The sequence below is a fragment of the Motacilla alba genome, chromosome 3, assembly GCF_015832195.1.
Source record: "Motacilla alba alba isolate MOTALB_02 chromosome 3, Motacilla_alba_V1.0_pri, whole genome shotgun sequence".
Classification (NCBI taxonomy): domain Eukaryota; kingdom Metazoa; phylum Chordata; class Aves; order Passeriformes; family Motacillidae; genus Motacilla; species Motacilla alba.
Window position 1 is genome coordinate 86,792,420 of NC_052018.1, and position 121,896 is coordinate 86,914,315.

The window sequence follows — 121,896 nt, forward strand, 5'->3', positions numbered from 1 at the left end:
ATACCTGTCATGGGAGAAGCCACACTGCTCCTTTTCACTAAAGTGAGTAGGGTTGGTCCCACGCTTCAAGAAATGAGCTTTTCTGAAGTGTAGTTAGAATTTTAATGAGTACAGAGTAAAGTGTGAAATTAAGGAAGCTCAAAAATATAGGTGTAATGAAACATTTCTGTGATTCCATAAACAACTGATATAAGAACTTACTTGGAGTTGGGTATGTCGTTACTTTTTTGGGCAAAAGATCACCACTTTCTCTATAGTGCCTCAGAATTTTTGTGAAATATTCTAGGTGAAATTCTTGGATGATGAAAAACAGCAGAATATCATGGAAGAAAATGAGGTTTGCTAAACTAGTCTAGATAATAATCTGATCCCTGGAGGGTTTTAATATCTTCACAAATTACTAAAACACCAAAATCATCCAGCCAAACCATCACTCAGAAAATTAATGTGCCCTAATGGGTCATGGGGACTATATGTATTTCCTGTTCTGTCCTTCATGACAAACAAACTACTTAAAATAGTACACATGTAAGTAGGTTTCTGTGTGGTAATCAGATTTTAAAGGTAAATAGTTTTTCACTATTTGTACAAAATTGAAGAGCTCTTTTCTTGGTGCACAAAGAAAAGAAACTGTAAAAAATCAGCTCATGAAAGTGAAGTATCCCTGTGCTGGCAAAGGAACAGATCCTGTTCCTTTATTTGTTAATCAGATAATCTGTAGGAAAAACAAAAGAATATGTTTCATGGTAAAATGAGATGACTTTCTCTCAGTACACTTTTAGTATTGTCTTTGTTATCTAGTATGTGCAGACAGGGTGTATATACATACATTTGTGCTTATCTTCTGGAAATTAAAGTGTATATTCTGAGTGGTCATCAAAATTCACTGTAAGGAGCAGTGAAGCTCAGTTGGCTAGAATAATTTTTAAAAGTTCATGGGAATTGATCAAAAACTAAATAGAGGAGGCACCTTAGCCATTGTCTGCTTTTAAAAGCAATGCGCATATGAGAATTTTGATACGTGTTTCCTTTCTAAGAGGAATTTTATTTTATTTACTGCTGCAGTTGGAAGGAGAAAATATGAGTAAAGAAGGATGGTTGCACATGCAGGGTGTAAGATTAAAGATTAGGCTTGGATATGTCATTTGTTTTAGCCAGTGGCTCAATTCCCCATATGTAAAGAGGAGATAACTCCTCTTACCATACCATTAATAATGTTATTGATTAATTTTTTAACCACAAATTAACCCAATGGCAAAACAATCTATAGCAATAGTGTATGTCCTGCAGAGCAGCTAATGTTTTATTTCCTAAGAGGTGTCTAAGGAAGACAACCTGGCTACTTTAACAGCCTAAAAGCTGCAGTGTAAGGAAATATTTTGCCAGCCCTATCCCATTTTTTCCAAATAGCAGCGCTTTGATCCAGTGTATTGGAAGGTTGTCTAACTTGAGCAGTCTGAAACAGCTGGTGTCTACATACCACACCATTTACTGATTTGCACCTTCTGTAATTCCTTTGGTATTCTTTGCACCTACTCACAATCCCTTATTACTGACATCCTACTCTAAATTTGGCCTTCAGCATAGATGCTCATATGAGATGCATCTGGCTTTACAGAGAAATTATCTTCAGATACTGAAATACATAGTGAAAAGACAATTGCTACTCAGGCATGAACATCTCTAACTCTCTGAATATATGCAGTTGCCCCAGCTGTTATTTACCCCACTGTGCCCTTGCAACTATGCAAAATTTATATAAAAAAGGAAATGAAAGTAAAAATTGGCAATAACTGCAGCACAAGTGATGGCAACAATTTACTGTCCCGCTATGTGTTAGCTTCAGCTCTGCTGGCAAAGAGACATCAAGTTTAGAGAGAGAAAAGGAAAGCAAAACAGAGCAAAAGAGACCATAATTTGTAAGTGGACATAGCAGCCTCCTCTTTGGGTGAAAGAAGAAATTTTATTCGCTTCTTCTCTGGTTTGAATATGAAGACATATTTTAAAACAGTAAATCGGGGACAAGAGCATGTTTAAAATTGAAAGGTCTTGGGTATGTGGAGAATGAGTGATATTGTAAGTACCTATTTACTGTAGGAGGTTTACTGTAATGTCTGCCAAACAGTATCCTATGCCTCCCATTTGCCAATTAAGTCATTCAGCAAAACCAAATTGATTTCCTGACTGCACTGCAAGGCTTGATCCCTGGACAGAGATGAAAATCCTTTTTGCAGTTCTTGAAGATTTATGAGGAAAGAAATTCATGAGGATGTCTTGAGACTTGCTGAACAAATACATAATTAGAAAGCATTTAAGGCATTATGATATCTGCATTCTCCATAAGGAATTCAGGGAAGCTAACTAATTAAAGCAAAGAGACTACCATAGCTTCATTTCAGCATCTTTTTAGAAAATACACATATGGAAAGCATAAGGTAAATATGCAAATGCACATGTACCCTCTATCCCCTCTTGCTCTTTTACTGATTTTTCAGTAACTATAATAATAGTTTAACTAGGTAATTGGATCATTGGCGCCAAAAGCAATTAAAAACTAATATGTTCAGCTAGAACTAATGATGGGATTCAAGAGAACTGTGTATCATTCTGTCTTCAGCGTGCTTTGGGATTTGAAAAATCTGTAAACTGACAGAACACTTGATAAATGATTCAACAGGAAGTGGTCTCAGTAACTCCATTAGTCTTTCTTATCTTCACTGTATCTGTCATCCAGCTCTCCACACATCACCTACCGAGCAAATATACTCACTTTGCACTAGTGTAGATGATAGATGGAACAGGGCAAAAAGCAACTGAGGTGCTGTGTTTATTTATATGTTATAAGCTGTAATTGATAGATCCTTTTCTGAAAGGTTATATGGACTAATAACAGTAGAAGAACTTTGTCTCCCTATGCCTGAATAACAAAGAAGAAAGTCTTTTGGAAGATTGTTAAAGGCCTCACGTTACCTTACTACAGACATCTTTTGCTATATCACAAAGTCACTGTGAACTTGTGACCAGTTCCTGCAAGGAATTCCAGCTTACACCTGGGAAATGGAAATGCTGGCGTATCTACAGTAGGGAATAGAGAACAGTGCAGAGATTCCTGGGCTAATTATATCTATGGGATTCAGTGCAACACCTTGACAAGAAACTATTCAGGAACACTGAAATGGGATAGCCATTTTCATGTTGCTTTTTCCAATCCAATAAACCTGCCTCTCAGAAAAAAAAAAGCTCATTTGCTTGTGCATAAGGACAATCTGGGAGCACACAAATTCTAGCAGAAAGCTTCACTGCAACATATAGATATATTTATAAGGGAGAAAACAGTGCCTGAGTAGGATGTCTGTGATGGAGCAGGTAAGCTCTGTCCCCTCAAGGAGCCTGGATACTGCCCCAGCAGTCAAAACAGAAATGTGACAGAACGTGACCTTGCCAATAAGCATCAGTTTGTGGGGGCAACACACCAGTCATGAAGTCAGCCAAGGGCAGAATCTCTGTGGTGGCTGTGTCCTGGTCTTTGAACTGGGACAGCTGGTTTCACATTTTCTGTATGGAAAACCTGGGAAGAAGAGTCTATTGCCTGCTTGGACATTAGTTAGCCACCATAATGACTGGCTTTATTTTCTTGCTCTTCTGCTCCTCTTCCTCAAACTCAATAATGAACAATTTGATTGACTTATTATAAACCCAAATATTTTCTAAGATATGAAATCTGTGTCTTATACCCATTTCTATAAATTGAAGCAAGTGCTATAAACCTGGAAACAAGAGGTTTGACTTTCAGTTCACATGCTGAAACATCAGCCTGGGTCTAGTCAGTTAAAAGGATGGAACTGGCTTCTAGCTAATGACTAGACAGTACCCTAAAATTTGTGTTCTGACTGTACTGGAGGCAGTAAGAACCCCCCCCCCCCCCCCCCTTCTCTAAGGTAGATTTCCATGAAAAATTTCCTTGTCTGGGCTACAAAAGGACACTGGTTATGTTACATTTTAAAGAAATGTGATACACTGTTCTTACTTCCTGGTGGCCCCTAGCCAGCTCCACAGGGAGTACTGTACAAGGGATTGCTGACAAATTCTCTCTTCAAAAGCCTACAGGTGAGACTTTTAGAAGATTTACCTACAGGCCCATATTCAGTATCCATTTTTAAATTCATATCTAGGCAAGGAACATGATAACCATAAATGGGATTTAAGCTCCTAGCCACTTTCCTATAGGCTCCAGTATGCCAAGTCTGTGCCTACATTATTTTCAGTCACTCCTTTCCTTAACCTACATCTTTGTCAGCACATAGCCCATTCTCTTCCAGAACATCCTTGAAGATGCTTTAGCATTATAACAAAAATAAGAAAAAAAGGTTCTTTAAAAATGCAGCTTATTATACTCTTTGCCCTTATTTTTCTGCTTTTTAATGATTTTTTTCCTCACTTCACCAATCATACCTAGAGGATTTCAGCTGTTATACACACAGTAGCTCAGTTACAGAAAATGAACTGATTTCCTCAAGAAAACTGTGACTGAGTGACATCATATCACCAACATGTTTGGCATCATGCAAGGGCATTCATCTATCCAAGTAAAGTCATGCCCAGTAAGAAATAATTTTGGAATGTGTTCTATTTTATCTCCTTAGATTAACACAGTGACTTGGGCTCACCTTTTAAAAAAATTATCACTGAGAGATTTCAGAGCTGAGTTTATTAGCCTGAAAGGAGGTGCTGAGGAGAATTTAATTTTCTGCTGTGTGTTCACTCCCTTGCTGGGCAGGCACCTTGCATTGCTTGGGGGCTGTCTGTGCCCCTAGGGCAGAAGCATTGTCCTCTGTGCTGTGTCACCCTCTGCGTTACAGGCAGCGTCTGTCAATAGACCAGCAAGTACTGGGGACTGCGTACCTTCTTTGTAGCTGAAGTATTGTGACTTCTGAAGTTTCCATACTGATAAAGAAAGATATCAAATACAGCCCAAATAAAAGGTATTGTGTCTAGTAAGAACATGACTGGACCCTTTCCATACAACTTCAGTCATTCAGTAGAGGATATTTCCAGCTGAGAAAAGGTAAAGAGTCATCTGCCATATGGTATGTCAGGTTAAAGTAAGTACAGTCTTATCAACCTTTCAGGGTTGTTAGGATCAGAGCATAATTCATCCATGTATCCTCATGTACATCCCTTACTGTTTTTTATTTAAATAAGCATTGTCTCAGGCTGCATTTTCTTTGCATTGTGTTTTAAACAGGAAAATCACTTTAAGCCCCCTCATTGCTTTAATATTTCTGTGGGAGGCAGTGATTTGACTTTATTTTTTAAAATTACTCAAGAGTAAGACCTGTAAATAAGTTGATTTCAGATCTGTACTCTTCTCTCACTGAAATTATAAGAATGTCACCCAGACAACTGGGTGGCAAAGCTGGTCTTGTTTTCTGTTGAATCTGACATTTCCTGTACATAACCTGTATAGAAATATGATTTATAATACCATGAGCAACTTTGAATACTTATTTTCATTGCTGGTAACTCCTGGGTTTTCAGCAGCAGCATAGATGATATCTATTTGTATCTAATATTAATTCAAATTCACAGTCATGGATGTAAGACCACTGAAAATTTGAGAATAGAGAGTTTGCACAAAAGCTTGATTTTAACACTCATTCAATGCTAACTTTTGGGGAGGGGAAGAACGAATCTCTTGCATTTTAGTTACTGCACACAGGAGGTAATACTAAATAGACTTAAATGTATCTGCAAATAATAAAATCAAGGAGCAAAATAGGTTAGCCTCTCCCTGATAGGTTCTTTCTGAGACATTGTGGGTACCCATGCTATACTTCCAAAGTTATTCCCATAATGATGAAAGTGAATGTCTTTTTTTTTTAAGGGGCAATTTCTGTGTAGCTGCCTAGCTCCTGGGACCTGCAGCTCAAAAAACTGTTGAAAATAACTGTTGATAAAGTCACGAGAAGTAGCAATATAGCAAAGAACAGAAAAATCCAAGATCATCCCTCACTGCTTCGGACCTTTCTGAGCTGTGATCAGTTCTTGCCCTTCTCTGGGCTGACAAATGCCCCTTTTGAGTTGTCTGGCCATGCCCTGTGCCCTTATTTTACAACAGTAGGCACACTCATAACCAAGTGTATGGTTTCATGTGAAACCACAGGAAATGGTGGTTTCAGCTATTTTAAGCCTGAAAGTGGGCAGTATTTTACAGCTGGCTTGATTTCAAGAGACCATAGCAGGTAAAAAAAGCTTTTTAACTTTCAGGGCTGTACCTTAAGCTAAAATATCGTAAGCCACATCAAGAGCCCCAGATTCATGATTGACAATAATAATAATTCCCACATTTTTGGCAGCTAATCTGTGATTTATTAATACCCAAGTTGGGAATTACTGACCTTGGCAAAACAAAAAGTTTGTTAATTCAGTCAAGGCTACTTTTCACATATTTTATTTGGCATTCTCCCATAGACTGCAGCAAATCAAAGGGCAAATCTGGAAGCAAAAGGAAGGCACTGGCTCACTAGTTAACTGAAACTTTTTTCCAATTTAGCAACTTCGTTCTGGGGCCCCCTAGCCAGAAATTTCTCTAAACTCAAGGCTGGAGGGGGCTTTTGGAGGCTGTAGGGCTTGTTGCCAAAAGTTGGCACAGACGACTCTTAGTGAATTGGTGACAGCAGAGCTCGGATAGACGTTCAGCGCAAGGTGAGATCCTACCTATACACAGGCTTAACAAACCTGATCAAAACCTTCCTGCTTTGTTTTTTCTTTTTTTAAATCCTGCAGTAGAACGCTAAGGAAAGGGAACGGCGACAAGGGCAGTGCAGCAGAAGGGAAGATGGTTGCAGGAGATGGCCCGCGGTGTCCAGTCCCAGCGCGGCAGCGCTCGGCCGGCCGGGGCAGCAGCCGCAGCTTTGGCTCCCGCCGTGCCCGCAAAGCGCGACCACAGGCAGCCCGCGCCTGCTGGAGCTCCTGGAAGGCGGGACAGCACACGGACCCCGCCGAGCCGGCAGCTCCCGAGCTTTGCCAGCGAGCCCCGGCAGTGGCCCGGGACGGGCGCGGCGGCAGCCCCGCCCCGGCAGAGCGGGCTGTACCTCCCGGGGGCGGGCTGAGACATCGCGAGTGACCCTCGGGGGGAAAGCGTCGGCTGGCCCTGGGAGCGAGGCACAAAGAAACTTTGGAGACCTTCAGTGCCGTGCGAGGGTGAGTGATTGCAACTCTTCTGTAACAGGAAGGGGGATGCTGTGGATGCGTTTTCATGTTCTGAAGAGTGTGATGCTAATTTTGCTTATTTTCACCAATGCAATCCCAGGAGTGTTGCTCAGATAGAAAACCTGTGCTAATTTGCTAAGAATGATTTTCAGTTTGCCTTTATGAGGGGTGAGGTGAGAAAGGAAGAGAAGAAATTGTTTCTGCGGAGCTGCAGCAGTGTCCCAGGTGCTCAGCAGGGCCTGGGTGCTCAGGTGTGCTCCTTGTCACCCTGAGCATGGTAGGAACAGGTGAAGAAGGAGGGTGTCAGTAAAGACAGCTGGTAGGACTCCTGCCCTACTGGTTTTAGGGATCAGTTTGTCTGTGGCAGAGTTTGGTGCGCTTCTGCTAATTGAATATAGAGCTCCTGTTGGTCTCAGTGGGATGCTTTTGCTCCAAGGCCATTTGGGGACTGGCTTAAAGGTCAGTACATCACTTGTTAGCAGTCAGGAGTAGCCAGCTTTTCTGTGTAATGGATGTACTCTGCATTTGGGGGGAGTGGGGAGAAGAGCCTTTTAGGTCCTCTGAGACCACTCTTTAGATTAACATAAGCTGCTGCTGGAAAAAAATATTTTGGATCCTGCCTGCTGCCTTTAGCTTTATAAACTTTGTAGGTCTTTCAGAATGAGATAGGTTCCATTTGCATTGCAGTTCTGAGGATGACTCTCCAAAACACAATACCAAGGGGTAAAAAGTGTGGGTTTGTGTATGCAAGTTGCTTCTTCTCAGTGGTGGGAACTGAGGCCTGGCTGGTCTTTGAACCTGGGATGCCACTGATCGTAGCCAGGTCTGGACTCAGGCTCCTCCAAATAGCCTCACACCTTAAATCCTAGTGCTCTCTGTCATCTTCCATGTTCTTTCCCAAGATCCATTTAACCTAAATTGTAGTAAGGTTTTTGAATTATCCTTTTGTCTGTGCTTGGTTGTATAACCATGGGCTTTGAAATGTGTTGCGTGTTCAAAAGCAAGATACTGCCTTTCTGCAAAAATGCACCTGTCTGCATAAACACCTGTGTTCCTGGATTTTCTCTTAAAAAGAAGGTGTCTGTAGTGCTGTGCTTAGGGTGATTACTACACTTCTGGGATTCCCTGCTTGTTTGAAGCTTGGGAACTCAAATTGCTTGGCTCTTCCTGGACTCAAATCCTTTCAATTGACTTGAAAAACCAAACTTTGGATGTGTAATTTTCAAATGGGAATTTGGCTTCTTAAAAGCCGTGATATCCTGAGATATGTTGTTACTTTGTTACTGCACAGAGAATTTTAAAATCCTCCCTTGGTGCTTTTGTCCAAGGACCTTACCGTGTAGCACCGAGGCTAACTTTCTCTGAAACCAGTGAAAATCATTGTGTTAACCTCAGTGGTAGCCGGCTCAGCTCTTCTGGCTTGTAAAAGCACTCAAGAGGATTATAACTGTAGAGACCAATGGCATATTGTAGCTGTGAAAGTCTCATTTCAGACACAAAACCTTTTGGGTCTGCACACTGGGCACCACCTAAGATAAAAGTTGTTTGGGGTTTCCTGTGGTGGTATTCTCCTGCAGCAAAGGTGGAGTTTGTTGAGTTTGTTGCAGCAAAGGAGTATTTGTTTGTTTGGAGGATTTTCACCTCTTCAGTAAGGGAAGCAAGAAAATAGGCCCTTGTGTGTTTTCTTATGCAGCCTTGAAATCACATTAAAGAAGTTCAATTTTCATTAAGATAATCTCCCCCCACTTTTTTTTTTTTTTTTTTTTTTTTTTTTTTTTTTTTTTGCATTCTGGCCCTGAAAGTTTCACTGCTGTCTGAAACTCCTGATATCCACATGGGTCAACCCCACTGGAGAAAAAACACGGGTGTGTGACTTTTTTGACTTTTTTCACCATCTTAGTGAAATTAATGAAATTGAACTTCACTGAAATTGGTCACTAATGTGAACAAAGATGTGAATGCTTTAGGGAGAGAGGTATAGGAAAAGTATGGGGTGCATCTCTGAGACGATGAGGATGATTCTGGTTGAAGGAACAAAGTTCACTGGACTCCAGTTTCTCTGACTGGTGAACCTGTCTGTGGGTTTTGCCACTTGCAGGGCAGGAGCAGATGAATCTCTCAGGTGTTGTGTGATGGTGTGCAGGCAGATTAAGGGGTGTTCATGGACATGAATCAGGGTCTTGTTACTTAAATAATTTGAAGTAGTGCCATGCTCACCTCTGTTCCTCCATCCCTATTTTGGCGAGCACTTCTGCAGTGCTCCTGAGGGATAGCCTGTGTCTGTCCCCAGTGCACTGCTGCTCTGCATGGCTCCAACACAAGCACCACTACCTCTGGTGCCCAGAGCTCTGGGTGCTGCTACCTGCGTGCCAGCAGCTGGCTCTGCCTTCAATGCTGCTGTAAGTAGAGGTAAATGGCTTATACAACTTGGGTAATTTCCAGCTAGGAAATAATATTTTTTGTCTTCTGAGTCTAATCACCCAACATGTGGTGTCTCCCCAGGGCCTGGAGAGCACCATCAGTCAGTTGGTGCTTCGGCTGAAGTATCAGTATTAAAAGGATGGGAGTAAAGCTTTGGAGGTGTGTGAAGTGGTGGGAATTAGTGGAAAAGTTTGCATCTTTCTAGAAGCCAGTCTGTTCACTGGCAGGAAACAAGATACTGGACTGTATTTGGGGGCTGACACCATGGCTTTGATAAAAAGTAGAAAAGGCTCTGGTCTGGTGTAGTTTTCTCTCTCCAGTTGTTTAGGTAGCCAAGCCTCTGCTCAGAAGGACAAATGGACAGTAGGGCTGGCATAGCCTAGCTAGCTCCTAGTGACTTAAAAGCAACCAAACAAAAAAGTCTCAGACAACCTTTGTCTTTGAGGAGATATGTTACATAAATTGCAAATTTTAAAATATTCATTTTTGCTGTGCTGGTATTTGATATTGCAGGATCTGTGTGATTGTATCTCACTATGACCTTGCTGGTGGTGAACTTGGAAGCAAAGTGAGATGGCTTCTATAAAATTGATGGTGTGTTTAAAGCTGAGCAGTATTTATGAGTCATATTTGTTGGACTAAATCCATGGGTGAAGCACTATTCCGTATGTTACAGCATCTGTAAAATGGAAATATTTTTCTTCATTCGAAACTTGCAGCAGGCCAGCTTGTAAGTAGCAAGACTTTTACCCAAGATTTTTTGATGGATGGTGGTATTTCAACATCAAACTTCTTAGATATGTACAGTGAAATGCGGCAAAAAACAGGTGTAACTGTAATGCTTCCTGTGAATCATCCCTAGTCTGAGACTGCCCTCTCTTGGAGGCCATCAGTTGCTTTTTTTTTTTTTTTTTTTTCCCCTTCTTTCCTTCCCCGGAGTGGGAGCTTGGTTTTTCTTCTGGAGAAATCACTAGAAAGTTTCAAAATAATTCAAGATACTTGCTGCTCTATTCACCCCAGGGCAGAAAACTGTCTTCTAGGTGTTGGGATTTTTTCTTTAATTTTTACTTTTCCTTTAGAAACAAGGGAAACTGATGGAAGATTAGAAATAAATCAACCTTTCAAAGCATTTCTTTTGCATCTAGCAAGGGTAGAGTTCCAACAAGCCAAAGGGATGTAGAAGACCAAACCTTGCTGAACTTTGGGAGGGATTTCAATGTCATAGAATCTCAATGCCATAGGAAATCTTGCTCTGTGGTAGTGTGCAGTGCCCTAAATCTTCTAGCTGATCATATATGATGATTTGAATTGCCTTCTGCTTAAATGCTCCAAGTAACATCTTTTTAGTAATATGACCAGGGCAACAAGAAGGTATAAGGACTAAAAGTTTTCTTCAGCTAAAATAATGCTGAAATATGTGTTTAAATTTAGCTAGGTTGACAAATTAGTCCAGACCTGTTTATCCAGCCCCCTTCTGGTGTCTAAACAAAAAAAAAACCCAAAAAACAAAAACAAACAAAAATATTTTATTCATCTATCAAGGTTTTAAAAAAAAAAAATTCCCATGTGCTTTAGCATGACACAAACTTGGTGTGTAAATACTCTGCTATCCTGCTGTTAAAAGCCTGACTTGACAAATTTTTGTGAGTAGTTATTATTTGGTTTAGAGAGAAGAAAAATTGGAATGTTTCTGCTGGCCTAGGAGCTAATTGATTTTACTTGACTGTAATACTCCCCTGAAGCCTGATTTTTACCTAATTTCATGGGGTATCCTGAGATCAGGGGAGAGATTTGTGATGTTCTGATCCATGTTCGTGACCAAACCAACATGTCCCTGACATTGAGAGTAAACCAACAGGCAGAAGATAGTCAGACTTGTAGCAGAGAAGCAATCCAGACAGGGCTGAAGGCATCTCAAGGAGGCCACAACAGCTCCAATTGTTTTTACTTCACTTGTTTGCAGGGGCCTCTTCTCAGAGTGAGCCTACTTGCTTTCAGGTTGAAGACTTCAAGGGGCCAAATTAGTTTATTGGTTTGTCTGTGGTCACATTATTGGGCACTTCATAATAAAATACTGGAAACTTGGGACTACCCCAGATTTTGAGTCTTTGCTGTACAAAGGTCACTCAAGCCTTTAGCTGTCACATATTCCCAACAGTGTTCTTCAGCTCACTGGATTGGTGTGTGTTGTTGGTTTTGCTACAGCAATTCCAATGTAGAAAATGCTTTATCTTTTCCCAGGAGAAAAAGGAAATTAATTGATTAATACTTGTTGACTCACCAAGATCACAGCAGCCTTCAAAGCTGTCCAGTTTTAAAAAGAGTATTCTGAATGTCTGTCTCTGTGAAGACTAACTTTTCAAGGGTGAAATAAATTATCTTCTCTCTTCTTCCTGTGCAATTAATAATTGATTTGTCTATTAAGACAAGAAAATGCCCGATTTTTTTTTTTTTGTTTTACCCCCACAAGTGGAAGGAGCATTCTCCCATGGTGGTGGGAGCATGTTCCTTCCAGAGCCTGTAGGGGGTGGAAGATTATTTCGGCCTCAAACCTTAATTCAGAGGTGCTGAATAAGTAGCCACTCTAATAGCAGGAGTTTTAAGAACGTACTTCCCTAAGATGCTTTAAACTTTCAGCTATAGTGGAACAAATCCTTTAAGTTCAGTTGTTCTCCTGAACCCTGGCTAACACCAAAATTGGAACAAGTGCTGCTCTGAATGGATACAATCTAGAATAGCTGCTGGAAAAATTGGCTTGGGCTTTGAATTTTTGTGGGCTTCAGTTGCTTGTAGCCACCATGGTATTTCAGCACAGAAAATGGAAATAAGTAGCCAGTTTTTGGTAGCATTTGACACATCTCACTGTATTCTGAAGACTAGGACAACTTGTAATGGTTTATATAGAGATATCTTGTGCTCTTCTGATGTTTCCAGATCTGGGACTTGTGGCTTCTAACCAGTGAGTTCTCAGCATGTTTCATGTGAGAAAAGTATTTAAACTTTCTCTAGTCTCTCCTTTCTTGCTGGAAAGGAAAATCATCAATGCAGGAAGACGAGGGTGTCTTTTAGCTCCCACTCCACTGATGTGCTGGGGCTGGTACAGTTGCATCAAAGTTCTTTTTCCTCCTATGCCCTCTTCAGCTTGGGGACAAGGAGCAGGATGGAGAGGACAGGAAGGTAGCAGCCTAGTAGGGACAGCAGCTGGGAAAGGTTGCTCTGGGAGGTACAGCAGATGAAGGCACAGTATTGTGCCTTATTCCCTTTGGTAGTACAAGGACAGCACACAGGTGCTTTTGACCTTTGAAAGGCAATGCTCTTTAATTCTCCTGAGTGGAGAATGGTGATAGAAGACAGGGTTTTACAGGGTTGGAAGGTAGTTTAGTTGGAGGGCAGACTCCTGTGAAATGTACTCCTTGGCATCACTGCCCCCAGGGGCTGTACAGAAGATTTCTGCTGTGATTTGAGACTGCAGGGTTCCCTGTTCAAGAGAGCAAGTGAGGGAGAGGCAGTGTCAGTGCAAAGACTGTTTTTTTATAAAACCAGAAAATGGCAGGTCAGGAGAGAGATTTGAGTGGGGCACAGCTACAGATTGTGCTGTGAGACAAAATGAGACACATAGTTTCCTGCACAGCCCCTGGTATCTAATGGTCTGGCTTAGCTCTGGCTGCAGTCTGTCCCTCTATGAGATATTCAGGCTCTTTCCTTTTCCTGCATATTGTCAGGACTCTTACAAGAGCCTAATATCCCTGAGGTCTCTGTCAAATTGGGACTGAAACTCAGCAGATATTTATTTTAAAAGGGAAAATTAAACCCAAAGCCTCTCTGTTAAGTGAGGCAAGAAGGGCAGCATAAATTACTGAATAATTTGCTTCTATTTCAATGATGTAGTAAGATTATTTTTCTTAGAAACGGCTTTTTAAAATTTTTTTTTAAACCCAGTGACCTTTTTTTTAATATCAGACTGCAGATAAAACATATCTGAAAGTCCTAAGGCAGTGTCTTTAACAATGATGTTTCACACATGCTCCAAAACCACCCATAAAAACACATGTGAAGAGTGGAAAGTGTTTAGTTTTCTCCCTGTGGGCTCTGTCCCTGTGCATGAGCAAGTCAAACACCAAAAGAGTAGCAGTCAATGACGTTTAAATCCAATTGATCTGTGATCTAATTTGCTTCTTGCTTACCTACTGTTATGACCCCAGTGTTTGTGTGTCTGGGGTCAGCACTGGGGTAAAAGAGTATTTGCAGTGGCTATTGGAGAGCCACATCCAGGCTGACTGGCTGCTTCCAGCCAAAGAAGAGTCCTAGCTAAGTTCCTCCTTTGCTCTCCCCAAATGAAGCATGAATCTGAATGTACCTCATTTTCTCAATGGCTAATTCTCAGGAAGCGAGTTGGGATTTTGGGATCTGAGGTATTTCCCCTTCTGTGGAGTTTGATTGAGCTCTGCTAGCTCAAATGATATCATTAGTAATTTTGAGATTTGAAAATACTAGGAGCAGAGATGAACAGACTGAACAAGATATACCATGCTTTATTAGAAACAAAGGAAAAAACTAGCAGAGCTCAGACATCCTCTTGTAAAAGCTTTTTTTTTTAGTTTTACCGGAAGTTGAGAAATTAAAGACATTTGACTCTGGCATACATGCAAATGCAGAACCAAGCTTGGAAATTTATGGGAAAGGTGAAGCATTCTCTTTGCTCGGCCTCTGAGGCTGTTCCCCAAAAGGTGGCAGTCTCTGCTAGCAGGAATGTGTCTCTAGCTGGCAAATGGATGCTTTTCCTTAAGGTTCATTCAGTTCAGTGTTCTGCATCGGTTGGGTTTTTTCCCTTCCCCTCCTCCCTCCATAACCTTTATCTTTCAAACGAGACCAGCAGCCTGTATATTTGACAAATATTTGTCTAGCACTGTAAATGCACACAGACTTAAAAATGACCTTTGAGTTAAACCAGAGCAGATTCCCACACGAAAAGGAATTAGTTATAGTTAGGGGTTTTTTCCCTAAGCTGTGTAAACAAAAATTATTAGAATGCATGCTATGAATGCTTCATCTCTGCATCTGTGACTGGGCTTCCACAGCTTTTTAAAATGTCATCACAGCTACAACCATTCCCTAAAAACATGCCAAAGGCCTGGACCTGTGCTCTTCAGTTATAAGGAAAGCTTCCTGGTTTATGCAGTGCTCGCTTAGCTTGGGTTGACACCTGGAGGACTTGAAGCTGTCCCTGTGTTGTAATTCAGACCCTGTGGAGCTGGAACTCTGCTTACTGATGTTCTTCTAGTGGAGCTGTATTTACTTGCCAGCCTGGACTCTACTTCTCCACAAGCACAGTTGTTCCTGAGCTGCTGCTGGGTCTGACAGCAGCAACAAGCCTGTGGATCTTCCTGCAAGATCCAGCCAGTGGTCATTATGGGGACAAAGGGGGATGCATTTCATACCCTGATGTTTCCACTTACACACGAGTGAAGAGCTTAGTGAACTTGGGGAATGGAATGGAAAATGTCTGCAGAAGCAGATAATTCTGTCCTTCCATTTAGGGACAGAAACCCAAGTTTACCTCTTGGGACACTCAAAGGCATGTGCTGGTTATTCCTTAAAAACATATAGAAAAACAGACTTTCCAGAATGGATCTTTTGCACTTAGAGGCCTGACATTATATTTTAGGCCCTTTGTTATGTAGGGTTAAACTAACAAGTGTATTCTAGAGACAGTTTCACTGGGACTGAGCTTTCTGCTGTGCAAGCACTCTAAAGTAGTTTTGTCTTTACAGCATGACAATTTCTATGCCTCTTTGCTTGGACTGAAAGGAGCTTCATAATAATAGTAGTAATAATAATAATTCAAACTAGCATGGTACCATTAGAAATTGGATTAAACGAATCTCTTTTTCATTGGGCCTGCTCTTGGATTGTCTTCTCTTCTTTAAAAATGAAATTGCTTCGTTAAAAAAATCCGACTCAGCCTCACTAAAAAATTATATGACTTGGAAGAAAAACCTGGAATTCCTAGAATTTTTTTGGTGCAGAGAGAATTTGAGAGTATGGTACTAGTTTGTTTTTTAAGAATGCATTTAGTTGTTTGCCAGATCCTGTGAAAGTGATGAGTGTAAAACCCAGCTTGCCTCACCACTGATCTTTTGGGAGAGCATTTGGTTTCACTGTTACCTGCATTAAGGCTACACAAAATGAGATAAATAGTCAAAAGCCATCAGCACAGAAAATGTCTAAGGGCATCTGATCCACATCAGGGAAGGTAGATCAGAGCTAGAGAAGATTCAGATCACAGAAACAGTAATTGTCAAAGGCACCCAACATCCTCTGTACAGCAAATAGGCTTGGGACTTCCTTTCTTGGGAAAGAAGCTACTGAGAAAGTATGGACAACAGTTTTTTGATGCCACAAGGAAGGAGAAGATGAAAAGAGATTTTCTTGCTGCTGCTTATAATCATAGATCCAGGGAATGTGAAAAATTTTAGCGGGTTTGGGATTTAAAGCAAGGGGATGTGGTTTGTAATGTCATCTAAGCAGTTGTGCAGAGGCTAGAGGTACAAAAACTTCGCATGGGTTCAGGAGTGTGGGATTAAAGAATCTCACAGGAGACATGGGAATCGTGCTGATCCTGGCAGAGTGAGGTGTCACCACATGCTTGCACTAGTTTTGCTTTTTCCCCCCCCATTATCTGGTATTTGCCAGTGTCAGAAACAGATTAACCTAGGCTGCAGAGAGTGATGTGGCCAAAAGATGGGCCCATCTACTGTGTGGGTCAGTGGTTTTTAAATGCTTCAATAACTAAATTTCATGTGGATAAGAATCCACAGTTTGGAAGTCAAATCGTTAAAGATTCTCTTTGTATTTAGGCAATCATGACTTCTAAGTAACTTTTCTCCTTTCAAAGAAATATTTCACAGATGTAGAAAGAAATTGGATGACCTGGATTATTTCACAATTGATGTAGAATTTCCTTCCATATTTTTTACCCTTTCCCCTCTTGGCTTGGCACACTGCAATTTCTCACTAGGGGCCAGATTGTGAGAGATGAATATTCTAACTTCCACAGAAAGTTTCCTGGAGGCATTTGGCAGAGGCAAAAACCTCAGGTTTTTTTTTTCTATCAGAGGTGGTTTTGGGGTTTTTAATCTTTTTTTGGTAGTTTTCCATTTGTTTGTTTTTTGATTTTTTTTTTGCCTTTTTTTGGTGGTTTGTTTTTGTTGGGGTTTTTTGTTGTTTGTTTGGATTTTTTGGTTTTTGGAGGGGAGGCTGTTGTGAGGTTTTTTTCCCTCACTGTCACTCTCTCTTTTTTTTTTTTTTTTTTTTAACTGATCACATTCTGGAGCATTTGCTTTGTTCATATCTGGATTACACCAAAAACAAGGAAAAAAAGAAACCTACAGAGAAAACCTCCAAACCAGTTACTTGTTCCTCCTCTGTGGACAGAAGTAACATGACCGCATTGGCCCTGCACATGTTGCGTAGATGCTTAAATGCAGATGAGCTGCCACTGTAATTAAAATAATTCATAAAAGTGTTTCAATTAAATTTTTTTCAAAACTCTCACTGTTCTTCTTTCCTCAGTTAAATTTCTGGGGGTTTCTGTCAGCTGCCATTGGGAAGACCCATTGAAACACTGGAAACCTACTTGGTTAGATGCTATCTAAAACTTGCTGGGGCGGTGGAATAGTCAATAATCTTTACTCTGAAGATTTTTTGTGTAAGTTGGATGAAAGTGACCCTTCTTAAAACAATAAATAATCCAACAGCAAACTAGCCCAGGCATAAGACATTATAAGACATTAATAAACTTACATAAGTATAACCTTTTGTTGTTGTTATATTTTTATAATCTACTAGGGAATAAATTTCCTAATCAGATAAGGAAAGGAATGAATGTTAAATGCACATTGCTTTAAAATAGACCTGGAGTCTTAGTTTCTTTGGATCTCTGTTGCAAAGACGCTTGGATCAAAGCTTCTTTCTTTAATGACAAATAAATTGCATTAAACACAATTATATGCCTTTCATGAAGATTCAAAGACAGAACTTGTCAGCCATGCAAATATTTTGGCATATGCATTACAGCTTTCTTCTGGGCTGGGCAACCTCTAATTTAATTTAAGAAATGAGTGGGGAAGAATCATATTTATAATAATAAAATCACTGTTTCAGAAGAAAAGGATAGGAGCCTGCTTTCTGCCTTCAGTGGGCTTTAGATCAGAAGCAAAATTATCACAGTTATCTCTAATGCCCTTAAAATTATTGTCATAAACTTCCTTTTCTTCTCTTCGGTATCCACGTGGAAGATCTTGTAATCTCTGCTAATTTTGAGGCAACAGTTTCCCTGACTTTATTAGAGGCTTTCCAGAGCTGTGTTAATGAAACAATGATACATGACAGGTTGGGTGTTATGGTCTAATAATGATCTGCCTCAGAGGTTAATGGCATTTGGCTCGCAGCCTCCGAGTAATAGGCCGCGTGTGCACTCAGTGCCCAGGTGTAGCATTATTAATTCACTTTGGTTTACTCCAGGCCCTACGTGCATCATCAAAACATTTGGCCCTTCCTTCTTCAGCCCCAGAGGAGCCTGGTGTTCGAGGAGAATAGCAAGATTTTGCCAAATGAGAGTAAGGTATCTCAAAACAGAAATGGGATGAGAGGAGCTTTTCCCCTGCTCCTCCCCTGCCCGGCATGCCTGGTGCCCTTCTTCCTTTCTCCCTTGCCTGGTGCCCTTCTCCCTTGCCCAGTGCAAGGCTGGAGCTGGGCACAGAGCTGTGCTTTGCTGTCCTCTCCCCCTGCCCCACTCTCCTGGGGAGGTGGTAACCTAGGCTGTGCCACTTCTGCCATACGCCTAGGAGAGCTCAGCTTTGACAATTAAACCTCGAGGACAAAGGAGCTGAAAGGCCATGGGAAGCAGGTGACAGCAGCCTGCTTCCAGGGCTGGGAGGCTTTACGAGACAATTAGCTTCAGCCATAGGGTGGGAATGCACAGAGTGGAAGCAGAATAGCACGAGATGGCATGAGGCAGGACATGTTCCCAGTAACACTGGTGTGGTTGTGGTGGTGCATGGCTGCATGCACTGAGGCAGGGTGCGTTCACAGATGTTACATTTTTTGGTTCTTATATGACTGTTGTTACTGCAAAGAGAGGTAGCAGCCTGTGAATACTGAATAATATGGATGTGTAATTAGCTCAAACATGGAAGAGAGGGAGGAGACATTTTGTTTAGCTGAGGTATGCTCCCTCTGGAAGAGAAAGAGGCCCAGAGGCTCAATAACAAATTTTATATACAATTTCCCTAGGTTAAAATTCAAACCCTCCCCCAAATCCTGCTATAGTAGAAACAAGGAAACTGAAACACCTACTTATTGCATTAACACAGCCAGACAGTCCCGGGGGTATGAAATAGAGCAACGGGTGCATACGCTGCTGGGTGGGAGTGATGCAGATGCTGCTCCTGAATGAGGCATTGCTGCCTGCACTCTTGATTTCCTGAGCTGCTTAAGGAACCCACTGCCCTGCATATGGTAGTAAAGGACCAAGAGGAGCGAATACACATCTCATTTTCACCTGATTAATTTTGCTTGTGGGTAAACAGGCCTGGGACCCCAAGCATTCGTTTCAGACAATGCAGTTGTTATCACATGGAATATGAGGAGAATGAGTATTTCTGTACTTCAGTCGCTTAACTAAGAATGACTTCCAGGGTGACACGTCTCCACTGTTGCAGGGAAGGGCAAACAATAATGCTGTGTATTGCGTTTGGTACTTGTCTAGCAGAGTGGTGATTTTTTTCTTGTGCTGTGATTTTTGGTTTTTTAAGGCTTAAAATGGGAGCTTTTTTTTAGCAGACATATAACTAGACTTTGTGGTGATGTTGTCCAGTGATTAAAAATAGCCTCGCACGTGGGAGGAGAAACTGTGAGTTTACAGTGAAGAACAAATCCTTTAAATGCTATCCAGGAAAGGACAGACGACCGATTTGGATTGAAGAATATTAAAATATCATCACTGTTGTGTAATATGCCCTGTCCCAATACTTTCTCCTATAACTTCAGTTCCTGAAAAGAGTAAAGATGCCGCTCCTGTGAGGCTGCTGCTGCTCTGTTCTCCAGATGCACTGATGTCTGAAAGGGAGTCTCCAGCCGAGACTGATGTCCGCAGGCTAACTGCGTGGGAGACCAGGTGTGCCGTGGGATGGAGGGGCTCAGGAAGCCAGAATGCTATTTCTGGCTCCCTCAAGGTTCTGGTGCATGACCTGGGGAAAGGCACTCTGCCTCTCCCTGCCTGTGTTTCCTTTCCTGTTTATATAGCCTGCACACCCTTCAGGCAGAATCTTCTCCAACTGCCTTCAGTATTGAAAGTCTACTTTTCCTCATCTCTGAAGGAGGGCTATGGCTATGTCTATTTAGGGCTATGGCCCTTAATATGTGATAATGGATAAATTAAGAGATATGGAGGTCCTTCATGATCCTAGTCAGGGATTTGCCTGTGAAAAACAAACACATTTACTCTTTCCTGTGAATAATAGATGGTTCACTCTCTCATGACTCTTCTTTTCCCCAGTTGAATTGCCTCAATCTAAGTTCCAGATTATTAATTAATATAGTAGCCATTGCATATTTTTTTAAGAAGTCAGAGTAAACTTGAGAAGGCAAGATGCTGGAACAATCATTTGTTGCATATAGGTACCTCTTGATTATTAGAATACTTTATGAAATATACCTGTGGTATAGAGTAGTGACAACAATTTATGTGCAAGTCATAATAATCCAGAAGACAGTATTGTGTTAGGGGAAGATACATCACCAGCAGCCCAGGATAGGTGAGGCAGCTGTATTTCCAGGCTCAACCTGCAGCAAGGCTAACAATGTATTCCCAGGCATTAGTGAAGGCTGCACACTGCTCCTGCAAACTGGTTACATGTGACCAATCTTTTATATTCCTTTGTCTCTCTATTTTCCCCACATCTGTTCATCCCAAATCACCTAAATCCATTCCTTTCTCCACCTCTGATTCCTTCCCTAACATCCTGTAGAAAATTGTCTGCAAACCCAAATTGCTCTGCCCCCATGTTTCACAATGTGCCCCATACCCCTGGGCAGCAATTCTCCTCCATCCAAAAGGCATTCCAGTGTTGATCCAGCTTGATGGGTTTCATGCCTGGACACTGGACCTGAAGCCCTGCTGGGACAGTCCCAGGAGGAGTCTAGGTAGAGTCTCTTCTTCTTAATTTGGGTTCCTGCCCTAGTGCCTCCGTATTCCTCTAGGATTGTGAAGATCAGGCTATGGTGAGCTCATGGCTCCTGACTAGCCGGGGCTGGGTGTTATTTGGGCTCCCCTCCTGCCGCCATCTCTCTATGCTCATTTGGGTGTGTGCAAAGGATTTTTTATCACATAATCTAACACTCTTGAGGTTTTCTTTTTGACTTCTTAAACAACTACAGGAAAAAAAATGTGAGTAAGTAAGAAAACCCCAAATCTGTAGCTGTTTAATTCATGGCTACCCAATGTGTCTAGTGCCTGAGAAACACATGTATCACCCTTGTCTAAACTGTGTAGTGAAACCCATGGCAAACCAGCATAACTACTTTTCTGTATTAGCAATTCTGCTCTTGCTCGCTATTTTTTTAAACATTATTCTTCAAACCATAAGTACAAAACCATAATTAGTACTCAAAGCAGATACAGCAACTTCAAAAACAGAAATAAAGTGATAAACCCTGGGGGAACAAACCACATCTTGGTTGTCACTAGCATGCTAGAGAGTCAGTAATGATATACGGAAGTGTATGGCTTCATGTGGAGATGAGATAGGAGGCATTTATAAAGGTTAACACAATTTCTGCACAAAAATTGAAGGGCTTTATCTGATGATGATGGCAAACTCCCAGGTTTGTCCTTGTGGTGAGTTAGGTTGCATATCCTGCTAGTTATTTGTCAGGCTGTTTTCTGTAACAGGGTGAAAGCTGTAGATTCTCTCTTTCACTTCTGTATCATCTAGTTACCAAATTCTTCTACAAGCTACCAACCTCCTTGTTGGCCTGGGCAAAAGTCAGACCTGATAACAAGTTTGCTTTTTCACCCTCAGTTTTTGCAGAGATGGCTTCTTTTTCAAATAAAAAACTGAGCTGGAGGAAAGACTCACAATTTGTTTCTTTCTCTTCCATGTGATGTTGGGCAGTCGTTGCGTGTTTAGTACAGAGCAGCCTTTTATGAAGACATGCTTGCCTGAATTTGGGCAGCCTGAGCTGAGAGCTGTGCCCAGTCAGAGCTCGTGCAAAAGCTCGGTGTGGACATACAAAAGGATCAGTTGACTGCAAGCCAGAATCTAATAATGACAGTCGGTATCTTGGGTCTTGTCCATGCCAAAAAAAAAAAAGGAAAAAAAAATACACAGCCTTAGCTGTTCCAAAGGATTGTATTTTACACAACCCACAAACACAGTTGAACTGGTAGTGCCAGTGTCATGGTATTTGGCATTAGGGTATCTTTCCCATTCATTCCTGTATATGAAACCATGGACGACTACTAGTGGAAGACACATAGATGGAGCTTGGTACGTGTCCTTGTTGCAATGGTCTCAAACAAATGCAGTCACGCAGTCACAGTGACTGCCTGGTAACCACCCTGTGTGGTGACACTGTGATCAAGGTACCTACAAAGCCTTTGAGTGAAGCCCCCCCCAGACACAGTCATTCCCCTACCCCTTTGGTGGGAAAGGAGCTGGGTGTGCTGCTTGGGCCGGGGGTGGAAATCCAGCTCTGCCCCATCCAGGAGGTCTGAGGAAGGAATGAATGGAGATGAGGATGAGATCAAAATGTGTTACTTGGGGAGTAACATTAACTGCGATCACAAAATTTGATTCTGAAGCATGACTGGAAGATAAAAACTATTTTAATAACAATGCTTTGAGGCACAAGGGAAAGGAGGAATAGAGTAAATTACTCCGTTTCATAAAAAACCCAACAAACCAAAAACTCCCAGCTTGTATTTTTTGGGTGGTATTATTTTCCAAGTGCAAACATGAAAGACAGTTGTTAAAGCAGCTCGGAGAGGTGCCCTGTGCCAGAAACCTTCTGTTCTCTTCCTGAACGGGAATTAGTTATATTGTTCTGAGTGTTTTTAGAAGAATACTACAATGTTTGCCCTTAGAGAACTTGTTATCTATGATAATCAGGGTAAAGCAACAGCACTTCAAAGTGAAGATAAAGATACAGATATTTGTCCACCTGTGACCCTATTGTCCCACTCTATATTTCTTATTCTGTATTTTGACCAGGTTGCTTCTAATTGCTTTTCCATTCTTCTGATAAAATAATTGGTGGGTTTAGTTGAGGTTTTCTGAGCTGAAAACTGGTGTCTAGCACTTTTTATCTTTTCTTTTTTTTCCCACGAGAATGTCTTGCTTTGTGGTTGCTTGAGGAAGTTGACTTAAGCAATTTAAAATGTAGTTGTGGCTTATTTAGAAAGAGACACTGGCTGTTAACTCAAGAATATATGCCTAAAGATGCCAACAGGTGCAAAAGCTGCAAATCACATGATGGCTACAGGAAACCTATTAACCATAGTGTTTGGGTTAAAGACGGGTCATGCTGATAATTAAATACAGGAGGTAATTTTTTTTGCCATATTTTTTCTTCCTCCCCCCTCTGTTCTATGTTTCTATGTTCTAGAGCTAATATGAAAGGTTATGACACTGATTAAAATCAGAGACAGTCATAGCTGTAGCAGGAACAGAAATAGAGGTGTGAGGTTAAGTAGATGTCAGCGTCACAGTGAACTTCTGTGCTCTTTCAGGTCACAGCTTTTCAAGTACTTTCTATGTATTGCAAAAATAAAGCTCTTGAAAATATATTGTGAAAAAGATGAAGCTAGAGGTCTTATGTAAGGCACCATTTGGGTTTGGTTTCTAGGGCTAGGACTTTTCTTTCTCATTGTAAGGAGAGAGCATGCACACAAAACATCTTTGGGGCAGATTCCAGTATTAATACGAAGAGGCCCTCTTCTGTACAACCCGGTCTATCAGGTCTGCAGTCTGGACATGTAAGTATATGTACAGCCCATGTCAAAGCTCTGTATCAACTGAGTAAAATTTGTTAGCTTTCTGCATCACAGATTTCTGTAGGCAGAGGAAACCTGGAGATTCGTCCTCAGCTGTGTTCCAAAGCATCTCACACGTTTGGTATTGTTGTGCTCGCTGCTTGAATATTCGAAGTGCAGGTTATCATTTTACTCTTGCTTTTCCTCCCCCAGTCATTACTTTAAGATGATATAAATTGCTCCAAAGTTGGTTGGTTCCATCCTGCCACTCTACCTAATTTGGAATCATTAGAACATGTTTGGGCAGCACGTTGCTACATCTGGTACTTAGAGTTGCAATATTTTGAGGTCTACTTCCTAAGGATGTTTAGGGAAAAATCCCAGCAGCATTCTCCAGTACCTATTCTTTCTGGGACAGGAAGAACATCTGCCTGCCTATAGCAAGGGCAGTGCTCTCAGATGATAGGTCAACCAAGCCGGTGTGGCAGGGATAGTCTTCCAGCAACAAAAAGGTGATACAGGGGATTCCATCCTACAAAAGGAAAAAAATAAGCAAATTACAACGTTAGGAGGCTTCTTACTGTGCTCATCTTCCCTCATTCCCAGCAGAGCAAGATGATGTGAAGAGTAAGATTTTTATTTTCCAAGATGCCTTCTGACATGGTGAGGTGAATTCATCCCTGTCTGGCCTCTGCCGAAGTACTCTTGATCTTGGGACTGAAGTCTGCAGTTGCAGTCCAAACGCCTTGCTTCATTAGTCAGCTTGTGCTGCTGCCCACACTTTGGAGCTGTACAGGAGATAGAAGTTGCTGGGAGTTTCCCTTAAGATTGGAACTGTTCCATTTCTTTCAGTATTGTGGTAGAAAATTGATGATGAGGTGAAATTAGTAAGAAAACATGTAATCTAGACTTAAGTGGCAAATGTGTAGATTTTCATGCTTCTGCTTGAGGCCTCTTACTTGCCAGGTGGAAGTATGTGAACCCCACTTCTCTAATGCAACAAAACTCTTGGGGTCTTTCATTATAGACCATTTCCCTTGGTATAAAATCCCATGCAAAGTAATGCTGCAGTATGCAACTAACCTCTGTTCAACCACTAGCTGGTCTCCCTCTTTAAACTGCCACATAAAATCTTTATATTGCAGGTGTTGGTAAGCAGTGAAGACCCAGTGATTAAGGGATTGAGTTCAGCTTGTTCTGCTACAAATTTCTTCTCAGGCTTCAACACGTTAGACTGTTTGGCTTTAGAGCACATTCTTCTTGACTAGCAAGATATCTTAAAAGATAAGGATGATATGAGAAACTCCTGCCTTGTAGTCAAGTAGTCTCTGGTTCTTCCTACCTTATTTGTCACACACTGACATCAGGAACTCATCTGTGTCTTAGATAACCCAACCCTGTATTATACAACTTCCACAAAAATAAAATTTTTATTGCTGTTTTAGTAAGCAGTCGCTCTTATTCTCCTAATTATTCCTGCCTTATATTGCCTAAATGCTCATGTTTGCGTGAGCTTGATTTGCTTACTTGATTATTTTTAAGATTTCAGTGTATTTAGCCATTTTTTCAATGTGATACGTGTGTTTTTTACCTAAGGTGAAAAACATGTCTAAGGTAGATTGTTACAGGATATTCTGAGTTGGAAGGGACCCACAAAGATCATCGAGTCCAAGTCTTAAGTGAATGGCCTGTAAGGGGATCAAGTGCACAACCTGGTGATATTAGCAGCATGCTCTAACCATCTGTGTCTTCTGAATGTTCCTTGGAGATTAGAGCAGCATGTTTGCTTCTCTCGATTCTCCATATTTTGTGTATCTGCTTGAAGCTGCAAAGCACCACCCTCTCCTGGTTACATATATTCTAATTGTGTAGCTTTAGAAGAAAGTGTAGAAAGAAGTGGGCACAAGGGTGGCTTAATACTATTGCAGTTTATTCACATTTCCATTACCATACATGACTGGAGATAATATTCTGAAAGGCTCTGCATTTTAGAAAAGGCTAAAATAAACAGCATTTTGAGCTAAATATTACATCAATGATGGTGGAGGTTTTTTGTTTTGTTTTGTTTTGGGGTTTGGTTTTTTTGGGGGGTTTTGGGTTTGTTTGTTTGTTTGTTTTGCATTTTGTTTGTTTTGGGGTTTTTGTTGGGTTTTTTGTTAGCAGAAAGCAAGGGTGGAAACAGAGTTATTGGAGTATGGTATCATGAGCTGGAAATGGGGCTGATCGAGGCAACTGAGAGGTGAAGAAAATTATTTGCATTGCAAAAGGTGCACAGTTCTCTCCTGCTCAGCACAGTGTTGAATAAAGCCACAACAGATGCAGCAACATCAAATCTGTTGCCCAGAAAGGAGGAACCCACCTTTTTTTAGTTAGTGGCAAGTCTTGAAGGGAGTAAAAAGGCTTAATTTTGTTTGTATTTCAACATTGCTTTTTGCTGCTATATCAGCTTTAAAACAACATCCTACGGTTGCTCATCTTGATAGCCTCATCTATTCTGTGCCTGAGTGAGGAAACATTACATCCCAGAGATACAAAGTTCTTGTTGATAGCTTGAGGGAGGCTTTGAGGCTGACTACACCAAAAACCATTAATCTGTGGCAATCTCACTGCACCTTTCAAGGCAGCTTTATCAAAAGACCTGTTGATATAAGATATGGAAATTACAGCGCATGCATATATCGCTTGCAGTGGGCTGAACTAGAGCCTTTCATTTCTAAATATTTGTCCATGTGTGAGGATTCACAGGAAGCCTGTGCAGAGCTGTTATTGTTGAGTCAAAGTCTGTGCTGTGTTTTCCTGGAAGCTCTTGAATAGCCTGTTGATGTCTTTGAGTGTCTATTCCTGTCACTCCACTACAGCCCTCCATCAGTGCAGTACTTTGTATGAACTTCTGGAGTTTGCATGCAGGTTGCCAGTAAGCTTAATAGAAATCCAGGATTCAACTTAGATGAAAAAGAGATTGCACTTTCCATGTGGGATTGGAGCACACCCCAGTGATTTAGCAGATCTCAGCCCTCCTTTTCACCGGCTGTCTTCTCTTTGTCACTCTCTCCTCCCCTGTCTCAGTTTGTCATTCCTGATCTTCTCACCAAGAAACTGAGCACTGAACAGCATTTCCTGAATATACAGCTTTTGTACTTCTCCTTTTCTTCCCAGCTTGGATCTTCCCTCCAGTGGTATTGATCTTTCTTCTTGAGAAAAGGAAGCGGCTGGAGAGTTGGGGAAGGGACAAATGCAGCTGTGGTTCAGTCTGCTGCAGGGCAAATGCCGTGTGTTTGGAGATTTGTACGGCTCTCTGCCTGCCACGACTGCAGCACTGTGGAGGCAGAGCAGAGGTTAAAAACCAGAATCCCTGTTGTGCTCTTGCCTGCCTGAACACAGTGCTGAGGTCCCTGCTGTTCCTTGCTGACAGAGACACTGTGCTAATACAGAAAAGTCAATAGGAACAGGGAAGGACAGATAATGTATTTGGCCTCCTGGAAAGGGAAGATATTTTGTTACATGGTGCACAATACAGCTTGGTTAAGCAACATATGTGAGCCGAGAGGCACTGGACAGGTGATCTTTTAGGTGTGTGAGATGTGCCAATAAGCCTGAATGTGGCCATCTGCATAGGCATGAATCAAGTTCACCCGGTTCACTGAAGGTGAATCAGGATTGAGACATGAATACAAAAAGCAACAGATATATAGTAAGATACTGAACCAAAGCACAAGAAGTATTTGAACATTGCTATGGTCGTGTTGACACAAGAAAATGCCTTTGTGCTCTACTGAATCCATGCTATTCTGTAATTAGAGGCAGAATTGAAAGCCATAGGTTTACAAGATCAGTATCTGATGTTCTTGGTCCTGTTGAGCTGCTATTTTATTGGCATTGCCCAGTAAAATATTTATCTTCTGGGGGGAAAAAGAGTTATTTCTTGTGTAAAATACTGAACTTCCTTGAGATGGGCTCTGTGTTTGGAAATGACTAGATAGGTAAAGAGACAGAACACTCTGAAATACCTGACTTAGAAGTTACACAAGTTGACTGTAAACTGGATTCTGGGTGTGCTTCTCACATTCACACTTATTTTGTGTTAAAATCAGTAATAAGTCACATGGATTTCACCTGTGCCCTGTAGATATGCACAATCAAAACAGCTTGAGAAGAATTTTTCTTATTCCACATTGACAGCTGCATGTGGGAGAAGACTTTAACAGTGTGCTCTTCAAGTTCATGGCCTTTAAATGCTTGCTGTGAATATCAATGGTAGGATGGCAGTTGTACATGTTGTAATGAGAATTATTACATAGAGCACTTTTGTCTTTAAATATTTTGTCTTATTCAATAACAACCAGTGGTTATTGTCACTTTATTCCCTGAAAAACTAAAGCAAAGACAGGCTATGTAATTTCCTCTCTGAGGCTACGTTGGAGCTACATGTTGCTGTAATGGGATAAATTTCATTTTCAGAAGCAGAAGTCTGCATTAATACATTTTATGTTTCAGCTTATATTTCAGCAGTGGATTAAATAAAATTAAAAATTGGTTGAATGCTACTATAGCCGGAACTGAATAACCCTTTGTTCAATTTTTCCATTTATGACAAAGCAGCTAGGATTACTAATGAAGTCTCCACAACTGTTTGGCAACACTTACCAAAGACATTGCATATGAAGACATTCTAGGATCAGTAACCAAAAGAAGAATGGCTAGGCTAATTTAAGTGGTTTATAGTGTTGAAACACCTTGTAAGGTATGAGAATCCCCAATGGGCAAAGGAGTGAAGGAGGTTACGCTTGGGCATGCTCACCTCCCATTCCTAGCAAACCATGGTTAAATGATGTGAATTCAAGCTTTAAAAGTCTGGAACATGACCAAAAACACAGGAGGTGAATACTTAAAACTTTGCAAAAAATTCTAAACTCAAGAGAGGAAACTAATGGTCTGATCATACTTAATAAGAAAGAATACAGGTTTAACATGTGGCCTGTAGGTCTCAACTCTGCATTTTTCACAGAATACATAGGAGAGAGTTGATTTGGAGTGGGAAAGAGGTGAAGGAATTGCTCTGGCAATAATTTTACACCCTTTTGTCCCCCATAACAAGTTATGTATATGACCTAATGAATAAAAACAAAGATGGTTTATGGAGACACCATGGTGCCTGTGAATCACGACAGGCAAGCCTTTGGCCACGAACAGTGAGTGATGTTTGAGCCTGGTAAAGGATCACTTTTGATAAAGAAGGGCTCTTGTTCAGAAAAGATGGGAAGAACAGAACAGAAACCTTCCTACTGGACAGAAAGCCATGTGAAATAGTGGAATAATTTCTACCTTCTTTATTTGCCAGTATCTGTTATATAATGTAACATGAAGTTATTGCCTGTTTGGCAGCTTCTTAGCAGTATTAGAAGTTCATTTCCTCCTTTGCCTTCTTAGCTTTTTTCTCTAGCATAAATTCGCTTTCAGATAAAGAAATGATCTGAACTATACCAAATATACTGGGAACATATTTCAGACAGGAGAAACCCTGATTCTGATGTCAGGAGGAATATTGGTACTAGTATGCCCTCAAAACCCATGGGACTATCAAAGTCAAACCCGTGCGGAGTGTGAACATTTTGACATAGCAGAGGGGTTTTGTTCTGGTATACAAAGGATGACAGTGAGAAACTGAATAGGAAAAATTGGCAATAAATTAGCTAGTCAAAAGATCTTTGATTTTTTTTTTTTCATTATAACTGTGTGTTTTATGAGGCCCTTGTGCATACTACCAGTTAAAGACAGGCCCTTCTTCAGGACATTTCAGAGGTGGCTCCAAGTAGCCCTGTGTAATAATCTGTCTTCTGTCTCTTGTCCCTTCCAGCAGAATGAACCAGGAGAAAGATTAGTATTCAAAGAATAATGTTTGGTGGTTTGGGATTTTTTTATATACTGTGCCCAAAATGCATATTAAGTCATATCTTGAGATGTCAGCTTTTGCCACCTAGGTCTAGAAGGGAGGAATTTTTCTGATGTCTTTTCATGTCTGATAATTGCTGTCCATTATATGGGTGAGAAAACACACCAGAAATTGTGATTCTTGCCAACATCTCAGGAAATTAAGCATTATGGGTGATAATTATGCTTCTGGCAACAGGTTAAGCCAGATGTTCAGAAGAAGCTGCTGTCGACCTGTTGGCAAAGTTAGTTTCTTCATGGTATGGTGCAGTGATTTTTGGCATCCTTCTAGGGAGCAAGGGCATAAAATTGAGGGGAAACCAGACTGAATGTAAGTTGCAACACTATCCTATGGTGATAGAAAGGTCTATCAGTAGTGGGTAATGAATCTTGAAAATGATGCTAATGTCTTTGCAGAGGCTAGAAAAACACCTCCTGGGCATCATTACTCAGTGATTTCTGCTCATCGAAATCACTTTCAGGAGTGGCATATGGATCTGTTTCAAATAGTCTCTGTCTGGATTGTGGGAATGTGACCTAGAGGCTTTTCTTTCATCACAGGTATTTAAAATTCAGGGACCCGAGATTTCTTTGCTAGTAAGCGTTGTTGAGGAAATAAAATAAAAGGTTACAGTGGAAGGTCACAGGTACTTCACCACAGGCACAGTGGAGTGGAAAGGTACAATAAGCTTGGGTCTAACATTTCTTGAACCCTCACACACTTCTGTAATTTGTGATTCTCCTTCAAAAACAGCCCAGAGAAGGCATCTGGGTGGTTGTGGGAGCAGTTGCAATGATGATCAGTTGTTATCACAATGAGGATTTTATTAATTTCCTGTAGATAAGTAAGCCATGCAGAGAAATATTTTGAAGAGGCTTTAGTGCTCTATTCTCTCCAATGGATTCAGAAGTGAGTTTAAAAACTTGTATTTATGGATAGGAAAATGTAATGAGGTTTTGTTTTCTTTGCATTTTGTACCATGACTGAAAATGTTCTGAATGGGATGGTTTTGCTTCTGTAAGTTAGCTCAAAAGGCCATATTGTCTTAATCTACATTTGCACAGATAATTCAGTCTCCAGAGCAGAGTCCATTTGTGTTTGGTCATCGCTGAGAAGGGTAAACAATTCACTCTGTCAGTGAAATGCATCTTTCCTATGGGGTCTAGGAAAATCGAGAAGCACAGACCAAAGGGAGGAAAAAAAAAAAGGAATAAAGGTTTTAAAATGTTTTTACATATATAAAACTGAAAATGGACAAGCTTTACATATTGTGCTATGTATCTGTAACTGAATTCAATATAATTTTGCTTTATGCACATCTGAGATTTAGCTCATTAAATTGTCAACATTTCTATATGCAAACCACTTGATGCCTTCAGAAGACAAATATTGACTACAGCTGTATGTCATCATGACCAAGGCTGATTTCCCGCCATGGGAGTTTTAAGTTCCAGTCCCCAGAACCTCAGGTGTTAAGATCTTGTTTGCACGAAGTCAGACATTTGCACTCTGAGTACTTTCGAATGAGATCCCACGTTTCAGCCGCTGGTATTCATGTGCATGTTTGCACATGAATAGGCTTACATAAACCGGCATTCATTGCTTCACTTTTCTTAGGTAAATGCTTATGAAAAAATATGCGTGCTTCTGGGAAGAGCCCCTTAAGTACTTTTTATCAGGGCTAAACTATTTCAGGGATCCTTGGGGGATGATTGAGTTCGTTTGCCTGTGGTTTGCTGTCCTTCAAACGACAATTGCTGAAGGGCAAATTATGTAGAAAAATAAGGTCATTTTCCCCACTGGATACTGGACAGGCATAGAGTTTGTGTTTTTGACTCAGTGTTGCACAGTTGTTTTAATGAAGAAACATATGGCATAGCTGCACTGGTCTAGATGTTCTTTTCTGCTTACTCATCCCAGAGGGGTAGTCTCTTGATTTTTTTTTTTTTTTTTTTTTTTTTTTTTTTTTACTGAGGGTATAAACACTGTCTAACCATTGGGGAGACTTTGTCCCTGATCAGATCTGCTGATGTTAATGTTTCCTGGAGGAATGAGTAAGAACACTTTAGTAGCAAAAAAGTGTTTTTATATTGAGCCAAGATTGTAGATGAAAATATACACAAGTTATTGCTGTGTGTTTCCTTGGAATAAGTATGAAGAGTGGATGGGTGAGAACATGTAACAAAACCTCCAGGAATAAATGAGATAACATTGTGATGTTCTATTATTGTTCTTGGTGTTCAACGTTACTGATCTGTTTCATAATGTGTTTGTGTTGTTCTCTTCCCCAAAAAGTAACTATTTGAGCTGTGTAAACTTTTTCAGGTCCAAAATCTCACCTGCAATATATGGGAGGAAAGGGGGAACCTGTCTTTCCCCCCACCCCCACCCCCCCCAGTTATAATCACTAAAGCACATTACTCCATATATTTCCCACTGCACAAGTATTATGCCTTTAAGCATGTTGTTTTAGATCTAAAGCAATTGAGGGAGGACATGGTAATCTGGGAGTTTCGGTGTTTATTTTTCTTTTGTTTCCAAGTGTGTACCCTTCATGATATTCTGTAGCATTTCTTGAAAATTTCTCTGCAGAAAATACTGAAAAAAAAGTGAAATAAAATTTAAAATTTATTTAACAGCTGTAGCTGAAATCTCCACTGTAGTACAGTATATCTTGTTTCTTCCTTTCCTAAGGTGGATAACACTTCAGGATGGTTTTAAGGTCGATGTTTTATGTTTAAATCAATGAAACAATTTTTCAGTCTTTTATGTCTTTTGATTAAATTCTGAAGTCTCTGTGCTGAGGTCAGACTACACTATCTGAGGAAATGGAAGGGAAAAACAAAGGAGATTGAAAGGGTTAAGAGTGAAAAATAACCATAACAATGTGACCTTTGCTGCTGGTGAGCTGTTGACTATCATTTGTTCTGCAAATGATTTTGCTTGTCCAAGCTCCGTAGGGTTGTTAGTTTTGAAATGGAATTGAGGCACTGTTACTTAGTTTTGCTCACTTTGTGCAGCTGAACTTCCTTCAGAAAGATACCAAGGTTCCTCCAGAGTATTAAAAAAACTGGAAGAACAGCAGCTGGGCTGGGAGATGGTGAAGGAACATCTACAAGACTGGGATTCTAGATGAAATTCGGCATTTTAACTTGCCTGGGGCAATGGGCTGGGTGTCTGCCGGCTGCCTTGGACCTCATTGTGTCCAGGGTGGTCAGTGTATCAGGCTGTAGTTTGTGTGGTTTAAATTAGTATGTATTAATTGATACTCAGGCACTCAGCCCTGCCACTCTTTATGATTAGGATTTAGGAGCTTAGCTCTTAGTAATTGCTCAGCTGCAGTGACACAAGTGCTGTAGACAGAAAGGCTGTCCATCAAACAGGAAGAGTGCTCTGCCTTTGGAAATGCAAGGGGAGAGGGTGAAGCTGTGATGCTTTCTCTCCAGTTCAGAAGTGCTCTAGTCAGCAGACTTCTGATTATTTAGTGTCAAATGCTGGTTTTGTAAATGCAAGGGAAGATGGGCTGGGCATGAAGAGGTATGTAATGTTGATACAACTCATTGCTGAGACAAAAAGGAGTGCACACCAGTATGGTGAAAGCATTACTGGTGAGTGGTAAGTGCTTAGAGGTGGAGGCTGATTTACATACCTCCTTTACATTGTCATCCTGTGACTAAAATTCCTCTTTCTTTCTTAGTATAATATATATCAATGGAAATCTGTAGAGCCACAAATGCCTTCAAGGTACCATTCTTGGAGGTACCAGCATGGAGAGAAAAATCCCCGAGCCAGAGATCTTCACATCTGAAGGGACCAGTGAAGCAAGGAAGACAGGGTCCCTGAAGGAACCCGTGGGTCTCGGGCTGTAAATCCCCCCGGCTAGTTTGGGATTTAGCCCGCAATACCTATATAGTGCATCACATCAGGTCCCCAGCCCCATCATCCTTCCACATCTCGGGTGCCTCCCAGTGTGGCTGCAGAGCCTCCTTCCTTCCCGCAGTCAGCAGCCAGGAACCTGCTCTTCCCATGCAGCACACGCGCTCAATTTCTGAGTGTAACCTCCAGACTAACCTTCAGGATCTTCCTCAGCACCCTCAGAAGGTCTGCAGACCAGGTGCTAAAATAAAACAAAAGCTTCTGTTGGAGGGTATTTGGCCTGGTCGCCATTTCTCAGTCCTGCTGCTACAGCTGATGCTCCTGCCTCTTGCCCTGGTGACTTTTGGTGCACCCAGGAGGCTTTTGTGGCCATGGAGAGGGAAGGTGAGCCCCTGAGTCATTCTGGGGCACAGGCTTTCTAAGAAGGGGTGCAGTGTTGTGGTGGGGGTGCTGTTGTTCACTTCTCTGCTCTCTCTGTGCTGCTTTTTGGCACTCTCTGCTGTGCCCGCCGTCCCTGCGGTGCCAGCATGTGCCGCTCCCCCCTGGCCAGAGCCGTGCCCAGCTGGGCCCTGCAGCTGGACAGCTGGGGGCAGGATGTGGGGGCAGCCCCCGTGCCAGCTGCGCCCTCACACAGGAAGGTCTCCACAGGCTGTTCCCACATCTGCTGGAGAGGCGACGTGTCTGCCGCTTCAGCCGTGGCGTGTGGCTTGCTGCCCTTACAGCTGCGCCAAAGTTGGGGGGGGGGTTCTGTCCTGTCCTCCCCCTCGTGCCCCCGTGGGAGGATGAGCGTGCCTGGGGATGCTGACGAGGTGGTGACTATCTCCTGCTTTGCTCAGTGTGGGAACAGCATCCGGCAGCACAGAAGGGACATTCTTCATGTTGGTAAAACACAGATTGTGCCAAAAACCAGAGAGAAGTCAGGAGGCGTAGTAGGATGGTAGAGGCTGCACTCCCTTGCCTTGAGGAGTGCCATCGTCCTTTTCCATTGCCATCTTCCCTGATGGCTCTACATGATATTACATCCTCCAGATTTAAAGTTGCTTGGGCGTGTGTTGCCGTATCTCCCGCTCTTCAGGCACATTCTCAGTGAGCTTCCCTTGCAGCGCTCCCAGCAACATGACTGGTATCTTTTCAGCAGAAGGTAGTTTGTCTTAGGGGAGTATTCCTTACATGGTCTTCAATTAACATCTGACATCAGCAGTGCTGAAAGAAAATGGATCCCACCTATTGTGCGGCAGGTATAATGGGGCTTCTTAAGCAGCACGATTTGGGAATAACCCAACTCCTTAATTAACGCTCTTTTTCTATGCCAAACCCAAGCTACTCAGGCAGTTTTATTCTTTTCCTATGTCTGGGAGGCAGTACAGTGTTTAAAGACTTCAGTAAAGCTTCATGTTGATTTTTAATGACACCTGTGTCTTGAGGCTGGGGGATCACCAGAGGATCACTGTCTGTCATTAGTCAGGCATCTCGTTCTCGTTCAAGCTTCCTAACCAGTTTCCACTGTTTTGGAAGAAATCTGATGCCTTTTTGCACTATTTCTTTAACAGATTAGTTTGCTTTTCTTCAGCTCCTGTGCAAAGGGCGTCTGCCACCCTAGAACTGAGCTCCTGTTTGAAATAACTAGCATATACCTACGAAGTATTCATGAAAGGATTCAGGCTTTTTGTTTGCTCTTTAATTATTTCTAATTAAACATCAGAGGATCATTTGAGATAGTTGAAAGCTAAAACTATTTTTCTGCACAGAATTCTTCAGATCTGTCAGCTCAGTTATTTTCCTGCCAGGTTACTGCTTATGAGGGCTCAGGTTTGTTTCCTATGGAGGTGGAAAACAAAAACACTTTCAAATATCTGGTAGCTCTGGGTGTTTGTAGGCTCTGGCTAATGCTCACACACACGCTGTGGCGGTAGCAGCCATCCGACTGGTGCTGTAACCCACCATGGACTCTGCCCCAGTCCTTCCACATTTGTTTCCACAGCCAAGCTCCAGCTGATATGGAGGATGCCTCTACTTCATAGGTGTTTTCATTCCAGGAGTGGGAATGAGCAGGAGGTGAAAAGCCTTTTTTGTCTTCTCACCAGTGGTGTTCCTCCTTTCCCCAAGGAATGTGCTGGAGGTTAACTAGGCAGAGACCATATGGAGTAATGTTGGCTCCTGCTGTGCAATCGTAAATCTTTCTTCTGATATCTTCATCCCTTTTCTATGGACTGGTTGGGGACAGGAGGGTTAATAATTGGTACTACTTAATTCCACAAAGTCACACTGATGTTTTTGGTGATCTGTGAAGGACTTACAGCTTCTGTTATAGCCTGGGATGCGTTGGAGCAGGAGTGTGTTTCTATGTTCAATTTACAGTTTTAGGAGGAAATGGATTGCCTGCATTTTGTCTGTAGATACTTTGTGCTTCGAATGGGATCATAGTCAGATATAAACCATGGCACTGTGCTGCTTCTGCTGTCATCAAGCTACAGGCTAAAAAGAGAAACTTGCCCCCTCTCCGTTTCCATGTCCCTTTAGAGGTGTATCCAGATTCTTTCAGAGAACTCTGAACTACAGTTGAACCTTATATATTCATTCTGAGCAGGTCTAGTGGCACTCACAGTAAGCTTGGTGGAATGCTCCATGATCCTCTAACTCTGCAATGTACTTGTCACTTGTTCAGCATGTGGTCTGGGCAGCTCCTCAGGCATTTAGAGGATCAGAAACAAGCCTTGCTTGTATGTGATGTTAAAGAAAAAAAAAATAGCCCAACTTCAGAATGAGCAAATTAAAGCCAACATAGTTTAGATTGTGATTTCATATTTATCAGTGCTGTTGGAGGGTAGACAGTGTTGCCTTTTGTGGTATTGTCCCATAATTGAGTGTATTCCCTTCTAAGTCTCTTGGTGATTCTCTGTGTTCCCACTGGTGCATGACAAAAAGCTCTGAGGAGCACTGGTGGGTTTGTACTGCAGACTGAGATGAATCTCCAAGTAGGAATTTCCATTTCCCACCTCTGGCTTCTGTCTCATGCACTGGGATATCTGTCTATGTGTGGTTGATGGTTTAGGTGGGCCAAGGAGCCAGGAAGCTCCGAGTCCCCAGGCAGGTCCTAGACATGTACACAGGCGTGGGGTAATCAATGACTCCATGTGGGAGTGTGCCCAGCACAGCACAAATTCCCTCCCGCCTGCAGACAGGCATTTGCTCACTGGACCGTCTTAAGCCCCCACTTTGGAACATAGAGAACATATTTGGTACCCTACCAAAGCAGTTAATAAGATTTTACTTCCATTTAAGCATGCTCACAAAGTGGAAAGCACTGTGACTCCCTTACAGGAACATACGGCCTGAGCTCCTGTAAATTACAGGGGACGTTGTACTGAGATGGCTTTCTGCCTTTAGGGTTTAGCAGAAAAATTCTGTAATGCCTTTTTTTTTCTTTTTTTTTTTTTTTTTTGCTATTACTTGCAAACAGGAAATGAATAAGCAAAGAAAGACCATTATAACTGTGGTTTCAGAAGCTGTTCAGTTTGAAACAAAGGGATTTCTTCACATTCAACCTCATTAATCTGATTAGTGGGTTTGTAAAATGAAGCATGAAAATGAAACATGACATGGACATGAATTGATTGTACTAAAATCTACACAAACTGCTGCTTGGAAATGAAAGGATGACAGACATCTTCTCTGAGCTGTTTAAAAAGTTAAGTTTTCAAAGTAGCTAATTTTTTTAAAGCATGTAAATTACATTTCTGTAGCTCTTAACAGGAGACACTAAGAAGCTAAAAAATCCAAACGAACTTGTCAGGTGATTTTTTTTTGGTTGGTTGGTTGTGGTTTTTTTAATAGGGCAGAGAAACATGAGGATGTAACAACTTATCAGTAGAAAGATATGTTGGACAGGAACATGTTATAACTATGTGGAAATTGATGACGGGCTTCTAGTTGTTTCCATTTTAAAATCTGAGAGAATACTCAGCATTATTTCCAGAAAGGCCTTTTTGTATCCTGCTGAGTTCTGCCTTCAAATACACTCTGTCCTGTTGCCTTGGTTATTTTAAAAATACCTGTTTGTTTGGATCTTGATGGAAGATCCTGAAGGGGAGTGATTTTACTCCTTCAGCATTAGTTCAGTTACTGACACAGTGTGATGATACAGGTACAGCAGTCTCCTGTTTCTGGTGTTGCTGTACAGCTACAACATATCTTGAAAACTGGGGTTTGAATGCCTAGTTTTCTTAACAGAGATTAGTCCCACAAGCCCCTTCCTCTTTGGGTATGAACTGATTTATTTCTGCATGTGTCTTGTACTGTCAAAACTCAGTCTGTCCAGCTGCAGTGTTAGTGCTGCACGTGACTTTGTGACTGTCCGTGTCCTTTTTCTTCTGTAGCTCACTTTAAAAAAAAAAAAACAAACCAAAAACAAACCAAAAACAAATACCCCACAAAAAAAAAGAAGTAATTTGAATGTATGTTTTGGTGTATTTCGAAGAAGTATTTTGAAATACTGCTTTCAAAGATTAGTCACACCAGTGCAGTTAAGATCCCAGAACTCCTTTTGCAATTGTAGGGTCTGCATTTCCAGTAAGAGCATCTTAAAAAATGGATTTCTGAATGCTGTTGGACATTGTGGAAAAGTGACCTGAAGGTATTCTCTCAGGAGAAAAATTTGGCATCTTGGTAGTGAGGAAAGGAAGGGTATGTCTGAGGGATGCCTGCAAATTGGAGAGATATGTGGTCATTGTGAAATATTATGAGTAAGAGGCTGAGCACAAGTGTGCTTGGGGGGGACCTTGTTGATCTGCCTAGCAAGTTGCTGCCATTATGGTTTGGCTCATTGGGAAGAACAGGGTAGGATACTGGTGTAGGAGGTGTGCTAAGCTGTTGCTCTTTGGGCAGTGAAGCTTAGGGGTTTAGTGTGGAAGTGGAATGCATGGGGTTTGGAAATCTTCCTGGGGCAATTTCCTGTTAGGCAACTTTTGCCCTGAATGATATTGCTCTGTAACACACAGCCACAAAGTATTTCCATGAATCATGGAAGTAATGCATTACCAGGCTTATTTACTCCCTTGCTCCATATATAAAGTGAACTGTGCATTACCTACTTAAAACCTAAGTAGATGTGTGTTGGTGAGGTGACCTGTGTTGGAGACAGCCCATGAAATGTGCAGCTTCTTCGGCCACTGCGCTTCTGGCCCACGACTCAATGAGCAGCAGTGTCTGCTGGGCACAGCCACTGTGTGTCATGCAGCATGCTGGGTGCTCCCATGCCAGGACCAGGAGTGCTTGTGGAGAGCATGAGTTCCTGCCATAGGCTGCAGGAGACCCATTTTTCAGGGTCTGGTGGATGGTGGCACCTTAGCAACCACTTTGTACCATAGATTTTGTAGGCACCTGGAATTTATTTCCTAGGCATGAGTCAGGACATGGTTTTGCCTATAAGAATCAAAATAGTCTTTGAGATGTTTCCATGGGAAGGGGGGACTATATGGGAAAAAGGGAAGGGGGGAAGAAGGAGGGTCACTTCTTTGAGCACGTTTTGGGACAAGTGTTTTGAGTATGGCCATCATGGCAGTCTGCCATCCAGAGGCACCTGTTGTGGCTCTTAAGTGCTGGGCACAGGCACTTTTCACTCAGTTTATTATTTTTAGCATAGGTTTGTGGAATTTATGTAATTTAGCTAAGTGTGTGTGTTTCTAATACAAACCTCAGTGCAAACAAACCCTGCCCAGCAGGGACTGTTGCAGAAAGAAGAATGAGAGTAGTGTTGACTTGAATATTCCCTGTTTCCTGTCTCCATTGAGTTCCAGATATTTCATGGGTTCCTGGTTCCTCTGCTGGTTAACCAGACAAATATTTTAGTGCCTTCAAGATGAGTTTTTCTTTATTTTGAATGAGGGAGGAGAACGTTTAGGGGGAATTTGAAGAAGTCCCTCTAAAAATGAAAGTAGAAGTTAAAATGTTTATTAAGTACATTAAGATACAATAGATGGTTAAAATAGCCAGGTTTATGTCTACTTTTCAGAGTGCTTGGGTGGCTGTTTGCTGTGGATTTGGGGAAGGCAAAAAGGGGTGCTAGATAAAAGCAAACCCACCATGTAGTTGTTCAAGGTCATTAAACAATCTCTTCTACAGAAGAGAGGTTTTAAGAGAAAAGAGGGCAGTTCACCAAGAATTATTCAGTGTTGGTGTCACTTTTATCTTTGAGATTTCTGTGATGATCAGAATGGCTCTGAAATAGATCATGCTGTGCACTCCAAAAACTGACTAAAGATTGAAATGGAAGTTGTGGACAACAACCTGTCTTAGAAGGTGTAAGTATGTTAAAAAATAGCTTCTCTGTAGCTGAGCAAGGAAAACTCACGGTGTTTGCAGCCAAAGTTAAAATAAAGAAGAGCAACCTGTTTTCCCAGTAAACTTCCACTGGTTTGATTTCTGTGAACTCCAGTGTGTTCTGGGGGCTGCAGTGGAGGACAGCACTATCTGTGTTAGCAGTAAAGCGATAGACACAATTAGTATTGCCTGCTCTTCCAGGAAAAAAGCCAGTGGATGTCATGCGACGGATCTAAAAATGGATGGTGACAACACCCATTTTATGCTTCGTTTGATCCAGTGTGATACTGTTGTGGGCTGCTGTGTGGAGGAGGGGCTGAACTAAAATAATATGTATTTGTATTGATCATAAGGCTCATTCTATGAGGCAACTTCTGTGGTTTGCCACTTACAAGTTCACGCAGTTTCTGCTACAAAATAATGCCAGGGAGCTGTGTGCTTTGGTCTGGGGGTTTGACAGTTGTGGGTTTTGCATTTGTGCTTTCCTCTTCTATCTCAAATTTGGTGTTTACCAACATCTTGAGAAAAGGAGAGCAAGACTTTCAGGCCGCTGGGTTTGTTTGATGTTGTTTTCCCACTAGAGAACATAAAATATAATTCAGATGCATAAACAGTTGTAACTGGGAAAATACATTCCCGCCAATGTCTTTAAAAAGAGCTTTGTTCTGGAAAATTCTGCTGAATTGGTGTTGTAATCTCTTTTCTGTCATTCTCTCCGGTGGACATACAAGTGGGTTTTAGTTTGCTTGCCTAAGTCTTAACCTTTGATTTTTCCAACTTATGGGTTATAAGTAGACAGAGAGAAATCCCCATGGATCACTGTCCTCTGGGGCACCCCAGGGTTCTCCAAATTCTGGGCAGCCAAATTCTGGAGTGAATGTATAAGGATTGCTCAGGGCTGAAGATACTGATGGATAAGTTGGACTTGGAAATCAAACCCTTTGTGAGCTTGTTGGTGTCTGTCAAGTGCTCTGCAGCATTTGGCAGCAGTCTAACAAGTTTGTCCACCTCTCTCTGTCTCAGGCGTAATCCTTGTCCTGAACAAGCAAGTATTTGTATGGGAAGAGGGTTTGGGGAGCCACAAATATGGATTCTCTTCCTACTAGTGTTAGTTCTTTGGTGCTGATAGGACTAAAAGTGTTAACCCATCCTGCTCCTCTTTATGGCTGGGAAATTGTTCTGGCATTACGGATCAGAGTTCAGCCATCTGGGGAACTTGCTCCGCTCCACTCTCATTTTGAAAACTGCAGGATAAATTATGTGTGCATCTGAAATTTGTTGGGATTTTTCTTGAAGCACTGTGTCAAGGGGCTGATAAAAGAGACAGTATATTTTCTGTGGGCCAGCAGAATATTTTTCATTTCTACCCCACCATTGCTTGCTTGAATAGGAAATGGAAACAGGCTGGGAAGAATGTCTGAAATGACTCAGGGGTAGTATTGCAGCTCTTAGGAGGATGCACTAACTTCTCTTAAGTTGGAGCATTAAATCTGCGTTCATGTCAGGGAAAGAATTGTGATCTGTTATGCCCAGTGGTTCAAGTGGGAATGGGGTTTGGACATTTTAACATGAGCTCAACCCAAGAACCAGAGAAGCTGAGGTTTGGGTGAAAATGGCTGTGAGTCTGGCTGATCATCGTATCAAACAGGCAGCCAAAGCAAGGGCATGATGAGAAAGAACCCACACTGCAAGTCCCAAAATCCTTGCTGAAAACTGCTGCCTGCAATGAGGGCTGTGTAGAGATGGGACAGATTGGAGCAGGTTTGTCAGGAGGGGAAGGTGAGCTGGGCAAGCCTTTCAGCATGAGGCAGAAATCAGAATGCTGAAACCACAGACCTATGCATGGACTGGGGGCTAGTGGAAGGAACGCGTTGGGCTTAGAGGAAAGGACAGGAGTCAAGACTAAGCAATTGTCTGCAGGTGCTTGCTGCAGCTAAGAAACACATTCAGCTGTTGAGAGACTAGAGGACATTTGATGTTTGATGGATGAACAAGCCATCAAGATGGTGGTGCTGTGCTGCGGTGTTTTGTCTAGGACCTTCGGTCCTGGAACTGTGCGCTGGAGGGGAACACCAATAAGCCTGGAGGAGACAATGCTTGAGGTAGTTTTCTTCTGGTTTGCCTTTGCCAGTGCTGAGGGGAGACAGCTTCAGTCCCTAGAGCTAGTGCCAGTCCTTCAAAGATCAACAGCCAGATCCCAAATATTAAAATGTGCCTGGTGCAACAAAGTCACTCTGGTTTCTGGTGCTGGTGCCTTTGACGATCTAGCTTGCCAGTTTTGTCTGTGATTCCAAGGCCTAAACACAGACTTTTCAAGTGAGGAGTCTGGGGGAGTTGGGTCTTTTGAGATGCAACCCAAGTGAAGTTAAGATGCAGGAATTTCCACATCAGGTAGTACCCAAGGTGTGACACAGCTGCTGCTGCCTCCAGCATGTCAAGGGCTGGTGTTGGCTGGCTTGCAGGTAGTCCTTGTAAGCCAGGCTCATGAATTCACTGCTGTTCCCTAATGAGACATGCTAACCACATTCCTAACTGGGAGGCATGACTGAAGAGAATGAAGCAACTCCTTGATTACAGGAATTTAGGACTCCTTCAAGGAAAGTGTTCCATGTGAGACCTGTGGCACATCACAAGCTTCCAAAACTTCAGGCTGGCTTTCAGTCAAATAACAACAAAATGTAGCTAAGGTGTTTCTCATTGGAAAAAAAAAAAAAAAGGTATATTCAAATACATTTTTAATGCAAACACCCAAAACTGGGCTATGTCCCAATTACTGGAGCCTTCCGATGGTGCTTTTGTTGTATCAGTTAACTAAAGAAACATCAATGAAGTAAGCCTGGAGCAGCGAGAGTCCACCCTGCCTCCCCTGCACGCAATGGTGGGCTGAGACGCAGCCCCTGGAAACCAAAAGGCAGCCTTTGTGCTGTGCGTTGGTTTGTGCTAAGGGAGCAGGACAGGGATGTGTGACAGACCTTGTCCTAATAAAATATTGTTAAGGACTTGCTTTTTTCTTAGAAATTATTTCTTCCTCCCTTGGGAAGCCTATAATTAGGAGTTGGAGGGGAAATTAAAAATAAGCTGTTTATTTAGATGTAGAAGAATATTTCCTGTTTTCCACTGTAGCTCTTAAAAAAATTTAAAATATATATACACACACAGAGAGGTATGTGGCATGTCTGTGAATAGCTTTATAAAGCTGCTCAGGTAGAAGAAACAGATGAAACCTTTGCCTCCTAGAACTAGAGCATCTGTGTGTTAGTTTTCTGTGTGCTCTGCCTGCTGCTCCAAGTGAGTGTGATGAATCACGTAGTGTCTGCAGATCTCAGTATGGCTTAGGAGCCTGTGTCTCCACTGAAAGGACAATTGGACTTTGTTATCCAAGTTTTATGGGCTTTCTTGTATCTTTATTAGTAATCACATGTTGAGAATTTTCTATTGTATTTTGGTTTAAGTATTTCCTTGATAAACATCATGAATCTTACCTGAGTGAATTCTGTGTTCTAGGAAAAATGGTTGCCTGATCATTTTAAAAAGATGATCGACTTGATAATCAGCCAGAGGCTGAGACCAGCCCAAGTCATGAGAGCTTGGCAAAACAGGCCAATTTTTCAGTAGAATGTAATGAGTGTTGAACAACATCATTGGGATCAGTGCTGTGCTGTTAGAGATACAAAGTCTGATGCCAAGGAATGGTGCTTTTAGGCAGTGAAAGATGATGTACGCTGAATTTTAAGCACTTCTGCTGGCCTACTGGGGAGAAAAGAAAATTAAAAAGCCACCATAAATCCCTGTTCAGCAGAAGAAAACTCAGCTATTAATTCATAGTTTGCATCGTGTTTCTGACAGGGTTTGGGTCTTCGGGGTGTGTAAATTGTACTGTCTGAGTTTAGCTGTCCAGGAAGTTCATATATGTAAGGAAAACCCACTAAAACTCACTAACATGAGAAGTGTTTAGCTGTAGAGGGGGAAACAAAAAAGGCAGCTCAAGGCACTACCAGTATGTTCCTTCAGCTATTTGAACATTGGAATGGTGAATGCAGGACCCTCTTAAATATGAGTGTGTGAGCAATCAGCTGTTTGGACGCCGCAAAAAATAATGCCTGACAGCACTAATTTGTATTAACAGTTAGCTATTGCACTCTTCAAAAGATAGAAGTTGATCTTAACAGGTTAATCTCTATTTCAGAGACTGTTTTTTGGTTTTTTCCAATACTCAGCTGGATTAGGACCTGCTATGCTGAGTTAGTCGTGGGAACACTTGGACAAAGATTAAGTGGATACTTTAAAAGAGAGAGTTTTGTATAGTTAATGTTAATTACAACAGATTTAGAGGCAAGGATTTGGTTTCTACTTCTACGGAGTGTCCAGTTTAAGAAAGGAGGTAACAATAGCCCACTTTTGCAGGCTCTTCACAAGAATTGCTGCTGCTTGGCATCTGTGTGGGCACTGTGTGTTTCAAGGGCAGTTATCAGAAGGGTCAAGCATTAACAGCTTCCACACAGCGCTGAAGTTTAGGTGCATGTTTGGAAATTAATTTTTTGATGGGTCTGTCCTCCTACTATGTGATCGGTGTAATTGCACAGGCAAAACCGGCATTTTCTATATGGAAAAGGATTGACCCATTTAACAGCAGCATTGGGATTAATGACGGCTGTCAGGGTGAAGCAGAGGCTTGGAAGGATTTCATGGGGAAAGCCCATTAGTCAGGGGCTTGCCAAGACTGCTAGAATGTGTTTCTCCACCAAAACTCAGGTTGGGAACTGTGACAATTCAGCCTCTAAACTGTGATTTGGTGGACCTTATTTTCCATCTCTTTTTTTGTAAGGGTAGCATCACAAAAGGCACCCTCAGCTCCTCAGACAGAAACAGAGTTTTGAAATAGAAGCAGCAGTATGAGCCACGGAACAAGTTCCAGAAGGGCACTGGTCTACAGGGCATTAATTCTTCATTTGAGCGAAGCCAGGTAAATCTTTGGCAGGCTCCTTCCCAGCTCTCAAACATGGGTAATATTTGATTGTTCTTTCAGTCTTCAAAGATCAATGCAAACCTTTATTTTCTATAAATAATTTAATAAATACTTTTGTTTTACAATGATACAACAAATAACAGATCCATAGCAAATGAGTCACAAAGAATTTAGGATCAGTATACTTTAATAAGGTATCAGTGTCAAAATACATTTCCTTATCAAGTTAAAGTTCCCATACAGTTATAATATTGTCAATAAGAATTCAGCAATATAGATTATGAAATAATTATGATAAAAAGTATGATTAATATTAAGACATAGAATATTTTTTCAGAGTGTTTTAGTAAACTGTTAGGGTATAACATTTTTAATGCTGAAACTACACAAATAAGAAACAGAAGAGTAGTATTCAAGTGTCTTTAATCCTTGAAGCCTTAAGTCTGTGCCACTGCAAATTTGTCAAATGTGGATGGCCAATTTTCATCAGATGTTGATGCTTACAATAAATTTTTTCACACAGTAATAACTTCACTTTACGAGTAGATTATTTTTGGTAATAAACTCTTGAAAGATTGCCTACAATAGGAAGTATATTTTTTTTTATATCATGTACCCATAACAAAAGGTCTTCAGCTTTTCTGAGTATGTGTGGTTAAGACTTGATTAGCACAGCGAACTCTGAAGTGCTCTATGAACCCAAGGCTCTCTCTATGCAAGTGTCAGTGCATGAAATAAAGCAATTTTATATACCAGGCTTCAGCAGACTCAGAAGTCTCAAAAATATATTTTTGTTCTAAGTTTCTGGGGCAGATTTTTACCTTTTGTACTTTGCCACTGTTTCATTTTCTTCAGTGAATCTACAGTGATTTATACCAGTGGAGGAAACAAGATAGATCCCAACATAGATCTAAGTTTTTATGTATTTTAAAGCTAGAACTGCTTACCTGCCTTTTATTGTAATATTTTTGCTGTTTAGAGATGCTGTAATTTAAACTTTCAAAACCCTTTGAAAGCATTTAAAGCCCTATTTTTCAAATATATGCATGACAATAACGATAGTTGAAAAGGAGCTCTGAAAATGTCTGGGTGCCTTTTAATGATGCCTTTTTTAGCTACTGATTAATGTAAGGCAAGTAAAAATGAGGGACCTCCCTGCTGGCTATGCATCTCACTATGCAATCCCTAATTCTTTTTGTCTAATTACAACCGAGTTAGCCTAATACTCTGGAAAATGCTATTTTGAGATTTTTTTGATTCAGTATTGCAATTATATTGCTAGCTGGCACATAAAATGAAAAAGGGTAACCTTAATCAGAGGTGCTGGTACTGGCCACTGCTCTGATTCCTGAAATATCAGCAACAGCATAACAAACACTACAAGTTCCTAGCAGAAACAGCTCTTAAAGTAGTTGTGTCATAGATACAGCAAAAGTACCAAGAGATGATTAGCAACAGACCCAGAGAGAGATAATAATTTAAAAAAAATCACTTTTGTGTAAAAAATAAAGGAAAGAACAAAACAAGAAACCTCAACACAAACGAAAACACGGGTCTAAATCCTCCACTGGGGCAAATCTGTAGGACTCCCTTGGCTATAGAGCTAAGCCAGGTTAAGGCAGCTGAGAATGTGCCTTGCTTCTGAGGAAAAAAGCTTAAAACGTGCAACTTTCACAGATACCCACAAACATTGCATTTCACCATTCACATTTCTTTCAGCGAAGTGTATAAAAATGAAGGAAAGGGGTGGGAAGCAGAAGGCTGGGATTTTTCTTTAGTATGCTTTTCCAAAAGTTATTAAAGTTACAATAAAATAAATGCTGGAAAACAGAAAGACTCAAAGGTTTTTAATTTGGCAGATCAACAAAAAACTGTGGTTGGAGATCAAATTTGTTTCATTCATCTTTGGCAATAAAAATGTATCTTTGCAGTACTGCAGCCAAAGTATCACATGATGAGGCATTTATACCACAGCTTTTTATTAGCATGAAATTTGAAAAAAAAATTCAGACCATAAATTACAGGTAATGAGATAAGGGGAGGGTAATCAAACTCTCTAAACACCACTTTAATTGCAATAGAGAAAATACAGTAGATGTATTTCTTTAACATGAATAATAAAGTGAGTAACTTCAAAAGGCCACTATTTGGTAATGTGGACAGGTTCAATATCTAAGTAAAATCCTGTAAAAGTGTACTGGTATTAGAAATTGTCTACTTGCAAAAATATATTTAAAAACAGAAGCTGTTTTGAAGAGAATAGGCCGGGAATATGGCGGGGTCGCTCAGGTGGCCTGGTCCAGCGCTCGGAGCAGTTCGCTGCCCTGCAGCAGCGTCGAGCTGCCCAGCACAGGCACGTTCACCTCACAGTCATATCTTGTCAGCTCAGGCAGCAGGTAGGGTTCAAAGGAGGGCCCCAGCAGGCGACTGGTCAGACCTGGAACACAGCAGTGAAGGAAGTTAAGGTGCTGAGACTAGAAAGGGCACTTGTTTTCTCCCACCTCTTCTGTTTACACCAGTTTCATTCTGTTTTTGTGTCAATATGCCTCAAACCACCAGCAGTTCCAGGTGTCAGAGCAAACCTGTGCTCTGCCCCTCCTTAAACTGCTGCAAGGGTGTCACACAAACAAGTGCAGTTTTTCACCTCCACCCCCAAACTGAGATTGTTCTGAGAAAAACTGTATTGGTGCAAATAAGAAAAGCTGTAGTAAAAGACATGGTTTCTAAATTGACACCACTCCTCTCATGTATTAAAAGGAACAGACACACGTCCCCTTTAATTACTTATTTCAACATTTAGAAGGCACATGTTAAGAGTCCAACCTACAAATTTCCATATCAATACCGCAGCAAAGTTGTTTAGTATGATTTAAAAATCAATTCTATCACAAGACAAGAGTATGGATGGAGGATGACAGGTCCTCCAAGGTGAAAAATTGTTAAGTTTAACGGAAATGGAGGGTAAAAATATTTTTCTCATGTTTTACAAATGTAAACATTCCAGTTTCACATTAAACCACAAACCTGATTTTTTGTGTTGTATTTTGATTTTTATCATCCTTCTCCTCCACATTTTTTTTTTCATGGAATCAGTATTGGAACAAAATACCAACAGTTTCCAATCTCTGTGTTTGACAGCTCTTACCTGATGCTTTATGAGCTGGCTGGACACTGTAGTCCTGACAATGGGAACTGTAAAACAGAGGGGGAAATGCTCCTGCTTTCAAATTCTCACCCGGACTGTCACAGGCGGGTTGATGCTGCTGCTGCTGTTGCTGCAGTTGATTCATTGGTTGGCTCAGACCTCTCGAGTTACAGAAAAATTCATCTGTTATTTAAATAGTAGAGAAAAAAAAGGTGCATGAAGCCAGTGCAATAATTATAGTAGATAGTACTGATCCAAAGCAAAGTGAATCTCGTGTGATGGTATTACAGCATAGGCAAATCTGCATCTTATCACAAAGGCAGTCTAGAAATAGCCCCAGCACTACCAGTAGTACTGCGGTCAAGATATGCTTGTGTAAGGAAACACAGTGTTGTAGAGAAACAGTATCTGTTCTAGCTCTGAGATGTGAGATATTCACATCTCAGATGAGGTGTGAGATCTTCACACCTTGGATCAGCAGGAGGTAAACATATTAAGCTGTTTTCTGTTCCCTCAGAAGCGTGTGAACATACGTGAAACCAACTAAATGGTATTTATCAAATGTACCTTTAAATTGTTCAGCTTAGTATCTTAGCGATACAACTTGGTCTTTAATTTTAGCTTAGTGTAATATTTACAGAGCTTATTTACATTTCCTTTTGAAAGAGCATTTTCCCCTATTCAACCTGTCTTAAAATGATGTTTCAATATGTAACATTGCAAAACCACTTTCGTCTTACCAGTAAGAACACTTGTGCTGAGAGACTTCTTTTCTGTAACCAAGGAACAGTTTTCCCCCTTGAGAAATTTCATTCTCTTCCACATTAAGTGAGATGGGTTAATGACAGATGGATCTCCCTAGAATGAGAAGGGAAGCAAACAATTACACTGATGACCATGGTGAGTCCAAAGTTGTGAAGGGGATGCATTTCTTATAATTACCCCACTCAGCTGTTGCAAGGCTTGTTCTTCATAATCCAGTTGTCGCTTCAGTTTCAAACTGTTAGACAGAGCAAGTCTTGCTGGGTTTATATCTATGCCTCGTTGTCCAAAAGCATCCAGGGGCCTGTGGAGAGGACATCTTTGTGAGTGTGCAGGAAGGCAAATCGAAATAATCTGGTTCATTTATACAGATTCTTCTTTCATTAAAGACATTTAAAGTGTCTGAGACTTGCCAGTGAACAGATCTCAAACATCAAATGTTTTTATTTCCTGTTATTAGTCATCCTACCATCTTTAGAAACTTTTGACGTTTGGGATCAAAGACTTATGGAAGTTTAGCATAAACAGCCTCTAGGGATATCCAGGCAGACAAAAAAATGCTGTGGAAAAGAAAGTAATGTAACTCTTAAGAATAGGATTTGAGAGCCACGCATGTTCCCTTGCTTTACGTACTAAGTATGAACACACAAGTTGTTGACTGGGGACAAACCCTTTCTTTCCAGATGCATATTCAGACACTGGTATTTCTGCCAACAAGAAATCCCAAAAAACAAACTGTACAGCTTCATGTTTAAAAATGACCATTGCTATTTTATGTACTTCCTGAACATGTCAGTGTGAGCAACATTGGAAATTCAAGAGCTACAGAGAAACTTCCAGCTATGAAGCAACTTCTAGGACTGTGCCCTCTGCTCTACATCTCATCACATACTGTTCACATGTGTAAGAAAGCAAACAAAAAGGTTGTAGAAAAAGAGCCTGCAATTTAAGTCTTGGCTGTAGTATTTACATATGCCAGCAATAATGTACTTTCATTCCTCTCTCTTCCCCATTTTCTGTTGTGCAGAAAATACATGCAAGATAAGAAAGTATGTGTGTGTCCGTCCCTGCTACTGCTGGACCAGTACGTCTTTTTGGTACTGTTCTTAAATAAAGGCAAGCATGCTTTGCAAAATTACTGGTGTAATTTTAACCAGACCAGCAGGAAATTCATTTGCCTATCCTTACAGGCAGTGAAAAATTAGTCCACTTCTGCTTCCTCCAGACTTACTGCCACTGGGAGAGCACCACATTAATTTCCCCAGAGCTGCAGTCTGATGCCTCTCACAAAAAATTGTTTCAGTTGAATTGAGATATAATTAATTTTCAAGATTACCACCCTTCTCATTTCCCAAAATATTTTTTTTGGTAAATACACATAGTTATACCACAGAAACACGTACCTTTTTTTATATATGGGCACTCTCTGAGAAGTTATTGGTGGGCCCGAGGGGGAACTTGATAGGGATCCTGGGTATTTATTCATGAGTCTCCATTTTGCAGGAGCATATTCCAGTGGGGGATCAGGTGGCCACTGGGTATTTGATCTTCCTCCCATTGAAGACAGGGGAGTGCTGGCTTGGTCATGGTATGGTGGCAGCGATGACCTGTTCATGTTGTTGAAGAACACCGATGACAGGGAGCCATGACCAGAGTTAATTTTTTCATTTGATAGCTGTGGGCAATATTTCTCTGGGAGGAACTGATTCTGTGAAGTAGGAGTGAGGGGTTGGAAGATGGTACTCATGCTACTTAGATGCTGCTGGGTATTTTGTGCACTTTCACAGAGAGGACTTTCTTCTTGGCAGATGGGGCTGAGCTGGAAATCTTCTCCATCCATAGGAATGTAAGGAGCCAAGGTTTCAAGGTCCAGTTCATTAAAGTCAGTCTGTGCAAAGATGAAGTAAGTTCATAAAGAAACTATAAATGAGTAATAGTTGTGACAGTTAGTGTGATATGAAATACTAATAGATGGAAAGCTGAAAAACCACTGTGTGCCAAATTTACCTAATGAAACTGGCCAACTCCTGTTTAAAGGTGTCTTATTTCTATGCTAGCATACATGTTCATTGTATCATCATCAGCAAAATTAAGACAACAAACTGAAGGAAAAAACCTCCCAGAGGAGCAGTATTTGTTAAAGCAGCTTGCATGCAGCCTCCAGCATCACTGTGATCTGAAGTAGATGCTGTTTCACTAAGCTTTGAATAACTTGTCTGCCAAGACTCAACCACATGTCGCATGTAGCTCAACCTCAGGCTTTTTCATGTTAAAATAGAAAACACAGCTTTCTCATAATCCAGCTACATTAGAAAAGGTGTCTAAAAATGCAAGGGTTGAAAAAATTTAGCCATACGGACATTATCACACTTAAATCTGTATTCTTTTTTCCCTTGGAGGACTAATCACACTTCTCTTGGCATTTGACCAGAGCCGAACAGAGAGGATAATCAATGTTGGCTCCCCAGTCAGCTCATAACACCCCTGCAGCACTTTTATAATACTTGTTTTTCCCACCAAAGCAGCTGATGTGGTGGGACACACCTGAGCAAGCAGATGCTGAATCTGACAATACTGAAGTTTGCGCATGTGAAGTCCTGCAGTGAGTTTCATCCTGCTCCACACTTCTATCTGCTCTTTCTCTTGCTTTCATTTCTACATCCAGACTTAGACAAAATTTCTTTAGAACATGGATTACAGCCTACCTAAGCCTGCAAATTGTGTGAGCAAATTGAAATACCTAATTTGGGCAGCAGCATCCCAAACTTTCTGTAGGATTAATAAATAGAGATGATTGTGAGGTCTGTGCTATCAATCAGCAGTGCCTATTCCTCTCTCTTGACTATAAAGTATAAGCTCTTCACAAAGCATTTAAATTAAGCATCTGAAGTTAAGTAAGATGAATCAGGCCCACACCTTTTATTCACTAGCTCCCTTGCTGTAATGTTGTAATAGTGGGTTTATTTATTTATAGGGGAAATTTCTACACGTACATCATTATTAGAATGCAGGAGATGGAGACTGTGTGTTACTTCATGTGTACGTAATTTTCAAGTCTCTCTGAAAACCTCCAAGAGGCAAAAGAGGAAGCATATATCTAAAATGAGTTTTCATTTTTGTAATTAAAGGAGATGAGTGCTATGAGGGGCATTCCTCTCTTATTTGGGTGTTTTGCAAGAATTAGTTTATTTATATTTTGTTCTAGAAAGGATGTTTACTCATAAGTCATTTGGCTGCATTTAAAAATAAATTGCTGCTGCTTATATTCCTTATCCAATCTACAGAAGCCTCCAAATTTTGAAACCTCTCTGGTGATCCTTTCTTCTTAAGCAGTGCCACCACAGTGACACTCCAAACCTTGTGTTTCGGAGAGTTAGGGACAGAGATTGACATGGCAGCTTTTGGAAGTGTGCTGTTTTGTTAATGTGCATCAAAGATTTGCTGTGCATATGCAAATGCAGTTTAAATGCTGTATCCCAATATCTGCACACACAACATGCAGCTGTACTGTCTACTTGTAGGAGACTGATCTTGGTAGCTCTTTAGAAGAGAGAGTTCATTACCTGGGAGGTGCACTGACTTTTTGATTCTGTGTCCATGGCAAAAAGTTTTTCAATCACCTCGATCTTAAGATCTTCATCCACAGAACAGTAATAATCTCCTGGGCTGCTGGGCTGCATGGAAATAACAATTGCTCTAAGCATGAAGACAACCACAGTACTGGCTTAGCATCATGTCATTTATACCATGCTGTTATTCAGTAACAGATCTTTCCTATGAAAAGTGAATGGTCAGACAGTGCATTTAGTGTGCTCAGAACCTTAAACTGTCCAATTCTATCAGAAACTTTTCTCTGACACAAACAGTGCAAAACATAGGCACCCACTCAGTGCAAAACATAGGCACCCATTACAGGAACCTAGTCATCCTATTTTAAATGTTTTTTGGCAGCTTAGACCAGGAACAAGAAATGTACACCATTAAATACTTTTGTCAAGAGAGAAGATGCTTAGCAATACTTCCATGCTTTTTTTAAGACTGGATGCCCTCTGGTAAGTGTGGCACCAGCTCTTGGGGGCAGTGCCACAGAAGCACATTCATTTCTTCAGTGGGAAACTCCAAGGAGCTGCTGTCAAAAGCCTGACTTGGCTAAGCTTCCTAAAAGCTACAGCTTCTACTTAACAGAGGGAGGACAGGTCTGGGACAATGATTCCAGTGGCCACACAATTTTACATTGGCTTTTTATATAAGGCTAACTTAATGAGTATAGGAAGAATAGAGATACTCTGGGCCTTGCTAATAAGAAGTGAGACAGGACTGCCAACACAAAAATATTGTCTATATATATATTGATGGGATTTGGATACAAAAAATAACATGCTTTTACTGTTTTTTTAAGCTCTTCTTACCGTGGAACAGCTACTGTTGCTGCTTGCACTTGGAGTACTGCTGCCAGGTGCAATCTGAGGCATTGTAAAGGATGGTATTGTCAGTGTTTCACCTTGAGCAGGGTGGCTTTTCACTTCCACTGGCCATGCTTTGTTTGATGTCAAAACAGCATTGGTGAAGGCAGGGGCTTCCTCAAACTTCTGTGTTTCTGGATAGGGTTTTAACAATATTAATGAATACTTTTAGTTGGTGCAGTGTTATGATATAACTGCAGCTATTCATTAAAATTAAACGCTGCTTCTAGTTGCTATGACAATAAGTTGGCATAGACTTAATGCACGTTATTTAGTCAGCAAGAAAGCTTGGTCCTGCTCTCATTCACAGAAATTTTCCACTGGTGTGAGCATATGGGCTCTTTTAGCCATTACTCCCAATTTGTACACACAGAAAACAGACCTTGTCTATTAAGTTTCTAAGTGTAGGCTCACATGTGGTTCTTTGTTGCACAAAAATAATTTATACAAATACTAACCAAAATCCAGGGAAATAATGGCATCACCAGGTGTTGGTGCCAGCTGAGCAAGTTCCTCTGGTTCTTCCTTCAGCTTAGTAAACAAGAAGTCACTCTTCTCTGTCACAGGGATGCTGCTGTCATAGGCAGCGTTCATTGTCAGCAGGTGGGGCTTGAAGAGTGATTCTGTTTGGTCCATGGAGAACACAACATCGTTCTTCTCAATTTCACTAAGGAGAGAACAGGTTTTAGGCATTTTGTACCATAAAGATGAAAGATGTGGATAAAGTAGGCAGCACAAGCTCTCTGAAGCTGGGGCTATAGGAGCACTTTGCCCTCTCAGTTGCATGCCAGGCTCTCAACAGGCAAGGCACAGTTCCAGCGTTGCTGAGCACCACCATTTCGGATGACGCAGAGAGTGTGGTCAGGACTTCTGTGGGAATACTCAGGGCTTTGTTGCTCTGCTTTAAAGGGATGTAGTTGAGGCTGTAATGACCCAGACTATCACTCAAATAAGTATTTCCTATTTTGGCCCCAACTAGGAGCAAAAAAACTTGAGTTTTGCCAAATGAAGGCAAAACTTCTGATTGGTCCTGATTTTTAAGGCTGTAAACAGCTTCTCCTAGCAACATACAATACAGTTAAAGTTAGTTTTATCTCTTGGCCACAGCATTAGAAAAATAAAACACATTAGCAGCTGTGTTACACAATAAATCTTCGGTGCAGACTGTATACTCTGCTGTATGAGCACAGCAGCCACTCTGCAAAGGAGAGAGGCTGTGGTGTATTTCAACAGCGCATATGGGAACAGGCATGCCACATTTTTCATCGATGTCTAACATCAGTAAACAAGACTGAACAAACATGACTAAACTGATTTCGGAACAACAACGTTGAATAAATAGACCCTTGAAAAGTTCCTCCAAATATTGCGTTTCTCCAGCACGTGAATGCACACGTGTTGCGGTGTGTGCCCTGAACCCACCTCAGCACGTAGTTGACGCAGACGATGCACTGGGGCTGCAGGTTTCGGGTATTGTAAATCACTGTTCCTTGGGTCTCCAGCCATACGTATCCCCCGTGCTTGGCAAGCATACGGTACTGGCCCGTCACTACTTGACCTTTTGTACACACTGAGAAAAGGGGGCAGAGATACAAATAATGCATCAGGACAGGAATACACAACATCTAACACTTGTTTTAAATACACCCACTTCTGAGTTTTCATTATGCAGAAGGGCACTGAAGTATTTGTGGACAAGGGATGGTGCTTAACTTTGGGAAAACTCATCCATTTTAAACATGAAAGGGGCTGTTCATTTGAGGCTTCTACTCAAGATTGAAAATTTGAATTCTGAAAATTTGAGTTTTTGAGATGTTCTGAATCTTCAGATCAGAATGTGGAATTTTAAAATTTTAATATAATATTTCAATTCCCAAAAGAATGCTGCTGACTGCATGTTTCTCGAGTCCCCGTTGTAGAAGTGGTAGAAGTGTCTTGGTAATTAATCTGTAGAAAAGTGAATTTGTTGAGGAAACTATAGTTTCCTTATTTAGGTAATCAATAAATACAAAAGCTGGTGATTTAAAAGCTATATTTACTAAGATTTTTTTTTTAATTAAGATCTTATGGTCGTACTATCACTCTTAAAAATGTATCAAAAGTAGAAGTAAGAATAGTAAACAGAACTGCTTTGTCTAAAAAAAAAAAATAAAAAATGCTGAACTACTGCATTTCTCCCTCTGGTTGAACTGTGCTGTTCCAAGCAAGAGCTTGGAATTAGCAGCATAGAAGAAATCAAGAATTAAGACCCACGTGACCAAATCAAGTAATGTTCATTTAACTCTGTTTTTTTTTAACTATCCTGTATTTCTCAAACTATAAACTGACAATAGTACAACTTGGGTTTAAAGCTTCTAAATGTTTGAAGGATTAAATCTGTCACCCTGCTATCCCCCAATATTTTGCAATATTTGCAGAGAACAAGTTTTCAGTGTGGAGCTTTGGACTTTTGAGATGTACGGTTTTATGATTCAAAGTTGTCAGTGCAGGAAAAATAATATCCATCAATGGCAAAAATAGGGCTTGAGTAGACAAGCAGTACTTGTACTAATAAGAGCTTGTACTTGTATGCAGACATAGTCACACTGAATAGCAGCAGAAGTGGGAACTGGCCGAACAAAACCTTTGACCACACATTGGCAACCTTTCCTTTTAAACAGCTTTTACATCCAAAAGAAGTATGCCATCAAACTAATGCCCTAAAAATAATGCTATTTGACTCAGGAGGACTGGAAATTTGATACTGTGGTCTTTTTACAGAAAAATTCAGTGTGAGCGTGGCCATTAAAAGAAGCTAGCTATTGTCAGCGTCTCCTATGTCGCCACCATACAAATGTACAACTCCAGGCCTGTGAAATACAACAACTGTTTGGCAGATAATTGTTGCTGTGTTTATCCTTCTATTTCTGAAGTTTGTTTGTTTTCTTCCTAGGAGTATTTAATCATCCTTCATTTAATTTATTTAGACAAAGTAGAACATTAGTTTTATTGATTAAATACTTCTGGTGGAACAAAATCAAAAGGCTTTCATTTCAAAGTGTTTTAGTGACTGGACTGTTCTGCTCTGCTTGTGAAACATAATTACACTGCTTCCTAATCATCAGCTCATCAATAAGAGTCACAGTGTAGGCGCCTGTTACATTACAAAGAAGCTTTTTACTGCTTTAATCTTTTTTTATTATTATTATTCAAAGCATGTCATGTTCTGATATAATAAAGTACAGCAGAATCCCTCCAGGGGGTAATCTCATAAATTACTAATAACACTTGTAACTGCTGACTTTGTTATCAATGCTACATTTAAGGTTCTGCCTTCAGAGTGAACGTCTCACTTCTCTCTTTTTTTACTTTTTATAAACTATACATTACCTATATCTGTACAGAACTAGTTACATGTCAATGAAATAGGCTCCAATTATATTCCTTATCTTTGTGTGGAGAGAGCAGGGGAAGGCAAAGACAAATCTGATGGAACACAAAACCATGATTCCCTTGCAAGGCTTGCTGAACTTCTAACTGGTGGGCACTGTCAGAATTGATGACTGCATAATTGCTAGGAGATATACTCTATACATAGCATACTTCTAATAAAAATTATTGTTTAATAAATGCAAGTCTGCTGAACATGAATTTTGAGGTGGCTATTTCCACGTACAAAAGGATGTGGCCAGGGAAAATGAGTAAGTTCCGTAAAGCCACATGCTTGGAAGAACAAGGTCTGTATAAGCTCTACACCTGCTTCGTTACCCTGTATTACACAGCTTCTCAATGGCACACATAATGGAATCCAGGCATTTCCTATTTGAAGGGTTTATGTGTGTTTTGTCAAGTCACAGCTTGCTGTCACTTTGTCTTTGTGGTTGTTCTCTGACTTAGTAAGAAGCCTGAAAAGTCCCAGAAGATGCAGGAACTATTTATCTTAGAAAAATGAAAGGGGTCAAATTTGCTGGCGATTTAAACTCATGGTTCTGTTGTGGGAAATCACATTTATCACAGAAATAGAGCTTGGTCCTGCGTTTCCAACAGTAAAAAGACAATCCATGCTGATCCTGTGCTGTCATAAATCCTATGGAACAGTTTGATCTGAAACACTTATAACCTGTGCAGTGCCTTGAGGACTTTTGCTGGTGTAACACCACCCCTGTAAGACTTCCTCTTGCCCTCATTCTGCTTCTTGGTCAGACCTTGTACCCTGCAGCAGGTTTGTAGGACATGGCCATTGTCAGTGGGCACAAATGGCATCTGCACACACACCCTGCACTGTGTGAGAGTAACTGAATTGCTGGAGTGAGAAGCATCATCTATTAATGCCTGGTCACAGCGGGTACTAGAAACTCTCCAGAAATCTCTACATGGACAAGTAACTCAGTGTTCCCATTTCTGTATTCTGTCCCCATTTCTGGATGGGGATAACCAACAAGGGCTTGCTCACCCTCCCTTTCCTGTTACCAAATGGATTGCCAGCTCCCATCTTATTCCCTCCCAGTAGTGTCCCTTTCTTAGAAATCCAACTCAATGATGCAAAAGGACCAGTGCAGCACACCCCCTGATTTCACAGGATGACTTTCAATAGCCCAGCACAGGATTTTAACATCCTATCAATAAATATCACTTATTCATTTTTTCTTGTAAAAACACTAACACATTATCTAAGAAACAATTTTAAAAATTATATGCCCAGATAACTCTCACTGAGTATGGGCTGATCTATTTTTTTCTTTTAAGCAGCTTTGGAAACAGGATGATTCATATCAACACTGGTTTACAGAACACAACTTTCATCACTGCCAAACAGTTTTTCAAGAAACATTTCAGCTTAAAACTGTCCTGAATCTTTGCCATTGGAGCTAACCCCTTAAGGTCAGACAACTATTCTTTGCCGCAACTTTTTTTCTGGGAAGTACAGAAATACTTTCTGTAAGTCTATTTGGTGGCAAATTCCCTATAGACCTAGGTCATGGGCTTTTTCCTGAGGACACAGGCCTTCATCACAGCAACTACAAGGTGTGTGGGGTTTGTTTTTTTGATCTTGTAGGTTCCAGTCTAACTGCTTTGCTTTATTTCTATTAAAAGAGCATCTGCAGAGGTTTTACTGATGTGCTGCTTAGAACTCTCCAATAAACTGGTTTGGGGACCATAACAGCCAAGGGTGGGAAATGTCATTTGTACATTAATGCACTACCTTGTCTCCAGTCAAAGCACTGACTCTTAAGGAGAGAGACTGAAGATTTAAATCCAATTATCTTAAGACACCTGATGTGAAAGAGATGGAAATTGTGGGGCCTGCTGAAGAGAGGGATCTTGGATCTGATCTCTGCTCCCAGAATAATTCAGATACTTTACTTGAAGAATAGCTAAAACTGGCAGTTCCCATAGGCATAACAAAAAGCAGCTGTTCCTGGCAGTAGGTGTTATTTGTATAATGAATATCCCTTTCAGAAATCTCCTTGCACATCTACTTTGGAGGGTGAAGACGTTGTTTGGCAGCAAAAGAGAGACATTCAAAAAACCACTGCAGTAATCTCTTCCTATTTCCCTTTAGCTCTGTCTGCTAAGTCCAACAGTACATGAGAAAGATAATCATAGAATGGCTTGAGATCTTTAAGGAACCTTAGAGATCATCTAGTTCCGGCCCCTGCCATAGGCAGGGACTCCTTCCACTAGACCAGGTTGCTCTGAGCCCCATCCAACCTGGCCTGGAGTTCTTCCAGGGATGGGGCAGCCACAGCCTCTCTGGGCAACCTGTTCCAGTGCCTCACCATCTTGATACTAAAGACTTTATTCCTAATATCTCATGTAAACCCACCCTCTGTCAGTTTGAAGCCATTCCATCTTCCTGTCCTGTCACTATATGCTCTTGTAAATAGTCCCTCTCCATTCTTCCTGTAGGCTCCCTTCAGGTACTGGAAGGCCACATTTAGGTCACCGCAAACAATAAATACCTTCTCTTTTCTTTTTTGAACACCAGGAAATGCCCTTCTCACCAGGATAGAACTGCCTAACTCAGCTTTTCAAATTTTCAGCTGAACCTTGCACTGTACCTTAGAGAGATGGTGATTCTTCCCTCTAACATCCAAGTTTAGTTTTAATTATGGCAAAATCCAGACCCTCTGGAAGGACCAGCAGCAGATTTCAGCTGGACAAGCACAGTTACCTGGTGTAAATACTGGTCTTGGAGAGTATCTGCACACAAGAGGCACTTGTATTTTCAACTATGTATTGAGGTACCCACAATTTATGCTTTACATGCAAGTGACAAAATAAAATAAGAATGTGACTTACAGTTCTGATGACTCTTGGTCATACTCTCCGAGTCCAAAGCATGGTAGAACTCATATGCTGAACGACCCAGCAGCTCCTCTGGATGATATCCAATCAACTCTGTTATTCTGTTCAAGGAAAAAAAAGCAAGTATTTAAAATTCAGGTCACTGTAGTCTTATGCTCACATGCACAGGGCAGTATCAGCTCAAGTCTTCAAACTAACAGAATTAAAAAAGCAAAATGTGAAATTCTAAGCTTCCAAACACATGAGGAGCTATGGAGGACTTCTGATCACATTCTGAAATATCTCCATGTTCAGAATAAACTGCCTTGTCCTACTACTGGAATAAAAATTCCTAAGGATGTCAGTGTGTGCACTGCAAATTCTCCTATGCCTATTGCATGCTATCTCTAATAGAAGGTATCAACTTTTGTTATTGACAAAGTTTTCAAGCTGCCCACTACATGCAGAAGCTCCCAACAACCACCAGTCAAAATCAAATTCATGTGAGGGGGGTAGTGGTTGGTGCCACCAGGTTTAAAAGTATGTGTACATTTTAAAAACGTACACAAAAGGGTTTGGGCACTGCTTTTAGTAAATAAAATGCCAGGTGAAAAAATACGGGCAGTTAAAAGGAAAAACAAAGCTCATCTACTTAGTCTTTTCTCAATAATTTGAAAACTCCGGCATATGGATTAGGTTACTTGGGTATCTAAGTAACCACAAACTAAGTAGGATTTTACACAAAGAAAGCTATGATCTCAAAAACTAGACTCTTTTTCAGTCTTTTTGAGGCAAGGCCGGATTTCTCACAAGTTCCTGAATCAATGAAAATAGGTCATCAAACTGTGCAGATGATTTTCTCTAATGAGGGGGTGGAAAAAAATGCTTTATTTCAATTGGAAATACCATCACAGACAGCTTTACAGGAAACACGGTAAGTTTAAAAAAATACATTAAAAATTAATTCAAAAGCAAAGATTATCTTCTGGTTTACAAGACAGTGACACTTTGGCTGCATCTTCCTGCCTCTGAAATTCTTATAATAATCTGTAATACAGAGAACAGCAGCACAGAAATTAATTGTGATGCTCTCATAAACCTTTAAAAGCTGGAAGGCTTGCAAGGAATGGTCACATCTTGCAGCACCTCACAGCTGTCTGTGGCAGAGTTTTATGTCACTCTCTCAGAATGGCTTTATGTGCCACCACCACATTCGATTTGTGCTGTTGCTACTCTTAAGAGACATCCTCAGGTTTGCGTACTCCCTGGAAGGACAGCTTTGGCCCAGTCCTCTAGACACAAGCATGTCTTTACAAGACAGACATGTAAATCCTGTAAAACAAACAGAGCAAGAGCATGGCGTTCATCTCCTGGATCCCCCTCCAGCAAGGAAGGCACATAAGATGGGACTATTTTGTGTATGGCTTGAACGCCAAGGTATTGAGTCAGCTTTTCCCTACCTCCACCTCCACAGAACTCTATAGCTCATAGCCCCAGGACACCTTGGTTTTGTCACTCTGAAAACTATTCTCTGTCCTGATTTCCATGGAGCAAACCTGGGTTTATAATACTTCAGTTGGGCAAAAGCTGTAGCTTGTATTAGGTTCCCCTCAAAAACTTTTCTGTTTGTGTTTCCAGTTTTATTTACATTTAAAATTAGACCAACAAAGGGGAAATGTTTGAATCCAGGTTTCAAAGAGTTTTTTTTACTCTCTTCACTGACAAGCTTCTGAGCTTTTAAATTGCGTCCCACTCAAATCTAACCTTTTTTCTGAAACCACAATTGTTTTTTCTTTCTTATTGAAAAGTACTTCTAATAGTGAATGGGTCATCAAAGCTGAATCATCAGAAGAAAAGAAATACTGAAGGAGCCCTAATAAAATTAAGGCTCACAAAATACAGTTGCTTCTTCCCTTTACACAAGCAGCTGGGACACACTGGTGTAAGTGACCAGAGGCTTTTGCCAGGACCAGTGTAAATATTTGATCTTTAATATCAGAAACTATGGCCTTTGGCTATGTAATGGCTCAATACCATAAAGCCATTCCATAGTTTGGAGCTCATTGCAAGGGGAAGGATTTTAAAATTCAAGAAGTTGAGTATTTACTCTTAATCCAGTCACTGGGAGCTGAGAGCCAAGTGGGTGTTGAGCAGGGAGAAGGAAAACAAAATGAAGATAATGGGGAAAAAACAGAAGCACCATGTACCCAGCAGCACCAGTGCAGCCTACATTACAGCCATACACCACCGTACCTACATTACAGCCTTCATGGAAGTCAGCACTGGAACTGAGATAGCAAACAAAAACCACACATTACAGCAGGCTGAGGGATTCTTCTCATATGGGAATGTATGCAAAATTCACGTATTCCAGTCCTGTAATTGCCCTTCTCAAACTGCTCCTTGGTGTCCATAATGAGCACCCTCACTATAAAATTACTCTTCTTGTCATTCCATGGCACAGAATGACTTGTGGTGCAATCCTGCTGTGATTATGTCAAATCTAATTAGATCTAATGTAATCTTGTATGGAAGTTAGCAAGTGGTGGTAGTATCTTTTTATTACAAGCAACTACATATTACATGAAAAGATAAAAGTAAGATATCAAAAAATTTCCCACAACCCCACAACACTGGCTAAGTTCTAAACCCATGCCTGGTAACAGTGAAGTATTAATGAAAAGTAATTGTTTTAAGATAGTTACTTTAAAAATAATAATAAGTGGCTAAATAGCCCCTATGCTCTCACTGACTGCTCTGTTTGTCTGTTAACACTATTCAGATTCATTCCACTTCTCTCTGAAGACTCTCCTCCAATTGGCATGATTAAAAAAAATGTAGAATGTTCCATTTTCCCACTCACAAAACCCCCCTAAAACTGGCTGCCAGTGTTTCCTAAATACATCTTTAAATACTACTATTTTATAAAAAACACTCTCACTCCAATAGTTGTTTTCTTTGTTAGTTTTGGGCGCATAAATTGGCAGTTCACACCCTCCTTTATTGCTCCCACAGTGCTGCTGACCCTGAAAAGCTTAAAAAAAAACACCTTGTAGGCTACAGGCTGTGCAGGGCTGGAAGTCAGGTTAGTGTATTTCATGCCACATTCTACAGCAGGGCTGAAGTGGGCAGCTATCCCTTTATCCATCACGCCCATCCTATGGCTCTCCCAGCATGTGTGTGGAAGAAGACTGGGCAAAACCAAGAGCCTGAGCAGCCCCTGGGCCAGGAGGCAGCGAGTGCTTTAGCACAGATCCTTGTAAACCTCACCTGAGCATTACTTTGAGGTTTGCCGGGGAGGTGCACCCTCTAAACTTGGTGTACTCTCCACAGGAGCCTCTTAGCAACACAGAATGCCAAGTGAACACACAGACTAAATGCAAAGGAAAAGGCATCCCACGAAGCTATGAGGAGGAGGAGTACACAGCTAAGAAAATTAGGAAAATGTCTGCATCCCATAATACCAAAGGATCATTTACACAGGCACAAGACTTCTACTTTTGTTTAGACACCAGACAGAAAATTGCTCTTTGTGCAAGCTGTGGAATGACAAAATTAGAAAACAAACTATGGTGGTTTTGGATGGCATTCCTGTCACGGTAGGCTTTGTGCTTCCATTGCATCTGTAGAATGCTCATTAGTAAGATAATAATTTTTTGTTGAAGATGACACGTGGGCTGTGAGGCTGTTTATTTTCCTGTTACCAGTTTGTTTCTGAGAACACAAATACCTCTGGGAGAATCTTAATTTTTGCCAGACTGGCACTTCAGTTTTCTGAGCTAAACTTGTCATCATGATGTACAGAGGTCAAAATCTCAGAAAACACAGTGAAGAGGTGGGCAATAGCCATCTGCAGTAGGAGATCTGTCCCAGCTGCCACTACTCAAGTGTGTTTTGAGCACTATTTCAGTTTCCTTTAAATATAATATATATATATATAAAAGTATCTTAATATTGAATTTTTGGGACATGGAATAAAGGCAAATTTTGTGCTTAGGGTATGCAATTAAGAAACAAGTGATGTGAATCTTATTTCTAGGTTTGTACAACTTTGCCCTGTTTTATCTCTTTGAGACATGGCAAAGCAACCAAAACCCACTGCTTCGAGGCTGTGCTTCCTACAAGATGAGCTAGTTGAAGTATTTTTGTTTTTCCTAAAGTTGTGCTTTTCTGTCCCTTTAAAGGAGCACAGAGCTTTTTATTGTATACCATTTCTTGAGTTAAAATAGTATGATGAGAACCAAGGCCTGAGAAGTCAGGCTCTGTGAAAGACTGCTCTCATGTTTACTGCTTATAAAAAATAGCTGGGTGTATATTCATCAGGCCCTGTCCAGACTGTGTGTGTGAGGGTGTGGATCTCCTAACAAAGTCTTTCTGTATTCAAACTGTTACCAAGTTATTGAAGTCAAATTGGTCTTGAGAGGAACAAACAAAACAAAGTTATACTTAAAGCAGAATGAGTTAAAAAAAAAAAGGAGAAAAAATAATAAAACCCAACACAGACACTATGCCTGGGGTAAAGCACTCTGTCAGCCTGCTAGAGCAGGCAGTGGGGCAGTCTTGCCAATTAACCACATTTCCTCTCAAAAATATTCATGGCTGCTTCTACTCTAACCCTAGCCAATGGAAAAAAAAACCAAAATTAATGAAAAAAATGCAAAATCCTGGGACCCCTGGCCACTACTGAGCAGGATGAATGGCCTGGTCAGGTGTTTCTGCCCTGAGAGGCAAAAAAGACTACATGTGTACACAAAAATCTTCACCAGGACTGTCACACCCACTTGTTTTGTCTACCTGAATCAAGGTTTTGTTATTAACAAAAGCAGTAGGTCACGTTTTACTCTTAAATGTGACATATACCAGAAGTCAGTTTTGTCAAATGTGGATCTTTGGGTTCACATATCACCACTCATCTCCATACTGTATCTTCCCCTGAGCAGGAATGAAAGGACAGGAGGTCCATTCAAATGCTTTCCTGTGTTCCCATTTAACTTAAAAATATTTCCCAAGTATAGGTCAAATGGCAAATTGACTTAAATCCTCATCCAAAGTCCTGTGCCTGCATATGTCTTATTTACTGGGACATAACTGGAAACACAGTAAAACTCAGTTTCCTCTCAGCTGGGCACAGCCTGGATCCCACATGAATGCTGATACGGGATGGCAATGCTATGGCATTGCATCTTCCTGCACCATCCTATTCTGAATCACCACACATCCTCCACTGCTCCTTTTGTCTTCTTGAACTCCACCATTAAAATGTCCCAGTCAGAAAAGGTTATACAACTAATTGTATTTCTAGTAATCAGGGACATATGATGCCCCAGAGCAAGCTGTGCCTTCAAAGTAAGTGCTGATGCCACCAAGGTAACAAAATTGCCTTTGTACAAAGACGTGCCTTTTCTTCTGACTAAAACACCCTCACTGGCAATCCTTTCTGACACATAAGCATTGTGCAGCTGAACTAAACCCTCACTTGGATTATGAAATTGTACCACTGATCAGCATTTCTGTATTACAGCTAAAATAATCCCTCCTGTAAACCACTTAGCCAAGATAAGTGGAGCAAGGGAACAGTTTTAAATCACTCTCCAGGAATGGCTGAAGCAAACATTTAAGAGAACAACCCTTATTTATTATACCCACGAACCTTTCTCTACAGGCTCATCACCTTGCAAAAACTGTTTTAAGAATACAAACATATCCCACCTAACCACTGGCAAGTCATGGGCCCACATACATAATTTATTTTTGGAAGGTAAATTATATGGGCTACTGTCTCACATGTTTTAAATGATGGCCAGTCTTGCCTGCTACATATTACATCTACCCTATACCCTCCTAAGGAAAAGCTGACCAGTTTTTGTCACAAAATGCTGTAGGTTAGCCAGCCTATATTTTGTGTGTTGCTTTGTGACAGACAGACAATGAGCTTTCCTAAGGAGATTATACTCAGAAATCCGAGAGTTGCTTTGACTGAGTGCTTTGAAAACAAAAACTTAATGCTCCTTGGAAGCAGACCTGTCCACACCAAATGAACTGCAAGGAGGATACCAGGACCACTGTAGAAGCCTGGTAGATGAGGCACACTGCACTCCACGGTAGCAGCCCTAAACTGGAAGTACACTGTCCCTTATGGAGCAATGAGCTGTGTCAGCCCTGCTGCGTCGCTGCAGAAAGGACAGAGTACATAGAAAAGAGTTTAGGCACCTGACTGGCACATGCTGCCTTCCCTCCTCCGCTCCCCAGCCTGGATTTACATTCTTGGCATAAGCTGCTCCTTCAATGCAATCTGTCTAGCAGCACTGAATTTGATAAGAACAGCTGAGTGTTTTGCATTTTTATGTGTCTAGTGATGGGTCACCTGCTGGAAAGAAATCAGCATCCCTCTGTGAGGGAAGCGGGGGCCAGGTGGATCTGCTGCAAAGAACCTGAAAGGTTTGTGAAGTCTCCTCCTTCTCTGCCCTGGCTATCTTTTTGCAGCTTTACCAAAATCTGAATAACATAGGAATGAAACATCCAACCAAAACTATATAGTAAAAGATGTGCTATATCTGGTTTTCGAGAAAAAAAATCTTTAAAATCCCTGCAAGTTCAATCCTCCAGAGGAAGCTGTTGTATTTCACTGCCATGTGAAATATCTTCCCTGTAAATCAAATGCCCATTATTTAAGACAAGGCCTAATATATCATTATTTTAAAAATAAGCATGTGTATCTTTAATGGGATAGCATCAATCCCTCTAATTCTCATTTATAATGGCTTATGCATTAAGTCTTGCAGAGACATGTGAATGCTGCAATAAAGCAAAATCCTCTGCTACGCTCCTGCAGCCTGCCACTGAATGGCCCCAGTAATTCTGAGCACATTGCTTTTAATAATGAGTCACTATCATATTAGTCACCCCCTCCAGCAGCAAAATCCTATTGGTATCTCAATATTTTCATGCTGAAAATATTAACAAAGGAAAGAGTCTTATTGTGATTACATCAGAGACCATTTCTAGTTATTTGCTGCGCAGTTCTCAGTTCAGAAGGTCAGTCACAAGTTTCACTCTTGCAATCTTGCTTTCATCCCCAGCTGCTAACACTGCAAGTTTATATGGCTGCTTCATCACATTGTTTAAAAAAATTATCTTAGCAAAGTTTAAAAAAACCTTCGAAGGTTGAAGAAATCAACAAAGATGTTGGTTCTGTGAGTTTCTGTGTGAGTTGCAAGCATGTGTATAATCTCACTGATAACCCTCCAGGCCTCAGAGGTTTCCTAGCATCTCTGAATTTCAGGAGTCCAATTTTTTTAGGCAGAAAGGTTTATCTTAAATTCAGGGATTACCTCATAAACTTAAATAAACCCCAAACAAAACCCAAATCCACAGCAGTAAAGACATGACCTTCTGGGCAAAGGGAGGACAGGAAGACTCTTCATGGGGAGGGCTCTCTGGCTCGCTTGCATGCACAGAAGATGGTTATCACAGTACACAGACAGAGAGATGGCATGAAATGCCATGTAGATCCCAGAACAAATCAGGCAGGTGGAGACTAGAGGGATCTCAATTTTTTCCACTCAAGAGTGAAGTGTGGGGAGCAGAGGACAAGCCCCTTGCCTGATCCAAGGTCCTCCCCTCCCCTTCATTTCGTCACTAAAAGGTGCAGGGAGATAACCAATAAAGGCTGTTTGCTTTTCATTGAGCAAGAGGCTGCAACTCCATTTCGGAGCAGCAGGTACTCTGGATGCCTTGGCAATTCTTGGTTAATGTAGAGCACAAAGCACTTGCCAGCTAACTGATAAAAGCATCCTGGGCCAAACCAAGCGTAAAACAGTCCTTGACTAAGGTCCGTACGGCGTGCCCTGGGACACGCTCTCTAAAACACAGGAACGGGAATCCTGCATACCCTTCAGTTTGTTAACCCCAAGAAGCTGACATTTGTGGCTCCAAGTTGCCTCATCTTCTGCCAGTAAAACTGAATTCCTCACTTGGCAGGATGAAGAAATGCAGCACGAATACAGTTTCACCCAAATTGAAATTTTTGAGGTAGATAAGTGAGCCACTAAACAGCCGTTTTGGTAACAGGCTGAATTTTCTTCTGATCCTTGCTTACCAGGCCCACACAAGACATTTAGAGGAACTGCTTGTTTTGTTCAAGAAGATAAAAAAAACCTCTGGAAAGGAAAAGCCAGTGGAGCATACCTGTCATCACAGTAGGTGAATTTCATGTCCATGCTGTGGCGACTCAGGAAGGTCTTGCTGTCCAGGGGGATGTCGATGTTTGAAGGGTGCTGAATAGGCTCGCACATTATTATAAGGCAGGTGAGAAGAGGCTCCTTATACCCACACAGAGTGTGAGGAGGGCAAGTGTTATACACTTTAACTTGTCCAGTGCAGTGCAAAACCTGAAACAACAAGAAACAAACTTAGGATATTACTTTCTCTCCACATCAAAATGTCTAATAAAATCCAACCCCCTTAATTTGGCTCAAATACTGTACCTTCCATGTGGCAGACTTGAGGTTAACAGTTCTGCCTCTGTTGGTAACAGTGCATTTCATCCTCATGAAGAAGTCACGCTCAGTTGACATCTCTTTGCTTTTCTTTCCAAAGCCTGGACCTGTATAAGGAAAAGGCAAATTAATTTTCTCATTTTCCTTCTTGATATCTTCTATTTATAAGCATGAAGGATACAACAGAAAAAACAGACTTATTCTCAGATCATTTACCTGCACAGACCATCAAAGATGCTTGGACCATTGCAGAGCAGTTTGTAGAGCTTAGACCTATAACTTTAAGTGGAACTTGAATAGGACTTTGTGCATTTTAAACTTATTTTAGCTTGCTGCACATGAATCTTTCCACAGCGTTACAACTGAAAGCATTATACCTGTCTGAACTTGATGAAAGGAAAATACTAAACAAACAGTTTCTTAGTACTATCATATTTAAGCAGTTTTTGGCAAAATAAAATGAATCTGTAAAGCACTGAATAGCAGCTAATGATTACTGTAGGAATGAAAATTCCTTCTACTATGACAAACAGATCTCTTTTGCCAGCCATTTACTTTGTTTGGTTATTTCAAAAACAAACAAGGACTTTTATATTTTCATTATTACCATTTTTCAGACTCAGATTCTCTCGAATTTCTTCATGGTCACATGGATGAGTGAAGTCAAAAATGCTGTGTCCAGTGAGTTCCACCTGTGTGGAAGTAAAAGCTACACATAGCAAATCAAAGCAACTGAAAGTACTTATCTGTTTTTAAATACAATTGAAATTAAACCGGTCACCAGAACTAAGTGCATCAACAGGATGCTCACAGACACAAATCCCACGACCCTCCCTTTGTTTATCCTCTGCATAACTCCTCATTTTCTCCCCAGAATGATTCTTATCTATGAATTTGTGCAGCACAGTTAACAGTCAATGCCTCTTCTTATTTTCGACACAGGACAAAACTCCCAATCCACAAAGCAGAAAAGGGGGGACCCAAAAGAGCAGCTCAATCCCCTTTGTCCCACAGTCTAAGGCACAAGTAGAATAAATGCCTTCTCATCTCCCTAGTGAGATGTAGGAAGGCAACTCTGCAGTCACCAAAGACACTACAACTAGATAGGAAGGGAGAGGGAATCTGCAACCCATGTAGTCTGCTGTGCAGGATACCTGCCTGAGAAATGACATTTTATTTCCAGTCTTTCTTGCAGCGACACACAGCTGGGTTTTCTGCATTTAGACATAAGAGTTCTTTCTATGAACTAGATTACAAAGAGAGGAAAGCATAAGGGAACAAGTTACCTGGGTAAGACCCATATATTTGTTGACATTCTCAGACAAAAAGATCATGTCTCCATCCTGTGTCACCACAGCAATAAATCCCTCCAAAGCTTTCAGGTACAAGTTGTCCATCTGCTGGTCTGCCTCTAGTTCATTCTCATTGTCAGCACATACTGAGAAAAAAAAAGGAAAAAAAGGCATTTAAAGCCTTCAGCACTCCAGCCAGCCTTTTTCAATGCAAGTACATCTGGTTACAAGGCGACAAAATATTTTTCTGCTGTTAAAATTTCCTTTCAACAAATCTCTTCTGGTGGGGCCTTCAGAACAGCATAAGAAAAGGATGCCCTTATCACTAGAAAGGCAGGAGATACTTTTCTAAATGTTTTGGCAAATGCAAGACCCTCTCTTCACCTTTAGCATGTTTCTGCAAGACATGTTAGTCAAACACCTGCAGATGCAGATGAGTGAAGTGCATCTTCTTTGTGCATGTTCTCTTGGCCACCTTCAACTTTGTACCTCCTAACAGGCACAAGGCAGAGGGCAAGCCTTATAGAAGGTACATAAATCTGTGCAATCCTAATGAACACCTATCAGGACTCTTCCATCAGGTCAGGCTTTCTAAGAAGCTGAAATACAGCTCCTACAAAACATGCTCTTCACTCAGCACAGACACATCTCTTAACACTGCTTTGGACAGAAAAAGTAGAAAACTGCTCCCTTGAAGTCATCGTGGGTGAATCTCTTTGTCATCCCATAAATCTCAGTATTCCTTGGAAAACCACAGATCCATCTTACTGATACCTGCTTTTTCATCTGCAGACCTCAGGACTTCCTATGCCTCACTCCGCCAAAGTCTGACAAGCTTCATCACCCACCCACACTTCCCCTGTCCTGCAAGGAGAGTCTCAGACTCTGCTTATGTCCTAGATGTTTGCCTGTGCAGATTCATGAACCCAGTGCACCTTACTCATTTCTGGGAAAGCCATGCCACTGTTCAGCTGAAACCTAAAGCTGTGCTAGAATATTTATTACAGCTATTTTTCTTTTGGTTATTCATTTTCTTGGTACCTTTTGGCTGCAGTGTAGTGACAATTGATGGCACCATGATGCCCTCGTCATGTGTGCTCTGCACGGCCCATCCAGTGCCACAGGAGGCAGCACATGGCAGAACTGCAGGCAGAGGGAGAGGGGGCAGGCACTGCTCCTCCTGATGCCAGTCACAAATGCCCATTTTCCCTTCTATGCTTTTAAGCATGTCTCAGCTCCATGAATAAGAAGCTGTCAGGGAATGACATGCAGACAGCTAGTATCAAAAAATTTCTGTGTAGGAGCTGGCTCATTAATTTCTTGATATGTTTTATGTGAAACTTCTGGAATGATGTTTTACAAAACCACTTAGAGATATTGTATCTGGTCTGTGTACCTCAAACATGCTGTGGTAAGCTTATCTTTACAGTTTTGTCAGTTAGCCTGCACATTTGTGATCAGTCATTGCAAATGTCATGGTAAGGCCCTGATTTTGAAGGGAAAAAGCAAGTAAAAGAAGAAAAAAAACCCCATCTTATAGTCTCAGAATAATGAATAACCAACTCCAAGGTATAGGGCCATGGGTAAGTCCCCTCTAGATCAAAGGTGCCCTAGAGCCCACGGCAGCAAGGATGATGACAGAAGAGCTGAAGTGATTCTGCTCTCTGTGCTCCTTCCTGGTGGCATAAGAGTGCTCCAGGCTTGGGCCCACCACCAATTTTGCTGTCCAGAGGCTCCAACCATAATTGCATCAGCCTTACTTGCAAGAACAGTGAGACACAAACAAATTCCTTGGAGAAGTTGCTCTCCTTTTATGGTTTAATGTTGCAATTTCAGCTTACAGTTTGTTCTGTAGTACACATACTGTTAGCACTTGAGAAAAGTCATTAATTTTTGTTCTTTTCCTCAGTGAAACAGTGCATTGATCATATTCCTTCATGTTTCTTGTTGAAATACTCATTTTGCAAGAAGTCTAGAAGCAGGAATAGGGCACTGCTTTGTAAAACGTTACATGGTTTGGGTTTGTTGCTTTTTTGAATAGGGAAGAGGCTAAGCCAAACTAATGCAGTTTTTACTTTGAAGCACTAATGAGTGATGATTAAAGGATAAGTTTGATCTATACAGCTCCTGGAACTGCAGCTGCTAGTGCCTGAGGATGGTCTGCAAGCAAACCAAGCGGGATGAGCAGTCGCAATGCAGAGCCCAGCAAGCACTGTTTGGAACAGGTAAGTGGTGAAGGAAACGATGCTGGCTGCTGCTGCTGCATCCTCCTGTTCCTCAACATCCCTCCCTGGCAGCAGCCTACCATGCACTGTGCAAACAAGGGAAGAAATGGACTCAGGCCCAGAGCTATGGAGAGCACTTGGTTTATCACCCTTTGCCTCTCAACAAGACTGGTAGCAGGGAAGAGAGGACGCTCTCTGGGGATGGCCAGCACAGCGCGGGGATTTTCATTTCACATCCTTGCACTGCAATTCAGGCTACACATGCAGAGGCCAGTTCCTCCTCAGTACAAAGCAAATGACTTCAGGAAATTGCATCAGGACTAGCATTTAAAATACAGAAAATATACAATAATATATTTGAATAGTACACACTTTGACCAAAATGACATTTAGGAAAGGAAAAAGAAAAAAAAAAAAAAAGGTAAGTGACCATCTGCTCCCAAGCTTGTTTCTGCTGCGTAAAGAATGTCAAGGGTCTTTTTTTACTTTTCCGGAAGCAAACAAATGGTTTATTCAGCAGGGATCATGGCTATAGCCCAAGACAATCAGCCAAGTGTGGGTTCAGAGAAAAAAATGACTTTTCAGCTGTAACCCCAGACCCTCCTTTCCATTTTTTTTCCCAGCTCATTAAGTTTGCATTAACAAAACATGACCATTCAAAGGCAGGAAGGCTATTCAAAGCATTTGTATTCTTAAATGCCTCCAACAGTGAAAGACAAACACTTTACTTGTATTATCAGATGATTAAGTTTGCTTTTCCCTGTATATAAATTATATTACTTATACAAACACACACAGAGGACATGGATCACTCACATCAGGGCTGCAGGTTCAAACCCTTAAGGTCTGAGCTGAGCATAGTACTTAAAGATATAGTCAGCTTTAAGGCATGTGGTTACAGGGGTTTGTGGGATCAGAGTACACTGTTTTTATCAAAATTATCTCTGTCCAGCTGGAGGCATCTGTGATGTGGACAGGGAGGAGGGAGAGAAGATTGTTTGTGCTGCTGTGCACCCCATCTAACCTAACCCAAAAGCACGACCAAGGTGTTCTGCAGACATGCTCCAGCCTCCCTGATAACTCAATAAATCCCACTGCACCCCCTCCTTTCTCCTCAGCAGTCGGGCTGCAGCAGGAAAGGGGAGCTGGCAGATACGGGTTTCTTGTGGTACTTAATAAGGTGTGCTCACGTTTCAAAGGTGAGGAACCTGCAGGTGCTATCAGGCACAAAAAGGTGGGTGCCGAGTACCTCCAGAGCCACTCTGCTGCTGTTGCCCATCCATCCCTTGCCTGTCCCCACAGCAGCCTACCCAGTGCAGCTCCAGCACTGGGGAACACACCAAAGGTTCTCATGTCTTCGACTGTTTCCAGGTTCTTTGTAAACACAGCCCCAGAAGGTGTCATCTGTGCTCACCCGCTGAAGCAAATCAGCTACCTGAGGATCCTGAGTCTGCAGCAAAGAAACATGCTGGGCTGCACTGTGGTGGCCCTGGTATGCCCTGTATCAGGTAACTTGGTATAATTATAGTAATATAAATAATAAATAGGAGTCCCTCCTATGGCTGCAGTGTCAGCATTAGAGCATGTTCCCTTTCTCCTGTGGAAAACACTAGCTACTAACACACAGAGGATATACACACTTTAGGAGAGTGATACATCAGAAGCAGTTCGGTCACTGCCACTAGCAAAAATCTGGTTTGCTTCAGAAAGAATCTATTTTGCAGATGCAAAACAAATAATGTCATGGCTACTGCAAGCTCCTCCCTGAAATCCCTACTGTGTTTCACTTTAAATTGTCTTCATTAATTTACCTTGGTGCTGAACTGGAGCATTAGTGTAAGCACACTCAGCTTCAGATGGAAAATATTTGAGAAAGCTGGGGCCAAAGGAAAGTGGGAGGTTAGCATGAGGAGGTGAGAGCAGAACTTCAGCCTTGGGTTTCCAGTAGGTCTGAGGTCACTTTATCCACAGAGCAGCACCTCATGTAGACTTGCCAGGTTTTTGCAGGTCTTTGGGAAGGGTAACAGTGGGACTCAGTTTATACTGATTTTCGGGGGGTGGGTTTTTTTTTTGTTTGATTGTTTTTTTTGTTAGCATTGCATTTCAAAATAGCGGCGGGCTAAATTTTGAATAAATTTTGAATAATTTTTTGCATTTCTGGTTTTTTTCCCACAACACTTTCTACCTCCCTTTAACTACAGGGAACACCTCAGTTCAGACACCATGACAGTAGAGCAGGGAGACTGGCCTGCAAATATGCCAGTTTACATTAACAGCACATTCAGCAGAATGAAGTGTTGTAATATTGTTGTTCATATTACAGCTACTTGATGGAGCCCAGCCAAGATTGTGTTCATGTAACTCTGGAAAGCCTATACAGGAGGAGAATCTCTGTCTAGGGGAGACTGGGAGATGTTGAAACATGTCAAAAAAGCCACATAAAACTGCTGCTGTGGCCTTCCTGGGATGGCTGTCAGAGCTACAGGGGAACCAAGAACAGAGCAATGGTGTCCCATGTCCCAACATTTGATGGATCATCCACTGCTCACTTTGCCCCAAGGCCGTACTTCTTGAATTTTGATACAGTATTTTTCAGTCCATGTCTCAGTCTGCATTAAATTTTGGTAAGTATTTATTTTGACAAATTTTCTAACTGCCAGATAGAATTTATTATTTATTATTTACAAGAAACTTTGAACTGTAATGGCAAATGCTTATTGCAGTGTTTATGATAACCTTTTATGCTAAAAATAACTTTTGTAAACAAGCTTTGATTAATTCTCACTGTCAGGATGTGCACTGTTCCCAAGTTTAAGAACACTTTTTCCGTAGATGCTTGCTCATTTCCTTCAGTCCAACCTCTTGGAACGAGTCTGAAGGCTCAAAAATCAGGCTTCTCCTTAAAAGAAATAACTGTGCAGGTATAAACAACCTCCTAGCAAACAACCTATAATTCCTCTCAACACCTTTGATCTGACTCAAAGGGGTCTTTCTGGTCGGTTCAGAGGTAGACAATGATAAAATGTGTTTCTCCTAGAGGTCACATCATCACCTGCACAGAATTTTCCTGGCTTTGTCTCATCCTGATTCCTGTAAGTACCAGTAAGTTGCTTACATATGGTGCATAACTGATACCAGGTTGCAGCTGCCACTCCGGAGGAGAGTTGCAAAACCTGCCTGACACCAGCAGGCAAAAGTTAGGGAAGATCTAACAGCAGCTTCATCCTGCATCAGAGACAGCAGCTTTGAGACAGACTTGTCCCTTCCTGGTTTCTTGTTTTCCATCAAAGGAAAGAGATTTTTTCCCCCCTTTTTTTCTGTCTTGACAGGGCAGTACATCCTGTTCAAGGGGATATTTTCAATGTGTTCAATAAAAGTTTTCAATTTAGATACATCAAGAAAAAGCTACTCTTAAATTTGAAGCTTCCTGAAGGGCTCTTATCTCCAAGTGCACAAGCAATCTTGGATAAAGGAAACACTTATGTTAGTGTTGTTTTGATTGCAGAGTTTGTATCTAGCCAGATCATTCAGATGCTGCTCCCAGGAACTTGCTTGGAGTCCTGCAGCCATCAGTGTTGAATGTTGGGAATACAGCACCCCATCAGACCAGGCTCTGGGGTGCACCTTCCCTGAAAGGGGACATCACTTCAAGCAGCTGAAGCGCTCAGGACCCGACTCACTCTCATTCCTAGCAGCATGGTTGGCATTAAACTTCTTTCCCAATGTAATAAAAGCAATCAAGGAGACATGCTATTTTTAAAGCACTGTTTTATGCCACAATGGTCTGACATTAGATGCAGCTTGTCCAGACATTCAAAAACAATGCCCACATCAGTTCTCCCTACAGTCTGTCCTCTCCCTTAAAAGCCTAGAGAAAAGCTATTTTTTCCCCTTCTGCTCCCTGCTGGCTTTCCGGCTCTGTTGTCTCTCTCCCTTGAAACCTTCACACTGGCTTCCTTGTGGCCTCCCTTCTCCCAAACAACTTCCCGTCTGTATCCCTGTTCCCTCCCCATTTCTGCTGCTGTCTGCCTGGACAAGAACAACTCCCAGCCAGTTTCCTTTGCTGGATTTCTGCACAGAAAAGACAGCCGGGTGACCACACAATTGGGATGGGATTAAGGCAAGCCAATAAAATTGTGTTTGCCTGATTTGCCTGATTAAAAAGTCCGTCCTGGCACAGAGAAACTCACTGTACTAAAGAGTTTTGGTTCCTGTAACACCTTTAGCATCAGCATGGTTCAAATAAACACTTAAAATTATTGGCAGTGTGCATTCAGTCTTCCTAAAATGGATTCTCCTCCTCATATTCAGATAAAAAGAGGATATTTGAGGCAGCCTTAGCCGCTATCACAATGTTAGCTGTTAACCAAGGCAGCCATTCTCCAGCAAAAGCCATTTTTTCTCTTTTGCCATCTATTAGCTCCCCAAAAAGCATTAGCCTTACTTACAAGCTATACTAGAAAATAACATGGGAAAAGTACTGCTAACAGTTTTTCTGACCATACTGAAGGACATAAGAACTCGTATCCAAATGCTCCACTACTGATAAGCATCAGAATGCCTATTTTCAGCAGCAACTTTATGGGATCAAAACCTTTACTTGAAATGAACAAAGATCAGTTCTAAATTTATCCCAAAGATTTGAATGTGACGATGGTAAAAAATGTATTATGCCAGCAGAATTAGGAGACATCTTGAAAAATATTTAAGATGATCATAATTAAATATTTCTACTAAGCATTCCAATTATACCGTGTACTGTTCTGTGCACAACATGGAAACAGTATTATAAAGCTATTGTTTCAGTTTGCTTCCTGTGATACTAATCTCAATCAGGCCGTCAGACGAACAGCCTGCATTTCTAAATGTTAAAGGCTTCCTCTCCAACATTCCCACACAGAATTGCCTACTGTGAAAATCAAAGGGAAACGTGTTACTAAGTAAAGCAGCAACTTTTATAAAGCCAAACCTGGTATTTTTTACCCTTTTGAACTCTGAGATATACAACCAGCTATTTCCTATTATGATAGGATACAAGGGCCCTACAACGCCTGCAGGAGACGTGCACTCTGCAATCCAGAAATCGGGATTTTTTAAGGCACGTAGCGGGAGAGCTCTCAATGAGGGCTCGGATTCAGGGACTCTGCCATTCACCTGCTAAAAGAATGTGGGCACAGATTTCCCTAGGTCTTGGCTTCCCAACAGATAAATGATCATTATGCAGACATAACTAATAAAACAGCCCAAGTTACACAAGTGAAAAGCCCTATTCCGACTCAGGGAATAATAGGGCATGAGACACTTAATGCCAGCGGAGTGAGACTGGCAAGTTGCCTATAGCCATCTCCAAAATCCCACCTGGAGCATCAGCTTGCAGAAAGATGAGGGCACAGTCCTGGGAAAGGCCTTGTTCTCTCTGATTCGGGCAAAATTGCCTTAAAACAGAGGCGTGTTTGAGAATCATGCCCACAAACAGTAACACAAAATGAAATATGGTGTGCTAGTAGGTTTTGACAGACTAAACTGGAAACAAGAAAAATGGTAATCAAGCAGTAGTTTTATCTTTATCCCATTTTGAAGCTTCTTTTCAAGCTGCAGCAAATGTTATTTCAATGTCCAAATTACTGACAGAACAAATACACTCACTTAACTCCAGTTTACAGTAGGTGTCCAGCCCAAATAATCCAAACCATTTCAATAAAGACACCACAAAGCAAAGAGGGGTTTGCAGGCTGGGCATTTGCTTCTAAGCACTTCCACCTCCTCATTTCTCAGTTCAGCCATCAAGAGATGACACAGCTCCGTGTCAGTCAAATCAGTCCCCAAGCACCGTGTCAGTCAAATCAGACTTCTCAAATGCAACAGTATCTTTATGGTCAAATTCCAGGCTGCTAAACATGCACATGAAACCTTTGCTGCAGCTTTGCTTGGGGCTCAGAAAGGGTCCAAAGCAGAAGCAAGAACAGAACGAGCACAAACATCACCCAAGCCCATTTTCCATCTTGCTTCACACTTGTCAAAACAGGATAAGCAGCAAACCTCTTGATCTCTGAGCCTCTATCTGCATCAAAAACCTACCATTCTGAATTAAATTGGATGGCCTTCTAGTGAAAGCCAATGTCCTTATAAAGACTGATATTATTCAGAGGTCCACAAAGATAGGAAGTTTAATTTATATGTTAGCTATGCTCGGAATAGGAGATGAGTAGCAGACAAGGTTTTCTGACTTGAGTTCTTTAATTATAATGTATTTTCATTATCAGAAAAGATTACCCAAAATTTCCAGAAAATCCATCCTTTTAAAGTACTTTAAGTTCAACTCCTCAGAATAGAAGCATCTAAGATTTTGAAACCCTTATCTACACCTCTGATGCCTAAAGATGCAGCCATGGACAAATCTGCATTTGCCTAACAACACAAATTTTAATGAGAGGATTTACTCTAGGTTAATATTTGGACTGAGCAAGTGAGTCCATCAGATTTAAGACTAAGCAAATAACCAATACAGAGAAAAGTATGAAATATTAAAGCACAGCTTGTGGCTACTGTAACATTTTATTTCCTGATTCTTTTTTGCTGCTGGGTACTGGTGGTACTTCAAGAAAATGTAAATTGTCTACATGAATCACATTATTTTTCAAACACTGTCACAGAGATATGTCTCAAAAATAATATCTTTATGTGTATGTATGAATATTATACACATATACTGAATTGTCATCACTATCAAATAATGAGTCTAAGCTTTAACACTATAGAAGCATCAAAATAAATGTATTAGTCAGTAGATTTTTTTCCCCACTGAGAAATGCAAATTCATTTGAAACGTTCACTTTAATTTTAGCAGTTTAGCAAATGTATTCTTCTGATGATGACTGCATCTGACTATTTCATGTCAATTTTTACAGGCATGCACATTACTTATCGGTTACAACCTCTCAGAAGTTTACTTTTCCTATGGTGTGTCAGTCTCCAGTTCATGCCATATAAATATTTGAAAAGCTGAGGCTGTGTTTTTATGAGAAAGTTAGTAACAAATTGGCTTTGTTTAAGAACATTTACCTATTTACGCAACTTCTTCAAGTATTAGTTACGTAACAACATCAGAGATGATTTCCAAACCCTGTTCAGCACATAAACTTTTCACAGAAGTACATGATAACAGCACATTCTATAAGCTAAGATAAAAATACCTACATTTTATACAGTAGGCTTCAGCAAAAGCCAAAAGTGCTACAAGAAATTACAGAGTGCAAAGAAGCAGAATTGAATTTGCCATATCTTTCAGACTAACCAACAACAAACCAACAGCAAATTTGACCACAAAATGGGATGCTTCCTAATAACATTTATTAAAGTAATTGCTGTTGTATGACTCAACTTTTCTGAGTAGAGGAAGTGCAATTGTGACCTTATTGGGAGTCTTGCCATTAATGAAGGAAAAGACAAAATTCTGGGGTTACCATTCACAAACAATGCAGGCATTGTTTTCTTAACGTATTCTGAACGCTCATAGGTCACCGTGTGAAAGTTCTGGAAACTTCAGTTGTTTTCATTGATCTTACAGGCTACTCAAGCCACATATTCCATCAAAGTGTTTATTCAAGTATAGGGGGCAAAACAGAAGTATTCCTAATTTTATCAGTTTTCACAGGCTATAAAAATTATGCTTGTTCATGTTTCCTACTAGTCCAACATGAGCAAAACTGATTGCGCAGAATCCATACATATCAAGTATTTAGCAGTTGTTTTAGCTATCTTAGTATAGCTTGTTCTAAGCAACCTTCCTACTACTCTTTGCCAGTGGATAGCAGAATTACTCCTTTCAAACAAAGTACTGGACCGTCAGAGCATCCCAGCTGCTGTTTGAATGTGCAGGCACAAACATGTTTGCCATGCCAGACTGAAAATTATTTGTTTCAGCGTGGAAGCTTAAGGCATATGTTTGAATTCTGATTAAACTGTTAAAAGTTCATAATCTTGTAACTGAGATTAACAAACCACATTCAAGAGTTCTCAGAGGTTTTATTTAGAGAGGCAAAAAGCCTGTCCTAACTATTATTTTGGTAACCCTGTAGTCAGAGAAGAGCATGCATAATCTTACCAAGCTCTCATCAGCGAGCTCGGACACCGAAGTACTTTTAGCCAGATCTTACCTGAAGACAAAAGCTTATGAGTCCGCAGGAAACTGATTGCCAGGCGCATTATGGATGCCTTGTCCAGGTGGGAACTGATGTTGTGGGGCAGGGGCAGCTCATGTGCCAGCTCATAGAAAACCTCGGTCTCTTTGCTTCTTCTGCATCTTGCTGCATCTCTTGATTTCTCCTTCCTCCGTTCAGAACTGCTCCTGATAGGTAAAGAAGAGAAAGGAAAAAGCATTTATTGAAATGCAATTCACAACTTGTGAGGCATTTACAAGAGAGTATCTTCTCAGCAATTAATCCATTCTGTCAAGTGTTTAAAATCAATTGGTCAAGCTTTAATACCTATTTGTGCCCTCTGAATTGGAATTAGAGAGCACTGCCACAGCTGGAAAGGGCTCAGACTCTGCATGAGTCAGCCCCGAATCCCCACGCAGAACAACAGAATTGAGATCTGCCTTAGGCAAGAGATTCAAAATGAAATAGCAAATTCTCCACATTAAAATAAAAGTAGTGGAGTATCAAATTGTCCTTAGAACAATAGTTTATAGAACTGGTCTATAGAACTGTCTCAACTCTTAATCCAAAACTTGTCCAGAAAGCCATCTTTCTTTGACCATGAAGGGCACAAAATGGAAAATACAGCTGCTTGCAAGATAGCCCTTCTTTGGAGAAGCTGTTCTAATTAAATCACCATTTCTTCACTGTCTATGAAAGTAGATTCCTTCTTGAGTGAAATAACATAACCAGTAGAGCTCCATGTAAAATAGAAGGGCAGGAAATAACAAAGGAGAGGACATTTTATGAAGCAAGTATGCAAATTTAAGCCACCAAGGGACATAAAGCTAAATTTAACATGTGAGAAGCACAAGGAATAAATTTATAATGGTTCTGGGATAGGGCGTTTTAAGAGCGAGCTCTAATGACTCTAAGGTTCTTTAATGAAGTACAATTTCATTAAATTTCAAAACATGAAGCATCTCAATCCATTTAAAACCATGAGCTACTTCAACTCCACGTAGCTCTGCTGATACTACAAGTTCCTCCACTTGCATGAGTTGAGGTTTTGCAGTTGAGGATCACAGTCACACCAACACAAAATACACTTCTTTTCAGGCTGACTCTTGCAACAGTCCACCAGTGCCACTTGATTAAGCTCAGAAGAGGGTAGAGCATGTATGTAGAGCAGTTCTACTGTTTTTGCTGTTTTGGCTGCACATTCATTTCTAGAATCACCAGCAGCACCTCTCTCCCCTAGTGAGGCTCCCAAAAATGAAGCAGCTTATAACTTGCTTTTTCCAACATCAATATAAAATAATGAGCCTGTAAACCAAAAATTGACCAACCAAAAACCCCACCCTATCAAAACCAGGAGTTAAAATAAATATATTCTGTTGCATGAAGATTATGAGAAAAACAAGTATTAATCGCAGTACTTAATTCTAGAAACTGTTTCAATCATGACTGGTCTCACGCTAAACTGCCTAAAATAGAAAAGGAGTATTAATCCATAGCAGAGTATTCTAAAGAAGATTACTGCTTGTTGAAGACCTAGACAGTCTGCAAAAGCTTCCAGCATTGAAACCACAGGAGGCTTCATAAATTAGTAAGAAGGAAAACCAGTCAGGAGGTGCATTAAATGCCAAGAGTAAAGTCACAATAAGGTGTTTGCTGGGGCTCAACGAGGCTGGACACTCAACATCATCATTCAAAGCAGGAGGGAGCTCACAACACATCAGCAGAGCCCTTTTGGTGCAAAACACAGCAAGCTGGGCACATATGTGGGATCGGACGGGTGCTCACTAGTGGGTGTGCTAACAGGCCAAGGGGGCTCAAATTCTTGCAGTATTTTCTCAAGATCCGTGATCAGGTCTCAGCAAACATCTTTCACAATTATTTTGCCCAAGGTGAATATTCTGTAACATGGTCTCTGTTACAGAAGGCGTGTGCTGGAGGAGACCTACACACATTTCAGTGCATAATGGCAGGATCCAACTTCAATAATTACTTCAAGGGTATTGCTGAAGCAAACACCAACCCATCTAAGTTTGAATCTAAAGGAAATTCACAGGGTGACACTAACTTAATACTCTTCTCCTTGCCAAGTAAGAGTCATGCTACATCCATGTGAAAAAAAAAGTCCCTTCTTACAACTACCTGAGAAGATACAACAAAAAATGCCCCATGTTCTCCTGGGGCAGGTGCTGGCTACAGGAGAGTCAGGTATAACACATATACTGATGGTACTTTCAGAAACACGTTTTGCTCACTAAAGAAAAATGTGCCTCCTCTGTGCCTACATAGACGCTAGACTGGGAACAAATCTCAGTTTCTAATTATACCAAGAAAATAAAAGAGTAGAAGCAAAACAAAACCAAACAGAACAAAAACTATGTAGCAGTATTTATGAGCATTTCCATTGCTGCTGGAAAAATATAACTTCAACCATAAATGTTTGAGCTCTGTTCTAAATCTAGAGGCCACAATTTTCACATTACAACCAACTTGGGCAAAACAAGATCCAGTCCCTCCTCATTTAATTATAAAACTTTGGGAAACAAGGCCAAAGTCAGGTCACAATTTATACAGTAAAAACAGGTTGTATAAGACAGGGTCTCTCATGACACCACCACAGCCACAAAGAAAAATATTTAGTTGTCTAACCTCTGTAAATATAATTTTGAAGTGTGGCTAATGAGACAAGCTGGTTTCAATAACCATGGGTTGCTCACAGTTTCTAATAATTAACACTATAAGCAGAGAAAGATTTTCTCTCTCTCTGTTACAGATGCTTTCCCTCAACACTGCGTCTGACTGTCCTGCTAAGGTCCTCTGCAGAGAGACATCTCCATTCTTCACACAGCACACCAGAGCTTTCTCACATCAGAAGATAGGGGGAGGAATCAGCCTGCCTGGTCACTTTCAAAAGACTTTTCTGCTCATCCATTATAATTTTAAATAAACAAATAACTTGCCTGTAAGGCATTTTCCCCTTGTGGCTGCCTGCACCTCAATTTTCCTCCCCATCTCCCCTCACACAGCACACCCTCGAGTCATGTTGCTATAGTAGCCAGCATAAGCCCACCAAGACCCAAAACTCCCTCATGCCACTTCCCTACTCAAGATCTCCATCTAAGCTTGCTTGCTGGGCCTCCCAAGGATGTCCATGTCAAAGATGGTCATTCTGTGCGTACTTGTCCTGGTTGCAAAAGATTCCCAAAATTGCAGTTGAGTTACAGAATTCTGCAAAAAGCAGTATTTTCTTTTTTTTTCTTTTTTTTTTTTTTTTCAGACTGTAGGCCATTAATAATTCTCTCTGCAGTTACCCCCACATGATTAGCCTTCCACCCTGGGTGAGGTTGGACCACCCATAGCTGGAGAGTGGTAAAGTGACTGCAACCTGCATGACTGGAGGCCAGGAGGAAAGAAAGGCTGACACTGAATCCTCTTCACACATCACCCAGGCAATAGAGAAAAGGCCTGGGCTCTAGCTAATTTATGAATCATTCCCTCCTAGCATATAAACCACCCACTTGTGTGGCAGAAAAAGAGCACGCGCGTGCGTCACCGCTTGGAGAAAGCAACGCAAGCAGAAACCTCGCTCGCTCTGACAGATTTCTAGAAGTGCAGAGGGAAGAGCAGAGAAAGCCACCGCCAATCAAGCCACCCGTACGCTGGTCCAAAGCCCCAGGATATTCCAAGGTAAGCCTCCTGGGAGCTCCTGGACACCTGCTCCTTCTGGAATCTCAGAATCAGGCAGGATAAGATTCCACTGAGCTGCACATGCACTCTCACTGCAATCACAGCATAACTGATCCCAATAAACTAAGAAAGGAATAGAGAAGCTCAGATTTCTTTTGGAAAGGGGGAAGCCAAGCTGAGGAATGGCTCTGGTGACTCCATTCAGGACTTGGCTACATAAATGGTGGTCAGGAGACTTGAGAAGGAACAGGGAGGTGCTGCTTCCCAGCAAGAACTCTCCCAGGGCTGCTGGATGATGTGCCAGTGCTGCGCTGCTTATGGGTGTGCAAGCCATTGAGAATGGAAGAGTTCCGGAGGCACAGGCAGTTCTGTCACACAGAACACAAGTACAGCACTGTATCCTCAGGACAGCTGTTTACATGATTTCCCACTCCTTCCTGGTGGGTTTAGTTTGCACTCTGAAAATAGAATTTATGGGCCAATGCACGTGAAAAAAGATGACAAACAACTGGCAACTGTTTGTGCTCCCAAGGTGAAGCTTCCAAATTTTCATAAGCAGTTCTCCATGCTTCTTCCTAGAATCCAAACACCAAACTAGTTCCAAGGGTACACCCATGCCAGGAACAGACCTCTTGATGCCACTGGGTGAAAACACCCCAGGTGATGTAGAATGCCTTGCATGGATCCCAGGAGCCAGATTCCTATCTCTTTTGCTCATTGCAGGCCTTTGCAACACAGCCTCACTGAAATCAGCAGGAATGCCTGCAGACAAAAGGTCTTGCACACCCGGGGTGAAGATCATAATCTGACTTTCTGAAGCTCTCTTACTGCAGGACTGGAAACTTCAGGGACGGCAACTTATTGGCAAAACCTGAAGCCCCACATAACCCATCTGGTTTAAACAATCTTGCAAAACTACCACATCAGCTTAGGAGCTGCCTTCCCAGTGCCCACTGCTGTGACAGCTCCAGGCACCAGCAGCCAGGAAAACAGCTGAGGGAGCCTGCCTCAGCCAGAGGCTGTACTGCTGCCACTGTCCTGCAGCAGCATATCCTCAAAAGGTACCTGTGACCCAGAGACAGGAAGGATCAGCCCCACAAACAACGGGGCACACCGATCATCCCCCACCTGGGAGCTTCGGCACATGGCATCGCTCACCGACCCGAAGCTTGGTTAGGTGCCTATGCAGTCCTCCTCAGCTCAGCAGCCAGGGACTGAGCTGAGGTTTCAGTCCTGTTTCCACTGCCTGTGACTGTATTCACTCTCTGCAGTTTAAATCCCACCAGTACTTCATCTCCACCAGTAATCCCTGCCCACCACCTCCACCCATACATCTGCCTGGTCCTTCCTGCAGGCTGTTCCAACCCCCTCAAAGCCCTCGGTACCCACTCAGCTGATGAGGGTGCCAGGCAGCCAGCGTCAGGGGTCCTCCCTTCTGTCAAGGACATTGGTGGCCTCCTCTAAGCTGATAGAGGGGACTTGGCAGGACAGCAATCTTCTGCTCAGGGTTTCGCTGCTCTTCACGAGTCCATGTGGGTCGATACTCAGGTTGTATACACACACACACACACACACACACACACACACACACACACACTTGTTTAAGATTCAGCAGTGCAGCAACTGCACGGAATTACACTCCCACTGTGCAGACTCCAGATCACAGAAGCTTTCAGAGAAACTGAAATGCACACCTTGCAGAAAAATATCTCATAAGTAAGCCAGTAGCCTTCACTCATACCTACACTCTGTGTGACACATCCGGACAGCACTTTGAATTATGCAGTTCAGACAGACCCGCTTGAGTTTACTTCATGATTTTGGTGACCCTTGGACTTTGCTTCAAACTGCCATGTATGCAAGCTAGTAAAACAACAAGCATATTACTTTATATCCAATGGCTGGGTATTAAATGTTTCTAGCTTCAGCACTTTAAAGGTCAAGAATCCACAGTTAATTAAGTTGTCACATGAAATTTCTCTAGCAAATGCTCATTTTGAATGGTTTAGAGTTAAAGCATCAAATGCTAACTTGCAGAACAAGAAAAATACATTCTGTGCATGCAAAGATAAGAAAATACTTTACAGTACAGATAAATGAAAAATCAGATACTTAGCATAAAAAATTCAAACTAAAACCTGTAAAAACTCAGTAAAAGTATTTTAACAGGCAGTACTACCTTAGATAACAAAAAAGATTTATTTCAAACTAGCAAATAAATTTTTTGCTCAGTTTATATTTTACATTACTTTCTGCTTGGCAAATCCCTAGCTGATTTGAACCAGAATAATAAAAAAGGAGTTTAGCTGACTGTGAGACACTCCACAGCTATCTCAGAACCACACCACTTGACTGCCCCAGAGATGTGCTCACAGACACCAAGCAGCCAGCAGTCATGCTTACTTAGCCTTAAAATTCCTTTAAAATGTATTTCTAACCATTCTACCTGACAAGCAGTTTATTCTGGATGGCATGCTGTGCTTTTGAAAGCTCCCTCCATTAAAGTAATAAAAGTGACCCTCAGTAAATAAAAAGTGCTAGACGCTGCAATTTACTCACTCCCCCCGAACTCAGGCCAAACTACGAAAACCCATACACAGTGCCATGCAGGTCCCTCCTTATACCTCTTTCCAGTGAAAATGACAATTTCTAAAGCCTGACAAGACACCAGATGCCTAGGTTCAGCACACCAGCAAGAACAAAAGGAAGGGAAAGGACACAGAGTTATTTTCAGGCGGATGAAAAAAACCCAAAACCAGTTTGAAATATATGGAGTGTTCATGGAGGGCAAGTGCTAAAGCAGTGTTGCTGCCCACTGGGATACAGTACCCAGTACACAGACAAAATAAACTCAAAGGATGTCAAAATGGGGAATTTGTTAATACAGGAAATGAAAGTTCGAAGGTAACAAGAAAGGCTACTAACAGAAAGGGCTATTACAAAAAAAAAGGAAATTAAGTATCTTCCACCCTTCCTGTAAAGCTGCCCTAACTTACAGTAACTCACCATGAGTTCCTTGGCTTGTTTGAGGAATTTCTTGTGTTTCTCTACATACTCATTAAATAACAAATCCCTGCTGGTTCAGCAAAGCTTGGCACCTACTGCCATAGCAATAGACGTAATTCCTTCAGAATTTAAAACCAAAGGTGAGACGATAGGAAAATGAGAAATCTGTGTGTCTCAGGGACAGAGGAGGGAAGAGTCTGCACTAGGAGTGAAGAACTCATTTCCATTCTCATTAGGATGTTAGACAGAACAATAGAGGATTTGGCCACTACAACCACAGTATCAAGAGATGAAGCCTAAATCAATAACAAAGTTTTGATGCCTTTGAACATGTTTATGCTTCACTAAGTCCGTATCACTCCAAGACCATCAAAGCTGACAGTAACACAGCCAGGAACAGGTTTTCTTTACAGGGGATATAAATTTATATGTACTTTAAAAGCACACATAAGACTATAACTTCTCTAGTATCTGAAGCTCTGATTGGACCTTTAGTAATAATAATTAAAATGCATTGGGTTTGTATTTTATTTATTTTCATTAACATTCTTGGCACTGATTTGTGAAAAAAAAAGAAGAAAAATATGTGGTACTAAGACAAAAAGCATTAGACCTATACAGTTTAAAAATGTTTGTATCACTGGCATCTTCTTTTATACCACTGACTGCATTTAATGTAGCTACTAAAAGAAAAACACTCTGCAAGTGCAATTTAAGGTATCAGTGCAAATAATATAGTTATTACAGCAACTGTGTAGCACTTTGGAAGTTCAATGTTGCAAACCTTGTTGCTGCAACCTCACTGAGGCTGCAGGAGCACTGACATTTTTAAAAGCATTTAGGTTCAAATATGTCAACAGAGTCTGATAAATTTAATCATAGTAAGCAAAACAATGTCTAAGGATTTATGTTCTTCCTTTTTTTCTCTAGTTTTATGAGTACCTTGACCAGAAAGATAAGTATTAGGATTTCGGCAGCCATTAATCTCTTCCTGGATTATTTTACGATGCTGAGAGTGCCAGCCTGTCCCGCAGCTGCCACGCCAGCACAAGCCTGGTACCTCAGAGGATGTGCCAAATGCTCTGTGTTCAGGCCAAGGCACAGCCCCATGGAACCACCTGAGGCCCACAGCGTGCAGAGAAGATGTCAGGCTGCTGATCAGCTATTAGAGCAGATAGTGGCACTGCCTTTTTCCCTATATTAGGGCTAGATTACTTTACTCTGGCTTAGCTTTCAGGAAGTGCAATATCCTGCTCCAAGTCACTGTATGCTCAGAAAGCACCAATGCTGCTCATAGAAGGTCAAAAGAGCTCTGGGTCACCTTTGTAAAGCTACTGCAGCCCACATTTAAAACAGATCAGTGACACACACCCTCCATCTTCTCAAAAATATTAGAGACATTTGGAGAGAAACAAGGAAGAAAGCATATGGTCAAGTCTCAGAGGGCCAGCCATTCATCTCAGCTCAGGTCTTCTCTCCCCAGACTGGTTTTGCACTGCTCTGGTCCATCAAGATCATGGATTCCTTCCCTGTGGCAATCAACTCTGACATCAGCCAAGACAAGGCAAGCTTCAGAGATGACCTGCAGAGTGAAGAAGGCCCAGCACCAACCACTCTAAACAACGCAACAGAAATGACTGTTTCAACATTGGCCAAAACTGAACTTCCTTTTAAATCAGCCAAATTTTTTTTGTGGGTTATAAATGTATCACTCTGCTTTTCTCTCCTGGAATCGCACTGCAGTGGTGGGGATAAGGTTGGTTATGACAATGCACAACCCCAGATGGCTATCAATGATTTGTGTTTGAGAGATTACAGATCCTTATCTTGGGGCATTACTTGTAGTAATCAGTCAATTTTGACAGCTAATCTAGAGGTCCATACACATTGTTGCTCAAAGGCTCAGCAGGTATTGCTAAGATCTGTTTTCAGATAACCCAACTATTTACCTACTCTAAAAAACACATATGAAAGGATGTGCTTTATCTCTTCACCAGCGGGTTAAAGCTAAAGGTGAATGAAGTGCAATTTGCAGGCTGGGGGTGGGGGGGGGAAGGGAGGTGGGCCCCACATTAAATTCAAAACCAGCCTCATTTTTGAAAAGGGCACTGACCACATTCCCATCCCATACCAAACCAGAACCGGCATTATTTTAACAAGATGGCACAACTGCTGGTAAACACGGACAATTTTTCAATTAAGCTTGATTTCAAGCCTAAGGGACAAGCACTGCCATCACATGACTTTGCTATCAGTGGTATGCGTACCTACGCTTCAGCCCCAAACCCTCTCAACTGTAAACAGTTCAGAGAGTCACACAGAGCATTGTTGACAAATCCCAAGTTTTATGATCTAACTCTGTGTTGTCCCTTGGGCAATACCCACCAACATTTGTGGGGGCAAACCCTGGGGCTTCAGCGGGCTTGGACCACTATCTCATGACATTTTAGCTTGTTGTGTTGGCACATTTGCTGACAGGTTCACACAAGGGGCCTTTGTGGGTAAGAACAATGAGAGAGGCCTGCACAGCACAGGAAAATGGGTGGTGACCACCAAGGGCTGAAAAAAAGCCTCTTTCAAAGGAAGGTCTTTGAAAACATTCATTACACTCCACCCAGCTATTTTCACTACAGTATTTCAGTACATAAAAACAACACAGGGAAAATAAACAGCCCACCCTTCAATATGTTGTAGGTTCTCCAACCCTTGAAATGAAATCAGCAATCCATAAATATGTAGAAATCTTCACCAAAAAGAGCCATGTAAGAGGCCATCCACCAAAACCTCTCCACACCACCTTTCTTCTCTTATGCATCTCCAGGCTCTTCATGTAAGCTGACTCAAATGGGCATCCTAATTTTTAGAATAAAATTGAAACTCAGAAGTGTATGGCTAGTAAAGACATAATAACAAGCATTTATAGGAACTGAAAAGTAACTATATTGACACAATTTTAAAAATTGCTAAACAGTCCACTACAATGCATTTCAGCTATGATTTTTTTTTCCTACCAGTTTCAGCTAGAACTAATAAAATATTTCAGGTAAAACAACAGCCAGAGAGAAAGAAGCAATAAATAATCTGTAATTAAGTGGGTCTCTGAAACCAGCAGGCAGCTGTAAACTGGAAGTCAGTCTCACAGAGGCTTGTCTCCATCACAGTCAGCAAGGTTTCCAACAGAGCAAAGATTGAGCAGGTGAAGCCCCAGCCTTGGAAGCACAGAAATAGCTCCTCCTCCTGAGGCTCTGGGCTGCTCTCTGATGATGATCACTACAGCATCCTTACTCGTAAGTTCTGTACAGAAAGGCAGTGGAGCATCCACAACAGAAATTCTGCCACTTTGCATCGCCTTATTTCAAGCATGAGGTCTCTGCGATGGATGCTCTAAGACTGCAGCAGGGGCAGATGCCAATTCTCAATGAAAATGTTTTGTCTCCTTTAGAGAACCTTCAAAACACTCACTAAAATTATTTTGCAGCATTGTTTGTTAATAAGCCATGCTTTGTCCTCCTGAAGTGTCAAATCTTCTAATGCTAAAGTTAAGAAAACAGATCCTGCAATAAAATCTGTATTAAATCATGCTGACCCTTCTTTACTTTTTGGATTTTAACCATGTTAACGTGCACTTGGTAATGATGGAAGTTAATGATTTCTCCTTCTCTATCTCTTGGCGATTTGCAGCCATCCATGGTAAGATGATGGATATCCAGAAAGACAGATTAAACAGCCATTTCTTTGGCAAGCAGGGAATAGTAATTCCTGAAAGTAACAATACAGATGCTCTAAATTTTGATCATTCCTTGTAACACAGCTTCCTCCACTTCCTGCAACAATGATCAAGTGCAGATTTTGAGGGCCAGGCTATAGTTTTTGCCCTCTGGGGTGTGGGTTTTGTCTGTACAAACATCCTGGGACACAGCTAATTCTCAGCCCCTGCTTTCTCTTCGGAAGGCTGTTATTTTATACAGTAGCTCTTTAATTGTCTCTCTCCTCCTAACTAAGTCATCAGGTTAAACTGGAGCAGTGATGACTTTGTATGCTGTGATTTTGAGTTCTCATTAGTTTTCAAAAGTCTGACACTAGTTTAAGTCCATAAAAATCAAAATTTAGTAGCTTGAGCTGGGGTAAATTTTGTTCTTTGCTTACTACAAGGTAAAAGGATTGATACTAAAGGGTTAGACCACATCAGCTACCTGCCCAGAAAAGCAGCAGTCACTTCAGCCAAGTTAGAAAATTCCTCTAAATTTACAGCTAAAATCAAACCCTGGAGTGATGTAACTTGGGGGCAATCAATAACCCCAAAACACCTTCAGCTCCTGGCAAAGTCCTGAGGAATCTTCTCACTGCTGACCTGCCCCTCCGCACCCATGCTTGTGGCAGAAGCCGGAGGGACATCGAAACTCCAGCAGTTGAGGAGGAAACAGTTGTGGCCCCTCAACACTCAACTGCAGTATTTAAAATATTTTAAAAATTAAGGCTTGGTTCTGTCGGGAATTGGCCGCTAGCTCCTCTGACACATCACCCTGAATTACTCACTAAACACTAACTTTCAAAGGGAACTGATATAAAGGCACTCTGTATTGTAACACAAAGTAAATAACTGGATGCAGTCTTTCTCTTCTGGTGCTTCTTGCTTTATTGCTTCCCTGCTCCTACTGTCTACTAACTCCTAAACCTCTATGTAGCTACAATTAAAAAATGGAAAAAGAAAAAAAATCTGAACATAAGAAGCAGCAAAGCTAGGAAGAAATCATGTACATATACAAAAGTAAATTCACATGGCCACATTTTTTTTCTATTTTCTGGGTTTTACTTCAGAACTATGAATTAACATATCAGTATTTTGGTGTTATTTCTGTTGGAGCTTTTGGGCTTCTTAAGTTTAAGCAAACAAGGCACATGTGCGTATACTGGGCCTGATTCTCATCTCCACCATGGCCCCATCACCCCAAGAGGGCAGGAGGCAGGAGTCAGCTGTAAGAAATTCTGTTTATGAAAAACATAAGTAGGAAGAACTCAATTCTTCCAGAAAAGAAACAAGACTTTTTTGTTTTATATGATGCCATCCACAATTGTAAGCTTACTTAACAACACATTACATCTGGGCAGGTCCTGGAGATCTATCAGAACTGTGCATCTGTTAGGGTGTGGTACCTCAACATTCACTGTTTTGATTCTGACTATACAGCAACCAAATTTCTGAGGAGAATGTCCAAGATGCACATGCTGAAATGCATGCAAATGGATCAGCACACACAGAAGTGGCCACAGGAGTTACACAAAACAGATGGCATCTCCCAAGTCAGGAGTGAGGGTGCTGTCAACTCAGTAACTACCAACACTGTTATGTAAACATACTTTGTGCCTCCTTACAGTGGTTCTTGGAAAATAAAATTCTTATTCTTCTCATCCTTTCCCTAAATTATGTAACTTAATCAACTGAAGTGCATAATTTCCCAAAACCTAACTGCTTTCTCAGAAAATGGAAAAAAAAGGAAAAAAAATTAAGAAAAAAAAAAGAAAAGAAGCTGCACTCACTGCCAAAATCATGGTTTTGTTGTTAGAAAACACAACTGGGATGGTACAGAGGCCAAAGCTGAGGTAGGTTGAGAAACAACTGTACCACCACGAGCAGAAGTGCAGGGGAGGGCTGAGGCAGAGAGCACCACGTACGCGTGTTGATAGAAGCTGAATCCAAAATGGAACGTCGCTTCTTGTGCTAATGTATTCTTTTGAACTGTGTGTGTCTACTGCCAGTGCAGTTAGCTACCTTTGTACAGAACATGCTGCTGTGGCCAAGGGTAGTTATAAAAATATATTTACTCCTTCACAGACGGGGAAAAAAAAAGGTACAGAATAAAGAACATGAATAAATATTTAACTCTTTTACTGGAACAGCTTTATGCTACTGTGAAATACACTTAAGACTGAGGCATATGGAAAACAAATTATAATTAAAGAGCAAGGCATAGTAACATCTAATGGAGACAATCTAAGTTGTACAAATATCACTTTATTTAATGTAGTTTTTAGTCAGTGGTACATTTATAAAGCAACAAGCCTTGGAGAAATACACTTCATGAACATACTACTGATTTTATTACACATCTTAAAAATTTTAAAAGCTGTTTTATTCATGACTGTATATAAAAATTTTCCATATAAAATTTTCTCCCTTGTTCTTATCCTCATACAGATAATGGACTTCAATTTCTGTTGATTTTCAAGAAAACTTGAAAACCCTGGGAAAAATCTTCAAAGACTGTAAGACAACAGCCATTACCAGAACAAACCCATGTGGATGAATATTTTAACCACAGTTTCTCCACTTAAGAGGAAACCAATCTCTCAGATCACTAACAATCAAACAGGTGATTTTCATGACTGATACTAAATGAAGTTTCATTACCTACCAATAAATTTTTACCACAGCTGAGAACAGCTTTAACCAACAAAGCCTGGCAAAGCCTTTCTAAAAACACAGTGAACAAAACCAATCCACCATGTAAGAAGTGGATGTAAGAAGAAAGAGGCTCTCCTCTATTTCAATTAAACTCCAACTCATATTGAGGTAGGGTGTAGGTCTGTGCCTCTGCAGACACAAGGATTTTGTTCATTGTGATTACAGCAGGTTTTATTAAAAATCTGAATGAAGATTTGTTTCCCTGAAGCTCTAGCTTGCTGACAGCTCTGGGAGAAGGATGAATGACAGCATCAAACCTCATCAGCCCAGAAATGAAGAATGCCAACAACTTGTCTAACCTGTAGATCAGAGGTTGCATGATTCACTTGAATTAATACAATTGGAATCTGAGCATTTCTTTAAAACAACAGTCTGACCAACTTAAGCAGCTTTCAAGGATGGAGAACCAAAGCCAACCCCACTGCAGCATTTAGAAACTTGCTCTACTGGTCAGTCACCTTCACTGTCAAAATATTTGTACAGATTTTCTTTTTCCTCCATTATAATTTATTTCTTACTGCCTATTTTTAAAGGCCTTAAGTTATTTTGGGCACACTGGTGTACCAACCCAATACCACTTCAGTCTCTGTTCATACTGTGAAAACCTCCTAACCAACAGGTCTTGAATCACTCCTATGTTCTGTGCAGAAACTAGGTGCAAATTCAAACCCAACGTTTAACATGAGAAAACATCAGGTCAAGCAGGAAAGAGCAAAGAATTACAAAGCCGATTTTGGCCAGAGGGGAGAGGAGAGACAGAGAAACAAGCAAGATAAGTTGTGGGGTTTCGGGAGGAAAAAAAACCCACACACAAGCAAACACTCCCCACCCCAGTTCCCAGAAAATCCAGTGTTTGCCTCTGGTAATGCTGTTTCCCCTCCTGCCTTCCACAGGTAGCAGCCACAGCAAGTCACTCCTCAGATGCTTCCAGAGTCACTGTTGTCACTCGTACTCACTGTCACACACCATCAGCGCTCGCTGGGCCAGGCACACACATTTCTACAGACATTGCTCTGGACAATAAAATGCAAAGAGTGGCTACAGGCAGCAGCTGCAAAGCCTGTTTCTGCGACCTCTCCCTCCCTAGTGTTTACATGGGAAGGATGGAATGCCATAGAGCATACCCTCTGAGGTACAGTTGACTAGAACAGCTTTGCAAAGCCAATCTCAAAACATCTTTCCCACGTTTTTGGGAGCTGCATTTATTTAAATGATCATCTTGAAGTATTAAAATCCTCACTTCCTCATTTTAGCATTAAAAACAAAACAGCAACTAAACCACTGGGAAAAACTTACTTGACATGAGATGTCTGACCCCTCTGACTCCCACTCAGAGCAGCGATCCAGTACTGACACGCCTCCCCATGCACAAACAGGGGACCCGAGGAGAGGAGGGACAGCAAAAAACAACTGAAACTCCATCCAAACAACGATACTTGTGGTACAAAGGAAGAGGACACAGGGAGGACACAACAGAGCTCATGATGAAGGACTAGCCTGTGATACTACAAAGGCAAGGTCTTCCCTCCTAGTGCTTCTCGGAGGAATCACATCACACCTGTCCCTGGGATCAATCCTTGCTTCATCACACTAACTTAAATGGAGTTATCCTGACTTGCACCAATGTGAGATTGGAACACAACTCTTGAAGTAAGTTTTATGTTTTCTTGTGTTGTTTTAATGCCAATAAACAGGAAATAGTTTTCTCTCTGACTCTCTTGGGACATGTCACACTCCTTACACCAGATCAGCTATTAAGAGGCAGTGACTGTCCAGCATAGGAAGGAACATCTAGATATCCATATCAACTCTGCTACTTGGCTACCAAGAAAGAGGGATAAAGATTTAAAAGAGAAAGTAGGTAGAAACAACAGTTTTGGAAAAAGTTGAAAAAAACAAGGGCTCTGCAAGGAAAAAAAGTAACTTTTCCTATAAGTCTATTATAGAAAACACTGAGAGTTTCACATAATTCCAGAGGCCAAGAGAGAATGAATCTGTAACTAGTCTGTGATTTAGCATTTCCAATGCCTCAATAAAAATCTATTTCAGTAGAGAAAAAGAAATAAAATATTGAGGAGCATTTGAAATGAGAACCATAAAAAAGCAAGAAAGACCACAAACAGAAGTTCATTAAATTATGTTCTCTTCCACACAGAAGTCTGAAACATGGAGAGAACTGGAAACCAGATTTTTATCAAACCATCTCTGGAGGAAGTAGATAACACAATTCAGAAAATGGGATAAAGATTTGGGAGTGCCGTCAGCAGATTTAGGGAGAGGAAAGGGAAAGCACACAACCAAAAAAAAAATCCCGTAAGTGTAAAAAGACTTCAAGAATATGGAAAACATTTCCAAGTGCAGACTTAAAATTAGATAAAGAGAGGAGTCAAGAACTTTTCACCTTAAGTGTCTTGCTTCACAGAGGGGAAAAGGTGCAGGTGTGCCTGAAATACAGGAACATCTGGACTTTGTTAAGTCCTGGTTATGCAAGCACTGATCATCTTAATTAACCAGGCTTTGAGAACTGTCAGGAGGACAAAGATTAATTCTGTTTAACTCCATGAATAACACTTTTTAAGAACAAAAGGGTTCAGTCTGCACAACAGCTTCATCAAGAAAGATACACTTCTTATTCCTACAGGGATCCAGTAAAGAAGAGGAAAAGATACTGGATAAAAACTTTAAAGAGAAGATGAAAATGTACCTTCTTTTAAGCAGCAACTTCATACAAATATACATGACTGCAACTGTGCAGATACAACTCAGCCCTCAAAAAAACACCAAAGCAACCCTTCAACCCAAAAAACTAAAACAAACCTTATGTCAGGATCTTTTTTCTGTATGCTCAAGTATTTTCCCATGTTTCTGCTCACAAGCTTGCTGTGTCCTCATCCATAGCAAGTTCCTATGACTACCTGCTCAGTGAGCCCCATGCTACCCCCTGTTCTTGCAAGGCCACTGCCAGCCCTCCTCAGAAAGTTAAGTGCTCCCCTAGTGAGAACACCCGTCCTGTGAAGCAGAGTCCATTTCATTTCATTTTAATTTCATTTATTGAAAAGCCTTTTCCAATTTAGCCTGAGTAAGCTTCTTTCCATGGCTGTCTGCCCAAATATCTCTGATCTTACATGCTTTATCCCTGGTCCAACTGCTCACTTAACCTAAACTGGCTCATTTTCTAGTGTGCTTCTGGCACTCACATCACAGGCCAGGAGGAATTGAGCCCTTGCATCCTCCTCCCTGAAGGTGAATTGGAAGTTCAAACAAGAGCTTAGCCTAAGACTAGCTGTCCTGAGGATTTAATTCTGCATCTCCATCTGTATTTTACACTGAGCTTTCACCAAAGGTGTTGTTTTCCTATTTCCTTTCATGCTACTGTTTCAGTAGTTTTGGGAGCTACCTCTCTATTTCACTCTGTCATCAGGGAACTGGGGACCATTTTCTGCAGTGAAACTGCTTTGTTCAACATCCAATCATACCTACAAGATCACAAATAAGTAAGTAAATATGACAAACAGCAGAGTTTCCCATTTATCTACATTGGCACTCACACTCCTTTTGTTTTGCTACTCCATTTTGTTCTCTCTCAGGTGTAAACACAGTGCCAACACATTACACTGCTTTGTTAACCAGCCATGATAATACAGCTTTGATGTTACTCAAAGTTTAACTTCACTGAAGTTGTGTTTAACGTGCCATGAACAGAATCACCTTGTGCATCACATCCTGCCTAGCTGTTGCTCTACCCTGCAAACAGACCTCTGCCACCATACCTTCAGGTTATTGCCCTAAATTTGCATTTATATCAGTCAACTGGAACTTAGGGTTTCTTACAGTATGGCATTGTTATTACTCCATTGTATTGCTATCTAAATATTATGCCACTAAGTTCACCTTTGAAGACAACTTTCATGTATTTGACCAGTATTGACAAAAAAGAATTCAGTAACTTGTTCTGCCATAAACACATTTTTAATAGCACCCTACCCTTTTTTCTAAACACTTTGAAGCTGCAGTGGGAACAAAGGATTACCCAGAGAATGGGCACAATACAGAAGCAATGCTCAAAGTATTATAACATTATTTTATTATTATTATTTTAAATAATAGTATTATTTCTAAAAACAGCATCAGCCACAATAAATGCTAAGGCACTACAGTACAATACAGACCCACACTGCTTACAAGATTAACACAAAGGTTTTTGTCAGATAAAAGCACTTTAGAAAATTCATATGTGTGATATTTTCTCTTACATTACATATGAAAATATCAAGACATTAGTGCATAATAAAATAGTAAAACAATAGTACCTTTGCACATTGTATTAGCCTGGGCCTGTAAGAAATTACATGACCAAGACTAGCAAGACTATGTGCTCTAGCTAATAATCTGCACAGCTACACACAGGAAAAGACTTTCCCCACCTTTTCAGGTGCCATTGTCTTAGTTTTTAGGGTAAGGAGAGGGAGTTCATATACTTTACAGATTGTGTGGACCAACAAGACCTAGTCTTCCCCAGGATTACAGTCCTTGCAGTCACACAGTGAAACAGAAATTGGCAGCAATAGCTGGAGAAGGAGCTGGAGAAAGGGCAGGTATTTTGAAGGATGGTCAGGAGCAAGTAATTTAGGCATGTGAGAGGGTAACTGTCCTTGACATTTGCAAACTGGCAAGCACTGTACAGCAGTGTCCAGGCTGCAACTATAAAATACTTTAAGTACTGCAGCTAGAGTTTAGCAGTGGTTCCCTATTTGGTCACCCAGAACTGAAAGTCTTTAAATAAATACTTTTACAAACTACAGATGTACCGGTGAGCATGTCCAGCTTTTGTATCCTTCACATACCCTGTGGCTAATGTTTTACCCTGGACACTGGCTACCCATTGTCAACGTAATAAGAAGTCCAAGCATTTAAAAATGATGAGAGGTAAGTCTGGTTTACAAGAAAATGGTAAAATTTAAATGTTTGTAGATTGTATGTGTGCACATTCATATATGTACACATTAGAATCACCATGCACACACAAACCAAGAAGGGGGCTCAGAAGTATTTGCCTTCTCATTCCTGAATTTTTGTGAGCAACTGGGACACAACTTCAAACTTCTCCATCTTAAAATATTAAATTAAAAAAAAAAAAGAAAAAGACACAGACAGAGAGACAGAAAGGAAAGTATGTGTCTCACACTTGAATATCAAGAATGAAGACCTTCACAGTAACTGCTTTGTGTAACTCATGGTAGGAGCTACCAGTGCTGCAATGACAGAAATAATTTTCTCAGTTTTTGTCATTAGCAGACACATTCCTCAAGGTGGGATGGATAAAATAATATAGGTAATTGCACTTCAAACTGTGTACAAACTTTGACTTGGCAATACTGTAGTACAGAAAAAGAAGAGGAAAAAGTAGGAGCTATCCCTCAGAAACCAATGCCAGGATTTAGTATACTCATAATTTTATTGCCTTAAGCCTCTACTGAAAAGGCCCTTCCTCGTTTGGGAACGGGGAGAAGACAATAAAAAACAGAGGACAGAAGTAGGTTACAAGTAAACATTATCCATTTAAACTGCTAATGGCAAGCTCTGTTGTTATATTTTTATCAATGCTTTACTGCAAATTACTTTTATCAGTGATAATTTAGCTTTTATTTCATTATCTGGCACAGCAGACAAAAGGAAAACAGATTTGTTTTACAACAGCTCCAGCACTTGCTCTGTCCATTAACATTAACAAACGAAGGTAAATTAAAGCTCTTAGACCACATTTTCAGCATGTAGCACTGAGTCTCTGTTTATAACCAATATGTGTTTCTAAAGGAGAACAGATTTCATGCTAATGGTTTTATTCTCTCCACACGGTTAACGCAAGTTTCTGTGTTTTTTTATATTTCATATTTTTTCTCCATTCAGTTTTATGTGCTTCCAAAAACATCTCAGGACAATCAGGGAGAATCAATATTTTAAACAAGGAAAATACTACATTTCAGTCAACTGAAGAGTGAAATAGCACTTTCCCTCCTTCCAGTTTTCTTAAGACCACAAAACCACAGAGAGGTTGTGCTTGATTAAAATAATAAATAAGCATAAAGAACCCTTGGAGGACTTTATTTTTTTCCAGTGCTCCTCTTCATCCTTTTTTTTACTAATGTTTTCAGCTATTTTACTTACTTCAGTAGAGGTAAACAGATTGCTTTATAACTTTCATCTAAAATAATAAACTTATTTATAGAAGCTAATGTAGCAAGGCAGCTGTTCTGGGCAAACAGCGGGCTCCCCATTTAAACGATAGTTTAATGGCTTTGATTACAAAGAATTTTGCAAGAAAAACAACAAAATATTATTGACTGCTCTAAAAGTGCAAGTAATGAGTCATTAGTAATAACCATTCTAACAAAAGAATACAGTCACTTCTATTCTTTTATGAAATAGCCTTTCACTTGGACTTAACAAAAAAGCCATATTAGAAAACCAGAATTTCAAAGTCTGAACTGACAGCCAGATATTCTGGCTTGGTCTGAAGACTACTTGTGTTACCATTAAGTATATATATATATATATATATATTCTTTAATTTTAGATACTTAGGATAGTTCTAATTTGTGATATACAAATTACACATAAAAGGGCTCTTTCTCAAAGGCAATAAATAATGCCATTACCAGTTGTTCAGTCTGAAATTGCTGCCATAACCCAAGCATAAACATTTATTAACATATAATACAAAATTAAAAGCTGGTAACAAAGTATTTCAAAGAAAGAATATTCTATTTTGTAGAAGCAAAATTAATGAGTTCTGCTACCATAATTTCTTTATTGACTATTCAAGCTTGTGACATATTACCCCAATATTGTCAAATGTCTTTATATTTTCTAATAAATCCTTCATTTTTCTCAGAATAAGATTTTTTAAAGTCTCAGATAGAAAAATTAAATTAAGTTTATCTCTTACAAACATTACATATCCAATTACAAACAAATGTTACTGCTGGGGCAGGTCACATTGATGAAAATTGATTAATATTAAAGCACATGGAAATTTGGAAGAGCAAGAAAATACTTCTTGGACTACCACCAAGGCAATTTTAAAGCACAACCATGAATATAATTTAATCATTTCCTTACTAGCAGCCTTCCCTACAGGGCTCCCAAAGAAATGACAAAAATGAAGTGTCAGAGTATGTATTTTAAGAGGACCTTTACTGAGTTGGGGGAGGAGGAAGAACATGGTAGTTGAATATTTTTAACCAGCTTTCCAGAGATGAGTCTAAATCAAGCTCTTACGAATCTTCCCTGTCATAACCCACTACAGAGGTCAAAGGTTGAAGCTTTCCCAGAGGTTCACTGTGCACAACAAACACTAGAAGTTCCTTAAATTTAGTTTATATGTAACAGCAAAAGTGCTGTAGCCAGTGACATCCCATACAGTCCCATTAGTACTCAACAGGGCATATGCAGGGCAGGCAAAAGCACAAAATGGCCACGTTTTCAGCTAGTCCTACTAGTACTCATGTCTGCACCAGTTTGTGCTCTCACACTCTTTAAAACACGCTGTGAAAGGACAACAAAACCAATCCCTTACTGCAGACATTGGACATATTGTGCTATAAATAGTGTGGTTTTTCCCTAATGTATTAGGATTATTTGTGAACTATTATTAAGCTTTACAAAAGGACTTGGGGGGTGCTCACTATTTTTTGTTTGTTTTGAGCAGAGATCCAGCGAACAATTTTGAGTAATTTGAGACTGTGAGCTCTACAAGCTGGACTGGAGCAGCGAGTTCAATACCCTGCAGCTAACCTGGGGGACGCCTGGCGGGAGCTTGGCCACTCGGCCAGAGCTCAAGCCCTTGGCTCTCGTGCTAGGCATCTGACCTGTACACTATTTCAAGTCTATAATTTATCTTCAAACAACATCAGGGAAATCAGTAGGAGAGGGAAGGCTGTTGGATGTGTGTGCTGAACTGTCTAGGAACCTGCCATTCCAACTGTGCTTAGGACTCACTCTTCTAATACTGCCTCCAATCAACCAATAAAATACAATTAAAATCTAAAAAACTCAAACAAAAACCCAAAAAAACATTTTTCCTTGAACCTATCATGCTGATAGCTTCCAGAATAAGCTATCAGCATGATCAAAAAGGCAAAGAGAATCTACTATGTTTCACAAGATATTCAGCAAGCTCAACATAAGGAGATTTTTTTCTGCCCCAAGCTATTCATACAGCACTGGGGAAGAACAAAGGGACAATAATGATGGTGTTGCACGTACTGCACAGCCTGACCAGCATCAGAGAAGTGTTGAAGAGCCTGAGGCTGCCAGTCTCTTGCTCCACCAGATGCCCTGTCTACAGCCACCCACCGCCCGCAACGTCTGCTGCAGGTTCTGCAGAAGCCAACGTCAAATACTTGGGGAAAGTTGAATTTTCACAATGTGACACGAATGAGAATTTAGCTTCAGCTGGTTTGTGAGTACAGCTGCTACCCATAAACCTATCTTTTTCACACTCAGGTGATACATTACCACGCCCTACAAATATCTGTGACTTGTTTGGCACATGACATTTCAAAAACAAGAACAGCTTTGTAATTATGGTTTTGTTACAAGTAGTGGTAACCACGAAATGTATTTAAGGAGATTTGCTGTATATGCAATTCTATCAAGCACATACATCCCTCCCCTAAACAGAGCCTATTTGCCTTCATTAACCATCCCAGTGTCCCCCCAGCTTTTTGGAGGGCACATAACCATCTCCTCTCTTTGTCACTCCCTGCCTACACCAGGAGTTGCCTAACCTTCTGTCTGTCAGTGCTTCACTCCTTCTCCATTGACATCTCTAAAGTCTCCACCACAGACTTTGTACCTTTTAAATAGTACCAGACGCATAAAAGAGTTTCAGCATCTGCATATGCTAAGGGCCTTCAGTTCCTCAGTAAAGTCGCCCTACAGGAAGCAAATGCAAATTACTGCCTTCTAGACATAAGGCACGGTCCTGGGGACCTTATTATTAAATCATTAACCTTCGCCTTTCATTTTACCCATGTTTTCAGTATTCAAATGTTGCTTGAAATAGACAACCTTAGTACTTCCCCATGCTGCAATTTGTTACCAAGTGCTTCATTCCAATGATTGAACAGTGACAAACAAATGAGAGTACCAGTTCTCAAGCAACAAGAAAGCAGTTCAATAATTATTGCAAAAGTTAACAATGGTGTCCCCATAAAACCTTGCAAAAATCTGTTTATCATTCCTAAGCAATCCCTAAACCAAGATTTTCAAAGAGCCCTAAATACCATTTTCTCTGCCTTCAAGGCTGTAGCTCTGCACCCTACTGATGCTCCAGTTTATCAGAAGATGATGCTAACCATGGTTGGTATCTTATCTCTGTAATCCCCCAGAGTTAGGCCAAGGTTAGCATCGTACTACGGGTATGTAAAAATGTGTTTTGCTGTGGAAAGAACCACATGTAATTTGGTGAAAAGCCTAAATAATTGGTATGTAATAATTATGGTTTCTAGCACCAAATGTTTGTTTTCCCGGCGGGGGGGGGGAGGAAAACCAAAATTTTGTAAGAGCCCTTACCTATTAAACATCAGACTAAAAATTGGCTCATACACATATTAACATATTAGATATACAACCCTGAGATGTGTGGTCAAAAAGCATGTATAGCTACTGAAATCAGTGGGAGGGAGTTTTGCTGTTGATTTGGACAGAATGAAAATAAATCTGGTTTTCCCCTTCATCAACCCTTCCTGTCCTCTTGATGTACCCTTTCCTACAGAGGAGAAAACAGCAATATCCCTGGCAGGCAAGGTGAAAGGCTGATGTAGCCCAGCATCTTCCCATCAGCCCATTTCAAGCAGGAGACACTTCAAAGAGGACACAGAAAGCAGAGATGCTTCCCCAAAACATTCTCCCAGCCTTTGTGCCTCTCAGCCTTCCCCTGAGCATGGACCCCAAGAAAGTCTGTTTGGTCAAACCTCCAGCGGTGGCTACAGGTGCTTTTCATGACTGAAGTCCAGCACACACCCAAGCCTCAGCAAACCCTTTGAAACTGCCTGCTGTGGTGAGCCAGCACGACACTCAAGAGACAAGAACTGCTCATCAGCCTTCACAGCTCCTGGTCCTGTCCTGCCAGCCCTCCAGCCTAGAGCAGCCTCCTCAGGAGAGAGCCATGCTGCTGAACAGAGCTCCCTCCGCAGGAAGGGCAGAGCCCCTCGGCTCCTCCCCAGTGCCCAGGCAGCATCGGTGCTGCCACCTCCACCCAAACACCTCACCAAGCCCACAGGGGTTCTAGTAACAGCAAAAGGAAAGCGCCTCTTGTCCTCTCTTAAAGCTCCCTTTGCATTAAGTTCTTCTTTCAAAAATTTTCCCATACTTACTTACTAAAGCAAACAAAAAAAATCTGGGACTTTTTTCCTATTTAGAGAAACTGAAGTGTGAACACTGTGTAAGATGTTATAGTTCTTTCTGGGACTTTTGTGTCACATTTTATAGTAATTTTTATTGCACAGCACCACATTCCTAATACTTTGAAAAACTCAAACAAAAAACCCAATACACCACAAGCAACAGTTAACATTTACTATTCACTTCTGCTTGTTTTGACAGATCTGTTAACCAGGAACTTTTTCAGATCTCTATTTTTTGTGAATAAGGCTAAGACTATACTTCCTCACCATAGCATATGCTAGATTTTAATGTTAATTTTACTGTTCTTTCATTTCACTTTTTCAAACCACATCCATTTAAGCTTTTTAAGCATACTTAAATATACAAATGTACTAATTGTTGTTATTAGATCTATCCTCTAAGAGGCTAAGTATACTGAATTACTACATCAGGCAGTAGGAGAAGCTCTTCCAAAACTCCTGAGGTCCTCAGTACTTAATGAGACGGGATTTTATAGCATGCATTAAAATTGTTGTTACACACCAACAGCATTCCCTCACGTGCACAGGTCCCTAATGACAGCGTACAAGTCACACTGCATGAGACATGGTGTGTTCTACTGTAATGTCACAAGGTTGACTTTCCCCGCTGATAGACTACAACCACTGGGCAAGTACCATTAAAAAAAATTAAAATTATAAGAATAAGATAAAATAAATATCAGCATCTCTCTTTCCACAGCAGAACCTGTATGAGAAGTCTCTAATTCCCCCCTGCACACTGCCTGTGAAAGAGGTTCACAGACGTTGTCACTTTGCCAGCTGCAGCATACCGCTCACGAGAAGCATTCTAACGCTCTTTGGCACTGTGAGCACAACCACATTTCTGCTGCTCCCAGTTTGCCTTAACACAGACTCTTCCCTAGATGAGAATTTATTCCTGCTCCTGTAAAAGTTCAGCCTACGAAACACCAAGCAAGCTCTTCAGCTTCAGGAAGGAGCAGGCATGCAGGCTGAAAATACTCAGTGCTAGGCGAGCTGCTCCCTTCTGCTTTATCTGTGAGCACAGGCATTTTGGAAGCGTGTATCTGCCCTAACACATCCTTCAAAGGAGAGCAGTATCTCTGGGTGCCAAAAGCCGAGTGACGGAGGCTGCTGTACCCCCAGAGATACCTATCGCTCCTCTCCTGCGGCAGGACACGCTGGAGGGGCCATCAGTGTCCTTAACACAAGCCTGCATGAAGCTCCAGGTGTGGCTGTGTCCCCAGTGACGCCAGGGACACAGGGTGTTCCCGGCTCTGAGAGCAGATTAACGCGTACGGCTACATGTGTGTTTACTTGACTGAGATCCACATTTAGACATGTATACAAGTGAACAATCCCATGCTGTTTACTGGGACAAGACTCCCACTGACTGCAGTGGGTAACTGTCTGCCTGCACAGCTGAGGATTAAACCTTCAAACCTTCTGCCCATGTGCACATTTCTAACTCATCAAAGAAAAAGGAAAAGCAAGTATGCCCATGTAACCGTGGATCTCTCCAACACTTGGCTACATTTGGATTCCGAGAGCACGTGTGCCTTTTTAATACTGTCAAAAGAAAGACTAATGCTCAGCCCATGTTTTTTGAACAAGAGTTTCTAAATTTTGTTATTCTATATGCAGAGTAGATTTCTATCTCTGACTTTATAAGGCAAAACAATTTTTTTGAAATCACTTAAAATTATGCACACTGGAGGAACGTACACTTATTAAAAGAAATGGACTGTCAGATCCTAAAATATCACTCTAACTGCTTCCATTTGGAGAGAAAATCTTTATTGACAGTGAAATGTGTTCTCCAGCTGGCTGAACAGTGCTCAGCCCAACACTTTTTGCAATTCTTATGCGTCTTCCCTAACCTTAGGGCCAACCCCAGCATCAGTCTACTTCTACCATACAATTCATATTTGGATGGCTGATCCAGGACTCCAAACTCCATCACTGGGCAGTGAGCTTGTTCCTTTTCTCCATCATTGGCCAAAACATGTTGAGGTTACCCTGGTTTATTTGGCAACTATGCTGCTAGAGCTGTTTGGTCAAGCCATATGAGGATTTCTGGCTTTGCATCCATCTGTCAAAAATGCAGTATATGTTATACATGCTCCCAAGAAGTGCTCATATTCCCAATATTATAAAATGGTTTCCTAGATGTCAGTAGTATCACCACTCTATTACTCTGACAATTTTCCAAGTATGGCAGGAGCTGGACTGTAGCCATTAAAATGTTGATCCTAAGAATACAAGGTAACAAACCAGACTACAGACTGCCGCCTTGAAATGACCAAAAAAGCTGTCTCCTAACACACATTAAACAGCAAAAGTTAATTTTCCATAATAAATTAATCAGATTTAAAGACAGTGTTGCAAGAAGTCGTGTAGGCAGCATGACATTTTCTATGACAACTGGATAACCTGGATTCATGGAAAAAATGATAGTATGAGACAATTTAAACACAATCTCACATAACTGTGATGACTAAGTCAATTTGAATGTTTTCCCTGAAAATGATTCTTCTGTTTCTTCAAAGCAGATACTGGAAGATCATACATGACCTGGGAACTAGAACAGAGAAAAATCAGTACAGTCTATTGAGTAAGTTTACAAACATACTAAAGTGACTATTTTGTCATCTCTACTCTTCAGCTTTCCAAAGCCATGCCAGGAACAGGTCTGCCAAAGAATATGAGTAACAGTCTGAAAACTGTGTTTAAACTGTGTAGAAAGTGTCAAGTTAGACAAACATCTTTCTGAAAATGAGTTACTGACAAAGCTCTGTAAGTACACACAGTGTTCTACATATAGCTACATGTGCAAACACAAATATTTAGAAAATAATCAGCATAAATGCAGTGACATGGCAAAAGTTGCTACGAAATACACTTTCAAAACACATACAAATAATCTAGGCTAGTAAATGGTAAACATTATTAAATACACTTGCTTCAACAGTAGTGCAAAACTAATGTATATTTTGACCACAGACAATTGCAGAAACAACTTGTGTGGAAGCCTTAAAAACCATCAGCATGAAAATACTGTTCTCTGGAACTCCTTCCTAAAATTCCTATCATTGTCTTTAACACTCTGGATACCTGGAGCATGTTTTCAAGGCGAATGTAAGGACTCTTAACTGAGGGACTATTAGCAACACCAAGAATTTCAGAGCGCTCTGAAAATGCGCTTTCATTGCGTGCTGCCTCCCCCACCCTTAATAAACACCTGTATTTGTTACAGAAATCAGAGCCACAGCAGCACGTATTTCAAAGGTGCGGTCAATCTGAAGTCGTGCCTCACGCTTATCTTGTCACGAGGCTGCAGCAGCCAACTTTATTGCCTTCAGACATGTCGGCACTGACATATGCCCCCCGCCGCCAGTGGTTTCCCCGTGGAAAAGTGCTTCCATTGGCGTCACCACCGGGACGCCTCCTGCCACTGACATGGCTTGGCCGCACGTTTGCAGGACTGGCCTTTTAAAAAGTTGACCGTACAAACTGGGCAGTGACCAGAATGAGCCGCAGTTATACAAGAAGCAAGGAAATATTATGCAAGACCACAGGAAGTCAGAGGAGACAGCATTCTGGGCAGGCCTGGCAAGGAGTCTGTGTGAACTTCAGCTAACAAGCAAAGCTCGGTCATTGGCGCCAAATTCAGCATAGAACATTCCCAGTGCTGCAAAGGATAACACTCCCCATGCTTTTGCCAGTGGGCTGCGTTCCAGGACGCCATGTACCTGATGAGATGCAGATAAAAACCAGGTCTTACTTTTCGCCAAGTTTTCACTTATTTTTAAAATTTGAGGCATATTTTGGTCCAGCACTTGTTAGAAGTGGCAAATGGTTTATTTTCATGGCTTTGCTAATAGATCACTTGCTCTTACGCTCCCTGTAATTTCAACTACAATAAGTGACCTACAAAGAAAATGTTTGGCAGAAGCCTCATTTTTTCCACACATCCTGCCCATCTCTACCTCAAGGCTCTCTGCTAATAGGATATATGAGGATTATGGATTCCTTTTCCCTTGGCATTTTGGAATGACCTATGAAAATACACTTAGTGCAAAAGGATGACACCCACCTTGCACATAACTATACTATTTTGAAGCAACGTCAAAAGTAAATGTTTTGGGAGTGGAGTTTGGTTGGTTTTTTTCATTTTTGAAAGCTACCTCACGCAGGTCCTAATTGGAGAAGACATCCATTAAAATGTAGCAAACTTCATTTCCTAAATGATGAAAAAATTTGCCTTAATTCGGTAAACATTCATCGTCTAGCAATACATGAGTTCAGAGAGGTTTTATGCTTTGTTCCAGGATTCACCTTTAAAACATCGGTGATAAAATGCTGGAGGTAGAAATCCAGTTTTAGATTCACACACACATACTGCCAAATAAGAAGCACAGCATGCAGAGTCTTACACAACACAAAACAATTACCAATTGTGATGAGAGTAGACAAAGCATTCTCAAGAGAATCTATTTTATGTTTGTAATCACCCTCAAAAAACACACAATAGCACCCTCCTTCCAGCAAATACATAATACAAACAAAAACCAAACAGTAGTACTGCCTCAACTGGGGAAGTGATTCTGAGAACTGTGAGAGATCTTCAGTAGATACCAATTGCCAAAGCCAATGAACCAATTTTAAAAGTTTTCATCATCACCTTTGCTTATGGGAACAACAAAAATATGCAACTCTTAACAGGAGATTCCCGCCTTCAATGTGGTTTGCACATGAAAAGGTTCCCATAACCTACTGCTCTTGCAAAAATAATTAAACAAGCACTGCAACAACACAGGAAAGTGAAAATGTTAGTGGTGACAATGCTTTCATTGTTACTGCCAGTATAACAATGCCCAAATTTAATCACAACCCTGACAATCAACACCAACGCACACACAGTTGGGCCTCTCCAACCAAAACAGATCTATCTACAACAGAACCAGAGTTAAAGCTGTTGAGAAGTGCAGTTGTTTCTCCAGCTGAAGTCAGAGATTCCCATCCAGCAGAAACAAGTCTAGCTGCACTTCTCAAGGCCTGAGTGAAGTATACATTGGTGGATTTAATGTGGCCACTCTACAATAGCCCACAGTATTGAGTGCTAGTATTAATCATAGTAGCACAGCAGTTTCTTCACCCAAAACCACTAAGGTCTAAGCACACTGAAACACTTGGAAACGCCCAGAGTAAGGAACAGCCTTTTATCTGTATCTACTTCTGCCAAATAGCTCACAGTAAGTTTTTAAAACACCACTAGGGTTAACTAGTGAACCATGCTGCAAAAGCAACAAGCTGTTTTGCTAGCAAGGGCTCTAGCAAATACACACTCCTCCAGATTCTGCAGACTCCTGGTGGATCCTGGAACCTGTGGCACAGCAAGCTGCAAGCATGTAGCTGGCTGGCACTTGGACTTCTTCAGCCATAGCAAGTCTTTCATCTCTACAGAGAAATGGACTTGTGGCTGCAACTTTTCCCTGTAGCGATTACAACATCTACTCCAAGTTATTTAATACCCTTGAGATCTCTACAGCTCCATCAGAAATAGAGGTAGACACACGATAACCGTATAAACCTCAATCCCTTAAGGAAACAAGCTAGAAGGGGATAATTCATCTAATCACTGTCTCATCATCTATTAAAGTTTCTTTTAATTTCCAAGTAGTTCACTGAGCCATAATCCTTCTCCAAACTTCCCATATGCAATCCATATTCAGCAACAGCAAACTATAATATACCTCCAACCACAAGCACAATAAGGTATTTACTTCCTCTGAGGTGGAAGGGGAGATTGTCTTGACTCTCAGGAGCAAGTACATCTCTAGGCTGAGGCCTTCTCTTTATTTTCCTTCAGTACATTGATTTCATATTTCACAGCTTCACTAAAACATCTCCTGGTATGTGGACAAAAGAGCACAATGAAATACATTTGCCCATCAAATATTCCTTCTTAAAAATGTAAATCAGAACTGATTTCCTATACAAGTAACAGTATAAGAACAGATGCTTGTTTCACTCTCCTCACACCTTGCAAAGGTATTTCATTTTATTAATCCACCAGCTTAGACCTGAAGTGAAATGATCATGAAACTCTCAAGAGGGATGAAGGTTTGTATCACACACAGCTGACATTTTATTTTCCTCAAAGGCATTTTCACAAAACAATACCCAGAGGTCTGAGGCAGGAACTGAACTCCATTTTCATAAAGGTTCTAGACATTATGGACATGGAGGTTTTTTGGTACAAAATCCAGAGCACTCCAACTGTTAATTCAGGTACAAAGATAAACTTAGGAAACCAAACCAACAGGAGCACATAGCTCAACAGATGACTCAGTAGGCTCTTTCCCTGGCTGTAACCTACTCAAAATGCAATATAACATGAAATAATTTTATAGTTGCACTGTTTTCATCACATGACTCCCTCTGAAGGAATGCTCTGCAAAGACTTCACGTTGGCAGTGTCTCTTCTTAAAAGGTTTTACCAGGTCAGGTGGCAGGCGCTCTTCCTCTTTCAGCTCTGCCTTTAGGTGGACTTCTGCTCCACATTTGCCATCACTGCACCCAAAATCCCTACTGTGACCTGGAATGCCAACTTTGCTCCCTTGCTCATTTTATTCCCCAGATTAGAAGAGCTCTGAAAAGATCCTATTTGAATAAGCACCATTTGTTGTCATCTGCTTCCTTTAAAATACTTCTTTTTAAAAGTGTCAGAGAGCCATAGAGCTGGTCACTCTGGTTCATCGCTTCCTATCTGCCGTTTGAGAAGCTGGAATTTAGTTACACCATGTTTACAGTGACATTTAGGTTTGAGGGGCAGGGGATGCTGTCCTAAGATCTGGTAGGCAAAGGGAAAGAAGTGTTACACAGATAATACTGCCTCTTGCACTATCTTCTTCAGGGCCCGTGCACAGTGTGCAAAGCTGCCAAGTCTGTCTAAAACATTAGGCTTTTCTCACTGTTTCTTCTTTACACTAAATACTGTAAGGGCTCTGTCTTCAGGCCCACCCTGGCACCCATATGCAAGAGAAGCCTTAACTGAATGAAGATCCACAGGCTTCAGTCTCCATGAATGTGGTTGTGTATGCTGACCTCTAAACCCATGTCCCAATAAACCTGTGTGTCAGCACTCTTCTACTTTCTTACAGCTCTCAGTTCAAAGAAACTGAGAGCAAATGATTGCTGAAACCCTGCTGAACTCCCCATCTGCAGAAAAGACTGGTTTTGCTGTGACGGTCAAACCCTCCATTTCACTCTTATTGCCCCGTGGGTTGCTCACCTGCCTGCTCCGTGATGAAATCTGAAAGAATAAGGGGTTTATCATCTTTGAGATGCTTTCAGGGTGTTGCAATCTCCTGCTGCCGCCACCAACACCCCCACCTTCTCAATTGCTTGGGGCGTCTAAATTGCACATGGATCTTATGACAGGAGGACAAATTCAAAGGTGAAGCAAGCGAAGGCGTAGGTCACCCGTCAGCACGTGGGTGTAACCTACATATTGAGGGATAATATGGAGTGGGGTAGTAAAGAAAGCAATTAACCAGGTAATATAGGAGTGAGAGATAACCAAACTCCCTCACTTGACAACCTCCTGTTAAAGCATTTTCAAGTTAGGTTTATTCTACAAGCTTCTTGCCAGCAGATCTACAGCATTGTGTTAGGCATAGAAATAGAAAGGCTCCATTTAAAAAAGTTTACAGTTTAAATAAATAAGACACACAAAGGGTGGAAGGAAGGATGTACTACCAACCCAGTATTCCAGACTGGGGAGCTAGGATAACTACAGTGAGCAGTCACACCACACTGTCCAGGCTACATTATCAATGCAATGCCCTGAGTACCCAGCAGAACAAAGAGCTGGACTGAGCAAGGGGCTTTTGGAGAGGGTGTGGAGGGGAAAGGAGACAGGAGAAGCAACTGCAGAGGCCAGACTCACTTGCTAAAGCTGTTGTTCAGCAGCCAGGTCAACAACCAGACTCGACTTTCACAGCCAGCACTACTGAGAGTGGCGAACAAGCTCAAGAAACAGAATCTAAAATGTGATTTTATTCAGCTTCACTGCGCTTTGGCCCAGGTCCCCATGCCAGAGAGGCTTTGTTCGGGCCAGTCATGCAGCTGACAAACAAAAGTAGGGTTGGGGGGGTTGGTTTTTCTTAAATGGGAAATAATGGTTGTTTCGAAACACTGGCATTAAGTTTCCCTCAAGATACCTGCACTTGCTTCTACTTAATTTTCAAGCCAGCACATGCCTAAGAGAACGGGATAGTCCCCTTTTGTGAATCACTGGGAATATAAATACGGCTTTGCTGTTACATAAAAAAGCCAGTGGAAGCATTGAGACAACTTGAGCACAGAAAGGATGTTCCCATAAAAATGTCCCTCTGATTAGTAACGGCAATAAACACATCCTTCAAATTATTCACAGGGAAAAAACCAAGAACCAGATTTATTAACACAAACTGATAATCATACAGCTGCAGCACAAAAACAGCCCACCCACAGCTGAACCAAGCTATGTTCCCTCAGTGAAATGTGACATCTTCCACCTAACCACGCACATAAAAGTGCTGCACTAAGCAATGAAGGGGGTCAACACCCCCAAATGTCTACCTTCCCTTAAAAACGTAAATAACACTGGTTTTTTAAGACAAGCAGAATTATCTCTCTTGAGGCATTGGTTTCCTGCTCTGCAAGCAAAAGTCAGCCATCCCACGTGCAGGAACTGCCCAACTCCAACTCTCTGCACTCTTCAATGCGCAAGACAACCTTACAGGACAACGGGAACTGTCTCCCAGATCAATATGGGGATAACTGGAAGAAGTAAACCAAGAGCCACATTTGTCATGGTTTTCCTTTGCGACAGAGGAGGAACGGCAAAAGGCAGCAGTAGGCAAAGCCTTGCTGGTCTTCCAAAGACCATTTGGTGAAGGCAATATGCAGAGGCTATTCCAAAATGCTTACCCCTTCCCAAAGGCTCTCCATCTTCACTGAATTAGACAAATGCAGCTTCTCCAGAAGAATCATCTGGCAAAAACTACAGGAAAATACCAAAAGCACTTTCACAAATTTGTAATCTTCTCTCACAGGTTATGAAACACAGTGGAGGCAACTGAGACCTTAAAAAAAAAATAACCTGGAGTGTAGTATAGCTCTAACCAGTCTCTGGATTTGTATTCCAGAGAAATACTGCCTAAGGAGTAGTAGTAAATGGCATGATAAAGCCATTTAATGCTGAATTTCTTCTCACACATCCAGATATGATGGTGACATTCCACATATCACTCAAAAGGCATTTTTGTTCTAAGCAAACTTCCTATCAGCTTTAAGTCAATACTCGCCATAAATACCTAAGAGTCTGAAGACACTGTCATTGCCATCAGCTAATGAGTTTATTTCATCATAATGCCACACAAAAATCTAACCAGGAACAACAATGCTTATCATCTCAGAAGACACTTTGCTATTTGCAATGACTTTTGGATACAAATTGCACAGACAGCTAAAAGCTGGGCACATTCCTAGCAACATTCCCCATTTACAAGGGTAGAAATACAGAGTGGGATGGTTTCTTCACGTCTCAAAGATCTTTGAAGTATTTTGACAATAAGTACCCAATAATACCTAGAATTTACTGGCAGAGAGGGTGATACAATTGTGAATGAACAGACAGGGCCTAAAGACCAACAGTAGCCAGAGAATGTCCCAAACACAATGGCTGAATAGGATTGGTATGTAGTTTATCATACAAATGCAAGTGCAAATGACTACAGCTGTGATACCACGAGCTTAAGCAGTTTAAGCACCTTTTTATGGCAGTAAATACCTTAGATATGCTAAGGGTGAAAAAAATACAAGGAATGTTCTTTAAAGTATACTTCCACCACCTTTATAAAAGCTGCCTAATAACCACCCCACTTCATACTTGCTTCAGCTTATTACCTAAGCAAATACTTATCTTACTAGAGCATGAATATATCTTAAGTGAAAAATACTATACAGTAATTTTTGAATACCATCGGACAACTTGCACCAAAATTATGAGCCCTTAATAGATTTTTTTTCCCATGCAGATTAAAAAAAGTTCATAAAGCCTCTGACAAAACAAATGAGCACCAGTTTTCCCTTTTAAGAAGAGAAGAATAGGGCATATTTTCAAGATTTCATGCAACTTATTCAGGCCACTGAACTGGGTTCTTAAACTGAAACCATTCAGCAAACCACCTTCTGTGTATTAAATTACATATATATATATATATATATATATATATATATATGTGTGTGTGTGTGTGTGTGTGTGTGTGTATGAGGGATTCAGAAGCTGACTATGTAAAGAAAACACATGCACTAGGCCAAAGGTTGATATCACCTGGGATGACTATATTTCATCATATAATAATATCTGCTACTTAAAGCAATAGCTTTCCTGGGAAAGGCAAACACGTCTATCTCAGCATATGCAGGCACATTTTCAAGAACATGGCTCTGAAATGATCAGTCCTTTGAGAACAAGTTAGAAATTTTGTAAACATGCTGCTTTCATCTCTCCCATATTTTGACTTTCTTGTCTGTTTTGCCAGGAGCCGGTGAGGGGTTATGGCGGGCCTTCATTGCTATGTTTGCAATTATACTACTGTCTTTAAAAAGCTGTTCACATAACCAAAGCTACAGAAGACCTTTGTCATTGCCAAGTCACACTTCCTGCCAAGCCAAAGAGGACTAAGTATTTTCATCAGACCTGGTAACTTGTCTAAGCAATTGCAGTTTTTGAAAGACTGGGACTGTTTTGAATTCAAGGCTTTAAGTGATGAGAGCCTTGTAAATAGTGTAAAAGGAATACCTAATATTTTGGTTTAGCAAAATTTGAAGATTTCTCCTGAATAAATTTGAAAATTTCTCCTGAATAAATTTGAAAATTTCTCCTGAAAGGAAGACAGGAATCTGACTGAGGTCAAGCCACCAAACCAGACATATGTATGTGTGTGGTAGACTTTGGCACAGTAAAGATCTGGAAAAAACACCAATTAAGTCTAACACCAGAAAAGAAAGACAAAGAAAAAAGAAAAATATTTAAATTAACAAGAGAGTAATAATTACTTAAGTCTCATTCAAATGAATTTAGAACATCTGGTTTTCAATTAACAACATAGTGCAGCACAGGAAGCCTTATAAAAATGAAGCCAAATCTAAAATGTTTCAGCAGTCTCCAAATGTCTTGACAATTTCTCAACCCAGTCTCTTCATTTCAGTCTAGCTCAAACTAGAACACTAGCTCTTGTTTCCCTTGTGCTCTGGAAAATTATTTTCCAAGAAAATATTTGTTTTTACAGAAAATATTCACCAACTGCATCTGCAGCTTTTCCAGCACTTGGTACCATTGTTCAAAATTTGCATTTTATATCTTACCTACATTTGCCTAACTCTAACCACATATATTTTGATATATTAGATAATGAGTAACAAATATTTACAATAGATTAAGTTCACGTTTCAGTAGTTCCAAATAATTTTTAAATGATCTCAGTAATCTTACCACACATATACCTTCAGACAGACTGCCTGCTATCAAGTGCCATAAGTTACACCCACATGATTCATCCATTAGGAGAGCTGCTCTGTTTAAAAAAAAAAAAACAAAAAAACCCAAAATCAAACCACACCACCCCCTCAAAAAAAAGTCACCATGCACAATGCTCCCCATATCACTTCTAATTTTAGCTTTTCCTTAGATAACACAATTTCCTGACACAAAAAGAGATTGTTCACACTGTTCTAGCTCCAAAATGTTATTGCAAAAGTATTGGTAGAAGTAGTTCAATGCACACAATATTTCATATTCAAATATAAAGGGATGTTTCAGTACTTCAGCCTTCTGTTCTGCCAGGGCTGTGGAGAAGGAGGTGAAAACAACCAGGAGTTACTTTTTTTTTCCACTTTTATTTTCTTTTTGTTTTGTTTGGGGGAGAGGATTTAAAGAATGAGGCAGGCAACAGAGAGCAGTGTAGGACCCTACATTCATCACTATTCACCCATATATATGAAAAAAACAAACAAAAAAATCCCAGCCAAATCCCATAAAAGTCTGGTTGTTCTCCCCATCAAATTCCTGCTTTACTGTCTGTCCAAATTCTGGCCTGGAGGTTTCATTCATGCAGGTCAGAGCTGGGATTTAGGGACATGCTCAAGAAGTAGGGACTGGAGCCAGGAACAGGCAAGATACATTTTAAGAGATGTTTCTTGTTGGAAACACAATATGCTGCTGAAATCTCTTTGACCAAAGAGTCAGTTTGGTTCTACAGATTTTCCACAAATACTCGAGATTAAAACACATGCTGCTTAATGTTTGTTTGAAAGCAAATCAGTGCATAAATACATACACAGCAGAACGAAGCAGCAGTTCTAACTTGAGGGATGGTTCAACATATTTACATTAGGAATAAAAACCAATGAGTAGCTGTATTGTCCTGGTTTTATCCTACCAGAGAGCATAAACAAAATAAAAAAGTGCTTTTTCCTCCTGCCCAAATGCATACAATTTGTTTATAAAGCTGCAATAAGCCAGTATTAATCGTCCACCCATAGGCTAACACAAAGTATATATAAAGTTTCTGAATTTTTTAAACTCCTTGGAGGCAACACCCTAAACATTCCCCTAAATCAAAGAAAACTGCTGATTCCACATATTAGCACACAGAGAAAGGGTCAAGACCAGGGCACCTCTTTGACTGAAGATCAGACATAAAAATTCAACTAAAGCAACTTTGCTTCTTGTCTGGCAAAACATTTGATGAGTTTCTATAAAATAAATACTGAATATTTGCTGTGCCACATAAAGCAATGGACAGAGCAGCATAATAGAGATGCTATCCAAATCCAAATGCTTTGTAATAACAGTCAAGTAAATTAAATTACAAGTCTAACTGTTTTCAGGCCCAAATATGCCCATTTAATCAAAATTTATTATGGCAGATTTTATTTCAGCTAGATTTTCTAGACCTAAATAAAGTCACAGAGGAAAAAACCAAAATCATAATTAGATTTGAGCCCAAGAAGAGCATAATTAAGTGAGTTACTTTGGAACACTACTTATTTATCAGCCAATTGGCCTACTGTACTTTATTAAGCTACTTTCCAAATGCATAATAAAATAGTTTCCCATTTTACAGACTTCAGAAAGTGTCTCCATAAAAAGCAGCTCTGTAAATGTAAGAAAGAAGTTCGTTTTTTTAAAATATATATAAGCAGTCAAGGTTTTATCCTCACCAGATAACTATAATATTGCCTTTTAAGCAAATTGAGCACAAGAATGATAAATGAGAAAAAAACCAAGAATATTGGAGTAATTAACACAACAGCATTTCACAAATAGCTTTAGCAGAATAAAACCATTCCATGTATTCAAATTATTTTTAAATACAATCTGCCTTTGTATTGCTCATTTCCTTACTCTAATGTTTATCCTAAGAATAGCAGAAAGTTTAATGCTTGAAGAGTACTGCTCCCACCACACCTAACAGCAGCTCCTGCTTGGAACCTGAAAACAAAAATACTTAATGTTTATGAATCCCCCATAGTAAAAAATATTACAGAAAGATATAGAGAGATCCATTTCTGATATTCATGATGGATCTCCTGAATTCGCAGCATAAATGCAAAACTGGTAATTAGCAAAGTATCTCTAATATGCAAGACATTCTTAATGACCCACACAAGATAAATGTGACGGAGATGCAGAGATAAGGACATGACACAAAGATTGTGTTTGTGAAGGGCTGACAGATTTTTAAATTGCTCTAGGGCTAAGCACTACACACAAGCAGAGCAAGCCCTTGGAGCATCCTTGGGAAACACAAATCCTCAGGTGCCCAGATCACCTGGGGAGGATGGTGCACTCGGGGAGGCACTCACACTGCACACCATTCCCACAGCAAAAGCCATTCAGTCTTCATCAAGCTGAAATACTTTGGCTCTGACAAGATGAAGCGACAGGAGCTGGGCAGCAGAAGTTAAGAGTTCCCAAGCAGGCCAGGTCGCCAAGCCAGAGCTCAGCCCAACCTCTGCTCCATGTCACTGCAGGCAAAGGCAGAGCCGGGGGCAGGTGTGAGCCTGTCCCTCCTCATTCCTGCACCCTTGGGCCACCCTCTGGTAGAAAAGCCAGACATCTGTAGAAATCAGAAGGGGCAAGTGAGTACAGAAACAGAAGGAGCAATACCAAAGTAGGAGGGCTATGAGTGGCCAGGATCATTCAAGATGACCTGCAAGCTCTGAAGTGCATGAATCTGTGGTGCTGAAACGTAAATAAGAATTGCTTAATGTTAACACCATAAACATGTGCTAAACAGCCAATTTCCACAGATTGTTCACTAGGAATTCAGGAGATCACATTTCCTTTTGATAACTCCAAATACGAAAAACTGCAAGGGCAGATGTGAACACAGAAGCAAATAGAAGTGACTAAAATATGTGGGCTATGCATGGGGAGATGTTGAGCAATAATAAAGCTTGAAAAATATTTTTTATGGAGCTGAGTAATCTATGAAATGGTCTGCAAAGGAAAGTGTTCAAACCTCCATCAGCCAAAGTACATAAAGTGAGGTTTAAAAAACTATAAGGACAAGCCCAAGAATGCACAAGATCATCTGTCACCACCATCACAGAATAATAGGGAGTATACCTGGCAATAGTGACACACAGAAAATGTACTGGCAAGAACAAAACTGAGACTGTATGTTTCTTGAAATCTGCAGTTTAACACCTTGGCACATCCAAATGCTCACATTTCCTGACATCCAAATTATATCCATTACAAGTGAGCGAGCAACTACCTGAGCTCTGGGGAGCTCTGCCATCAGGATAGTTTCCTCATCCTGAGAAGGAACAGCCAAGAGTGACCTCAGCTTGGCAAAACTACTCTCCTGAAGAAAAAGGTCAGCAAATTTGAGGCAGAAAGCATCTCATTAGAGGGGCACAATATCAAATAAAGCCCAAAGTAAAAGGGTAAATGAAAGCAGTCTGTTACCTAGACAATAACTGGGGGCAATCCCATTTCTTTACTATCTGGGCCAGAAGAAGTTAAACGGATTTATATAACATTACATGGTTATGGTCACAAAGCATATTGTGTCATTACATGGGGACCACTAGAAACATCCTGAGCTGCAAAATTGGTTTATTTTTCATACACCTGGAAAGCAAACACAGAATTCCCCAAGTAACATCACAACTGAAAAGGTGAAGCCAAATGATGCATCCTTCTCAGTGGTACTTGACTTGTCATGAGCCTGGTTTCAAACTTTTCTCAAACAGACACTGTTGTCCATCCAGAACTGTTCATTTAACACAACATCCACTCCTAACAAAATAACTGTCTTGCAAATCATTAAAAACCACACCAAGATATTGTATCAGACTGCTCTAATTACATTGGGACTTACCTACTACTTGCTGTTGTACTGCACAGCTGTACAGATCGGATGCTTTTCCCTTAGCTTTTACTATTTGCTAAAATGTGTTATGCCCTTTTATCCCTCCTTCTCTCAGTCTCTAATTACCACCATTCTAAGAGAGTATCTAATACTGTGTAAATTTTTTTTAAAAAACAGTTAAAAGAATAATTGTATTCATTTCAGCTCTGTATCTTGGGCTAACTTTAAATGTGGGAAATCAGCCTACTGCAAGTGCCATAATTGCTCCAAATAAAGCAACTGCTCTTTTCTGCTGGCAAACAGAGCTTCAAATGAGGACCTGGGGATGTTCTTCAACTTCAACGGACCATTAAGAGAATCAAAGATTATCTTCCTTGGAACATTTGTTTAACAGTAAGAGATCTGCTCCTCAACATAGTTTCAGGGCTGCCTGGAAATCTGGTAACACTGCCCCACCTTTTCTCCGTGAAAGTGATTTATAAATGCTATTAGCAAGCAAGGTTAGAGATCCTAGTTGCATATCTGGACAGAGATCAAGCAAACAATACGCTAACTGTCAAACTCAAGGCAATAAACCTACTCTATAATAGTACTGGAAAATTAAGAAAGCAAAACTATCTTGTTTCAACAGGCTGCATAGGGTACATCCCCAGTAGGGATATCCACAGCACACTGACAGAGAGGCACAAGCCAGCTATCTGAAATCCCTCATATGACACTCTCCCAGCTCTTCCACAAACATTAATTTACGCAACAATCCCATGAACCAGATAACAATTAGCCGACTTCTGAGAGAAACAGAAAAATCGTCATTGAACGTCATAATATTTAAAAGCAGTCACGGAGTCAGGATCAGGGTTCAGACTTCAGTCCTGTGAAGCCTGTGTAGTATCAGAAGAGTATTTCCCCAAACCACTTCAGTGTGCTGTCCTGCAAGATTAGACAGTGCTCAATCCCTCACTCTGCTTGAAAGCAGAGGTAGAAATTGGAGAGATTAAGAGTTCCCCATTAGAAAGAGGTGATACAATGAATGCAGTGTATTTCCAACATACACACTATTTCATCCTCTTGCCTCATAAACCAACACATTTTTTAACTACATTGTACTGTACTATAATTTTTTACTTTTTCAACATAAGACACAAAACGTATGTATATTTTGTACTCTGCACTCTCCCTAAAACAAAATACACTTGAAGCAACTGTTCAACCTTAATACGTTAGTTTCTGATAAACTGAGGAAAACAGAACTACAGGGAAAAGGTATGATTTACACTACTATACCTCCCCCACTACATCGTCATAGGGTGACAAAAAAAAAAAAAGTAGCTATTACACAAACAAAAACCCAGCGTTTAAAGTTTACTGCACGGTAACTGGATAGTACACATGACAAATAACAACATAAAATTCTTAGTCTGTAAACCACATTGCTTATGAAGAGAATCTATGGCCAGAACTGTAACCTGTGCTGAAAATTCGACCGATCCTGCCTGCTGTATAAAACAGACTGAATACGTATCCTTTCACAAGACTTCATAGACCTTTATTCACTTGCTTAGTTTTCCCGATGTCCGTGGCCTCTCTCATCCATAGCAATTGTTTATAGCTTTAGAGCAACAAGTAGATAAATTTTCTCTTAATCTCCACCTGTAACTTCTGTGTTACGGACCGCTGAGTTTTATTTTGACGTTTGCTCTCAAGAGCCAACAAGAGAACACACTCTTTAAAAAAGAGTGCGTTAAAACTATAAAACCAAGAGTGCGTTACTTTGATTCCCTCTGGAAGGGTCGCTCTGGCAGTGTGGGAATGTCTAGCTTTACATCCCTGTCAAAGGGCAGCAGCAAACGAGGCGCTGGGCACTCCTGGAGCTCTCGGCCCTCCGGGAAAACCCGCTGACAGCTGAGGAGCTCCGTGAACCGCGAGAGATGCACCGCGGCCAGCGTCTGGAGCGAGGAGGTGTCGAAATATTTACACAGACTAGCAATTTCATCCACGCGACTTTAGCGATAAAACACGTTTTGCTAAGAGTGCTGCTACCTTCAAAACCCCCGTCCTCAACTAAAAAATAGTTTCCTACCACCTCTGTCCTCGCTGATACCAAGCCCTGCCATGGCGTACATGACAGCTGCCGCACACCGGCTGGCTGGCCCTGCCTGCCAGGTGCACCTGCCCGCCGCTCGGAGCCCGGCACGGCCGCGGCCGCCTCCACCGGGCCGGGGTCGGGTGCGCTGCCGCCCGCGGTGCCGCCCGGCGGGGGCAGCTCCCCGGGCAGGCGCTCCCGAGCTCGGCGGCGGCCCGGACGGAGCGCTGGTTACCCCGAAGGGGCGCGGCTCTGCCCTCGGCCCCTCTCCCGCCCGGGCTGGGCGAACTAACTCGCTCACGCCGCAGCCGGTCCCCGCAAAGGCTCCGGGTCGAGCCCTCGCACAGGAGCCGTGGCGGGGAGAAACGAGGCCGCACCGTCCCGCCGGCAGTGCCGCCTCGGCCCCTGCCCGCGGGGACTCCCGCGGCCGAAGGGGGCAGCCGCAGAAGGAGGACGCAGCGGCCCGAGCAGCCCGGCGCCTCGCCCGCGGCCCCTCACCTTTTCTTCTCCTTGTCAGCTGTCATCGCGGCGGCTGCAGCCGGCTCCTGCGCCGCCTCTCGGGCCGGGGCGCGCTCAGCACCTGCCCGCGGGACGCGGGGCTCCGCGGGCGCCGGCGGGCGAGGAGCGGGGTCCGGTTCGGCCGGGTTGCCCCCGAGGCGGGCGTACAGTCTCAGGACACTGCCGAGGATTGTACGGCCCGCCCGGGGGAGGCGGTGGTAGCGGCGGCTGCTGCGGCGGGACAGGAGCGACGCGGCGGCGGGGCTGTGCAGGTCGGCGCCGCCCGCAGAAAGTTCTCACTTTAAACCTCGGGCAGCCGCCGGCCGCGGGGGCAGGGCCGGCCCCCTCCGCCCGGGACCCGGCCCGCACGGCCCGGCCCCGCCGCCGCCGCCGCGCCCGCCAATGGGGGCCGGCGGGGCGCCCCGGGCTCCCCGCCCCCGGCACCGGCCCGGCCGGGGGTCAGCGGGGCCGCTCCGCCCCGCCAGCGCCGCTCCGGCTGCGGCAGGGCTCCCGCACACGGGCACCGGCCCCTGCGCTGCTGTCTTATTTTGTAGTTACTGAAGTTTTTGGTTATTAAACTTTTTTTTTTCTTTTTTCCCCCAGAAGTGGTATCTCCCCGCCGGTGCGGTCCCAGAGCCGCCGCGGCACCTGCCCGGCGGCCGCGGAGCGGCTGCGGTGCTGCCACGGCACCGAGCGCTGCTCCCGCAAGCGGGGAGCCGCCCCGCACTCGCCCCCTGGAGCGCCC

General features: G+C 41.2%; 1 protein-coding gene and 2 long non-coding RNA genes across 3 annotated transcripts; 2 read left to right on the forward strand and 1 right to left on the reverse strand.

The window, feature by feature from the left end:
• Positions 1–44,926: 44,926 nt before the first annotated feature.
• On the reverse strand, positions 44,927–121,437 carry EPAS1 (endothelial PAS domain protein 1). The gene is made up of 16 exons (XM_038130335.1): positions 121,152–121,437; positions 79,566–79,756; positions 69,179–69,330; positions 68,500–68,584; positions 67,881–67,999; positions 67,582–67,784; positions 59,410–59,516; positions 54,550–54,697; positions 53,586–53,794; positions 53,074–53,261; positions 52,228–52,338; positions 50,068–50,552; positions 48,845–48,968; positions 48,643–48,760; positions 47,903–48,085; positions 44,927–47,194 (listed from the first exon to the last, which is right to left on the reverse strand). The coding sequence occupies exons 1-16, from the start codon at positions 121,175–121,177 to the stop codon at positions 47,043–47,045; spliced, it is 2,601 nt and encodes an 866-aa protein (XP_037986263.1). The 5' UTR covers positions 121,178–121,437; the 3' UTR covers positions 44,927–47,042.
• On the forward strand, positions 69,338–92,798 carry LOC119698476. The gene is made up of 5 exons (XR_005256163.1): positions 69,338–71,409; positions 72,781–72,917; positions 73,733–74,501; positions 82,339–83,252; positions 87,189–92,798. It is a non-coding gene; the product is annotated as an uncharacterized LOC119698476 (long non-coding RNA).
• Positions 92,808–105,721, forward strand: LOC119698477. The gene is made up of 2 exons (XR_005256164.1): positions 92,808–97,647; positions 100,930–105,721. It is a non-coding gene; the product is annotated as an uncharacterized LOC119698477 (long non-coding RNA).
• Positions 121,438–121,896: the final 459 nt, after the last annotated feature.

Bases quoted from the DNA above. Each gene is read 5' to 3' on its own strand.
- EPAS1 (XM_038130335.1), bottom strand. From the start codon at position 121,177: ATGACAGCTGACAAGGAGAAGAAAAG. The intron at 54,698-59,409 runs GTAAGTCACATT...CCCTTTTCTCAG, and splicing joins GACCAAGAGTCATCAGAACT to TGTGTACAAAAGGTCAAGTA. The intron at 48,761-48,844 runs GTAATTATAAGA...TTCTCATTCTAG, and splicing joins CCTTGCAACAGCTGAGTGGG to GGAGATCCATCTGTCATTAA.